Here is a 125,117-nt window from a genome sequence, read left to right as displayed (position 1 = left end):
GCTATGATGGCTGACGCACCACCTGCACTCACATTCATTAGGTCACGTCCAAACTACGGAGGCGGTTTCCCCGCCTGTCGCGTCTCGGACGAAACGTTCGGCCGAGGCTTCAACGTCGAACCCCCGGTGCTTTCGATGGCGGCTCGTCACTGCCACCACCAGGCTGCAGATCCTCACCGGCGCTCTCATCATGGGGCCGCTTCCCAACGGGTAGGCCGCTTACTCCTGCGTTGAAGTCCATAACGTCGGAGTTGGGAGACTCCGCGCTGCCTTGGCGTTCGAGCACAGGTTCTCTGGCGTCCGCCACGCAGTTATTTGCGTCCAGTTGGGAACCATTCTCCACTGGTGTAGAATCCGCTACCGCAGCTGCCGTGGACGTCCTCCGCTTTGTCAAAGGTGTCAACACCGGCCCATCATTCCTTGCCGGTTGCCAGGTTGTTTTGGCTGCCTCTTCCGCGTCCGCCTCATCCATCAGATGCTCGGAAGAATCTTCGCTGTTCCCAGGACCAGCGATGCTCGCGTAGCTGCGAGAATACTGCCCTTCTTCGTGACCAAAACGACGGCATGCACCACAACGCGGAACCTTACACTCTCGGCGAATGTGGCCGGTACTTCGACACCGGAGACATAACGGAGGCCTTCCAGGTACTACGACGAGCGCCAACTCACCGCCGACGTTCAGCTGGTGCGGCAAGTCGTCCAGTTTGACCCCAACTTTCATCTTCAAGGTGACAATCCTGGTACTCGAACCCTTATCATATATGCCATGCACGCGCCAGCGCTCCCTGGCCACTTCGGAAACCTTTCCGTACGGCACGAAGGCCACACGCACATCTTCATCCGGAACGTTGTGAAGCAACCAGTGGAGCTTTAAGCCTCACATCCTGGTTGGCCGGATCAATAACGAGGCAGCGACGTTGCTTCACACACAACTCACCCACTCCTGCAATCTTCTTCGCAGCATCCGCGTCTTTCAGGGTGATGGCCCAGACGTGGCTCATGCGATACGCCCCCATAGCGATAACGTCAGGAAGCAGCAAATGCTGAGCCAACTTCCACCCGGTATGGGCGGGCCCTGATATCCGCGTGCAAAAGAACTGTGTTTAACACAAGACTCCCTGTTGGAAGACTTGGCAGAACAACCTGGTAGTCATTATCCTGTTCCATAGCACTGTTACCGCGGCCAGACATGGCCGCTGAAGCTGCTCCTGCGGAGCCCGTCATTACACGTCCGTACGCTGTGGCGGCCGGAAGTGGAACTCGGACCGCTTGGCCATCCTGACAGTACAAGCCGAATCAAAAGCGTGAGTGAGGGGATCCTTTTGTTGCACTTTATTGTAAAAAAAGAGACCAACGTTGTCAGAAGTGGGATTCGAACCCACGCCCGGAATACCGGACTGCGACCTGAACGCAGCGCCTTGGACCGCTCGGCCATCCTGACATTTTTTTTTCTTTATCGCCGGTCATCACCAACAAAAACTCGCTACAAACAGTATGCTCACAGCAGAGCGGTTGCCACAAGCATGACACTTAATACAGAAGCCGGAAGGCTCATACGAGTTGCCTTTGTCAAGTTAAAATTCTTTCAGCTCGCATAGTGGTTCGACTCTTGAAATCCAGTCTGGCACAGTGGTCTTCAATTTGTGCATTTCAACCAATGCGTGTATACTCTCGCGAAAGTAGAGCCTTGCGGGGCGGGCGTCAGGGTCACAGTGAAAACTCGCCATTCTGGACCGCCATAGACTGTGCAGGCCTATTAGCGTAACCGCATCAAGTGGAATCCCATTTTTATTTTCAGTTGGCAGGAATCTAATCCCGTATGAGTCTAATGGTAATTCTTCTTTAAAAGTTCGTTGCAGCACATCCCAAAAATAGACGCCCTCCCAACAGTGCAGAAATACAGTGTCTATTGTCTCTGGCTGTTTACATATTAAGCAAAGTGAACCCCATGGCAGATAAAAGCCCTTGCTTTCAAAAAACGTTTGTACCGATAATGTTCCTGTATGTAGCTTAAAGAAAAACGTCTTTACCCCAGGAGAAACTGGCATTCTTTTGACACGCTTCAGTACGTCTTGACCTAGACGGTCGCTATACGAGGCTCTGTACACAGGAACAGAGAAGTCGTCACAAACAGCTTTATACAGGTTCTTCTTTTTCACTGAACTTAAGTATTCTGTCGAGAAGCGAGCTGACAGAATTCGAACACTGCTGATAACCTCTTTGAAAAAACTAGAAAGACGCCCTGGCATGCTTTCCGTGGCAACAACGAAATTGGGCAACGCCCACGCAAGCCTCCCTTGGCACACAGTGCGCAAAAAGGGGTCGGTAACGTCGCGAAAGAAAATAAATCTGTCTACAAGCTGGCGCTCGAATAAGTGAGCAAGCCCGAGACCTCAGTCTTTAATTGACCGGAACAGGTTATCCCGACTACATCTTTCCCAGTTTGATGCCCATACAAACACAGCAAAGATTCGGTGTAGCTTTTGAACACTCAACCTAGAACAATGAAGTGCTTGCATGACGTACCACACCTTGGCAACAAAAAATTGATTACACACAGTGCTCGTGCAAAGATAGACAGCGGCACTCCTTTACACTTGCCAGCCTTCTCCCGTATTTCCTAAACTTGGGCGCGCCAAAATGGCTCGCTCTCTTCATAGAATTCTAGAGGTACGCCCAAATACTTCACGGGTGTTGTAACCCATGTAACGTTGGCAAAAAAGTCAGGCATTGATGTCCACGCCCCGTACCAGAAGCCAATACACTTTCCCCAGTGGACTTCCTGTGGTCGCACTAAAATCTTTCACAACTTCAACTGCGGCGCGAATACTTTCTTTGTTCGCACAAAACACTGCTACATCATCAGCGTACGCCAAAAGTTTGACCTCAGACATGTACAGTTGAAAGCCCTGAACAGATGGATTTTGCATAATAGACAGGCATAAAGTTTCGATATAAATGCAGAATAGAAGAGGCCTGAGGGGACAATCCTGACGTACCGAACGTCGCACATTTATGGGTTCCCCTAGTACTTTATTAACAATCAATCACGTTGTGCAGTTTCGGTACGCCAGGGCTACGCCCTCTCTGATTATGGAACCAACACTGATATAATTCAATATTGCAAACAATGCATCATGTGGAACACAGTCAAACGCCTTTTCTAGGTCGAGCTTAAGAAGCGCGACCCTCGCTCAAGCAACGTCACAACATTCCAGCACGCACCTCGCCTTATGAATATTTGTTGTAATGGACCGGCCCTTTATACCACACGTCTGGTGGGAGCCAACAATATGTTTTATCACTGTCTGTAGCCTGGCTGCCAGAACTTTCATCAGTGTTTTGTAATCCACATTTGTTAAAGAAATAGGCCTGTATGACGTCACAAATTTTAGTTTCTTTGTTTGGTTTGACTTACGAATTAACACTATGTTTGAGGATGCGAACGAAGGAGGGAGTGCACCAAGTTCATAGCCTTCGTTAAATACTGCAGCTAGCAATGGGGACAGATCTAGCTTGAATGCTTTATAAAAGGCTGCGCTCAAACCATCGGGCCCAGGCGACTTTCCTGGGTTCAGATTATCAATGGCGCGTTCAACCTCATCCTCGGAAATCGGCTGCTCTAACTTTTCTTTTGTGGTGGCATCCAGTCGTGGCAAGGAGGAAAGAAACACCTGCTTAAACGTCTCCAACATCATGTCCCGAAAAGCAAACAGCTCCTGATAATAGTCGAAGAACGCACGCGCAATGTCGTTCTTATCTGTCACGAGGCTTCCGTTTCATTCTAGTTCGGTTATGTCATTTCGATGAGCCTGTGCTTTTTCAAAACCCAGAGCCCGCTTAGTGGGCGTCTCGCCGGCGACCCATCTTTCGGCCCCGGCGCGAAAGAGCGCTCCTCGATATCGGTCCTCGTCTAATAATTCTATTTTCTTTTTTATCTTTCTGATGTCCTATTTGTAAACCCCCGGCTCCTTACACTCCTGCGCTATTAACTTCTTTAATGTTGATCTTAGGCCTGCTTCTTCTCGCTTTTAGTTATGGCGAATATAGCTGGCTCTTTCTATCGCTTTCATTTTAATTTCTTGCTTGCACAGTTCCCATTGCTCCCCAATGCTGCTGTTAGGTCGTTTATTTATTTCATTTAGCTTCTGTACGATAATTTCGATTAAGTTATCGTCTTCTAAAAGTTTGGAATTCAGCTTCCAAAGGTCCCACACAAAACTTTTGCTTGGGCTTCTAGCTCCTATAGTGCATTTTACCGGACAATGATCGGAGAAGGACACTGGGGTAACAGAATAATTTTTACACTTCGGTATCACATCCAACGATAAATAAATTCGGTCAAGTCGAGCATCACTAGAACTCTGAAAATGGGTGTATTGCACGCTGCGTGCCCCCTCCAAGCACTCAGCAACATCCTCGAATGAAAACTGTGCAATCATCTGCAACAAACAATCGGTGCTTGCATCTTTAAAGGGCCGGTTAGAGGTTTTGTCTCGGGCGCTTAAAACACAGTTGAAGTCACCCATAATTATCAGCTGCCTTGTTGAATCTAAATATCGTTGGATATTTTTAAAGAAAGTGAGCCTGTATTCAGCTGCATTTGGTGCATAAACGCACAGAATGCGCCATTCACTGTTATGCAAGACCAGGTCACAAACAATCAACCTTCCGCACGTAGACGAAATCACGGCCTGCACTATAAGTCCTGGCAACCGTTTGACAAGAAGGCACCCGGCCGCCGTGCCCACTGCGTGACTAACAGCCACTTCGTACCGCGACGTGAAACGCTGCGCCATGCTCCCTGTCTCCTCCTCTCCCTCCACTTTAGTTTCCTGAACTGCTAGCACGTCTCTGTTTTGCTCTGTTAAAAGGCTAAGTACTTGGCTTTGCTTCCTTCTACCAGCCAACCCTCGGACGTTGAGCGTTGCAGCGTTCAGACACTGATCCATCGCCATAATCATGCATTAGTAGGAGGCCGGGAGCATGACGCCTACCTTTGAAGTCTAGCATGGCGCTAGACGTTTCCAGAATGCCCACCTCCATCACCTTTTACGGGCTCGACTTGCTGCGAGGGGTGCTTTTCCTCGGCCCTCCTGTCCGCCGCGATGTTGGGCCGTGGCTTGAAAGGAGTTCGCCGGTTCAGGGTCGCTTTCATAGGCGGCTCTTCATCATTCTTAAGGGTCTGCTGTTCGCTCCCGTCTCCTGCCTTGGTATGCGGGCGTTTAGGTGCGTTGCCGGCGCTCGTTGACCGAACGCCGTTTCCCGTAACCGTGTGTCCAAAGCGTCGGCAGCGAGACCAACGCGGTACTTTGCACTCGCGTCGTACATGGCCACAACCATGGCAACGTAGGCACTGCATAGGCCTTCCGGGAACGACGACTAGGGCCAGCTCACCTGCTACCCTTATTTAATGGGGCAGGTCGTCCGCCTATATCCCGGCCTTCACCTTGAGAAGTACTGACCTCGTCGAGCCTTTCTCGCTGACGCCTGGACGCGCCACCGTTCTCGAGTGACCTCCGACACATTCCCGAATGCGGCGAAAGCCGTGCGAATGTCCTCATCTGCGACACCGTGTATCATCCAGTGTAGTCCGAGTCGGACTTGCTGGTCTTGAGGGTCGATAATAACACACCGTCGGCCCTTCACTTTCAGCCTTTTCAAAGCCACAGTACGCTTCGTGGCTTCAGCAGTCTTGAAGGTGACAGCCCACACGTGAGTAACCTGATACGCCCCCAAGGCTACAACCTCGGCGAGCGCGTCGGTCTCGGCGAGTGCATCCCGAAAGTCTTCTACGCGGTAGGGCCTAGCTGGAACGTCACCATGCAAAAAACCGTGTTTAAAGCAACACGTTCTGTGGGCAGCTGCGGCAAAACAATCTGATATTCACTATCTTCACTTAGATCGGACGTGTTACCGCGGCCAGCCTGGGCCGCTATCGCTGCTCCTGTGGAGTCCATGATCCTGCGTCCGAACACGCCGCTGGCCGGAAGTAGAATGCTCGGCCATCCTGACAGTAGAAGCCGAATCAAAAGCGTGAGTGAGGGGATCCTTTTGTCGCACTTTCTTGTAAAAAAAAGAGACACCAACGCTGTCAGAAGTGGGATTCGAAGCCACTCCCGGAATACCGGACTGCGACCTGAACGCAGCGCCTTGGACCGCTCGGCCATCCTTTTTTTTTTCTTTATTGCCGGCTTCGACACGCAATACACAACATACAAAAGTGATAAATCGTGTCAGCAAACCTTTATCGGACACGACGCGTTAAAATTTATTCATCTCTACCAAGCTGTTAAGCTGGTCTATCCATTCTGGTGGTTCGGGGAGTGTTCGATACACTTCCCTCAAACGTACAACACTTTCTATAAAATGTTCCCGCACAGGGCGCACATGAACATCTGCATTGTTGAACTGCATTCACGTTTTCCACAAGCTGTGGAGGCCGAGGAGCATAATCGTATCCAGTGGACTATTGTAAGCGTGTAAAACCGGAAGGAATCTTATGCCGTACAATCTAGGGGTAATTCTTTTTTCAAAGTCCTTTGAAGCACATCCCAGAAAAAGATGGGATCCCAACAATCCAGGAATACGTGTTCTATGGTTTCAGCTTTCTTACATAGGTAACAGTTAGTTGTCCAGGGTACAAAAAGACCTTTTTCATGAAGCAATGTTTTTACTGATAACGTGTTAGTATGAAGTTTAAAGAAAAAGGATTTGACCGAGGGTAACACCGGCATTCTCTTCACTCTGTGCAAAACATCTCCTCCTGAGCCTTCACATAATGGCAAACAGTAAAGTGGAACCGGAATCATTGCATCCAATAAATCTGAGTACAATTTTTTCCGCGTGACATCACTCAAGTGTTGCATCGAAAATCGCGCATGCAGCATCCCGTATGCAAGTACCACTTCGCGTAGGTACCCTATCACAGCCCCACCCATAGCATGACAAGAGCATACCACATATCCTGGAAGGAGTCTGCACAGTCGGAGTTGCACAACTGTGCGCAGGAACATGTCATTTTGATTTCGCAGAAACATAAATCGTGAGACGACTTGCCTCAAAAACAAATGTGCAAGACCTAGCCCACCTTTTTTTTTGCAGACAGAAACAAGTTTATTATTTAACTTCCACAATTCCCAATTAAAACCGCTACCTCCCTTTCTTGTTCCAATTGTACACAGAACCATGCAGTGATCTGAGTACGTTACCGCCAAAACATAATAATCCTGGCATTTTGGAGCCAGTTCTGCGGACACATAAATCCTGCCAAGCGGGCGTGGCTAGCACCCTGGAAATGAATATACTGAACCCGTCGCTCGCTCGTGAGACACTCTGCAACGCCCACCAGTGCAAACTCGTCAATCAAGCGCGAAAGTGCCTCTGTGCTACGATCCCTAAATGTACGATGGCTAGTTTTGTCACCGGAGCTCAGTACACAATTGAAATCTCCCAGAAAGACAAGTTGCTTATCCGTGTTTAAATACTCTTCAACAAAATCAAACAAAGCAGCCCTCTCATCAACTACCGTAGGTGCATATATACAAACAGCACGCCACTCCGCCGAGCAAAAACTAAAATCGAGGACCAAACCCCGACCCGACGGAAAAGAAGCATGCGACTGCACTACAAGACCCGGCAACTTCTTCACAAACAGGACGCATCCAGCAGAAGTACCGACTGCATGGCTGACAACTGCGTAAAACCGCGACGTGAAACGTTGCACCATGCTCTCGGTCTCTTGTTCACCCTCGACTTTTGTCTCTTGAACTCCAAGTATATCGATGTCATTTTCATTTAAAAGGCGCAGGACATGGCTCTGCTTCCTTTTCGCTGCTAGACCTCTCACGTTAAGGGTCGCAACCTTTAGTGACAGTACATAAGCCATTTTCTTAGAGTGAAGAGAGGCCAAGAGCTTGGTGCTTACCCTTCACGTCTAGCATGGCGCTAGACGCTTTCGTTGACGCCAGAGCCATGAGGTTGGACTGGCAGACCTTGTGACAGGGGCGGCTTTTCGGCAGCTCTCCTGTCCGTCGAGACATTCGGTCTTGGTTTGAAGGTCGCCCTCCTCCCTATTGGCGTTTTTATCGGCGGCTAGTCGTTGCTAGCTGCCTCTGCCTTGCTTGTCTCACTTGTGCTCTCGTCGTGGGCATGCTTCGCAGGGCCTTGGACGTTGGTCGCTCGGCCGCTGCTCTTTTCAAGGGTTTCCTGTCGGCCCGCAGACTCCGGAAGTTCAGTTTTTGAGCTCTCGGCATCGCTCACCCTTTCTTCCTCTGACGGTCCGTTGTTCGGTAGCGTGACTTCCTTGTCTGGCCTAATGAGTATCTCGTCACCGCCCCCCGGGGGCACTAACATGCCTATCGTTGCTGTTAGCTTTTCAGCTTCTCCGACCCCCTTTGCGGCCTCTTCTGTCTCTGCGACATCCATTTGGTGCTCCGTCATGTCCGCCCTCGCTGTCGGTGCAGTGGCCACTGCATACGTTCGTACGCAATCTTCCTCGGAGTGGCCAAAACGCTTACATGTCGAACACCGCGGAATTTTACATTCCCGGCGCACATGACCGGTCCCGCGGCAGCGCAGGCACTGCATTGGCCGCCCAGGCACCACAACAAGGGCCAACTCCCCTGCTACTCTTATCTGGTGAGGCAGGTCTTCTATCCTCATCCCGGGCTTCAACTTCAGGAGTACGGCTCTCGTTGTTGAGCCCTTTTCGTGAACGCCCTGGACGCGCCACCGCTCACGGGTCACTTCGGTCACCTCACCGAAAGCCGCAAAAGCAGTTCTGATATCCTCATCCGCCACGCCATGCAACATCCAGTGGAGCCGTAGCTTCACCTGTTGATCCTCCGGGTCAATGATGATACACCGTCGGCCTTTCACTTGAAGCTCTTTGAAGGCTAGCAGCCGCTTGGTTGCTTCAGTGCTGCTAAAGGTCACCGCACAGACATGGTTTATTTGGTAGGCCCCCAAGGCCACCACGTCTGCGAGCGTACCAGTCTTGGCCAGGGCGTCTCGGAAATCTTCAACCCCGAAGGGTCGCACTCGTACGTCTCCGTGCAAAAAAACTGTGTTGAAAACACAGTTTTTTTGCCGGAGCTCATGATTCTGCGTCCGTACACGCCGGTGGCCGGAAGTAGAATGCTCGGCCATCCTGACAGTACAAACCGAATCGAAAGCGTGAGTGAGGGGATCCTTTTGTTGCACTTTCTTGTACAAAAAGAGACACGAATGCTGTCAGAAGTGGGATTCGAACCCACGCCCGGAATACCGGACTGCGACCTGAACGCAGCGCCTTGGACCGCTCGGCCATCCTGACAGTACAAACCGAATCGAAAGCGTGAGCGAGGGGACCATTTTGTTGCACTTTCTTGTAAAAAAAAAAGACACGAACGCTGTCAGAAGTGGGATTCGAACCCACGCCCGCAATACCGGACTGCGACCTGAGGGCAGCGCCTTGGACCGCTCGGCCATCCTGACAGTACAAACCGAATCGAAGCGTGAGTGAGGGGATCCTTTTGTTGCACTTTCTTGTACAAAAAGAGACACGAACGCTGTCAGAAGTGGGATTCGAACCCACGTCCGGAATACCGGACTGCCACCGGAACGCAGCGCCTTGGACCGCTCGGCCATCCTGATTTTTTTTTTTTTTTTGCCGGTCCTCGGCTTTCACAAAAGAAAGACAAAAAAACAAAATATGTACACAGTTATACAAGAAGCGAAATCCCCAAGAGAGGACCAGGCTTTGTCACATTAAAATTCTCTGAGTGTTGTCAAAGGCTCTATCCTTGAGAGCCACTCAGGGACCGGATTCCGTATCTTCTGTATTTCTACAAACTTGCAGATGCTCTCTCGAAAATATATACGCGCTGGACGCGCTTCGGGGTCACAGTAGTACCCGGCCATACGAGAGCGCCATATACTGTGGAGGCCCACCAGCATGACTAAATCGAACGGGATCCCACCCTCATTTTTTGATGGCAAGTACCTAATTCCGTGTGAATGCAACGGGAGCTGTTTCTTTATGGTCCTCTGTAGCACGTCCCAAAAATAAACCCCTTCCCAACAGTGCAAAAAAACATGGTCTATGGTCTCCGGTTGCTTGCAGATTAAGCAGTTTGGCCCCCACGGTAGAAACAACTCTTTTTCTTCCAAAAAAGATTTGACGGGTAAAGTTCCAGTGTGCACTTTAAAGAAAAAACTCTTGACTTCCGGCGATACATTCATTTTTTTAACCCTTTGCAACACATTACCGCCGGGGCCTCCACAGTACAAGGCCCTGTACTACGGCACCGGAAAGATAACATCGCACACATCTCTGTACAACGTTTTCCTTGTTACGCTGCTCAAATATTCCTTTGAAAACCGAGTAGTTAAGAATCTGACGCTGGTTACTATCTCTCGGAAATAACCAAAAATGCCTCCTGTCATGCATTTTGTTGCAACTACATACTCTGGCAAGGCTCGCCCTAGCCTTACTTGGCACACTGTGCGCAGGAAAGGATCTTCAACATCACGGAAAAACGAAAATCTGTTTACCAGTTGCCTCGCAAATAAGTGTCCCAGCCCTAGGCCTCCGTCTTTGACCCGTCTGAACAAGTTTGTCCGCATGCACCTTTCCCAGCTAGAGGCCCATACAAAAACCGCAAAAATTCGATGTACCTTTTGTATGTTAATTCGCGAGCACTGGAGCACTTGCATCACATACCACAGTTTACTAATAAAAAACAGGTTACACACAGTTGCTCTTGCAAACACGGATAAATGAGTACATTTCCACTTTTCTGCTTTTTCTTGTGTCTCTTGTGCCTGCGCCTCCCAATACTGTTCAGTATCCCTGTAAAATTCCAACGGGACTCCAAGGTACTTTACAGGGGTCGTACACCAGGTCACATTAGCGAAAGTGTGAGGAGTGTCCGGCCATTCTCCGTGCCAGAACCCCACGCACTTTCCCCAGTTCACCTTGCTTCCCGTGACCAAACTAAATCTTTTAACACCTTCTACCGCACTGCTAATGCTATCCTTTGTGACACAGAAAATTGCTACATCATCTGCATATGCTAGGACTTTCACTTCCGCTTCATGCAGCCGAAAACCATGAACAGCATTATTCTGTATTATGTGCAAGCACAAAGTTTCAACATACATACAAAACAAGAGTGGACTGAGGGGGCAACCCTGACGCACCGAACGTTCCACGTTAATGGGGGCCCCCAACGATTTATTAACAATTAACTTTGTAGTGCCGTGTCGGTACGCCATGGCCACACCCACAGTGATAATAGAACCTACATTGATATGATCTAAGATAGAAAACAAAATCTCATGAGCAACACAGTCAAACGCTTTTTCAAGATCTAGCTGGAGAATTGCCACAGGTACCCCAGTGACGTCGCTACACTCCAGCACACACATTGCCTTATGAATATGGTAAGCAATAGACCTGTTCTTTATGCCACATGTTTGATGAGGGCCAACAATTTCTTTAATAACGCTCTGAAGCCTCGCCGCCAACACTTTCATGAATATTTTATAATCGACGTTCGTTAGTGAGATCGGCCTATATGCAGTAACCTGTCTGAGTTTTATAGGATCTGTCGTGACGCTGGGGCTATGTCGACCCGGCCTTCACTTGGTAGCGTGCAGAGACTCGGGGTTGATGAAGGATTGAATCTTCGAAGTTGGTAAAATATGTACAAGCAGGTTTATTGGCACTTTGAGAAATCTTATTTACATGAATATTTACATGAACAAGGGTATAACGGCAAAATGGCAAGCGTTAAAAGTTCATAGCGAGAAGCATCTGGATGAGCCGTTTACCCAGGGCTCAGAGCGACATTTCGTGCTCTGCAGCGTCCTTAAAACCCCCTATGTCCAGCCCCTCTCTGAAGATGCTGACCAACCAAATCCAGGGCACGCCCCTCAGATATCGGCATCCAATCGAACACATCACTGCACTGATGGTCTGAAGCACTGACTGGCCCGGCATTGTTTCGTTGGGCCTGGTCACTTGTTGGCGGGAAAAGCTTGGGAACGGCGAGGAGGTACATTTCTATTCTTCAGCCAAGAATCGATAGGCTGGTTCCGGCAAGTGGATTTACTTCTCAGAAACCCAAGTGCACGTGCGCGCCGCATGCGGCTCCCAGCATTGTCCCTTTCCAACAATTGCAAATCTTTCCTGCATTCCCAGGAAATCCTCTAATGGCCGTAATCACCTTGCTCCTGTCTTGTCCTGTACGTCAGCGGACGTGTCACTCTGTCGCCTCCTTTGGACAATAAGCATTCCTTACTTGACCATAGCGCTTCTCGACGGGAAGGGTGAACAATTGAACGAAAGCACTTCCGGCTATTTCCCGCAGGGTGACATTTCTTTGTGTTTTTTTAGACGTTCTCTTGACAGGGTCAATTTGGCATTTGCAGGGTGTCCACAAAGCAAAACAGGCTTACACAAAAGGATTCCTGGAAACAGGCTCACTTAGCGCCCTTGTACCAACAGCACATATCCACAGCACTTATCCATGCCCACAGGCGCGCAAGTGCGGATGATGCATAGAGCGCGCAAGTGCGGATGATGCCCGGTCGTAACAGCCTCCTCCCCCGCCAGAAGAGTCTCGGAGGGCAGCAGTCGCAGTTGCTGCATGAAGAGACGACTTAATGGCCTGCACATGAACGCTTGAAGCTCGCTGTTGCTTGTCGCGTTGTCTTGATTGTCGTAGGCCAAATTGCTCGAGCTGTCTGAAACTCAACCACATGTCGAAGCAAGCACTCGGCTCCCGTCTGAAGAGACCAGGTTAAAAGAAAACTGCCATTGTTGTTCGAGAAAAGCCCACTCTCAAGACGTTCAGGACGCACGTATTCCTAGAAAACCAAATGTGCTGCTTTACATAGTCACACATGTACAAGTGCACAAGGAAAAAAAAAACCTGATTATCAATTTGGATACATGGTGAGGAACACCTCGGACCGCTTAGAAACAGCGGCTAAGCGCGTCCGCATTCCCATTTAATTTCCCCTTTTTGTATCTTATTTCAAAATTGTACGGCTGTAAAATCAAGCTCCACCTAAGAAGGCGACTGTTCTTCGATGTCGCAGTTTGTAGCCAAGCCAGGGGACAATGGTCCGTCTCTACGGTGAATTTGGCCCCTCCAAGATAGCACTGCAATTTTTGAATGGCCCATACAATGCAAGCGCACTCTTTCTCTGACGCGCAATAAGCCCTCTCTTTAGAACTCAGTTTTCTGCTCAGGTAGAGCACGGGGTGCTCATTACCGTCGTCATCTCTCTGGCAGAGAACAGCACCTAACCCTCGATCACTGGCATCACACTGGACTGTGAATTCTCGGCCATAGTCTGGAGCTCGCAATACCGGACGGCTAATCAGCACAGCCTTCAGGTTTACGAAGGAGGCTTCCTTTTGTTCGTCCCAGGCTACATTTGTCGGTTCTGTCTTGCGGAGAGCGTCGGTCAGAGAGCTAGCCAAAGCTGAATAGTTAGGGATGTAGTGATTGTAGTACCCAGTCAGACCCAGGAATGCTCGAATTTCCGTCTTCGTGCTCGGCCGCGGGTAGTCTTCTACCGCAGAAATCTTAATCTCGCTGAGTTTCCTGAAACCTTGACCTACATTGTGACCCAAGTAGTCCACGGTCGCCCTTGCCAGGCAACATTTCTCGGCCTTTACGGTTAGTCCAGCTTGACGCAAAAGGCTCAGTACAGCTCTTAGATGTACCATATGGTCCGCCCATGAGTCGGAAAAAACCGCAATGTCGTCTAAATAAGGCACCGCGAATGTTTCACACCCCTTTAAAACCCTATCCATGAGTCGGGAAAAACAAAATGGAGCATTTTTGAGCCCGAAACTCATCATTGTTGGCTGGTAGCTGCCCGTCGGAGTGACAAAAGCCGCGTATCTGCTGGCGCGTTCAGTGAGCGGTACTTGCCAGTATCCTCGAGTAAGGTCCAGCGTAGTCACATATGCCGCTCTACTGACCTGTTCTACTCTCTCCTCAATATTCGGAATAGGATACACTTGATCCCTGGTGAGAGAATTTAGCTTTCGGTAGTCTACCACAGGCCTAGGGTCTTTACCTGGAGCTTCTACTAAGATCATAGGCGAAGCATAATCGCTTTCCGAGGGTTTTATTACTCCTAATTCCAGCATGCGAGTTACTTCCCTATCCAGAATTTCTCTTTACCTTGGAGAAAATCGGTAGCACCTTGATCGCACTGGCACATCTGAAGTCAGCTCAATATCGTGCTCAGTCAAATCAGTCCTGCCTGGCCTGTCCACGAAGCAGGCCTCAAACTCTGTTATTATCTCGCCCAGATCGGACAGCTGGGATTTCTTTAGTTCTCCTCTCTGCTCCGTCTTTTTGAGAAGCTCCTGAGCGTTGCTTCCCTTTCCGCTGAGGCAAATCAAGTTGTCCCCCATCTCCTCGGGAAGGTTTAACGTTAGATTTACCACGGCTTGCTCCATAGCTAAGTCCTCTCGGGTTCCACTTAAAAGTCTCGTGAGATTACTAGACACTGGCGGCAAGAGGTTACTCTCTAGAACGTCCTCATTCCGCGTCTCATCAAGCTCACTTTCAAGTTGACTTATCTGAGATGCCTCGCTCTCAAAGTTTTCTGACCCGCTATTTTCCGCATCGACCACTGTTTTAACTGCCGTTTCCTCCGCTGTAGATTTTTCTGGAATGAGCAGTGTAGCTAGTTCTCGCGCCTTTGAACGTGATAAGGCTTGCACAACTCTGTCTCCGAAAAGGATGCCCCTCTTTCGCAGTAGAATGTCCGATTTGTTGGAAAACAAATACGGATAGCACTTAGGAAGCTTTCCTGAAACGGCAGCCTCGGTTGTTAACTCGCCGAAAGGGCCCTCGATGACCACGTTCGCGATTGGCAAACACACACTCTGTTCCTCCACTACCTGGCGGATCCATGCACACTGACCTGTATAGTCGGAAGGCGACACATATGCCGGATGGACAACATCCACCGTTGCGGCCGAATCGCGCAGTACCTTGCAAGGCTTCCCGTTGACTACTAGGTCATGCATGTAAGGTTCCAAAAGCTGCATATTTTCATCGCAGTCACTGACATACGAGAAAGCAATCTTTTCTTTCCGGCAGTTGACGGCAATGTGACCCTGCTCATTACACCTAAAGCATGTGAGCGGCTTCCTAGCCTCAAGCTTATTCTTAGTGTTCTGCGCGGTGGTCACTTCCCCACTTTTCTCACTGCCGTCCTTTCTAGGGAGTTTGCCTGAAGAAACCTTCATTTCTTCGTTTGCAAATCTAGTAAAGTGCCTTTTCTGACGGTTATTCACACTGAACTTGGGATTGCGGGGCCTATCCACTGCTGGGTTGCTGAATTGTCGGCGCAAAGCATACTCTTCAATAAGTTCGGCAGCTTCAGTTGCCGACTTAATGTCGCCTCGGTCCTGTAACCAATTTCTTTCTTTTTCTGGGAGGCAGTTATAAAACTGCTCCAAAAGAATTCGCTCGACTACAGCGTCCCTATCACTGTAGGAATCTGTGCTCTTTAGCCACTCGCCCAAATTGACTCTTAAATTGTACAGGAATTCAGGGTAACTCTCGTCTCTGGACTTAGTAGCGTTCCGAAAACGTTGTCTGAACGCCTCGGCGCTAAGCCTATACTTTCTCAGAAGGCAAGTTTTGACCTTCTCGTAGTTATCCGCGTCCTCCTCGCTCAGCCGCGCGACAACCTCCGCTGCCTCGCAGGGCAGAACCGTCAATAATCTCTGAGACCAAGTGTCTCGCTGGAAGGACAGTTTTTCGCAGGTTCGCTCAAAGTTAGCCAGATACAGATCGATATCCCCTGATATCACATATGGCTGCATGTACTTTGACATCTTGAAATCTGCCTCCTTGTTGAGAAGAGGTACCGCTAGCTGGGGACAATTGCCCGACCTCTTGCTCAACTCTAGTTCTAATTTCCAGAGCTCAATTTCTAGCTCCAGCTTTTTTGCTTCTCTTTCAATTTCACGCTTCTTTTCCTCTTTTTCCCTCTCAAGTTCACGCGCCTTTTCCTCTTTTTCCCGCTCTTTCTGCTGTCTGAGCTGTTCCTTTTTTTGACCGATGAGGTTCCATGCTTCACTGAGCTCCTCATCATCGGTTCCCAGATCAGTGATTGCCTTTATAATCAAGGGTTTTCGTGCCAAACCACTTGTATCAATTCCCAATTCCTCACACAATTGCAACAGTTCCGGTTTCTGCAGCTTTTGTAGGTCCATGATCGCTCCGAGTGTCGGCTACTTCCAAAACAACTGTGCAAACTACCAAACCTAAAGGCGTTTCCACACTCTTTTTACCAGTTCTAAAATCTAACCCTGTTCTAGAACCTGGTCCACATCAGAAGAAAAGCCAAGCACTCACCCACACATGCGATCGATGTTCCGAGCTGCTCTCTTGTTGGCCGATTGTTGCTCCTGCTTGTTGCTTGAGATGCCACCTCCGATCACAAGATGTTGTGGCTTGTAGCTTCAGATCCACCTCCAATCACCAGATGTTGTGGCTTGTAGATTCAGATCCCAACGCTGGTCACCAGTTGTCGTGACGCTGGGGCTATGTCGACCCGGCCTTCACTTGGTAGCGTGCAGAGACTCGGGGTTGATGAAGGATTGAATCTTCGAAGTTGGTAAAATATGTACAAGCAGGTTTAATGGCACTTTGAGAAATCTTATTTACATGAATATTTACATGAAGAAGAAGGGTATAACAGCAAAATGGCAAGCGTTAAAAGTTCATAGCGAGAAGCATCTGGATGAGCCGTTTACCCAGGGCTCAGAGCGACATTTCGTGCTCTGCAGCGTCCTTAAAACCCCCTATGTCCAGCCCCTCTCTGAAGATGCTGACCAACCAAATCCAGGGCACGCCCCTCAGATATCGGCATCCAATCGAACACATCACTGCACTGATGGTCTGAAGCACTGACTGGCCCGGCATTGTTTCGTTGGGCCTGGTCACTTGTTGGCGGGAAAAGCTTGGGAACGGCGAGGAGGTACATTTCTATTCTTCAGCCAAGAATCGATAGGCTGGTTCCGGCAAGTGGATTTACTTCTCAGAAACCCAAGTGCACGTGCGCGCCGCATACGGCTCCCAGCATTGTCCCTTTCCAACAATTGCAAATCTTTCCTGCATTCCCAGGAAATCCTCTAATGGCCGTAATCACCTTGCTCCTTTCTTGTCCTGTACCTCAGCGGACGTGTCACTCTGTCGCCTCCTTTGGACAATAAGCATTCCTTACTTGACCATAGCGCTTCTCGACGGGAAGGGTGAACAATTGAACGAAAGCACTTCCGGCTATTTCCCGCAGGGGGACATTTCTTTGTGTTTTTCTAGATGTTCTCTTGACAGGGTCAATTTGGCATTTGCAGGGTGTCCACAAAGCAAAACAGGCTTACACAAAAGGATTCCTGGAAACAGGCTCACTTAGCGCCCTTGTACCAACAGCACATATCCACAGCACTTATCCATGCCCACAGGCGAACAATAGAGCGCGCAAGTGCGGATGATGCACGGTCGTAACAGATCATCTGTTTTAGGGATGAGGACGGTATGGGCCGCACCGTAAGACGGGGGCAACTCCTTACGATCATAGGCATCATTAAACAGCAAAGTCAAAAGTGGGGTTAATTCCGTTTTAAACGCTTTGTAAAAAGCTGCACTTAACCCATCTGGGCCAGGAGACTTTCCCGGGTTCAAGTTCTCTATTGCTCGTTCAACTTCTTTTTCACTAATTCGCCTCTCCAAGCTTTCCTTTCGGGATTCATCGAGCCTAGGCATAGCGCCGAGAAACTCGCCTTTAAATCTGTGCATGTCAACTTCATGTTGTGCGAACAACGCCTGATAGTAATCAAAGAAAGCATGATGGATGCGATCGCTATCGGTCACTACCCCACCCGGTCCTTCGATCTCCTGAATTTCGTTGCGTCGAGCATGCGCTGTTTCCATTCCTAAAACCCGCTCAGTGGGCGTCTCCCCTGCAACCAATTCTTCCGCTCTCGCCCTCACTATCGCCCCTCGATATCGGTCTTCCTCGATAAGTTCAAGCTTTTGCTTTGTTTTCTTAATATCTTCCTTACCTATGCCGGGCGTTTTACATTCCTGCGCCAACAATTTTTCAAGCATATCTCTCAGCTGTTTTCCTGTAATCTTTCCTGGTGCTTTAGCAAAGTAGACCGCTCAATGGCCTTCATCTGAAATTCTTCTTCGGCTAGTACCCACTGGAGCCCGATTTCGTTTTGACACTCATTTACTATTTTGGAAATTTTTTCCGTCACATACTCAATGAAAATTTGGTCTTTTAGCAGTTTACAATTTAATTTCCACAGCTCCCATGAAAATCCACTAACTCGCTTCCTTTTGCCTAGAGTGCATATCACTGCACAGTGATCTGAAAAGGCCACTGGTAAAACTCGGTATTTTTGACACTTTGGTATTAAGTCCAGTGACATGTAAATCCTGTCGGAGCGAGCATGACTAATACCTTGAAAGTGGGTGTATTGCACACTACGTTCACCGTCTAAACACTCCGCCACATCATCTAATGCATATTCATCTATCAGTCGTGACAATAAGTCTGTACTTCTGTCCCTGAAGGCTCGGATGCTGCTTTTATCGCGAGCCGCCAGAACACAATTGAAATCGCCCATGAGCACTATCTGTTTCTCACTAACGCAGTGATATTTCAGGCTCTCAAAAAAGGAACACCTATCCTCCAATTCATTAGGGGCATAAACACAGATAACCCGCCTATCTATATTCTCAAAACCGAAATTACAAATCACGTATCGCCCTGTCTATCCGGAAGCCTAAGTCTGCACGTTAAGTCCAGGCAACTTTTTTACAAGAAGGACGCACCCGGCAGAAGTTCCGACTGCATGGCCCACAACGGCATAATACTTCGACGTGAAGCGCTGCACCATGCTCCCGGTCTCTTCCTCTCCATCGACTTTGGTCTCTTGAACGGCTAGCACATCGATGACGTCTCTGTCCGTTATAAGGCGCAACACCTGACTCTGCTTTTTCTTCGTTGCTAACCCTCTAACATTAAGCGACCCGAATGTCAGAGCAGGGGTTAGATCCATTTTAAAATAGAGTGAAGAGACCGAGAGCATTTGCGCTCACCTTTCGCGTCTAGCACCCGGCTAGACGCCTTTGTTTCCGACGCAGCCCTCCGGTGCGGCTGCATGGTCTTGCAGCGGCGGTGGCTTATCGCTGGCCCGCTTGTCCCCCAGAAAGTTCGGCTTCGGTCTGAGAGAGGACCGCCGGGACTGGACCGTTTTCGTAGGCGGCTCCTCAACGCTTGACGCTGTTGTTTTGTCCACTCCATCACCAGTCTGGGCGTGAGGCCGTTTGGCCGAGACATTGCCCGCACGAACATTGCACTGTTGCTGTTGCTCCTCGCTGCTCGTCGAGGCCATCATCACGGGTTCCGTAGCTGCCAAAAAGCTATCTTCCTTCTCCTCAGTATCAGCCCAGTCCGCTGCCGAGTCTTTTCCTTCAGGTTGCCTCTCTGCCTCACTTGACACGTTTGTGTTTCTGCTAGAAGTCCCAGAAGAGACAGTCGACGCTTCCGGCTCGCCTACTTCCTCGACTCCTTTCGCAGCTTCTTCCGCCTCTGATACGTCCATCTGGTGTTCAGCTATCTCCTCCCTCGATGCGAGCCCCGTGGCCACCGCATATGTACGGACACAATCACTGTCGACGTGACCGTAACGCCTGCATTTCGAACACCGGGGCACCTTGCATTCACGTCTAACGTGACCGCTACCACGGCAGCGCAGGCACTGCATAGGCCGCCCAGGCACCACAACGAGGGCCAACTCACCGGCGACTCGCAGCTGGTGAGGTAGGTCATCGGTCTTAATACCGAGTTTCAGTTTCAGGAGAACTGTTCTCGTTGTTGACCCCTTCTCTTTGACGCCTTGGACGCGCCACCGCTCCCGGGTCACCTCGGTTACGTTACCGAAAGCAGCAAAGGCCGTCCTGATGTCGTCGTCGGCCACACCGTGCAACATCCAGTGCAGCCGCAGCTTCACCTGTTGGTCCTCTGGGTCGATGATGATGCAGCGACGTCCCTTTACTTCTACTTGTTTCAACGCAGCCAGCTTCTTCGTTACTTCAGCGCTGCTGAGCGTGACAGCCCAAACGTGGTTAATCTGGTACGCCCCCAACGCCACAACATCGGGGAGCGCACCAACGTTGGCGAGGGCATCGCGAAAATCTTCCACTTTGTACGGCCTATTGCGCACGTCGCCGTGCAAAAACACGGTGTTTAAAACAGCACGTCCCGTAGGCAGCGTCGGCAAAATCAACTCATAGTCCTTATCATCCGCATCAAGATTCCTGTTTCCGCGGCCGGCAAGGGCCGCTGGCGCCGCTCCGCTGGAGCTCATGATTCTGTTACCGTCCCGCTCGGTGGCCGGAAGTAGAATCGGCCATCCTGACAGTACAAGCCGAACCGAAAGCGCGAGTGAGGCGATCCTTTTGTTGCACATTCTTGTAAAAAAAGAGACACCAACGCTGTCAGAAGTGGGATTCGAAACCACGCCCGGAATACCGGAGTGCGACCTGAACGCAGCGCCTTGGACCGCTCGGCCATCCTGACTTTTTTTTTTCTTCATTGCCTGGCTTTGACACAAATACACAGCACTGGAACTCAAAACAACAGGAAAAAAAGGAATAATATATGTACACAAAGGTAGCTAGCGTTGCCTAACACCCACTGAGGGGCAGGCATTGTCATGTTAAAATTCCTTGAGCACCGTCAAAGGTTCCAGCTTTGACAGCCACTCGGGAGCACATGGTTGCAATTTAAGCACGTCGAGCCATCGCTGCACACTTTCACGGAAATACATGCGGGCTGGCCGTGCATCTGGATCGCAGTGATAACCAGCCATTCGTGCGCGCCATATACTGTGGAGGCACATTAACATAACCTGGTCTAACGGCATATCATCGTGGTTATCCAATGACAAATACCTAATGCCATGGGAATCAAGTGGCAACTGTTTTTTTATTGTCCTTTGCAGAACATCCCACAAATATACCCCCTCCCAGCAATGCAAAAACACGTGATCTATTGTCTCTGGCTGCTTGCAGATGAGACATTGGGCCCCCCACGGTAGGAACATACCCTTCTCCTCCATAAATGATTTTACACTCAAAGTACCGGTATGTAGCATAAAGAAAAACGTTTTAGCTCCCGGGGCAACTTGCATTTTCTTTACGCGTTTTAATACATTACTTCCTGTGCCTCCATAGTATAAAGCTCGGTACAAGGGCACCGGGAACACCACCTCACAAACATCCTTGTATAATGTTCTCCTGTTAACATTACTTAAATACTCTTTCGAAAAACGTGCACTTAAGAATTTCACGCTCAAAACAATTTCCCTAAAGAATCCAAACAGAGAACCAGGCATACATTGAGTATAAACTACGAAATCAGGCAACGCTCGACCAAGTCTTTGTTGACACACTGTGCGCAGGAATGGATCGCTGGCATCCCTAAAAAACATAAACCGGTTGACAATCTGTAGCACAAACAAATGACCCAGTCCAAGCCCCCCATGCTTCACCTGCCGGAACAAATTTGTCCGACTGCACCTCTCCCAACTCGAGGCCCAAACAAACACCGCAAAAACTCGATGCAATTTTTGCACATTTACACGGGATCAATGCAACACTTGCATTACATACCATAGCTTACTAATTAAAAACAGGTTGCAAACTGCGGCTCTTGCAAATATTGATAATTGAGCGCTTTTCCATTTCTCCGCTTTTTCACGGGTTTCTTCGACCTTCTCTAGCCAGTATGGCTCACTTTCCTTGTAAAATTTCAAGGGCACACCCAAGTACTTTGCAGGCGTTGTAACCCACGACACATTAGCGAAAGTGTCGGGGGTCAGCTGCCATTCACCGTGCCAAAATCCCAAGCACTTACCCCAGTTAACTTTACTCCCTGTGACTTTGCTAAAATGTTTTACCACATCCATTGTCCTCTTTATACTCTCTTTATTCACACAAAAAACCGCAACGTCATCTGCGTAAGCCAGCAATTTGACTTCTGACTCCTGCAGTCGAAAGCCATCAATGTCATTGTTTTGTAGGATGCTTAAACACAATGTTTCAATATAAATGCCGAACAAAAGAGGGCTGAGGGGGCAACCTTGGCGCACCGAACGTCGTACGTTGATGGGGCCCCCAGTGACTTATTGACAATTAATCTCGTAGTGCAGTTACGGTACGCCAAGGCCACTCCCTCTCGAATAACAGAGCCGACATTAACATATTCTAATATACTGAACAGAATAGTATGTGCCACACAATCAAAAGCTTTCTCCAAGTCCAACTGCAGTAACGCAACACATGCATGAGTTGCATCGCAGCATTCGAGCACACTCCGCGCTTTGTGAATGTTCTGAAAGATAGATCGCCCTTTGATACCGCACGTTTGGTGAGGGCCCACTAGTTCGCATATAACCGTTTGTAGTCTGCCAGCAAGCACCTTCATATAAATCTTGTAATCAACGTTTGTCAGAGCAATGGGCCTGTAAGACGACAACTGCCTAAGCTTATCTGGTTGGTCAGTTTTCGGAATAAGTACTGTGTGCGACGATCCGAAAGACGCAGGCAGTGCCTTCAGTTCATACGCTTCATTAAATAAGGCACACAACAAAGGAGATAGCTGTTCCTTGAACGCTTTATAAAAAGCCGCACTCAGGCCATCAGGCCCGGGTGATTTCCCTGGGTTTAAATTTTCTATTGCCTGCTGCACTTCTTTTTCGCTTATTGGCCGCTCCAGTCTTTCTTTTTGTTCCTCGTCAATTTTTGGCATCGCATCAAGAAAGGATTCTTTAAAACGGTCCAAATTAACCTCTCGGGACGAAAACAGCTCTTCATAATACTCCCGGAAAGCTTTCGCGATTCCTTCGTTATCGGTTTCTGTGCGTCCTGCCTAATCTACCTCTGCCACATGATTTCGCCTTGCATTTGCTTTTTCTATTCCCAACGATCTTTTTGTCGGCGTCTCATCCATGGTCAATTTTTCCGCTCTCGCACGCACCAGTGCTCCGCGATAACGGTCTTCGTCATTCAGTTGAAGTCTTTGTTTTATTTTTCTAACGTCGTCCATGTATAACCCTGGCGTGTTACACTCCAGGGCTAACAATTTATCTAGCAAAGATCTTAAATGCATTTCATTTTGTTTTTCTTGAAACCGTATGCAGCTGGCTTTTTCTATAGCTTTGATTTTAATTTGTTGCTTACACAGTTCCCATTCTGGACCCAGTTCGTGGGTGTCCTCCTGACAAATCTTACCAATTTCTTCTTCTACTAGTCTGGTGAATTGCTCGTCATTCAGCAGTTTATTATTTCACTTCCACAATTCCCAATTAAAACCGCTACCTCCCTTTCTTGTTCCAATTGTACACTGAACCATGCAGTGATCTGAGTACGTTACCGCCAAAACATAATAATCCTGGCATTTTGGGGCCAGTTCTGCGGACACATAAATCCTGTCAAGGCGGGCGTGGCTAGCACCCTGAAAATGAGTATACTGAACCCGTCGCTCGCTCGTGAGACACTCTGCAACGTCTTCCAGTGCAAACTCGTCTATCAAGCGCGAAAGTACCTCTGTGCTACGATCCCTAAATGTACGATGGCTAGTTTTGTCACCGGAGCTCAGTACACAATTGAAATCTCCCAGGAAGACAAGTTGCTTATCCGTTTTTAAATACCCTTCAACAAAATCAATCAAAGCAGCCCTCTCATGAACTACCGTAGGTGCATATATACAAACAGCACGCCACTCAGCCGAGCAAAAACTAAAATCGAGGACCACACCCCGACCCGACGGAAAAGAAGCATGCGACTGCACTACAAGACCCGGCAACTTCTTCACAAACAGGACGCATCCAGCAGAAGTACCGACTGCATGGCTGACAACTGCGTAAAACCGCGACGTGAAACGCTGCACCATGCTCTCGGTCTCTTGTTCACCCTCGACTTTTGTCTCTTGAACTCCAAGTATATCGATGTCATTTTCATTTAAAAGGCGCAGGACCTGGCTCTGCTTCCTTTTTGCTGCTAGACCTCTCACGTTAAGGGTCGCAACCTTTAGTGACAGTACATAAGCCATTTTCTTAGAGTGAAAAGAGGCCAAGAGCTTGGTGCTTACCCTTCACGTCTAGCATGGCGCTAGACGCTTTCGTTGACGCCAGAGCCATGAGGTTGGACTGGCAGACCTTGTGACGGGGGCGGCTTTTCGGCAGCTCTCCTGTCCGCCGAGACATTCGGTCTTGGTTTGAAGGTCGCCCTCCTCCCTATTGGCGTTTTTATCGGCGGCTCGTCGTTGCTAGCTGCCTCTGCCTTGCTTGTCTCACTTGTGCTCTCGTCGTGGGCACGTTTCGCAGGGCCTTGGACGTTGGTCGCTCGGCCGCTGCTCTTTTCAAGGGTTTCCTGTCGGCCCGCAGACTCCGGAAGTTCAGTTTTTGAGCTCTCGGCATCGCTCACACTTTCTTCCTCTGACGGTCCGTTGTTCGGTAGCGTGACTTCCTTGTCTGGCCTACTGAGTATCTCGTCACCGCCCCCCGGGGGCACTAACATGCCTGTCGTTGCTGTTAGCTTTTCAGCTTCTCCGACCCCCTTTGCGGCCTCTTCTGTCTCTGCGACATCCATTTGGTGCTCCGTCATGTCCGCCCTCGCTGTCGGTGCAGTGGCCACTGCATACGTTCGTACGCAATCTTCCTCGGAGTGGCCAAAACGCTTACATGTCGAACACCGCGGAATTTTACATTCCCGGCGCACATGACCGGTCCCGCGGCAGCGCAGGCACTGCATTGGCCGCCCAGGCACCACGACAAGGGCCAACTCCCCTGCTACTCTTATCTGGTGAGGCAGGTCTTCTATCCTCATCCCGGGCTTCAACTTCAGGAGTACGGCTCTCGTTGTGGAGCCCTTTTCGTGCACGCCCTAGACTCGCCACCGCTCACGGGTCACTTCGGTCACCTCACCGAAAGCCGCAAAAGCAGTTCGGATGTCCTCATCCGCCACGCCATGCAACATCCAGTGGAGCCGTAGCTTCACCTGTTGGTCCTCCGGGTCAATGACGATGCACCGTCGACCTTTCACTTGGAGCTCCTTGAAGGCTACCAGCCGCTTGGTTGCTTCAGTGCTGCTCAAAGTCACCGCGCAGACATGGTTTATTTGGTAAGCCCCCAAGGCCACCACGTCTGGGAGCGTACCAGTCTTGGCCAGGGCGTCCCGGAAATCTTCAACCCTGAAGGGTCGCACTCGTACGTCTCCGTGCAAAAAAACTGTGTTGAAAACAACACGTCCGGTGGGCAGATGCGGCAAAATGAGCTGATATTCCTTATCATCGATTGCGTTAAGCCTGTTACCGCGGCCAGCCTGGGCCGCAATCGCCGCTCCGCCGGAGCTCATGATTCTGCATCCGTACACGCCGGTGGCCGGAAGTAGAATGCTCGGCCATCCTGACAGTACAAACCGAATCGAAAGCGTGAGTGAGGGGATCCTTTTGTTGCACTTTCTTGTACAAAATGAGACACGAACGCTGTCAGAAGTGAGATTCGAACCCACGCCCGGAATAAAGGACTGCGACCTGAACGCAGCGCCTTGGACCGCTCAGCCATCCTGACAGTACAAACCGAATCGAAAGCGTGAGTGAGGGGATCCTTTTGTTGTACTTTCTTGTACAAAAAGAGACACGAACGCTGTCAGAAGTGGGATTCGAACCCACGCCTGGAATACCGGACTGCGACCTGAACGCAGCGCCTTGGACCGCTCGGCCATCCTGACTTTTTTTTTTTTTTTCTTTATTGCCTGACTTTGACACAAATACAACGCACTGGAAAACAAAACAACAGGAACAAAGGAATAATATATGTACACAAAGCTAGTTCGCGTTGCCTATGCCCCACTGAGGGGCAGGCATTGTCATTTTAAAATTCCTTGAGCACCGTCAAAGGTTCCAGCTTTGACAGCCACTCAGGAGCACATGGTTGCAATTTAAGCACGTCGAGCCATCGCTACACACTTTCACGGAAATACATGCGGGCTGGCCGTGCATCTGGATCGCAGTGATAACCAGCCATTCGTGCGCGCCATATACTGTGGAGGCACATTAACATAACCTGGTCTAACGGCATATCATCGTGGTTATCCAATGGCAAATACCTAATGCCATGGGAATCAAGTGGCAACTGTTTTTTAATTGTCCTTTGCAGAACATCCCACAAATATACCCCCTCCCAGCAATGCAAAAACACGTGATCTATTGTCTCTGGCTGTTTGCAGATGAGACATTGGGCCCCCCACGGTAGGAAAATACCCTTTTCCTCCATAAATGATTTTACACTCAAAGTACCGGTATGTAGCATAAAGAAAAAAAGTTTTAGCTCCCGTAGCAACTTGCATTTTCTTTACGCGTTTTAATACATTACTTCCTGTGCCTCCATAGTATAAAGCTCGGTACAAGGGCACCGGGAACACCACTTCACAAACATCCTTGTATAATGTTCTCCTGTTAACATTACTTAAATACTCTTTCGAAAAACGTGCGCTTAAGAATTTCACGCTCAAAACAATTTCCTTAAAGAATCCAAAAAGAGATCCCGGCATACATTGCGTATAAACTACGAAATCAGGCAACGCTCGACCAAGTCTTTGTTGACACACTGTGCGCAGGAATGGATCACTGGCATCCCTAAAAAACATAAACCGGTTGACAATCTGTCGCACAAACAAATGACCCAGACCAAGCCCTCCATGCTTCACCTGCCGGAACAAATTTGTCCGACTGCACCTCTCCCAACTCGAGGCCCAAACAAACACCGCAAAAACTCGATGCAATTTTTGCACATTTACACGGGAGCAATGCAACACTTGCATTACATACCATAACTTACTAATTAAAAACAGGTTGCAAACTGCGGCTCTTGCAAATATTGATAATTGAGCGCTTTTCCATTTATCCGCTTTTTCACGGGTTTCTCTGACCTGCTCTAGCCAGTAAGGCTCGCTTTCCTTGTAAAATTCCAAGGGCACACCCAGGTACTTTGCAGGCGTTGTAACCCACGACACATTAGCGAAAGTGTTGGGGGTCAGCTGCCAGTCTCCGTGCCAAAATCCCAGGCACTTACCCTAGTTAACTTTACTCCCTGTGACTTTGCTAAAATGTTTTACCACCTCCACTGTCCTCTTTATACTCTCCTTATTCACACAAAAAACCGCAACGTCGTCTGCGTAAGCCAACAATTTGACTTCTGACTCCTGCAGTCGAAAACCATCAATGTCATTGTTTTGTAGGATGCTTAAACACAATGTTTCAATATAAATGCCGAACAAAAGAGGGCTGAGGGGGCAACCTTGGCGCACCGAACGTCGTACGTTGATGGGGGCCCCCAGTGACCTATTGACAATTAATCTCGTAGTGCAGTTACGGTACGCCAAGGCCACTCCCTCTCGAATAACAGAGCCGACATTAACATGGTCTAATATACTGAACAGAATAGCATGCGCCACACAATCAAAAGCTTTCTCCAAGTCCAACTGCAGTAAAGCAACACACGCATGAGTTGCATCGCAGCATTCGAGCACACTTCTCGCTTTGTGAATGTTCTGAAAGATGGATCGCCCTTTGATACCGCACGTTTGGTGAGGGCCCACTAGTTCGCATATAACCGTTTGTAGTCTGCCAGCAAGCACCTTCATATAAATCTTGTAATCAACGTTTGTCAGAGCAATGGGCCTGTAAGACGACAACTGCCTAAGCTTATCTGGTTGGTCAGTTTTCGGAATAAGTACTGTGTGCGACGATCCGAAAGACGCAGGCAGTGCCTTCAGCTCATACGCTTCATTATATAAGGCACACAACAAAGGAGATAGCTGTTGCTTGAACGCTTTATAAAAAGCCGCACTCAGGCCATCAGGCCCGGGTGATTTCCCAGGGTTTAAATTTTCTATTGCCTGCTGCACTTCTTTTTCGCTTATTGGCCGCTCCAGTCTTTCTTTTTGTTCGTCATCAATTTTTGGCATCGCGTCAAGAAAGGATTCTTTAAAACGGTCCAAATTAACCTCTCGGGACGAAAATAGCTCTTCATAATACTCCCGGAAAGCTTCCGCGATTCCTTCGTTATCGGTTTCTGTGCGTCCTGCCCAATCTACCTCTGCCACGTGATTTCGCCTTGCATTTGCTTTTTCTATTCCCAACGATCTTTTTGTCGGCGTCTCATCCATGGCCAATTTTTCCGCTATCGCACGCACCAGTGCTCCGCGATAACGGTCTTCGTCATTCAGTTGAAGTCTTTGTTTTATTTTTCTAACGTCGTCCATGTATAACCCTGGCGTGTTACACTCCAGGGCTAACAATTTATCTAGCAAAGATCTTAAATGCATTTCATTTTGTTTTTCTTGAAACCGTATGCAGCTGGCCTTCTCTATAGCTTTGATTTTAATTTGTTGCTTACACAGTTCCCATTCTGGACCCAGTTCGTGGGTGTCCTCCTGACAAATCTTACCAATTTCTTCTTCTACTAGTCTGGTGAATTGCTCGTCATTCAGCAGTTTATTATTTCACTTCCACAATTCCCAATTAAAACCGCTACCTCCCTTTCTTGTTCCAATTGTACACTGAACCATGCAGTGATCTGAGTACGTTACCGCCAAAACATAATAATCCTGGCATTTTGGGGCCAGTTCTGCGGACACATAAATCCTGTCAAGGCGGGCGTGGCTAGCACCCTGAAAATGAGTATACTGAACCCGTCGCTCGCTCGTGAGACACTCTGCAACGTCTTCCAGTGCAAACTCGTCTATCAAGCGCGAAAGTACCTCTGTGCTACGATCCCTAAATGTACGATGGCTAGTTTTGTCACCGGAGCTCAGTACACAATTGAAATCTCCCAGGAAGACAAGTTGCTTATCCGTTTTTAAATACCCTTCAACAAAATCAATCAAAGCAGCCCTCTCATGAACTACCGTAGGTGCATATATACAAACAGCACGCCACTCAGCCGAGCAAAAACTAAAATCGAGGACCACACCCCGACCCGACGGAAAAGAAGCATGCGACTGCACTACAAGACCCGGCAACTTCTTCACAAACAGGACGCATCCAGCAGAAGTACCGACTGCATGGCTGACAACTGCGTAAAACCGCGACGTGAAACGCTGCACCATGCTCTCGGTCTCTTGTTCACCCTCGACTTTTGTCTCTTGAACTCCAAGTATATCGATGTCATTTTCATTTAAAAGGCGCAGGACCTGGCTCTGCTTCCTTTTTGCTGCTAGACCTCTCACGTTAAGGGTCGCAACCTTTAGTGACAGTACATAAGCCATTTTCTTAGAGTGAAAAGAGGCCAAGAGCTTGGTGCTTACCCTTCACGTCTAGCATGGCGCTAGACGCTTTCGTTGACGCCAGAGCCATGAGGTTGGACTGGCAGACCTTGTGACGGGGGCGGCTTTTCGGCAGCTCTCCTGTCCGCCGAGACATTCGGTCTTGGTTTGAAGGTCGCCCTCCTCCCTATTGGCGTTTTTATCGGCGGCTCGTCGTTGCTAGCTGCCTCTGCCTTGCTTGTCTCACTTGTGCTCTCGTCGTGGGCACGTTTCGCAGGGCCTTGGACGTTGGTCGCTCGGCCGCTGCTCTTTTCAAGGGTTTCCTGTCGGCCCGCAGACTCCGGAAGTTCAGTTTTTGAGCTCTCGGCATCGCTCACACTTTCTTCCTCTGACGGTCCGTTGTTCGGTAGCGTGACTTCCTTGTCTGGCCTACTGAGTATCTCGTCACCGCCCCCCGGGGGCACTAACATGCCTGTCGTTGCTGTTAGCTTTTCAGCTTCTCCGACCCCCTTTGCGGCCTCTTCTGTCTCTGCGACATCCATTTGGTGCTCCGTCATGTCCGCCCTCGCTGTCGGTGCAGTGGCCACTGCATACGTTCGTACGCAATCTTCCTCGGAGTGGCCAAAACGCTTACATGTCGAACACCGCGGAATTTTACATTCCCGGCGCACATGACCGGTCCCGCGGCAGCGCAGGCACTGCATTGGCCGCCCAGGCACCACGACAAGGGCCAACTCCCCTGCTACTCTTATCTGGTGAGGCAGGTCTTCTATCCTCATCCCGGGCTTCAACTTCAGGAGTACGGCTCTCGTTGTGGAGCCCTTTTCGTGCACGCCCTAGACTCGCCACCGCTCACGGGTCACTTCGGTCACCTCACCGAAAGCCGCAAAAGCAGTTCGGATGTCCTCATCCGCCACGCCATGCAACATCCAGTGGAGCCGTAGCTTCACCTGTTGGTCCTCCGGGTCAATGACGATGCACCGTCGACCTTTCACTTGGAGCTCCTTGAAGGCTACCAGCCGCTTGGTTGCTTCAGTGCTGCTCAAAGTCACCGCGCAGACATGGTTTATTTGGTAAGCCCCCAAGGCCACCACGTCTGGGAGCGTACCAGTCTTGGCCAGGGCGTCCCGGAAATCTTCAACCCTGAAGGGTCGCACTCGTACGTCTCCGTGCAAAAAAACTGTGTTGAAAACAACACGTCCGGTGGGCAGATGCGGCAAAATGAGCTGATATTCCTTATCATCGATTGCGTTAAGCCTGTTACCGCGGCCAGCCTGGGCCGCAATCGCCGCTCCGCCGGAGCTCATGATTCTGCATCCGTACACGCCGGTGGCCGGAAGTAGAATGCTCGGCCATCCTGACAGTACAAACCGAATCGAAAGCGTGAGTGAGGGGATCCTTTTGTTGCACTTTCTTGTACAAAATGAGACACGAACGCTGTCAGAAGTGAGATTCGAACCCACGCCCGGAATAAAGGACTGCGACCTGAACGCAGCGCCTTGGACCGCTCAGCCATCCTGACAGTACAAACCGAATCGAAAGCGTGAGTGAGGGGATCCTTTTGTTGTACTTTCTTGTACAAAAAGAGACACGAACGCTGTCAGAAGTGGGATTCGAACCCACGCCTGGAATACCGGACTGCGACCTGAACGCAGCGCCTTGGACCGCTCGGCCATCCTGACTTTTTTTTTTTTTTCTTTATTGCCAGACTTTGACACAAATACAACGCACTGGAAAACAAAACAACAGGAACAAAGGAATAATATATGTACACAAAGCTAGTTCGCGTTGCCTATGCCCCACTGAGGGGCAGGCATTGTCATTTTAAAATTCCTTGAGCACCGTCAAAGGTTCCAGCTTTGACAGCCACTCAGGAGCACATGGTTGCAATTTAAGCACGTCGAGCCATCGCTACACACTTTCACGGAAATACATGCGGGCTGGCCGTGCATCTGGATCGCAGTGATAACCAGCCATTCGTGCGCGCCATATACTGTGGAGGCACATTAACATAACCTGGTCTAACGGCATATCATCGTGGTTATCCAATGGCAAATACCTAATGCCATGGGAATCAAGTGGCAACTGTTTTTTAATTGTCCTTTGCAGAACATCCCACAAATATACCCCCTCCCAGCAATGCAAAAACACGTGATCTATTGTCTCTGGCTGTTTGCAGATGAGACATTGGGCCCCCCACGGTAGGAAAATACCCTTTTCCTCCATAAATGATTTTACACTCAAAGTACCGGTATGTAGCATAAAGAAAAAAAGTTTTAGCTCCCGTAGCAACTTGCATTTTCTTTACGCGTTTTAATACATTACTTCCTGTGCCTCCATAGTATAAAGCTCGGTACAAGGGCACCGGGAACACCACTTCACAAACATCCTTGTATAATGTTCTCCTGTTAACATTACTTAAATACTCTTTCGAAAAACGTGCGCTTAAGAATTTCACGCTCAAAACAATTTCCTTAAAGAATCCAAAAAGAGATCCCGGCATACATTGCGTATAAACTACGAAATCAGGCAACGCTCGACCAAGTCTTTGTTGACACACTGTGCGCAGGAATGGATCACTGGCATCCCTAAAAAACATAAACCGGTTGACAATCTGTCGCACAAACAAATGACCCAGACCAAGCCCTCCATGCTTCACCTGCCGGAACAAATTTGTCCGACTGCACCTCTCCCAACTCGAGGCCCAAACAAACACCGCAAAAACTCGATGCAATTTTTGCACATTTACACGGGAGCAATGCAACACTTGCATTACATACCATAACTTACTAATTAAAAACAGGTTGCAAACTGCGGCTCTTGCAAATATTGATAATTGAGCGCTTTTCCATTTATCCGCTTTTTCACGGGTTTCTCTGACCTGCTCTAGCCAGTAAGGCTCGCTTTCCTTGTAAAATTCCAAGGGCACACCCAGGTACTTTGCAGGCGTTGTAACCCACGACACATTAGCGAAAGTGTTGGGGGTCAGCTGCCAGTCTCCGTGCCAAAATCCCAGGCACTTACCCTAGTTAACTTTACTCCCTGTGACTTTGCTAAAATGTTTTACCACCTCCACTGTCCTCTTTATACTCTCCTTATTCACACAAAAAACCGCAACGTCGTCTGCGTAAGCCAACAATTTGACTTCTGACTCCTGCAGTCGAAAACCATCAATGTCATTGTTTTGTAGGATGCTTAAACACAATGTTTCAATATAAATGCCGAACAAAAGAGGGCTGAGGGGGCAACCTTGGCGCACCGAACGTCGTACGTTGATGGGGGCCCCCAGTGACCTATTGACAATTAATCTCGTAGTGCAGTTACGGTACGCCAAGGCCACTCCCTCTCGAATAACAGAGCCGACATTAACATGGTCTAATATACTGAACAGAATAGCATGCGCCACACAATCAAAAGCTTTCTCCAAGTCCAACTGCAGTAAAGCAACACACGCATGAGTTGCATCGCAGCATTCGAGCACACTTCTCGCTTTGTGAATGTTCTGAAAGATGGATCGCCCTTTGATACCGCACGTTTGGTGAGGGCCCACTAGTTCGCATATAACCGTTTGTAGTCTGCCAGCAAGCACCTTCATATAAATCTTGTAATCAACGTTTGTCAGAGCAATGGGCCTGTAAGACGACAACTGCCTAAGCTTATCTGGTTGGTCAGTTTTCGGAATAAGTACTGTGTGCGACGATCCGAAAGACGCAGGCAGTGCCTTCAGCTCATACGCTTCATTAAATAAGGCACACAACAAAGGAGATAGCTGTTGCTTGAACGCTTTATAAAAAGCCGCACTCAGGCCATCAGGCCCGGGTGATTTCCCAGGGTTTAAATTTTCTATTGCCTGCTGCACTTCTTTTTCGCTTATTGGCCGCTCCAGTCTTTCTTTTTGTTCGTCATCAATTTTTGGCATCGCGTCAAGAAAGGATTCTTTAAAACGGTCCAAATTAACCTCTCGGGACGAAAATAGCTCTTCATAATACTCCCGGAAAGCTTCCGCGATTCCTTCGTTATCGGTTTCTGTGCGTCCTGCCCAATCTACCTCTGCCACGTGATTTCGCCTTGCATTTGCTTTTTCTATTCCCAACGATCTTTTTGTCGGCGTCTCATCCATGGCCAATTTTTCCGCTATCGCACGCACCAGTGCTCCGCGATAACGGTCTTCGTCATTCAGTTGAAGTCTTTGTTTTATTTTTCTAACGTCGTCCATGTATAACCCTGGCGTGTTACACTCCAGGGCTAACAATTTATCTAGCAAAGATCTTAAATGCATTTCATTTTGTTTTTCTTGAAACCGTATGCAGCTGGCCTTCTCTATAGCTTTGATTTTAATTTGTTGCTTACACAGTTCCCATTCTTGACCCAGTTCGTGGGTGTCCTCCTGACAAATATTACCAATTTCTTCTTCTACTAGTCTGGTGAATTGCTCGTCATTCAGCAGTTTATTATTTAACTTCCACAATTCCCAATTAAAACCGCTACCTCCCTTTCTTGGTCCAATTGTACACTGAACCATGCAGTGATCTGAGTACGTTACCGCCAAAACATAATAATCCTGGCATTTTGGAGCCAGTTCTGCGGCCACATAAATTCTGTCAAGGCGGGCGTGGCTAGCACCCTGAAAATGCGTATACTGAACCCGTCGCTCGCTCGTGAGACACTCTGCAACGTCTTCCAGTGCAAACTCGTCAATCAAGCGCGAAAGCACCTCTGTGCTACGATCCCTAAATGTACGAAGGCTAGTTTTGTCACCGGAGCTCAGTACACAATTGAAATCCCCCAGAAAGACAAGTTGCTTATCCGTGTTTAAATACCCTTCAACAAAATCAAACAAAGCAGCCCTCTCATCAACTACCGTAGGTGCATATATACAAACAGCACGCCACTCAGCCGAGCAAAAACTAAAATCGAGGACCACACCCCGACCCGACGGAAAAGAAGCATGCGACTGCACTACAAGACCCGGCAACTTCTTCACAAACAGGACGCATCCAGCAGAAGTACCGACTGCATGGCTGACAACTGCGTAAAACCGCGACGTGAAACGTTGCACCATGCTCTCGGTCTCTTGTTCACCCTCGACTTTTGTCTCTTGAACTCCAAGTATATCGATGTCATTTTCATTTAAAAGGCGCAGGACCTGGCTCTGCTTCCTTTTTGCTGCTAGACCTCTCACGTTAAGGGTCGCAACCTTTAGTGACAGTACATAAGCCATTTTCTTAGAGTGAAAAGAGGCCAAGAGCTTGGTGCTTACCCTTCACGTCTAGCATGGCGCTAGACGCTTTCGTTGACGCCAGAGCCATGAGGTTGGACTGGCAGACCTTGTGACGGGGGCGGCTTTTCGGCAGCTCTCCTGTCCGTCGAGACATTCGGTCTTGGTTTGAAGGTCGCCCTCCTCCCTATTGGCGTTTTTATCGGCGGCTCGTCGTTGCTAGCTGCCTCTGCCTCATTCGTCTCACTGGCGCTCCCGTCGTGGGCACGCTTCGCAGGGCCCTGGACGTTGGTCGCTCGGCCGCTGCTCCCTTCGAGGGTCCCCCGTCTGCCCGCAGACTCCGGAAGTTCAATTTTTGAGCTCTCGGCATCGCTCACCGTTTCTTTCTCCGACGGTCCGTTGCTTGGCAGTGCCACTTCCCTGTCTGGTCCACCGAGCATCTCGTCGCCACCCCCCGGGGGCACTAACATGCCTGTCGTTGCTGCCATCCTCTCATCCTCTCCGACCCCTTTTGCGGCCTCCTCCGTCTCTGCGACGTCCATTCGGTGTTCCGTCATGTCCGCCCTCGCTGTTGGTGCAGTAGCCACTGCATACGTTCGTACGCAGTCTTCCTCCGAGTGGCCAAACCGCTTACACGTCGCACACCGCGGAATCTTACATTCCCGGTGCACATGACCGGTCCCGCGGCAGCGCAGGCACTGCATGGGCCGCCCAGGCACCACAACAAGGGCCAACTCCCCTGCTACTGTTATCTGGTGAGGCAGATCTTCTATCTTCATCCCAGGCTTCAACTTCAGAAGCACGGTTCTCGTTGTTGAGCCCTTTTCGTGCACTCCCTGGACTCGCCACCGCTCACGGGTCACTTCCGTCACCTCACCGAACGCCGCAAAAGCTGTTCGGATATCCTCATCCGCCACGCCGTGCAACATCCAGTGGAGCCGTAGCTTCACCTGTTGGTCCTCGGGGTCAATGACGATACACCGTCGATCTTTCACTTGAAGCTCCTTGAATGCTAGCAGCCGCTTGGTTGCTTCCGTGCTGTTCAAAGTCACCGCCCAGACATGGTTTATTTGGTAAGCCCCCAAGGCCACCACGTCTGGGAGCGTATCAATCTTGGCCAGGGCGTCCCGGAAATCTTCAACCCTGAAGGGTCGCACTCGTACGTCACCGTGCAAAAAAACTGTGTTGAAAACAACACGTCCGGTGGGCAGATGCGGCAAAATAATCTGATATTCCTTGTCGTCGTTTTCCCCAAGCCTGTTACCGCGGCCAGCCTGGGCCGCAATCGCCGCTCCGCCGGAGCTCATCATTCTGCGTCCGTACACGCCGGTGGCCGGAAGTAGAATCGCTCGGCCATCCTGACAGTACAAACCGAATCGAAAGCGTGAGTGAGGGGATCCTTTTGTTGTACTTTCTTGTACAAAAAGAGACACGAACGCTGTCAGAAGGGGGATTCGAACCCACGCCTGGAATACCGGACTGCGACCTGAACGCAGCGCCTTGGACCGCTCGGCCATCCTGACAGTACAAACCGAATCGAAAGCGTGAGTGAGGGGATCCTTTTGTTGTACTTTCTTGTACAAAAAGAGACACGAACGCTGTCAGAAGTGGGATTCGAACCCACGCCTGGAATACCGGACTGCGACCTGAACGCAGCGCCTTGGACCGCTCGGCCATCCTGACAGTACAAACCGAATCGAAAGCGTGAGTGAGGGGATCCTTTTGTTGTACTTTCTTGTACAAAAAGAGACACGAACGCTGTCAGAAGTGGGATTCGAACCCACGCCTGGAATACCGGACTGCGACCTGAACGCAGCGCCTTGGACCGCTCGGCCATCCTGACAGTACAAACCGAATCGAAAGCGTGAGTGAGGGGACCCTTTGTTGTACTTTCTTGTACAAAAAGAGACACGAACGCTGTCAGAAGTGGGATTCGAACCCACGCCTGGAATACCGGACTGCGACCTGAACGCAGCGCCTTGGACCGCTCGGCCATCCTGACTTTTTTTTTTTTCTTTATTGCCTAGCTTTGACAAAAATACACCGCATTGGAACTCAAAACAACATGAACAAAGGAATAATATATGTACACTAAGGTAGTTAGCGTTGCCTAACACCCACTGAGGGGCAGGCATTGTCATGTTAAAATTCCTTGAGCACCGTCAAAGGTTCCAGCTTTGAGAGCCACTCAGGAGCACATGGTTGCGATCTAAGCACGTCGAGCCATCGCTGTACACTTTCACGGAAATACATGCGGGCCGGCCGTGCATCTGGATCGCAGTGATAATCAGCCATTCGTGCGCGCCATATACTGTGGAGGCACATTAACATAACCTGGTCTAACGGCATATCATCGTGGTTATCCAATGGCAAATACCTAATGCCATGGGAATCAAGTGGCAACTGTTTTTTTATTGTCCTTTGCAGAACATCCCACAAATATACCCCCTCCCAGCAATGCAAAAACACGTGATCTATTGTCTCTGGCTGTTTGCAGATGAGACATTGGGCCCCCCACGGTAGGAACATACCCTTTTCCTCCATAAATGATTTTACACTCAAAGTACCGGTATGTAGCATAAAGAAAAACGTTTTAGCTCCCGGAGCAACTTGCATTTTCTTTACGCGTTTTAATACATTACTTCCTGTGCCTCCATAGTATAAAGCTCGGTACAAGGGCACCGGGAAGACCACTTCACAAACATCCTTGTATAATGTTCTCCTGTTAACATTACTTAAATACTCTTTCGAAAACCGTGCGCTTAAAAATTTCGCGCTCAAAACAATTTCCCTAAAGAATCCAAAAAGAGAACCCGGCATACTTTGAGTATAAACTACGAGATCAGGCAAAGCTCGACCAAGTCTTTGTTGACACACTGTGCGCAGGAATGGATCGCTGGCATCCCTAAAAACATAAACCTGTTGACAATCTGTCGCACAAACAAATGACCCAGACCAAGCCCCCCATGCTTCACCTGCCGGAACAAATTTGTCCGACTGCACCTCTCCCAACTCGAGGCCCAAACAAACACCGCAAAAACTCGATGCAATTTTTGCACATTTACACGGGAGCAATGCAACACTTGCATAACATACCATAACTTACTAATTAAAAACAGGTTGCAAACTGCGGCTCTTGCAAATATTGATAATTGAGCGCTTTTCCATTTCTCAGCTTTTTCACGGGTTTCTTTGACCTGCTCTAGCCAGTATGGCTCGCTTTCCTTGTAAAATTTCAAGGGCACACCCAAGTACTTTGCAGGCGTTGTAACCCACGATACATTAGCGAAAGTGTCGGGGGTCAGCTGCCATTCTCCGTGCCAAAATCCCAGGCACTTACCCCAGTTAACTTTACTCCCTGTGAATTTGCTAAAATGTTTTACCACATCCACTGTCCTCTTTATACTCTCTTTATTCACACAAAATACCGCAACCTCATCTGCGTAAGCCAGCAATTTGACTTCTGACTCCTGCAGTCGAAAACCATCAATGTCATTGTTTTGTAGGATGCTTAAACACAAACTTTCAATATAAATGCCGAACAAAAGAGGGCTGAGGGGGCAACCTTGGCGCACTGAACGTCGTACGTTGATGGGGCCCCCAGTGACTTATTGACAATTAATCTCGTAGTGCAGTTACGGTACGCCAAGGCCACTCCCTCTCGAATAACAGAGCCGACATTAACATAGTCTAATATACTGAACAGAATAGTATGCGCCACACAATCAAAAGCTTTCTCCAAGTCCAACTGCAGTAACGCAACACATGCATGAGTTGCATCGCAGCATTCGAGCACACTTCTCGCTTTGTGAATGTTCTGAAAGATAGATCGCCCTTTGATACCGCACGTTTGGTGAGGGCCCACTAGTTCGCATATAACCGTTTGTAGTCTGCCAGCAAGCACCTTCATATAAATCTTGTAATCAACGTTTGTCAGAGCAATGGGCCTGTAAGACGACAACTGCCTAAGCTTATCTGGTTGGTCAGTTTTCGGAATAAGTACTGTGTGCGACGATCCGAAAGACGCAGGCAGTGCCTTCAGTTCATACGCTTCATTAAATAAGGCACACAACAAAGGAGATAGCTGTTCCTTGAACGCTTTATAAAAAGCCGCACTCAGGCCATCAGGCCCGGGTGATTTCCCTGGGTTTAAATTTTCTATTGCCTGCTGCACTTCTTTTTCGCTTATTGGCCGCTCCAGTCTTTCTTTTTGTTCCTCGTCAATTTTTGGCATCACGTCAAGAAAGGATTCTTTAAAACGGTCCAAATAAACCTCTCGGGAAGAAAATAGATCTTCATAATACTCCCGGAAAGCTTTCGTGATTCCTTCGTTATCGGTTTCTGTGCGTCCTGCCCAATCTACCTCTGCCACGTGATTTCGCCTTGCATTTGCTTTTTCTATTCCCAACGATCTTTTTGTCGGCGTCTCATCCATGGCCAATTTTTCCGCTCTTGCACGCACTAACGCTCCTTGGTATCTGTCTTCTTCTATCAAGTTAATCTGTTCTTTTATTTTTCGAATATCCTCTATCCATCTGCCGGGTGCCTTACATTCCTGTTCGTGTAGTTTTGCAAGCAAAGCCTTAAGCTGGGTTTCTGTAATTTTCTTCTCGTACACCAGGCAACTTGATCTGTCAATGGCTTTAATTTTAATCTGTTCCTTGCACAACTCCCACTGTTTCCAGATTTCGAGCAAAGTCCCTGGCCTCACTTTAATCAATTCATTCAATACCACGCGTCTAAAGGCATCATCATTAAGCAATTTATTGTTAAATTTCCATAACTCCCAGCTAAATGCATTGCTTCGTTTTTTGGTGCCGAATAAGCATTGCACCAAACAGTGATCCGTGAATGTCATAGGCACAACTCGGTATTCATTGCATGAAGGAATCAAATCCAGCGACGCGTAAATTCTGTCCAGACGCGCGTGGCTAGAACCTTGGAAGTGCGTGTACTGAACGGCACGCGGTCCTTCCAAGCAATCAGCCACATCCTCCATATTCCATTCGCTTGTTAACTGGCATAACATTTCAGTGCTCTTGTCTCTGAATCCGCGTGTGCTGGTTTTGTCTCGAGCATTCAGTACACAGTTAAAATCGCCCAGCAATACTACCTGCCTTTCCGTACTTAACTGCTGCATAACATTCTCGAAAAACACTGTTCTTTCCTCCACACAGTTAGGAGCGTACACACAAATAATGCGCCACTCAACACCGCTGTATACACAATCAGCCACTACACACCGTCCAGAAGAGCATGAGGAGTAGCCCTTTACAACCAGACCAGGCAGCTTTTTGACAAACAATACACACCCGGCCGATGTCCCAACTGCGTGGCTAACAATGGCGTAAAATCTAGCCGTGAAACGTCGCACCATGCTCCCGCTCTCTTCCTCCCCGTCAACCTTAGTTTCTTGCACGGCAAGCACGTCAATATCGTGGTCAATTAAGAGCCGATGCATCTGGCTCTGCTTCTTTTTGCCTGCCAATCCCCTGACATTTAACGTGGCTACTCTTAACGTGGTTTCGGGCGCCATTTTCATCAAGGGTGAAGAGACCGAAAGCATGGTGCTTACCTTTCCCGTCTAGCGCGTTGCTAGACGCCGTCGTTTGATCCATCCCCGTCCGGTGCGAGCGGCTGACCCGGCAGCGGGGGCACTTTATGCGCTACCCGTCTCTCTGATGAAATGTTTGGCCGCGGACGTAGCGTGGACCGCCGGGATTGCCCCGTTTTTGCTGGTGGCTCGTCGACGCTGGGGGCTGACGCCTGGATACCTTCGGGTTCGGACTGTGTGTGGGATCGCTTGGCTGGGGCTGGGACGCCTGGCTTACGAACACCGCTGGTGTCTGAGTGCTCCTCCCCATTATCCTGTTCCATGCCGTTTGAAGGCTCAAGTGACGGGCCTTCCTCATTGCTAGGGAGCTGAGGTGCAGAGTCCGCTCTCCCAACATCCCTCGCAGCATTGCCGCTTTCTGCCGAGTCCACCGACGAATCCGTCTCCCGTGTCTGCGTTCGCACCTCTCCGGCACCCTTCGCCGCCTCCTCCGCCTCGACCACGTCCATGGTGAGCTCCGCCGACCGTTCCGCAGTTCCATGTCCCGCTGCCGAAGCGTACGAAAGCACACAGGCTGCCTCGTCATGACCGTAGCGTCTACACTTTGGACAACGCGGCACCTTACATTCTCGTCGAACGTGACCGGTACCACGGCAGCGCAGGCACTGCATCGCTCGCCCAGGCACCACGACAAGGGCCAGCTCTCCGGCCACTCGCAGCTGGTGAGGTAAGTCATCGACCTTAATCCCGGGTTTCAATTTCAGGAGCACAGTCCTCGTGGTGGACCCCTTCTCCCTGACGCCTTGAACTCTCCACCTCTCCCGGGTCACCTCGGTCACCTTCCCAAAAGCCGCAAAAGCCGTCCGTATGTCGTCGTCTGCCACACCGTACAACATCCAGTGAAGTCGCAGCTTCACCTGTTGGTCCTCGGGATCGATAATGAGGCAACGGCGTCCCTTAACTTCGAGCTCCTTGAAAGCCGCCAGTTTCTTCGTTGCTTCTGTGCTGCTTAACGTGACCGCCCAAACATGGTTGATCTGATACGCCCCCAACGCCACAACGTCGGGGAGCGCACCAGCGTTGGCAAGGGCGTCGCGGAAATCCTCGACCCTGTATGGCCTGACTCGCACATCGCCGTGCAAAAAAAGCGTGTTAAAAACAACGCGTCCGGTGGGCAAAGTTGGCAGAATAATCTGATATTCGCTATCATCCATGTCCTCAAGCCTGTTTCCGCGGCTGGAAATGGCCGCTATCGCCGCTCCGCTGGAGCACATGATTCTGCCACCGTTCACTACGGTATCCGGAAGTAGAATGCTCGGCCATCCTGACAGTACAAACCGAATCGAAAGCGTGAGTGAGGGGATCCTTTTGTTGCACTTTCTTGTACAAAAAGAGACACGAACGCTGTCAGAAGTGGGATTCGAACCCACGCCCGGAATACCGGACTGCGACCTGAACGCAGCGCAGCGCCTTGGACCGCTCGGCCATCCTGACAGTACAAACCGAATCGAAAGCGTGAGTGAGGGGATCCTTTTGTTGCACTTTCTTGTGAGACACGAACGCTGTCAGAAGTGGGATTCGAACCCATGCCCGGAATACCGGACTGCGACCTGAACGCAGCGCAGCGCCTTGGACCGCTCGGCCATCCTGACAGTACAAACCGAATCGAAAGCGTGAGTGAGGGGATCCTTTTGTTGCACTTTCTTGTGAGACACGAACGCTGTCAGAAGTGGGATTCGAACCCACGCCCGGAATACCGGACTGCGACCTGAACGCAGCGCCTTGGACCGCTCGGCCATCCTGACTTTTTTTTTTTTTCTTTATTACCGACTTGGCAACTACAAAGAACGATGAAAAGTCGCATGGAATTAAAAACACAAGTCACTTTCTTACAGGTTTCTTGTGATAGAATGGATAAGGTGACATGAGCTTGTCCAAGACTGGCAGCCATTCCGGGGGTTCAGATTGCCCTCCGAAAACATCACGCGTGTACATTACACTTTCAACAAAGTATTGATGGGCTGGGTGTACGACAACATGCTCATGGCGAACATCCATCCGCGTTCTCCATATGCTGTGCATACACAAGACCATCAATAAATCACTGGGCACTTCTCCTGGCTGGCCGCATGGAAGGTAGCGTATGCCAAACGGCGTTATTGGTAAGTCCTTTTTAATAGTGCGTTGTAGCACGTCCCACAAAAAAACCGCATCGTGACAATCAAGGAAAATATGCTCTATGGTTTCCAGCTTTTTGCAAATTAAACAGTCAGCAGACCAAGGCACGAAAAGGCCTTTGCTTTCCAGCCATGGCTTCACCGGAAGAGTGCCGGTATGCAATTGAAAAAAGAAAGATTTAGCGGACGATCTGATGGGCATTCTTTTCACTCTCTTCAACACGTCCCGCTCCGGACCCAAAGCATATACAGCGCGATAAAGAGGCACAGGTAAAAAGGTTTCCAATAAATCTTTGTACAGCCGTTTTCGCGTAACAGTACACATATACTCATTTGAAAATCTCGCCTTCACTATTTGGAAGGACGCGACAACTTCGCGAAGAAAAGCACTTAGAGCCATTGGCCCTGTAGACATTGTCGAAACTACATATTCCGGCAGTGAATCACGCAGTCGCACTTGGATTACCGTTCTAAGAAAAACATCGCTTTGTTCGCGCAAAAAAAAGAACCTTGTTACAATCTGCTTTAAGTATAAATGTGACAAGCCCAGTCCACCGTTATGCACCGTATGAAAAAGATTGCATCGACTGGTACGCTCCCATGTTGAAGCCCACACAAACGTGGCAAATACCCTATGCAGTTTTTGAACAGAGATTCTTGACATAGATAACACTTGCAGCATGTAAAAAATTTTTGCAACTAGGAACATATTGCAAACGGTAGCTCTTGCGAACATAGAAAAGTTATGTCCTCCCCATTTGTTTGTTTGGGTTTTCACTTGCTCAACTTCACCGGCCCAACATTCCTTGCTTTCACGGTAGTGCTTTAGTGGCACACCAAGGTAATTGCCTGGCGTTATTGTCCATTGCATACTGGAGAACAGTTCAGGCGCGTATTGCCAGTTTCCGTGCCAAAATCCTAAACACTTTGGCCAACTAATTTCACTTCCACTTGCAGTGCAAAAGGCAGTGGCTTCTTTTACAACTTCTTGCACGCTCTCATGGTCAGTACAAAAAACCGCAATATCGTCCGCGTATGCCAAAACCCGAATTTCACTTTGAAAAAATCTATAACCGCGTATGTTTGGCCTTGTAAGCAATCTTAGACAGAAAGGCTCCAGATAAAGCGCAAACAAAAGGGGAGACAGAGGACAGCCCTGCCTTACTGACGACTGAACAGGTATACGATCAGTTAACTGCTTATTCACGACCAGTCTCGCTGAACAGCACTCGTAAGCCATTTTCACGCCCTTTGTAATCACGGAACCAGCATTGACATACTCTAAAACAGAGAACAAAATTTCATGTACCACTTTATCAAATGCTTTGTGGAGGTCTAATTGCATCATGGCTACGTGGTCATGCATCGCGTCACAACCTTCGAGTACACTCCTTGCTGCGTGTATGTTAGTAAAAATGGTCCTTCCTTTTATACCGCATGTCTGATGTGGGCCTACAAGAGAAGTAATTACACTTTGGAGTCGTCGTCCTAATACTTTCATGTAAATTTTATAGTCAACATTCGTTAGGCTTATAGGACGGTAAGACGCTACAGACTGAAGCTTAACATGGTCATCTGTTTTCGGGATTAGTACAATGTGTGACATTCGAAAAGACGGAGGAGGTACGTTCTTTTCGTAGCATTCACTAATAACTCTTTCCAGTAAAACAGCCATTTCAGTTGGAAAGGCCTTGTATATGGCAGCACCAAGACCATCTGGTCCGGGTGACTTATTGGAATTTAATTCCCCGATAGCGGCCTCAATTTCCTCGGAAGTAATACTTGCTTCAAGTGTCTGCGCCACTTCGTCTTCTACTCTTGGCATCAGCGAAAGAAAGTCTTTTCTGAAGCGTTCAATGTCCGGTGTTTTCAGGCTAAACAATTCGCTGTAAAATTCTACAAACGCCCGTTCAATCGTTTTTTTTTCCGAGGTAACTACGTTCTGATAGCAGATTTCTTTTATCTCTTTTGACACTGCGTACCTTTTTTCGTCACTAAGTGCCCTTTTCGTGGGCGTCTCTCCGAGCCACAATTTTTCGCTGCGTGCCCTTATCACCGCACCGCGATACTTCTCTTCGTCTATCACCTCAAGTTTGGTTTTTATCTTTTTTATATCTTGGGCGAATAAGCCAGGCTTAACGCTCTCCATGCTAAGCATGTATTCAAGTGTGCTACGAAGTTCTTTTTCTTGTTCTCTTTCTTTACGTCGGAGAGTGCATGCTCGGTCAATAGCAGCTATCTTTATCTCGCACTTAAACTGCTCCCATGTTTGTATAAAATTAGAGTCATTTTGTAACATATGCCTAATATATTCTTTAACTTTAGTGGTAAACTCTTCATCCAGCAGCAGTTTTTCATTAAATTTCCATAGCTCCCAATTGAACTTTGTTGCCTTACTTTTCATGCCTAGAGTAATCATTACGAGGGAGTGGTCACTAAAGCTCATGGGAAGTGTTTCATATTCCGAGCACAAGGGCACACAATCAATGGGAACATATTTTCGGTCCAACCTTGCATGACAGCTACCTTGAAAGTGCGTGAACTTTGCTTGGCCTTCATGCGTCATTTTACAGCCAGCATCTTCCAGCTCTGCCTCAATAACAATGTCAGTAAGTAACTCTGCACTCTTGTCACGAAGGACACGGTCTGTTGTTCTATCTTCCGGTCTACAGACACAGTTGAAGTCTCCAAGCAGGAGAACACGCCTCTCATGTATTAGGAAGGATTTCATATAGTGAAAAAACTCTTCCCGCTCAAACGTTCTAGTCGGCGCATAAACGCAGATCACTCTCCAGTCCAATCCAGAAAAAGTGAAATCACATATCAATAGCCGCCCACTCTCACACGAGAACACAGACTGCACACACTCTATGCAATTTCGAATGAAAATGACACATCCCCCCGATCTTCCAACCGCATGACAAACGCAAACACTATATCTAGAACGATATATTTCAGCCATTTTCTCTGTTTGTTGTTCGCTTTCCATTTTGCTCTCTTGAACTGCTAGCACATCAATTTCATTTTCCAGCAGAATGCGGTTAAGCTACAGTTGTCTCCGACGCGTTGACAGCCCTCTCACATTTAGCGTGGCTACGCGCAAGCCAGTGGTTAAATTCGTCGCCATCTCAAGAAATTATATATCGCGAAACATATATCACTCACATCGCTTTTGCAGAAAGACAGCATTGCGGTTGATCTGTTGCACGGGATGACCATTCTTCCTTTTTGGCGAGTCCGTCCGTCGTTCCAAGCGCTGCTCCCGATCATGGACCGGGCTTGTAACGTCTCGACCGGAAAGGGTACCCCCGCTATGGCGGAGGCACAGGTGACACAGTTCTCCGGTCTGGGGGCACGTTTGGCCTTGGCTTGAAGGACGCCCGGCGAAGGGGGGCTGCCTTCAGTGGAGGCTGTCCGCTTTCCGCTCCTCCTTGGGTTGATTCCTCGTTGACACTGTCTTCGTGCAAGGTAGAAGCAAGGTAGAAGCAGCTGGCATCTCAGCTTCAGTGTCCCCCTGTTCCTCACTGTGTTGCGTAGCCGACGCTGGGCTTGCTGCACTGGCATTGCCGTTTTCTTTCGTGGGTGTCTCGGTCCCAGCGACATTCGGCAACGGAACTATCAACTCTGATTCACAGTGTTCTTTAGGGGCAGGGGTCTTCTCAGAGGACTGTCCGTTCTGTTCTGCCTCCTTAGTGATTCCACTGCTCGCTTCCTCGGCGTCCACTGCGTCCATCAAGTGCTCGCCTGCCACTTCACTCGGCACGGGGCCTGCAACGTTGGCATACGTGCGCACACACTGCGACTCGTCATGGCCGTAGCGATGACACAGCCCGCAGCGCGGCACACGACACTCACGACGTATATGTCCTTTCCCGCGGCACCGGAGGCAAAGCGGGGCTCTGCCTGGGACGTGGACGAGTGCGACGTCCTCGGCGACCCGAAGCTGATGCGGCAGGTCCTCGATGGTAACGCCCACTTTGAGCTTCAGCGTGACCGTTCGTGTCGTTGAAGCCTTGTCGACACAACCTTGCACTCTCCACTTGTCTCTTGAAATTTCCGTAACTTTTCCAAAAGCTGCCAACGCCGCTCGCACGTCATCGTCTTGCACGCCGTGAAGCAGCCAGAAAAGCCTCAACCTGATGCCTTGGTTACAGGGGTCAATGACCACGCAGCGGTGCTCCTTCACTTCAATAGCTTGGGCTTCCAAAATCTTCGCTTTCGCCTCTTCACCTTTAAACGTTACCGCCCACACGTGATTCATTTGGTATGCCCCGAGGGCAACCACTTCCGGCAGCAGTGAAAGACGAGCGAGGGAGTCTCGAAAGTGCTCCACCCGGTACGGCCTGGCTTTTATGTCGCCATGCAAAAAAACAGTATGTAAAACACTCGAACCTGTAGGCAGATGCGGTAGAACCAGTTCATAATCCTTGGTAGGCCTTTCCGTGCTCCTGATACCACGGCCCAGCTGGGCCGCTGAATCCGCTCCTTGGGAGCCCATGATAATCACGTCCGTCACGCTCGGTGGCCGGAAGTGGAATGCTCGGCCATCCTGACAGTACAAACCGAATCGAAAGCGTGAGTGAGGGGATCCTTTTGTTGCACTTTCTTGTACAAAAAGAGACACGAACGCTGTCAGAAGTGGGATTCGAACCCACGCCCGGAATACCGGACTGCGACCTGAACGCAGCGCCTTGGACCGCTCGGCCATCCTGACAGTACAAACCAAATCGAAAGCGTGAGTGAGGGGATCCTTTTGTTGCACTTTTTTGTACAAAAAGAGACACGAACGCTGTCAGAAGTGGGATTCGAACCCACGCCCGGAATACCGGACTGCGACCTGAACGCAGCGCCTTGGACCGCTCGGCCATCCTGACAATACAAGCCGAATCGAAAGCGTGAGTGAGGGGATCCTTTTGTTGCACTTTTTTGTACAAAAAGAGACACGAACGCTGTCAGAAGTGGGATTCGAACCCACGCCTGGAATACCGGACTGCGACCTGAACGCAGCGCCTTGGACCGCTCGGCCATCCTGACAGTACAAACCGAATCGAAAGCGTGAGTGAGGGGATCCTTTTGTTGCACTTTCTTGTACAAAAAGAGACACGAACGCTGTCAGAAGTGGGATTCGAACCCACGCCCGGAATACCGGACTGCGACCTGAACGCAGCAGCGCCTTGGACCGCTCGGCCATCCTGACAGTACAAACCGAATCGAAAGCGTGAGTGAGGGGATCCTTTTGTTGCACTTTCTTGTACAAAAAGAGACACGAACGCTGTCAGAAGTGGGATTCGAACCCACGCCCGGAATACCGGACTGCGACCTGAACGCAGCGCAGTGCCTTGGACCGCTGGGCCATCCTGACAGTACAAACCGAATCGAAAGCGTGAGTGAGGGGACCCTTTTGTTGCACTTTCTTGTGAGACACGAACGCTGTCAGAAGTGGGATTCGAACCCACGCCCGGAATACCGGACTGCGACCTGAACGCAGCGCCTTGGACCGCTCGGCCATCCTGACAGTACAAACCGAATCGAAAGCGTGAGTGAGGGGATCCTTTTGTTGCACTTTCTTGTACAAAAAGAGACACGAACGCTGTCAGAAGTGGGATTCGAACCCACGCCCGGAATACCGGACTGCGACCTGAACGCAGCGCCTTGGACCGCTCGGCCATCCTGACTTTTTTTTTTTTAATACCTTTTTATTGAGACAAGCACGATACATTGTTAAAAGCACCCCGGCTGCTTCAGCCGGTCAAAAGTTAAAATGACTTGATTTGAACTAAATCGTCAAGCACACACATCCACGCTGGTGGGTCTTTCTGCACTCGGTACACATCACGTATATAACATACACTTTCCACAAAGTTTTCCTTTGTAGTTCGGACGTTTACATCTGCATTGCGCACCGCCATTCGAGTTTTCCATAAACTATGGAGGCCGAGGAGCATAATCATGTCATAAGGGACACCTCTGTCATCTGTGTCTGTTGGTAAGTAGCGGATTCCAATCGGTGTTAAAGGTAGTTCCTTTTTTAGTGTACGTTGCAGGACATCCCAATAGAAGATGGCGTCCCAACATTCAATGAACACATGTTCAACGGTTTCTGGCTTTTTGCACAGCAAGCAGTTCGTTGTCCATGGTACAAAAATGCCTTTGTCAGATAGCCATGTCTTAACCGGCAAGGTTCCCGTGTGCAGTTTGAAAAAGAATGTTTTTGTACTTGCTTTAACTGGCATCCTTTTAATTCTTTTAAGAACATCTTGACCTAGGCCTCCAGAGTTTATTATACGGTACAGAGGCACTGGCATGATTAGATCTATAAGATCTTTGTACAGTCTTTTCCTCTTTACAGTGCTGAGATACTCTTGTGAAAACCGAACCTTGAGAAATTGCACAGAGTCAACAACTTCCTTCAAATAACCTCTAGCGCCACAAGTTGACAATCTCACAGTGGACACTATAAAATCAGGAAGAGTTCTGCTCAGACGCACCTGCATCATTGAGCGCAGGAAGGGGTCTTTCTGATCCCTCATAAACATAAAACGAGACACAACCTGGCGAACAAACAAATGTGCGAGACCCAGACCACCATCTTGAACTGTTCGAAACAAATTGGTTCTTCTGACCCTCTCCCAACTTGAATTCCAGATAAACACAGCAAATACCCTATGCATTTTTTGCACATTTACACGCGACATAGCCAGAAACTGCAAAACATACCACACTTTGGCAATTAAAAAAATGTTGCATACTGTTGCTCTCGCAAACATCGACAAGTCTCGTCCTTGCCATGCCCTTGCTTTCTCGCTCACTTTTGACGTCGCCTCGTTCCAGTAATCTGCGCTCTTGTTATAGTGCTCGAGAGGCACACCCAAGTAGTTCAACGGCATGTTTGTCCACTGCAGATTCGCGAACAACGGTGGTGTAATTCCCCAGCTTCCGTGCCAAAAGCCCACACTCTTTTCCCAATTGATCTCAGCCCCAGTTTGCTGGCAAAACCGCTTGGCGACGTCAACACTTTCTTGTACACTCTCGCGGTCACTACAGAATACAGCAATGTCGTCCGCATACGCAAGAATTTTAACATTAGATGGCTGAAACCTGAAGCCATTTATTCGGTCGTTGTTAATAAGACTTAAACAGAAGGGTTCAAGGTAAAGTGCAAAAAGCAATGGTGAAAGCGGACATCCCTGCCGTACGGAGGACCGCACAGGGATGGGTTCACACAGGTTCTTATTGACAATTATTTGAACTGTACAGCTGCTGTAAACCATTTTAAGCCCGTCTTGTATTATGCTGCCCACATTTACATGTTCCAAAACTGAGTACAAGACATCGTGCGCCACGCGATCAAACGCCTTCGACAGGTCTAGCTGTACCATTGCAACTCGGCCACCGAACACATCACAGCACTCAAGGATACTTCGAGCGATGTGCACATTTGTGCAGATGGTACGCCCTTTCACTCCGCACGTTTGGTGCGGTCCAACTAGGTCCGTGATGACACTCTGTAAACGTTTGCCAAGAATCTTCATATAGATCTTGTAGTCGACATTTGTGAGGGTTATCGGGCGATAAGCCCCCACAGATAGCATTTTTTCTCGGTCACATGTTTTGGGGATAAGCACAATGTGGGCAGTAGAGAAGGAAGGTGGCATTAGTTTTACATTGTATGCTTCTGCAATCATATCATATAGCAGCGGGCTGACTTCTTCTCTGAATGTTTTATAGAAAGCAGCGCCTAACCCATCCGGTCCTGGTGTTTTCCCAAGTGGCAGGTCCTCAATAGCCTTCTGAACTTCCTCTAAGCTAATAGGCTGTTCTAAGCGCGCACGTTTCTCTTCGTCTAATCGAGGCATGAGGTGCAAAAATTCGTCCCACAGACTGCCCTTTGCGCTTCTGTCATTCCCTATCAGTCCTTTGTAATGCTCAACAAACACTCGCTCGATTTCTTCGCGGTCGGTCGTTATTCTGTTGCGGTAGCGGATCTGTTGAATTTCATTTTGTGCTGCATATCTTCATTCATCACACAATGCACGCTTATTCGGCACTTCACCAGCCCACAACTTTTCGGCGCGCGCCCTTATCACAGCCGCTCGGTACTTATCTGCCTCCAGAGCTTCTAGCTGGCTTTTGACTTCTCGGATTTCTTTTATGTACAAACCGGGCACTGCTGTTTCCATACTTGTCAAAAAGTCTAATTTGCACTCCAATTCTTTGATTCGTTTCTTTTCGCTTTGATGAAGGATAGTTCCTCGTTCTATCGCTTTCATCTTGACTGTGTTCTTAAAATTTTCCCACTTATCTGCGCAGCTTGCTGATTTCACGCAAGGCATTTTGATTAAGTCTATAATTTGTTTAACAAAAGTTTCATCCTCCAGCAGTTTAACATTAAATTCCCAAAGTTTCCAGTTGAAACGAGTCCTACTATGTTTCTTCCCAAAGCTTACAATAACAAGGCTGTGATCGCTGAAAGAAACATGTTTCACTTCATGGCTGGAACACATTGTCACAAATCCTATGCTTGCGTATACTCTGTCTAGTCTTGCATTGCTACCGCGTTGGAAGTGCGTAAAACATGGCTGCGAGCCTTGAAGCAACACCCAGCCCAGATTTTCCATGTCGTGTTCTTGAATTATTACATCGAGATACTGCGCACTCTGATCACGCACAGGGGTGATCGGCACTCGATCCTCTGGCATGCAGACACAGTTAAAATCACCCATCAAAACGACGCTTCTCTCGCAGTTCAAAAACACTTTGACCTTTTCAAAAAAACTAACACGTTCTTTGTAATTGTTAGGGGCATACACACAAATCACTCTCCAAGAGCATCCAGAAAGGGTGAAATCGACAACCAGTAACCGACCCTCTTCGGATGTGACAATGGTTTCATTCCCAATTCCAAGATTATTTCTCAAAAATAACGCGCAACCTCCGGACTTTCCAACCGCGTGACATACGCAGACATTGTATCGGGACCGAAAAATTTCAACCATGCGATCTGTGTGCTCCTCGCTCTCAATCTTAGTTTCTTGTAATGCGATTATATCCAATTCATTTTCTAAAAAGAGGCGGTTGACCTGACACTGGCGCTTCCTCGCCGCCAGTCCACGCACGTTCAGTGTGGCTACGCGTAGTGGCAGTTCAATCTTTCGTTCATTCTTAAAGGCACCCACTGCTCGCGCAGTGCTCACATCAGGGTACCGTGGCGCTGAAGGGGATTCCGCGTGCTGGAGCTCCACAAAGTGCCCCGCCTCGCAACGATCACACGCACTTTCACAGTCCATGGCCAAAGTTTGACGGTCAAGCTCACAGTTCCCTTCCATGGTATATCGTCTCCACCATGGCACGCTGATCCGGAAACCGACGGCAGCACATTACAGCTGTAGAAGCGCTATTCAGGCGCCTCTACCGCAGGTCGTATGTCTGGTGGAATATTTGGTCTTGGCCTGTAGGGAGACCGTCGCGTCATTACCGCCTTGGTGGGCGGCTCCTCCGCGGGTGCTCCATCAGTTTGTCAATCATCTTTCACAGTTTCGAGGTAAGCGCGTTTTGTGGCCGTGACAGCAGCTTCCTCCAATGAGACCTCATTATGGGGGTGTTCGACGTGCGGTTCGTCAAGTGTTCTAGCAGGGGCTCTGAGAGTAGGCGGCTGCTTTTCTTGGCTCGTCTTTTCCTCCGAGACGCGTTGCGGTACTGGAGGTGCCTCGGCCGGACTTGTGCCGCTAGGCCCAACACTTGAAGGCTGCGTGCTCTTCTCGACGGTTGCTGTTTTGCCTCCAGCTGCCCTTGATGCTTCCTCAGCCTCCACCTCGTCCATAACGTGTTCAGTCACATCGGCGTTCCTTCCTAGTCCGGTCTTGCTTGCGTACGTAGGTACACACTCGCTTTCGTCGTGACCAAACCGGCGACAGCGCGAGCACCGAGGTACCCGACAGTCGCGGCGAATGTGGCCTTTCCCTTGGCAGCGGAGGCAGAGCGGAGGCCTCCCAGCTACAACCAAAAGTGCAGGTTCACCGGCTATTCGCAGTTGATGAGGTATGTCTTCAACTGTCAAGTTGGATTTCAGCTTCAGGCTTAGTACACGGGTCGTTGACCCTTTTTCTGTGACGCCGTGCACACGCCAGCGCTCCTTCGAACACTCGGTCACCTCGCCGTACGGAAGGAAGGCCGCAAGCACTTCTTCATCAGTCACGTTGTGAAGGACCCAGTGCACTTTAATGCGAACCTCTTGCTTGTTGGGGTCAATCACAAGACACCGGTGCTCCTTCACAGTCATGCTCCCGGCAGCAAGCACTTTCTTAACGGCTTCCGTGTTCTTAAACGTGACTGCCCACACATGATTCATTTGGAATGCTCCCAAGGCCACAACCTCGGGAAGCAATTCCAAACGGGCAAGGGCATCCCTGTAGTCCTCGACCCTATACGGCCGCGCTCGAACATCGCCGTGCAAAAATACGGTATTAAAAACAATACGACCTGTTGGGAGGTGGGGCAGCATAACTTCGTAGCCTGTGTCGTTATCTTCAGCAGCAAACCTGTTTCCGCGGCTCGGCTGAGCCGCTAACACCGCTCCGACGGAGCTCATGATAACACGTCCGTTCACAGTGGTGGCCGGAAGTAGAATCCCTGGACCGCTCGGCCATCCTGACAATACAAGCCGAATCGAAAGCGCGAGTGAGGCGACCCTTTGGTGCACATTCTTGTAAAAAAAGAGACATCAACGCTGTCAGAAGTGGGATTCGAACCCACGCCCGGAATACCGGACTGCGACCTGAACGCAGCGCCTTGGACCGCTCGGCCATCCTGACAATACAAGCCGAATCGAAAGCGCGAGTGAGGGGATCCTTTTGTTGCACATTCTTGTAAAAAAAGAGACATCAACGCTGTCAGAAGTGGGTTTCGAACCCACGCCCGGAATACCGGACTGCGACCTGAACTCAGCGCCTTGGACCGCTCGGCCATCCTGACTTTTTTTTTTTTTTTTTTTTTTTTTTTTTTATTGCCTGCTTTGACAAATACACTGCAAATATATACAGATAAAACACGGTGACCATGCCGTGGTCAGCGTGAATGCTTAAAACTTCTTAAAATGAACAAGTTCATCTAGGACGCCAATCCAGTCTGGAGGTTCTGGCAATGTACGGTAAACATCTCGTAAGTACAAAATGCTTTCAATGAAATTCTCCCTGACTGGACGGACGTTTACATCGGCGTGCCTAACAGCCATCCTTGTTCGCCATATGCTGTGGAGCCCCAGAACCATGATTAGATCATAAGGAATGTCTCCATCGTTTTCAATTGGTAGAAAACGGATTCCGTACGGTGTTATTGGTAGGTCTTTCTTTAGAGTCCTTTGCAAGATGTCCCAGTAGAAGACTGGATCCCAGCAATCAATAAATACATGATCTATTGTTTCTGGTTTCTTGCATAATATACAGTTAGTTGTCCATGGAACGAATATTCCCTTTTCCTCTAACCAAGTCTTAACTGGGAGCGTGCCTGTATGAAGTTTAAAGAAGAAGGTTTTTATGCTGGGCTTAATATTCATCTTTTTAACTCTCTTTAAAACATCATTTCCTGGGCCTCCACAGTATATTGTTCGGTACCTGGGTGTTGGCAACATTGTATCCAGTAGGTCTCTGTACAGTTTTTTCCTTTGCACTGAACTTAAGTACTCAAGGGAAAATCGAGCCTTTAAGATTTGTACTGCAAGTACGACTTCTCGCCAAAACCCAGTTACTGCGCGTCCACCGTCATTGCATGATGAAACAATAAATTCAGGTAAGGCATTGCCTAAGTGCACTTGCATTACTGTGCGCAAAAAGTAGTCTTTCTGGTCCCGCAGAAAAATAAATCGCGACACAATTTGTCTTAAAAACAGGTGAGACAGGCCTAATCCACCATTACAAACAGAATGAAACAAATTCGTCCTACTAGTACGTTCCCAACTTGCCCCCCAAATGAAAACCGCGAACACTCTGTGAATTTTTTGCAGATTTGTGCGTTTCATAAACAAAAATTGGAGTACGAACCACACCTTGGATATCAAAAAAAGATTGCAGACAGTCGCGCGGGCAAACATGGACAAATTACGGCCTTGCCAGCCTTGCGCCTTTTCCCTGACCCTTTCTGTCTCTTTACGCCAGTACTGTTCGCTCTCTTGATAGCTATCAAGTGGCATACCCAGATACTTCGTAGGCAACGATGTCCATCGCATGTTTGCAAACGTTTCCGGTCTTTCGTACCAGTTACCATGCCAAAAGCCAGCCGATTTTTCCCAGTTAATCTCACAGCCAGTTGCGGTGCAAAAACCGCCAGCAACCTCGACTGCCTCACTTACGCTTTGTCGGTTCACACAGAAAATGGCAATATCATCCGCGTACGCAAGTACTTTCACTTCAGATGCTTGTAGCTTGAATCCACGGATTCTTTCATTATTAATCAGGCTTAAACAAAAGGGCTCTAGATACAAGGCAAATAGAAGAGGGGACAATGGACATCCTTGCCTCACTGACGATCGCACGGCTATTGCGTCAGTAAGACTTTTATTTACAATAATACGGGTAGAGCACCCAGCGTATGCCATTTTGACTCCATCTACGATAACACTTCCGATATTTACATGCTCTAAAATGGTGAAAAGGACGTCATGTGAAACGTTGTCAAATGCTTTTGACAAGTCAAGCTGCATCATTGCTACATGTCTTCCGTCTGCATCGCAACACTCTAAAACGCATCTTGCTGTGTGTACATTCGTACAGATAGTGCGGCCCTTAATGCCGCACGTTTGGTGTGGACCTACCAACTGTTTAATGACACCTTGCACCCTCCTTGCCAACACTTTCATAAACAATTTATAATCCACATTTGTGAGGCTTATAGGCCGATAGGACTCCACCGATAGAAGTTTGACTGCGTCATCTGATTTAGGAATTAAGACATTATGTGAAGCTTTGAAAGATGGCGGCATTTGTTTAACATGGTATGCTTCCTTTATTACGCAGTACAATGCCCTGCTGGCTTCTGATTTGAATTTCTTGTAAAAAGCAGCCCCTAATCCGTCAGGACCGGGTGATTTTCCAGCGCTTATTTCTTCTATAGCCTGCTCAATTTCAAGTACACTGATTGGTTGCTCAAGCCTGGCTTTAACTTCATCCTCAAGCCTGGGCATGGTCTGCAAAAACTGACTTTCGAATTGTTCTTTCCTTTGCTTAGCCCGCCCAAGTAGCTCACTATAGTACTCTGCAAACGCTTCTTTGATAACCTCGCATTCTGTTGCAACTTCGTTATGGTGAAGTATCTTTTTAATTTTGTTTTTTTCCACGTATCTTTTCTCGTCACCGAGTGAGCGCTTGTTCGGTGTCTCGCCAACCCATAATCGCTCTGCTCGTGCTCGCACAATAGCTCCCCTATATCTTTCTTCATCGATAAGCTCAAGTTTATTCTTAACTTCTTTAATCTGCTTCGACCACAATCCAGGCGTCCCGCTATCTAGGTTCAGCAACAAGTTGAGTTGACGGTGCAGATCTTGCTCGTTCTCTTTACTGACATGTCGTAAAATGGTTGCTCTTTCTATTGCTTTCATTTTTATATTGTTCTTAAAACTTTCCCACTCACTCATCCAGTCCCCTGATTTCGTCGCAAACAGTGCGTTGAACATTTCCTTTACTTCGTTCACATAGCTCTCATCATCCAAAAGTTTAGAATTAAATTTCCAAAGCTCCCAGTTAAATTTAGATTTATTTTCCTTTGCTCCTATGCAAAAAACTACTAGGCTGTGATCTGTAAAAGACACGTGCTTAACTTCATAACTTCGGCACAGAGGCGCGAGTTCTAGGGAAATGTATGCACGATCTAGCCTCGCATGGCTTTCTCTTTGGAAATGGGTGTACTGGCATTGTCCATTAGGTGACAGAAGCCAACCAACATCTTCTAGATGATACTCTGTGGTTAACGTCCTTAATAAGTGTGCGCTGGGGTCCTTCACAGGCTGAAGTTTTACGCGATCTTCAGGCATACATACACAATTGAAGTCACCCACCATAACAACACATCTTTCACCCTTCAAATGCTGTTCGAGCTGCTCGAAGAACAACCTACGCTCCCCTTCCTTATTAGGTGCATAGACGCATATCATACGCCATTTCAAATTAGAGAAGGAAAAGTCAACAACAATCAGGCGTCCAGAAGGGCACACTGTGACTGCCTCCTCGACAATGCCCAGACTGTTGCGAATAAAAATAACACATCCTGCCGAATTGCCAACAGCATGACACACACATACATTGTACCTATCTCTGAATGGTTGCACCATGCGGTCCGTTTGTTCTTCACTTTCTACCTTTGTTTCTTGTATAGCGACCAAGTCCAATTCGTTTTCAAGAAATAGCCGACTAACTTGATATTGCCGCCGCCTCGCTGTCATTCCGCGAACGTTTAAGGTGGCTATACGTAACGCAGACTGGAGGTTTACTGCCATTTAATTGCAAAACAAAAGGACCGCACAGCGCTTACCACGGCAGTCTGGGAAGCAGTTGAGCATGTGCACTTGCTTTTTTGGTTGAGCCCGTAGCCACTGCGAAGAGGCCTTGCTTCTCGGTCGAAGCACCTTGAAGGGTTTGTCCAGTTCCTTGTGCACAAACTTCACAATCGCTCTTTGCTACGAGGGCGGTGTCCCGACCGTATTCCGGTCGAGGGAGATGTTTGGCTTCGGTCTGAAGCTAGGTCGCCGTGGCATGACGGCTTTGGGGGGCGGTCCCTCGTTGTTAGTGTAGTCAAGGCCGTCTCCTGCTCCCACGCTGTCCCCGTGCGTTCTTTTTGAGTTCACAGTTAATTCCATCGGCTCCCGCTGACTTCCATTGCCTGCGGCTGACGCTGCTCTTCGGTCACTACTAGACGCAGCCTTCGTAACTTCAGGTGACTGCATGCCGTCCTGGGTGTGTTCGTCTGGCTGGCCCTCCGACAAGGTGCTCTCGGAGGACTTCTCAGCAGCCTCCGAAGGCGTCTTTACTTGTGTAGCAAGTGACTGGCTTTTCGTGTCGCGGCTTGCGGCCTGCGTGGAGCCTTCAGAATTTTCGGAAGACGCGTTAGGGCATCGCGTGGACACTTCTAGCCGCCCTTTCGCTGCTTCCTCGGCGTCGGCTTCATCCATAATGAGGTCTGAAGCGTCCTCTTGTTGCAGTGGTCCAGTAACACTCGCGTAAGGTTTAACGCACATGTCCTCCCGATGACCAAAGCGCCTGCATCGGGTGCAACGAGGAACACGACACTCGCGTCTAATGTGCCCCGCAGTCCGGCACCGGAGACAAAGCGGAGCTCTGCCCGGCACTACAACCAGAGCCAACTCGCCTGCTACGCGGAGCTGGTGCGGGAGGTCATCCACCGAAACACCGGATTTCAGCTTGAGCCCAATTACTCTTGTCGTTGATGCTTTGTCCGCAACGCCACTGACACGCCACTTTTCTTTCGAAATGTCCGTTACCTTCCCAAAAGGTGCCAGGGCAGATCGCACGTCGTCGTCATGGACACCGTAGACAAGCCAGTGCAACTTCAGCCTCACGTCCTGGTTCATTGGGTCGATGATGACGCATCGTCGTTCCTTCACCTTGAAATCACGCAGGGCCAACATTTTCTTCATCCCGTCTCCGCTCTTGAATGTAAGCGCCCAGACGTGATTCATCTGGTACGCCCCCAAGGCAATCACCTCGGGGAGCATATCCAGACTATCCAACGCATCGCGGAAGTCTTCCACGCGATACGGCCGACATCTCACATCGGCATGCAGAAAAACAGTATTTAAAACATTCCGACCTGATGGCAGTTGAGGCAAAATGACTTGATAATCCTGGTTTGGTAAGTCCGCAATCCTGTTTCCGCGACCCAGCTGGGCCGCTGTTACCGCTCCGTCGGAGCACATGATGGCACGTCCGTTCGCCTCGGCGGCCGGAAGTAGAATCCTCGGCCATCCTGACAATACAAGCCGAATCGAAAGCGCGAGTGAGGGGATCCTTTTGTTGCACATTCTTGTAAAAAAAGAGACATCAACGCTGTCAGAAGTGGGATTCGAACCCACGCCCGGAATACCGGACTGCGACCTGAACGCAGCGCCTTGGACCGCTCGGCCATCCTGACAATACAAGCCGAATCGAAAGCGCGAGTGAGGGGATCCTTTTGTTGCACATTCTTGTAAAAAAAGAGACATCAACGCTGTCAGAAGTGGGATTCGAACCCACGCCCGGAATACCGGACTGCGACCTGAACGCAGCGCCTTGGACCGCTCGGCCATCTTTTTTTTTTTTTTTTCTTTATTGCCGTGAAACAGAAAACAAAAATACACATGATAAAACACGTCAACTACACTTGAGCTAACGCGTACGCGGCTAAAATCTTTTCAGGTTCACCAACTCATCAAATAGACATTGCCAATGTGATGGATCCTGCTGCATCCTGAAAGTTTCGCGTATATACACCGCACTTTCAATGAAGTTTTCACGCGCAGATCGTGTATTTATATCTGCGTGACGCACCTGCATTCGTGTTTTCCACAAACTATGGAGACCAAGAAGCATAATTAAATCATAAGGTGCATCATCGTTCTGCACTGGTAGGAATCTGATTCCGTACGGAGTTAGGGGAAGTTCCTTTTTAATTGTCCTTTGGAGGACGTCCCACAGAAAAACAGCATCCCAACACTGTAAGAAGACGTGTTCAATTGTCTCCGGTTTTTTGCACAACAGGCAATTTGTTGTCCATGGGACGAAGATACCTTTTTCATTCAGCCAGGTTTTAACAGGGAGCGTATTAGAGTGAAGTTTGAAAAGGAACGTTTTAGCAGATGGCCTCACGGGCATCTTCTTTACTCTTTTCAAAACATCCTGCCCTGGGCCTCCACAGTGTAATTCCCTGTAAAAAGGCACCGGCAGCATCACGTCAATGAGATCTTTATACAGTTTTTTTCTGGGAACATTGAAAAGGTAATCAAAAGAAAACCGCACTTCCAGCAACTTGCACGAAAAAACAACTTCGCGCAGGTAGCCAGTCACAGTACCAGGCATGCTTTCACATGACACAATCCATTCAGGGAGCAGCCTCTGCAATCGCACTTGCATCACAGTTCTTAGAAAGGTATCTTTTTGATCACGCAGGAATATAAATCGCGAAACCACTTGTCGCAAGAACAAATGAGCAAGGCCAAGCCCGCCCCTTTTAACAGAAATAAACAAGTTCGTCCGGGCGGTTTTTTCCCATGTGGATGCCCAAATAAAAACAGCAAAAACGCGGTGCATTTTCTGAATTGAGGTTCGTGAGACACACAACACATTCATGAGGTACCACAGCCTTGAAATAAGAAAAACATTGCAAATGGAAGCGCGCGAAAACATTGAGAGTTGCCTTCCTTGCCACGCATCCGCTTTTTCTTTCGCTCTGGATGTTTCTTCCATCCAGTGCATGTTGGCATCTCGATAACAATCTAAAGGCACGCCTAGATATCGCGTTGGGAGAGCAGACCATCGCAGCTTACAGAAGAAATCAGGTGTCAAGTCCCAATCACCGTGCCAAAACCCAGAGCTTTTCTCCCAATTGATCTTACATCCGGTTTGATCACAAAATGTTTGGACGACACCCGTAACTTCACAGATGCTCTTTCTAGTTGCACAAAACACTGCTATGTCATCAGCATATGCCAGCATTTTCACGTGTGCTGATTGCAGCTTGAACCCTAAAATGCGATCGCTATCAATGATAGCCAAGCAAAGTGGCTCTAAATACAGTGCAAAAAGCAGGGGTGAGAGTGGGCAGCCCTGCCTTACCGATGAACGTACTGCGATGCTGTCAGTCAGTTCACCATTCACTATAATACGGGTCGTGCAGTTCGCGTAAGCCATTTTAACACCCTCCACTATGACTTTTCCAAGGTTAGAATGCTCCAAAATGGAAAAAAGAATTTCGTGAGAAACACGGTCAAAGGCTTTCGCCAAATCTAACTGCATCATGGCTATCTGACCACCGAGTGCATCAACACATTCTAGTACGGTTCTTGCGACATGTATATTCGTGGCAATCGATCGACCCTTGATGCCGCACGTTTGATGAGACCCAACCAGTTTTTTTTATTACGCTTTGCAGTCTTTTTGCTAAAACCTTCATATACACCTTGTAGTCAACATTGGTGAGGCTAATCGGTCGATATGACCCCACCAACAGTCGTTTTTCCGGATCATCTGTCTTGGGTATTAGCACAATGTGCGATGTAGCGAAAGACAATGGAACAGTATTACGTTCATAAGCTTCAGTGATTACATCGAGCATAAACTGAGCCGCATACTGCTGAAAAGTTTTAAAGAAGGCAGCGCTTAGACCATCCGGCCCAGGGGCCTTCCCAGGTGTCAGGTCATCTATTGCAGATTCTATCTCCTGCAACGTTATCGGTGTTTCTAGGCGCGCTTTACTTTCGTCATCCAGTGCAGGCATCAGTCTTAGAAAATCTGTTTGAAAGCCGCCTACAGTCTCAAGCTTAGCGCTAAGCAGTTCTTCGAAGTGCTCTGCTACGGCACGCTGAATATCTTTAGCATCTTCAGTGATATAGCCGGCATACCTTATACTCCTTATTTCTTTCTGGCAGGCGTATCTTTTCTCGTCTGCTAGGGCTCGTTTTGTCGGCACTTCTCCAGCCCAAAGTTTTTCAGCCCTTGCACGTATGACAGCCGCTGTGTATCTTTCGCTGTCGATTGTTTCCAGCTCACTTTTAAGCTCTCGTATTTTACTGGCGAAATGCCCTGGCACAGTACTTTCCATGCTCAAAAAAAGAGCAAGTTGTTCATTCAGTTCTTTTTCTTTTTCTTTCTCTTTGTATCGCAGCTTACTACTCTTTTCTATTGCTTTCAATTTGACCCACTCTTTGAAGCTGTCCCATTCCGCTGCAAAACTTACTGGTCGCATAGCAAGACGATTTTCAAACTCTGTCTTAACTTCAGTAAGGAACTCTTCATCGGCAAGAAGTTTGGCATTCAGTTTCCATAGGTACCAGTTAAATCGCGATTTCTTTCCTTTGCGACCAAACACTGCACTCACGAGACAATGATCGCTGAAAGACACAGGTTTGACATCATATGCAGTACATAGGGAAACAAGATCTACCGAGGCATACACCCTGTCCAATCTGGCATGGCTATCTCGCTGAAAGTGCGTGAACTCTGGCTGGTTTCCAGTGGAGAACACACTACCAACATCTTCAAGGCTATACTCATGTACAAGTGCATTCAACAGCTCGGAGCTCCTGTCTCTTCGAGGTTTACACTTGGCCGCTCGGTCCACAGCTGCGCACACACAGTTGTAGTCACCAAGTACAAGCAAGATTTTCTCGACCTTCAACCACAACTCAATAGACTGAAAAAACAATTCACGCTCACGCCCTGAATTGGGAGCATACACACACACAACACGCCAGCATAAATTAGAGTAGGTAAAATCGGTAACCAAAAGCCGACCACTTGGACAGGCAAAAACGGACTCTACGCTTACTCCCAGCGTGTTACGTATAAATAAAAGGCACCCACCCGATACACCAACAGAATGGCATACACACACATAAAAGTTTGTTTGAAAAGAAGCCACCATACGGTCAGTGCTTTCTTGGCTCTCAATCTTTGACTCTTGCACAGCTGCTATATCTATATCATTATCCACAAGGAGGCGACTGAGCTGGCATTGTCGCCTTCTCGCTCCCAGTCCTCTAACATTCAAAGTAGCTACGTGTAACGGCGAATTAAGCTTGAGAGTCATGTACTAGAGAGAGACGCCAGTACCGGCATGGTGCCTACCTTCATGGTTGCGTGGCCTCCGCTTCTGACAAACAGCGGCGTATGCATGCATGTAATGTCCTGCCAGCAGAATGTCGGGATGCATTCAAACGAAGTCCAAGCCCATTGTTTCATTTTTGCTAACACACGCACCACTTGGTTGTAGAAGGTTCGTGACGCTGGTCGGTAGGCAGCCGACCCACAAATCGTTAAGGTCTCCACAAAAAATACGGAGGCGGTTTCCCCGCCTGCCGCGTGTCAGCCGAGAAGTTCGGCTTCGGTCTTAACGTGGCTCTTCGGATGCCAGAAGTTTTCGGCGGCGGCTCACCACAAACACCGCCTGGCAGCTGAGTCTCCTCGACGCTTTCCTCATGCGGACGTTTCGCGGCAATTAAGGCTGCTGTCTCCGGCCCAACCTCCATGGCATCAGTACAGGAAGGCTCAGTACTGAGATGATCCTCAACGTCAGAAAATTTGGTTAAGTCTTCTGACCCTTCCTTTGACTCGCTTTCATGGTCCTGGGATGGAACGTTCAAGACATGCCGAGGTTCATTCTTTTCATTTGAGACCATCACCTTACCCTTTGTTAAAACCGTCATGGAAGGCGCGTCCTGTTTCGTTGACTGACCTCTAATGTCAGCAGCCTCCTCCGCATCCGCCTCGTCCATAATTAACTCGGACGAGTCTTCGCTGGTCCCAGGTCCGGCAATGCTAGCGTAGGTTCGTGCACACTGGTTGTCTTCATGCCCGAACCGTCGGCAGGTTCCGCAGCGAGGAACCCGGCACTCTTTGCGGATGTGACCCGTACTCCGGCAGCGTAGGCACAACGGGGGTCTGCCTGGCACAATGACGAGCGCGAGCTCACCGCTAACATTGAGCTGATGCGGCAGGTCGTCGAGCTTCATGCCAGCTTTCAGCTTCAGCGTGACGAGTCTAGTTGTAGAGCCCTTTTCCAGCATACCTTTAACACGCCAGCGCTCCCGGGAAACGTCTGACACCTTTCCGTACGGCGCAAATGCAGCACGAACATCTTCATCTGGCACGTTGTGAAGTAGCCAGTGAAGCTTGAGTCGCACGTCCTGGTTCGCCGGGTCAATCACCAAGCAGCGACCGTTTTTCACAGACAGCTCACCTACACTGACAATCTTGTTGACGGCTTCAGTATCCTTGAGAGTGACGGCCCAGACGTGGCTCATCCGATACGCCCCCATAGCGATAACATCGGGGATTAGCGAGTGTTGTGCTAAAGCATCCCGGAAATCTTCCACCCGGTACGGGCGGGCCCTGATATCGGCGTGCAAAAAAACGGTATTCAAAACAAACCGACCTGTTGGAAGTGCAGGCAAAACGACCTGGTAAGTGTTGTCCTTTTCAGCAGTCCTGTTACCGCGGCCTGACATGGCCGCTGAAGCCGCTCCTGAGGAGCCCTGCATCCTGCGTCCGTTCACTGGCGTGGCCGGAAGCAGAATCGCTCGGCCATCCTGACAATACAAGCCGAATCGAAAGCGCGAGTGAGGGGATCCTTTGTTGCACATTCTTGTAAAAAAAGAGACATCAACGCTGTCAGAAGTGGGATTCGAACCCACGCCCGGAATACCGGACTGCGACCTGAACGCAGCGCCTTGGACCGCTCGGCCATCCTGACTTTTTTTTTTTTTCTTTTTTTTTTCTTTATTGCCTGGCTTTGACACAAATACACTGCATTGGAACTCAAAACATCATGAACAAAGGAATAATATATGTACACTAAGGTAGTTAGCGTTGCCTAACACCCACTGAGGGGCAGGCATTGTCATGTTAAAATTCCTTGAGCACCGTCAAAGGTTCCAGCTTTGACAGCCACTCAGGAGCACATGGTTGCAATTTAAGCACGTCGAGCCATCGCTGCACACTTTCACGGAAATACATGCGGGCTGGCCGTGCATCTGGATCGCAGTGATAACCAGCCATTCGTGCGCGCCATATACTGTGGAGGCACATTAACATAACCTGGTCTAACGGCATATCATCGTGGTTATCCAATGGCAAATACCTAATGCCATGGGAATCAAGTGGCAACTGTTTTTTTATTGTCCTTTGCAGAACATCCCACAAATATACCCCCTCCCAGCAATGCAAAAACACGTGATCTATTGTCTCTGGCTGTTTGCAGATGAGACATTGGGCCCCCCACGGTAGGAACATACCCTTTTCCTCCATAAATGATTTTACACTCAAAGTACCGGTATGTAGCATAAAGAAAAACGTTTTAGCTCCCGGAGCAACTTGCATTTTCTTTACGCGTTTTAATACATTACTTCCGGTGCCTCCATAGTATAATGCTCGGTACAAGGGCACCGGGAAGACCACTTCACAAACATCCTTGTATAATGTTCTCCTGTTAACATTACTTAAATACTCTTTCGAAAACCGTGCGCTTAAGAATTTTGCGCTCAAAACAATTTCCCTAAAGAATCCAAAAAGAGAACCCGACATACTTTGAGTATAAACTACGAAATCAGGCAAAGCTCGACCAAGTCTTTGTTGACACACTGTGCGCAGGAATGGATCGCTGGCATCCCTAAAAAACATAAACCTGTTGACAATCTGTCGCACAAACAAATGACCCAGACCAAGCCCCCCATGCTTCACCTGCCGGAACAAATTTGTCCGACTGCACCTCTCCCAACTCGAGGCCCAAACAAACACCGCAAAAACTCGATGCAATTTTTGCACATTTACACGGGAGCAATGCAACACTTGCATAACATACCATAGCTTACTAATTAAAAACAGGTTGAAAACTGCGGCTCTTGCAAATATTGATAATTGAGCGCTTTTCCATTTCTCCGCTTTTTCACGGGTTTCTTTGACCTGCTCTAGCCAGTATGGCTCGCTTTCCTTGTAAAATTTCAAGGGCACACCCAAGTACTTTGAAGGCGTTGTAACCCACGATACATTAGCGAAAGTGTCGGGGGTCAGCTGCCATTCTCCGTGCCAAAATCCCAGGCACTTACCCCAGTTAACTTTACTCCCTGTGACTTTGCTAAAATGTTTTACCACATCCACTGTCCTCTTTATACTCTCTTTATTCACACAAAATACCGCAACGTCATCTGCGTAAGCCAGCAATTTGACTTCTGACTCCTGCAGTCGAAAACCATCAATGTCATTGTTTTGTAGGATGCTTAAACACAAACTTTCAATATAAATGCCGAACAAAAGAGGGCTGAGGGGGCAACCTTGGCGCACTGAACGTCGTACGTTGATGGGGGCCTCCAGTGACTTATTGACAATTAATCTCGTAGTGCAGTTACGGTACGCCAAGGCCACTCCCTCTCGAATAACAGAGCCGACATTAACATAGTCTAATATACTGAACAGAATAGTATGCGCCACACAATCAAAAGCTTTCTCCAAGTCCAACTGCAGTAACGCAACACATGCATGAGTTGCATCGCAGCATTCGAGCACACTTCTCGCTTTGTGAATGTTCTGAAAGATAGATCGCCCTTTGATACCGCACGTTTGGTGAGGGCCCACTAGTTCGCATATAACCGTTTGTAGTCTGCCAGCAAGCACCTTCATATAAATCTTGTAATCAACGTTTGTCAGAGCAATGGGCCTGTAAGACGACAACTGCCTAAGCTTATCTGGTTGGTCAGTTTTCGGAATAAGTACTGTGTGCGACGATCCGAAAGACGCAGGCAGTGCCTTCAGTTCATACGCTTCATTAAATAAGGCACACAACAAAGGAGATAGCTGTTCCTTGAACGCTTTATAAAAAGCCGCACTCAGGCCATCAGGCCCGGGTGATTTCCCTGGGTTTAAATTTTCTATTGCCTGCTGCACTTCTTTTTCGCTTATTGGCCGCTCCAGTCTTTCTTTTTGTTCCTCGTCAATTTTTGGCATCACGTCAAGAAAGGATTCTTTAAAACGGTCCAAATAAACCTCTCGGGAAGAAAATAGATCTTCATAATACTCCCGGAAATCTTTCGCGATTCCTTCGTTATCGGTTTCTGTGCGTCCTGCCCAATCTACCTCTGCCACGTGATTTCGCCTTGCATTTGCTTTTTCTATTCCCAACGATCTTTTTGTCGGCGTCTCATCCATGGCCAATTTTTCCGCTCTTGCACGCACTAACGCTCCTTGGTATCTGTCTTCTTCTATCAAGTTAATCTGTTCTTTTATTTTTCGAATATCCTCTATCCATCTGCCGGGTGCCTTACATTCCTGTTCGTGTAGTTTTGCAAGCAAAGCCTTAAGCTGGGTTTCTGTAATTTTCTTCTCGTACACCAGGCAACTTGATCTGTCAATGGCTTTAATTTTAATCTGTTCCTTGCACAACTCCCACTGTTTCCAGATTTCGAGCAAAGTCCCTGGCCTCACTTTAATCAATTCATTCAATACCACGCGTCTAAAGGCATCATCATTAAGCAATTTATTGTTAAATTTCCATAACTCCCAGCTAAATGCATTGCTTCGTTTTTTGGTGCCGAATAAGCATTGCACCAAACAGTGATCCGTGAATGTCATAGGCACAACTCGGTATTCATTGCATGAAGGAATCAAATCCAGCGACGCGTAAATTCTGTCCAGACGCGCGTGGCTAGAACCTTGGAAGTGCGTGTACTGAACGGCACGCGGTCCTTCCAAGCAATCAGCCACATCCTCCATATTCCATTCGCTTGTTAACTGGCATAACATTTCAGTGCTCTTGTCTCTGAATCCGCGTGTGCTGGTTTTGTCTCGAGCATTCAGTACACAGTTAAAATCGCCCAGCAATACTACCTGCCTTTCCGTACTTAACTGCTGCATAACATTCTCGAAAAACACTGTTCTTTCCTCCACACAGTTAGGAGCGTACACACAAATAATGCGCCACTCAACACCGCTGTATACACAATCAGCCAATACACACCGTCCAGAAGAGCATGAGGAGTAGCCCTTTACAACCAGACCAGGCAGCTTTTTGACAAACAATACACACCCGGCCGATGTCCCAACTGCGTGGCTAACAATGGCGTAAAATCTAGCCGTGAAACGTCGCACCATGCTCCCGGTCTCTTCCTCCCCGTCAACCTTAGTTTCTTGCACGGCAAGCACGTCAATATCGTGGTCAATTAAGAGCCGATGCATCTGGCTCTGCTTCTTTTTGCCTGCCAATCCCCTGACATTTAACGTGGCTACTCTTAAGGTGGTTTCGGGCGCCATTTTCATCAAGGGTGAAGAGACCGAAAGCATGGTGCTTACCTTTCCCGTCTAGCGCGTTGCTAGACGCCGTCGTTTGATCCATCCCCGTCCGGTGCGAGCGGCTGACCCGGCAGCAGGGGCACTTTATCCGCTACCCGTCTCTCTGATGAAATGTTTGGCCGCGGACGTAGCCTGGACCGCCGGGATTGCCCCGTTTTTGCTGGTGGCTCGTCGACGCTGGGGGCTGACGCCTGGATACCTTCGGGTTCGGACTGTGTGTGGGATCGCTTGGCTGGGGCTGGGACGCCTGGCTTACGAACACCGCTGGTGTCTGAGTGCTCCTCCCCATTATCCTGTTCCATGCCGTTTGAAGGCTCAAGTGACGGGCCTTCCTCATTGCTAGGGAGCTGAGGTGCAGAGTCCGCTCTCCCAACATCCCTCGCAGCATTGCCGCTTTCTGCCGAGTCCACCGACGAATCCGTCTCCCGTGTCTGCGTTCGCACCTCTCCGGCACCCTTCGCCGCCTCCTCCGCCTCGACCACGTCCATGGTGAGCTCCGCCGACCGTTCCGCAGTTCCATGTCCCGCTGCCGAAGCGTACGAAAGCACACAGGCTGCCTCGTCATGACCGTAGCGTCTACACTTTGGACAACGCGGCACCTTACATTCTCGTCGAACGTGACCGGTACCACGGCAGCGCAGGCACTGCATCGCTCGCCCAGGCACCACGACAAGGGCCAGCTCTCCGGCCACTCGCAGCTGGTGAGGTAAGTCATCGACCTTAATCCCGGGTTTCAATTTCAGGAGCACAGTCCTCGTGGTGGACCCCTTCTCCCTGACGCCTTGAACTCTCCACCTCTCCCGGGTCACCTCGGTCACCTTCCCAAAAGCCGCAAAAGCCGTCCGTATGTCGTCGTCTGCCACACCGTACAACATCCAGTGAAGTCGCAGCTTCACCTGTTGGTCCTCGGGATCGATAATGAGGCAACGGCGTCCCTTAACTTCGAGCTCCTTGAAAGCCGCCAGTTTCTTCGTTGCTTCTGTGCTGCTTAACGTGACCGCCCAAACATGGTTGATCTGATACGCCCCCAACGCCACAACGTCGGGGAGCGCACCAGCGTTGGCAAGGGCGTCGCGGAAATCCTCGACCCTGTATGGCCTGACTCGCACATCGCCGTGCAAAAAAAGCGTGTTGAAAACAACGCGTCCGGTGGGCAAAGTTGGCAGAATAATCTGATATTCGCTATCATCCATGTCCTCAAGCCTGTTTCCGCGGCTGGAAATGGCCGCTATCGCCGCTCCGCTGGAGCACATGATTCTGCCACCGTTCACTACGGTATCCGGAAGTAGAATGCTCGGCCATCCTGACAATACAAGCCGAATCGAAAGCGCGAGTGAGGGGATCCTTTGTTGCACATTCTTGTAAAAAAAGAGACATCAACGCTGTCAGAAGTGGGATTCGAACCCACGCCCGGAATACCGGACTGCGACCTGAACGCAGCGCCTTGGACCGCTCGGCCATCCTGACAATACAAGCCGAATCGAAAGCGCGAGTGAGGCGACCCTTTGGTGCACATTCTTGTAAAAAAAGAGACATCAACGCTGTCAGAAGTGGGATTCGAACCCACGCCCGGAATACCGGACTGCGACCTGAACGCAGCGCCTTGGACCGCTCGGCCATCTTTTTTTTTTTTCTTTATTGCCTGACTTTGACACAAATACAACGCACTGGAAAACAAAACAACAGGAACAAAGGAATAATATATGTACACAAAGCTAGTTCGCGTTGCCTATCCCCCACTGAGGGGCAGGCATTGTCATTTTAAAATTCCTTGAGCACCGTCAAAGGTTCCAGCTTTGACAGCCACTCAGGAGCACATGGTTGCAATTTAAGCACGTCGAGCCATCGCTGCACACTTTCACGGAAATACATGCGGGCTGGCCGTCAATCTGGATCGCAGTGATAACCAGCCATTCGTGCGCGCCATATACTGTGGAGGCACATTAACATAACCTGGTCTAACGGCATATCATCGTGGTTATCCAATGGCAAATACCTAATGCCATGGGAATCAAGTGGCAACTGTTTTTTAATTGTCCTTTGCAGAACATCCCACAAATATACCCCCTCCCAGCAATGCAAAAACACGTGATCTATTGTCTCTGGCTGTTTGCAGATGAGACATTGGGCCCCCCACGGTAGGAAAATACCCTTTTCCTCCATAAATGATTTTACACTCAAAGTACCGGTATGTAGCATAAAGAAAAAAGTTTTAGCTCCCGTAGCAACTTGCATTTTCTTTACGCGTTTTAATACATTACTTCCTGTGCCTCCATAGTATAAAGCTCGGTACAAGGGCACCGGGAACACCACAAACATCCTTGTATAATGTTCTCCTGTTAACATTACTGAAATACTCTTTCGAAAAACGTGCGCTTAAGAATTTCACGCTCAAAACAATTTCCCTAAAGAATCCAAAAAGAGATCCCGGCATACATTGCGTATAAACTACGAAATCAGACAACGCTCGACCAAGTCTTTGTTGACACACTGTGCGCAGGAATGGATCACTGGCATCCCTAAAAAACATAAACCGGTTGACAATCTGTCGCACAAACAAATGACCCAGACCAAGCCCTCCATGCTTCACCTGCCGGAACAAATTTGTCCGACTGCACCTCTCCCAACTCGAGGCCCAAACAAACACCGCAAAAACTCGATGCAATTTTTGCACATTTACACGGGAGCAATGCAACACTTGCATTACATACCATAACTTACTAATTAAAAACAGGTTGCAAACTGCGGCTCTTGCAAGTATTGATAATTGAGCGCTTTTCCATTTCTCCGCTTTTTCACGGGTTTCTCTGACCTGCTCTAGCCAGTAAGGCTCGCTTTCCTTGTAAAATTCCAAGGGCACACCCAAGTACTTTGCAGGCGTTGTAACCCACGACACATTAGCGAAAGTGTCGGGGGTCAGCTGCCAGTCTCCGTGCCAAAATCCCAGGCACTTACCCCAGTTAACTTTACTCCCTGTGACTTTGCTAAAATGTTTTACCACCTCCACTGTCCTCTTTATACTCTCCTTATTCACACAAAAAACCGCAACGTCGTCTGCGTAAGCCAGCAATTTGACTTCTGACTCCTGCAGTCGAAAACCATCAATGTCATTGTTTTGTAGGATGCTTAAACACAATGTTTCAATATAAATGCCGAACAAAAGAGGGCTGAGGGGGCAACCTTGGCGCACCGAACGTCGTACGTTGATGGGGGCCCCCAGTGACTTATTGACAATTAATCTCGTAGTGCAGTTACTGTACGCCAAGGCCACTCCCTCTCGAATAAGAGAGCCGACATTAACATGGTCTAATATACTGAACAGAATAGCATGCGCCACACAATCAAAAGCTTTCTCCAAGTCCAACTGCAGTAAAGCAACACACGCATGAGTTGCATCGCAGCATTCGAGCACACTTCTCGCTTTGTGAATGTTCTGAAAGATGGATCGCCCTTTGATACCGCACGTTTGGTGAGGGCCCACTAGTTCGCATATAACCGTTTGTAGTCTGCCAGCAAGCACCTTCATATAAATCTTGTAATCAACGTTTGTCAGAGCAATGGGCCTGTAAGACGACAACTGCCTAAGCTTATCTGGTTGGTCAGTTTTCGGAATAAGTACTGTGTGCGACGATCCGAAAGACGCAGGCAGTGCCTTCAGCTCATACGCTTCATTAAATAAGGCACACAACAAAGGAGATAGCTGTTGCTTGAACGCTTTATAAAAAGCCGCACTCAGGCCATCAGGCCCGGGTGATTTCCCAGGGTTTAAATTTTCTATTGCCTGCTGCACTTCTTTTTCGCTTATTGGCCGCTCCAGTCTTTCTTTTTGTTCGTCATCAATTTTTGGCATCGCGTCAAGAAAGGATTCTTTAAAACGGTCCAAATTAACCTCTCGGGACGAAAATAGCTCTTCATAATACTCCCGGAAAGCTTTCGCGATTCCTTCGTTATCGGTTTCTGTGCGTCCTGCCCAATCTACCTCTGCCACGTGATTTCGCCTTGCATTTGCTTTTTCTATTCCCAACGATCTTTTTGTCGGCGTCTCATCCATGGTCAATTTTTCCGCTCTCGCACGCACCAGTGCTCCGCGATAACGGTCTTCGTCATTCAGTTGAAGTCTTTGTTTTATTTTTCTAACGTCGTCCATGTATAACCCTGGCGTGTTACACTCCAGGGCTAACAATTTATCTAGCAAAGATCTTAAATGCATTTCATTTTGTTTTTCTTGAAATCGTATGCAGCTGGCCTTTTCTATAGCTTTGATTTTAATTTGTTGCTTACACAGTTCCCATTCTTGACCCAGTTCGTGGGTGTCCTCCTGACAAATATTACCAATTTCTTCTTCTACTAGTCTGGTGAATTGCTCGTCATTCAGCAGTTTATTATTTAACTTCCACAATTGCCAATTAAAACCGCTACCTCCCTTTCTTGGTCCAATTGTACACTGAACCATGCAGTGATCTGAGTACGTTACCGCCAAAACATAATAATCCTGGCATTTTGGAGCCAGTTCTGCGGCCACATAAATTCTGTCAAGGCGGGCGTGGCTAGCACCCTGAAAATGTGTATACTGAACCCGTCGCTCGCTCGTGAGACACTCTGCAACGTCTTCCAGTGCAAACTCGTCAATCAAGCGCGAAAGCACCTCTGTGCTACGATCCCTAAATGTACGAAGGCTAGTTTTGTCACCGGAGCTCAGTACACAATTGAGATCCCCCAGAAAGACAAGTTGCTTATCCGTGTTTAAATACCCTTCAACAAAATCAAACAAAGCAGCCCTCTCATCAACTACCGTAGGTGCATATATACAAACAGCACGCCACTCAGCCGAGCAAAAACTAAAATCGATGACCACACCCCGACCCGACGGAAAAGAAGCATGCGACTGCACTACAAGACCCGGCAACTTCTTCACAAACAGGACGCATCCAGCAGAAGTACCGACTGCATGGCTGACAACTGCGTAAAACCGCGACGTGAAACGTTGCACCATGCTCTCGGTCTCTTGTTCACCCTCGACTTTTGTCTCTTGAACTCCAAGTATATCGATGTCATTTTCATTTAAAAGGCGCAGGACCTGGCTCTGCTTCCTTTTTGCTGCTAGACCTCTCACGTTAAGGGTCGCAACCTTTAGTGACAGTACATAAGCCATTTTCTTAGAGTGAAAAGAGGCCAAGAGCTTGGTGCTTACCCTTCACGTCTAGCATGGCGCTAGACGCTTTCGTTGACGCCAGAGCCATGAGGTTGGACTGGCAGACCTTGTGACGGGGGCGGCTTTTCGGCAGCTCTCCTGTCCGTCGAGACATTCGGTCTTGGTTTGAAGGTCGCCCTCCTCCCTATTGGCGTTTTTATCGGCGGCTCGTCGTTGCTAGCTGCCTCTGCCTCATTCGTCTCACTGGCGCTCCCGTCGTGGGCACGCTTCGCAGGGCCCTGGACGTTGGTCGCTCGGCCGCTGCTCCCTTCGAGGGTCCCCCGTCTGCCCGCAGACTCCGGAAGTTCAATTTTTGAGCTCTCGGCATCGCTCACCGTTTCTTTCTCCGACGGTCCGTTGCTTGGCAGTGCCACTTCCCTGTCTGGTCCACCGAGCATCTCGTCGCCACCCCCCGGGGGCACTAACATGCCTGTCGTTGCTGCCATCCTCTCATCCTCTCCGACCCCTTTTGCGGCCTCCTCCGTCTCTGCGACGTCCATTCGGTGTTCCGTCATGTCCGCCCTCGCTGTTGGTGCAGTAGCCACTGCATACGTTCGTACGCAGTCTTCCTCCGAGTGGCCAAACCGCTTACACGTCGCACACCGCGGAATCCTACATTCCCGGCGCACATGACCGGTCCCGCGGCAGCGCAGGCACTGCATGGGCCGCCCAGGCACCACAACAAGGGCCAACTCCCCTGCTACTCTTATCTGGTGAGGCAGATCTTCTATCTTCATCCCAGGCTTCAACTTCAGAAGCACGGTTCTCGTTGTTGAGCCCTTTTCGTGCACTCCCTGGACTCGCCACCGCTCACGGGTCACTTCCGTCACCTCACCGAACGCCGCAAAAGCTGTTCGGATATCCTCATCCGCCACGCCGTGCAACATCCAGTGGAGCCGTAGCTTCACCTGTTGGTCCTCCGGGTCAATGACGATACACCGTCGACCTTTCACTTGAAGCTCCTTGAATGCTAGCAGCCGCTTGGTTGCTTCCGTGCTGTTCAAAGTCACCGCCCAGACATGGTTTATTTGGTAAGCCCCCAAGGCCACCACGTCTGGGAGCGTACCAATCTTGGCCAGGGCGTCCCGGAAATCTTCAACCCTGAAGGGTCGCACTCGTACGTCACCGTGCAAAAAAACTGTGTTGAAAACAACACGTCCGGTGGGCAGATGCGGCAAAATAATCTGATATTCCTTGTCGTCGTTTTCCTCAAGCCTGTTACCGCGGCCAGCCTGGGCCGCAATCGCCGCTCCGCCGGAGCTCATCATTCTGCGTCCGTACACGCCGGTGGCCGGAAGTAGAATGCTCGGTCATCCTGACAATACAAGCCGAATCGAAAGCGCGAGTGAGGGGATCCTTTTGTTGCACATTCTTGTAAAAAAAGAGACATCAACGCTGTCAGAAGTGGGATTCGAACCCACGCCCGGAATACCGGACTGCGACCTGAACGCAGCGCCTTGGACCGCTCGGCCATCCTGACAATACAAGCCGAATCGAAAGCGCGAGTGAGGCGACCCTTTGGTGCACATTCTTGTAAAAAAAGAGACATCAACGCTGTCAGAAGTGGGATTCGAACCCACGCCCGGAATACCGGACTGCGACCTGAACGCAGCGCCTTGGACCGCTCGGCCATCCTGACAATACAAGCCGAATCGAAAGCGCGAGTGAGGGGATCCTTTTGTTGCACATTCTTGTAAAAAAAGAGACACCAACGCTGTCAGAAGTGGGATTCGAACCCACGCCCGGAATACCGGACTGCGACCTGAACGCAGCGCCTTGGACCGCTCGGCCATCCTGACAATACAAGCCGAATCGAAAGCGCGAGTGAGGCGACCCTTTGGTGCACATTCTTGTAAAAAAAAGAGACATCAACGCTGTCAGAAGTGGGATTCGAACCCACGCCCGGAATACCGGACTGCGACCTGAACGCAGCGCCTTGGACCGCTCGGCCATCCTGATTTTTTTTTTTTTTTTTATTGCCTGCTTTGACAAATACACTGCAAATATATACAGATAAAACACGGTGACCATGCCGTGGTCAGCGTGAATGCTTAAAACTTCTTAAAATGAACAAGTTCATCTAGGACGCCAATCCAGTCTGGAGGTTCTGGCAATGTACGGTAAACATCTCGTAAGTACAAAATGCTTTCAATGAAATTCTCCCTGACTGGACGGACGTTTACATCGGCGTGCCTAACAGCCATCCTTGTTCGCCATATGCTGTGGAGCCCCAGAACCATGATTAGATCATAAGGAATGTCTCCATCGTTTTCAATTGGTAGAAAACGGATTCCGTACGGTGTTATTGGTAGGTCTTTCTTTAGAGTCCTTTGCAAGATGTCCCAGTAGAAGACTGGATCCCAGCAATCAATAAATACATGATCTATTGTTTCTGGTTTCTTGCATAATATACAGTTAGTTGTCCATGGAACGAATATTCCCTTTTCCTCTAACCAAGTCTTAACTGGGAGCGTGCCTGTATGAAGTTTAAAGAAGAAGGTTTTTATGCTGGGCTTAATATTCATCTTTTTAACTCTCCTTAAAACATCATTTCCTGGGCCTCCACAGTATATTGTTCGGTACCTGGGTGTTGGCAACATTGTATCCAGTAGGTCTCTGTACAGTTTTTTCCTTTGCACTGAACTTAAGTACTCAAGGGAAAATCGAGCCTTTAAGATTTGTACTGCAAGTACAACTTCTCGCCAAAACCCAGTTACTGCGCGTCCACCGTCATTGCATGATGAAACAATAAATTCAGGTAAGGCATTGCCTAAGTGCACTTGCATTACTGTGCGCAAAAAGTAGTCTTTCTGGTCCCGCAGAAAAATAAATCGCGACACAATTTGTCTTAAAAACAGGTGAGACAGGCCTAATCCACCATTACAAACAGAATGAAACAAATTCGTCCTACTAGTACGTTCCCAACTTGCCCCCCAAATGAAAACCGCGAACACTCTGTGAATTTTTTGCAGATTTGTGCGTTTCATAAACAAAAATTGGAGTACGAACCACACCTTGGATATCAAAAAAAGATTGCAGACAGTCGCGTGGGCAAACATGGACAAATTACGGCCTTGCCAGCCTTGCGCCTTTTCCCTGACCCTTTCTGTCTCTTTACGCCAGTACTGTTCGCTCTCTTGATAGCTATCAAGTGGCATACCCAGATACTTCGTAGGCAACGATGTCCATCGCATGTTTGCAAACGTTTCCGGTCTTTCGTACCAGTTACCATGCCAAAAGCCAGCCGATTTTTCCCAGTTAATCTCACAGCCAGTTGCGGTGCAAAAACCGCCAGCAACCTCGACTGCCTCACTTACGCTTTGTCGGTTCACACAGAAAATGGCAATATCATCCGCGTACGCAAGTACTTTCACTTCAGATGCTTGTAGCTTGAATCCACGGATTCTTTCATTATTAATCAGGCTTAAACAAAAGGGCTCTAGATACAAGGCAAATAGAAGAGGGGACAATGGACATCCTTGCCTCACTGACGATCGCACGGCTATTGCGTCAGTAAGACTTTTATTTACAATAATACGGGTAGAGCACCCAGCGTATGCCATTTTGACTCCATCTACGATAACACTTCCGATATTTACATGCTCTAAAATGGTGAAAAGGACGTCATGTGAAACGTTGTCAAATGCTTTTGACAAGTCAAGCTGCATCATTGCTACATGTCTTCCGTCTGCATCGCAACACTCTAAAACGCATCTTGCTGTGTGTACATTCGTACAGATAGTGCGGCCCTTAATGCCGCACGTTTGGTGTGGACCTACCAACTGTTTAATGACACCTTGCACCCTCCTTGCCAACACTTTCATAAACAATTTATAATCCACATTTGTGAGGCTTATAGGCCGATAGGACTCCACCGATAGAAGTTTGACTGCGTCATCTGATTTAGGAATTAAGACAATATGTGAAGCTTTGAAAGATGGCGGCATTTGTTTAACATGGTATGCTTCCTTTATTACGCAGTACAATGCCCTGCTGGCTTCTGATTTGAATTTCTTGTAAAAAGCAGCCCCTAATCCGTCAGGACCGGGTGATTTTCCAGCGCTTATTTCTTCTATAGCCTGCTCAATTTCAAGTACACTGATTGGTTGCTCAAGCCTGGCTTTAACTTCATCCTCAAGCCTGGGCATGGTCTGCAAAAACTGACTTTCGAATTGTTCTTTCCTTTGCTTAGCCCGCCCAAGTAGCTCACTATAGTACTCTGCAAACGCTTCTTTGATAACCTCGCATTCTGTTGCAACTTCGTTATGGTGAAGTATCTTTTTAATTTTGTTTTTTTCCACGTATCTTTTCTCGTCACCGAGTGAGCGCTTGTTCGGTGTCTCGCCAACCCATAATCGCTCTGCTCGTGCTCGCACAATAGCTCCCCTATATCTTTCTTCATCGATAAGCTCAAGTTTATTCTTAACTTCTTTAATCTGCTTCGACCACAATCCAGGCGTCCCGCTATCTAGGTTCAGCAACAAGTTGAGTTGACGGTGCAGATCTTGCTCGTTCTCTTTACTGACATGTCGTAAAATGGTTGCTCTTTCTATTGCTTTCATTTTTATATTGTTCTTAAAACTTTCCCACTCACTCATCCAGTCCCCTGATTTCGTCGCAAACAGTGCGTTGAACATTTCCTTTACTTCGTTCACATAGCTCTCATCATCCAAAAGTTTAGAATTAAATTTCCAAAGCTCCCAGTTAAATTTAGATTTATTTTCCTTTGCTCCTATGCAAAAAACTACTAGGCTATGATCTGTAAAAGACACGTGCTTAACTTCATAGCTTCGGCACAGAGGCGCGAGTTCTAGGGAAATGTATGCACGATCTAGCCTCGCATGGCTTTCTCTTTGGAAATGGGTGTACTGGCATTGTCCATTAGGTGACAGAAGCCAACCAACATCTTCTAGATGATACTCTGTGGTTAACGTCCTTAATAAGTGTGCGCTGGGGTCCTTCACAGGCTGAAGTTTTACGCGATCTTCAGGCATACATACACAATTGAAGTCACCCACCATAACAACACATCTTTCACCCTTCAAATGCTGTTCGAGCTGCTCGAAGAACAACCTACGCTCCCCTTCCTTATTAGGTGCATAGACGCATATCATACGCCATTTCAAATTAGAGAAGGAAAAGTCAACAACAATCAGGCGTCCAGAAGGGCACACTGTGACTGCCTCCTCGACAATGCCCAGACTGTTGCGAATAAAAATAACAAATCCTGCCGAATTGCCAACAGCATGACACACACATACATTGTACCTATCTCTGAATGGTTGCACCATGCGGTCCGTTTGTTCTTCACTTTCTACCTTCGTTTCTTGTATAGCGACCAAGTCCAATTCGTTTTCAAGAAATAGCCGACTAACTTGATATTGCCGCCGCCTCGCTGTCATTCCGCGAACGTTTAAGGTGGCTATACGTAACGCAGACTGGAGGTTTACTGCCATTTAATTGCAAAACAAAAGGACCGCACAGCGCTTACCACGGCAGTCTGGGAAGCAGTTGAGCATGTGCACTTGCTTTTTTGGTTGAGCCCGTAGCCACTGCGAAGAGGCCTTGCTTCTCGGTCGAAGCACCTTGAAGGGTTTGTCCAGTTCCTTGTGCACAAACTTCACAATCGCTCTTTGCTACGAGGGCGGTGTCCCGACCGTATTCCGGTCGAGGGAGATGTTTGGCTTCGGTCTGAAGCTAGGTCGCCGTGGCATGACGGCTTTGGGGGGCGGTCCCTCGTTGTTAGTGTAGTCAAGGCCGTCTCCTGCTCCCACGCTGTCCCCGTGCGTTCTTTTTGAGTTCACAGTTAATTCCATCGGCTCCCGCTGACTTCCATTGCCTGCGGCTGACGCTGCTCTTCGGTCACTACTAGACGCAGCCTTCGTAACTTCAGGTGACTGCATGCCGTCCTGGGTGTGTTCGTCTGGCTGGCCCTCCGACAAGGTGCTCTCGGAGGACTTCTCAGCAGCCTCCGAAGGCGTCTTTACTTGTGTAGCAAGTGACTGGCTTTTCGTGTCGCGGCTTGCGGCCTGCGTGGAGCCTTCAGAATTTTCGGAAGACGCGTTAGGGCATCGCGTGGACACTTCTAGCCGCCCTTTCGCTGCTTCCTCGGCGTCGGCTTCATCCATAATGAGGTCTGAAGCGTCCTCTTGTTGCAGTGGTCCAGTAACACTCGCGTAAGGTTTAACGCACATGTCCTCCCGATGACCAAAGCGCCTGCATCGGGTGCAACGAGGAACACGACACTCGCGTCTAATGTGCCCCGCAGTCCGGCACCGGAGACAAAGCGGAGCTCTGCCCGGCACTACAACCAGAGCCAACTCGCCTGCTACGCGGAGCTGGTGCGGGAGGTCATCCACCGAAACACCGGATTTCAGCTTGAGCCCAATTACTCTTGTCGTTGATGCTTTGTCCGCAACGCCACTGACACGCCACTTTTCTTTCGAAATGTCCGTTACCTTCCCAAAAGGTGCCAGGGCAGATCGCACGTCGTCGTCATGGACACCGTAGACAAGCCAGTGCAACTTCAGCCTGACGTCCTGGTTCATTGGGTCGATGATGACGCATCGTCGTTCCTTCACCTTGAAATCACGCAGGGCCAACATTTTCTTCATCCCGTCTCCGCTCTTGAATGTAAGCGCCCAGACGTGATTCATCTGGTACGCCCCCAAGGCAATCACCTCGGGGAGCATATCCAGACTATCCAACGCATCGCGGAAGTCTTCCACGCGATACAGCCGACATCTCACATCGGCATGCAGAAAAACATTATTTAAAACATTCCGACCTGATGGCAGTTGAGGCAAAATGACTTGATAATCCTGGTCCGGTAAGTCCGCAATCCTGTTTCCGCGACCCAGCTGGGCCGCTGTTACCGCTCCGTCGGAGCACATGATGGCACGTCCGTTCGCCTCGGCGGCCGGAAGTAGAATCCTCGGCCATCCTGACAATACAAGCCGAATCGAAAGCGCGAGTGAGGGGATCCTTTTGTTGCACATTCTTGTAAAAAAAGAGACACCAACGCTGTCGGAAGTGGGATTCGAACCCACGCCCGGAATACCGGACTGCGACCTGAACGCAGCGCCTTGGACCGCTCGGCCATCCTGACAATACAAGCCGAATCGAAAGAGCGAGTGAGGCGACCCTTTGGTGCACATTCTTGTAAAAAAAGAGACATCAACGCTGTCAGAAGTGGGATTCGAACCCACGCCCGGAATACCGGACTGCGACCTGAACGCAGCGCCTTGGACCGCTCGGCCATCCTGACTTTTTTTTTTTTTTTTTTTATTGCCGTGAAACACAAAACAAAATACACACGATAAAACACGTCAACTACACTTGAGCTAACGCGTACGCGGCTAAAATCTTTTCAGGTTCACCAACTCATCAAATAGACATTGCCATTGTGGTGGATCCTGCTGCATCCTGAAAGATTCGCGTATATACACCGCACTTTCAATGAAGTTTTCACGCGCAGATCGTGTATTTATATCTGCGTGACGCACCTGCATTCGTGTTTTCCACATACTATGGAGGCCAAGAAGCATAATTAAATCATAAGGTGCATCATCGTTCTGCACTGGTAGGAATCTGATACCGTACGGAGTTAGGGGAAGTTCCTTTTTAATTGTCCTTTGGAGGACGTCCCATAGAAAAACAGCATCCCAACACTGTAAGAAGACGTGTTCAATTGTCTCCGGTTTTTGGCACAACAGGCAATTCGTTGTCCATGGGACGAAGATACCTTTTTCATTCAGCCAGGTTTTAACAGGGAGCGTATTAGAGTGAAGTTTGAAAAGGAACGTTTTAGAAGATGGCCTCAAGGGCATCTTCTTGACTCTTTTCAAAACGTCCTGCCCTGGGCCTCCACAGTGTAATGCCCGGTAAAAAGGCACCGGCAGCATCACGTCAATGAGATCTTTATACAGTTTTTTTTTGGGAACATTGAAAAGGTAATCAAAAGAAAACCGCACTTCCAGCAACTTGCACGAAAAAACAACCTCGCGCAGGTAGCCAGTCACAGTACCAGGCATGCTTTCACATGACACTATCCATTCAGGGAGCAACCTCTGCAATCGCACTTGCATCACAGTTCTTAGAAAGATATCTTTTTGATCACGCAGGAATATAAATCGCGAAACCACTTGACGCAAAAACAAATGGACAAGGCCAAGCCCGCCCCTTTTAACAGAAATAAACAAATTCGTCCGGGCGGTTTTTTCCCACGTGGATGCCCAAATAAAAACAGCAAAAACGCGGTGCATTTTCTGAATTGAGGTTCGTGAGACACACAACACATTCATGAGGTACCACAGCCTCGAAATAAGAAAAACATTGCAAATAGAAGCGCGCGAAAACATTGAGAGTTGCCTTCCTTGCCACGCATCCGCTTTTTCTTTCGCTCTGGATGTTTCTTCCATCCAGTGCACGTTGGGATCTCGATAACAATCTAAAGGCACGCCTAGATATCGCGTTGGGAGAGCAGACCATCGCAGCTTACAGAAGAAATCAGGTGTCACGTCCCAATCACCGTGCCAAAACCCAGAGCTTTTCTCCCAATTGATCTTACATCCGGTTTGATCACAAAATGTTTGAACGACACCCGTGACTTCACAGATGCTCTTTCTGGTTGCACAAAAGACTGCAATGTCATCAGCGTATGCTAGCATTTTCACGTGTGCTGATTGCAGCTTGAATCCTAAAATGCGATCGCTATCAATGATAGCCAAGCAAAGTGGCTCTAAATACAGTGCAAAAAGTAGGGGTGAGAGCGGGCAGCCCTGCCTTACTGATGACCGTACTGCAATGCTGTCAGTCAGTTCACCATTCACTATAATACGGGTCGTGCAGTTCGCATAAGCCATTTTAACACCCTCCACTATGACTTCACCAAGGTTAGAATGCTCTAAAATGGAAAAAAGAATTTCGTGAGAAACACGATCAAAGGCTTTCGCCAAGTCTAATTGCATCATGGCTATCTGACCCCCGAGTGCATCAACACATTCTAGTACGGTTCTTGCGACATGTATATTCGTGGCAATCGATCGACCCTTGATGCCACACGTTTGATGAGACCCAACCAATTCATTTATTACGCTTTGCAGTCTTTTTGCTAAAACCTTCATGTACACCTTGTAGTCAACATTGGTGAGGCTTATCGGTCGATATGACCCCACCAACAGTCGTTTCTCCGGATCCTCTGTCTTGGGTATTAGAACAATGTGCGATGTAGAGAAAGACAATGGAACAGCATTACGTTCGTAAGCTTCAGTGATTACATCGAATATAAACTGAGCCGCATACTGCTGAAAAGTTTTAAAGAAGGCAGCGCTTAGACCATCCGGCCCAGGGGCCTTCCCAGGTGTCAGGTCATCTATTGCAGATTCTATCTCCTGCAACGTTATCGGTGTTTCTAGGCGCGCTTTACTTTCGTCATCCAGTGCAGGCATCAGTCTTAGAAAGTCTGTTTGAAAGCCGCCTACAGTCTCAAGCTTAGCGCTAAGCAGTTCTTCGAAGTGCTCTGCTACCGCATGCTGAATATCTTTAGCATCTTCTGTGATATGGCCGCCATACCTTATACTCCTAATTTCTTTCTGGCAGGCGTATCTTTTCTCGTCTGCTAGGGCTCGTTTTGTCGGCACTTCTCCAGCCCAAAGTTTTTCAGCCCTTGCACGTATGACAGCCGCTGTGTATCTTTCGCTGTCGATTGTTTCCAGCTCACTTTTAAGCTCTCGTATTTTACTGGCGAAATGCCCTGGCACAGTACTTTCCATGCTCAAAAAAAGAGCAAGTTGTTCATTCAGTTCTTTTTCTTTTTCTTTCTCTTTGTATCGCAGCTTACTACTCTTTTCTATTGCTTTCAATTTGACCCACTCTTTGAAGCTGTCCCATTCCGCTGCAAAACTTACTGGTCGCATAGCAAGACGATTTTCAAACTCTGTCTTAACTTCAGTAAGGAACTCTTCATCGGCAAGAAGTTTGGCATTCAGTTTCCATAGGTACCAGTTAAATCGCGATTTCTTTCCTTTGCGACCAAACACTGCACTCACGAGACAATGATCGCTGAAAGACACAGGTTTGACATCATATGCAGTACATAGGGAAACAAGATCTACCGAGGCATACACCCTGTCCAATCTGGCATGGCTATCTCGCTGAAAGTGCGTGAACTCTGGCTGGTTTCCAGTGGAGAACACACTACCAACATCCTCAAGGCTATACTCATGTACAAGTGCATTCAACAGCTCGGAGCTCCTGTCTCTTCGAGGTTTACACTTGGCCGCTCGGTCCACAGCTGCGCACACACAGTTGTAGTCACCAAGTACAAGCAAGATTTTGTCGACCTTCAACCACAACTTAATAGACTGAAAAAACAATTCACGCTCACGCCCTGAATTGGGAGCATACACACACACAACACGCCAGCATAAATTAGAGTAGGTAAAATCGGTAACCAAAAGCCGACCACTTGGACAGGCAAAAACGGACTCTACGCTTACTCCCAGCGTGTTACGTATAAATAAAAGGCATCCACCCGATACACCAACAGAATGGCATACACACACATAAAAGTTTGTTTGAAAAGAAGCCACCATACGGTCAGTGCTTTCTTGGCTCTCAATCTTTGACTCTTGCACAGCTGCTATATCTATATCATTATCCACAAGGAGGCGACTGAGCTGGCATTGTCGCCTTCTCGCTCCCAGTCCTCTAACATTCAAAGTAGCTACGTGTAACGGCGAATTAAGCTTGAGAGTCATGTACTAGAGAGAGACGCCAGTACCGGCATGGTGCCTACCTTCATGGTTGCGTGGCCTCCGCTTCTGACAAACAGCGGCGTATGCATGCATGTAATGTCCTGCCAGCAGAATGTCGGGATGCATTCAAACGAAGTCCAAGCCCATTGTTTCATTTTTGCTAACACACGCACCACTTGGTTGTAGAAGGTTCGTGACGCTGGTCGGTAGGCAGCCGACCCACAAATCGTTCAGGTCTCCACAAAAACTACGGAGGCGGTTTACCCGCCTGCCGCGTGTCAGCCGAGAAGTTCGGCTTCGGTCTTAACGTGGCTCTTCGGATGCCAGAAGTTTTCGGCGGCGGCTCACCACAAACACCGCCTGGCAGCTGAGTCTCCTCGACGCTTTCCTCATGCAGACGTTTCGCGGCAATTAAGGCTGCTGTCTCCGGCCCAACCTCCATGGCATTAGTACAGGAAGGCTCAGTACTGAGATGATCCTCAGCGTCAGAAAATTTGGTTAAGTCTTCTGACCCTTCCTTTGACTCGCTTTCATGGTCCTGGGATGGAACGTTCAAGACATGCCGAGGTTCATTCTTTTCATTTGAGACCGTCACCTTATCCTTTGTTAAAACCGTCATGGAAGGCGCGTCCTGTTTCGTTGACTGACCTCTAATGTCAGCAGCCTCCTCCGCATCCGCCTCGTCCATAATTAACTCGGACGAGTCTTCGCTGGTCCCAGGTCCGGCAATGCTAGCGTAGGTTCGTGCACACTGGTTGTCTTCATGCCCGAACCGTCGGCAGGTTCCGCAGCGAGGAACCCGGCACTCTTTGCGGATGTGACCCGTACTCCGGCAGCGTAGGCACAACGGGGGTCTGCCTGGCACAATGACGAGCGCGAGCTCACCGCTAACATTGAGCTGATGCGGCAGGTCGTCGAGCTTCATGCCAGCTTTCAGCTTCAGCGTGACGAGTCTAGTTGTAGAGCCCTTTTCCAGCATACCTTTAACACGCCAGCGCTCCCGGGAAACGTCTGACACCTTTCCGTACGGCGCAAATGCAGCACGAACATCTTCATCTGGCACGTTGTGAAGTAGCCAGTGAAGCTTGAGTCGCACGTCCTGGTTCGCCGGGTCAATCACCAAGCAGCGACCGTTTTTCACAGACAGCTCACCTACACTGACAATCTTGTTGACGGCTTCAGTATCCTTGAGAGTGACGGCCCAGACGTGGCTCATCCGATACGCCCCCATAGCGATAACATCGGGGATTAGCGAGTGTTGTGCTAAAGCATCCCGGAAATCTTCCACCCGGTACGGGCGGGCCCTGATATCGGCGTGCAAAAAAACGGTATTCAAAACAAACCGACCTGTTGGAAGTGCAGGCAAAACGACCTGGTAAGTGTTGTCCTTTTCAGCAGTCCTGTTACCGCGGCCTGACATGGCCGCTGAAGCCGCTCCTGAGGAGCCCTGCATCCTGCGTCCGTTCACTGGCGTGGCCGGAAGCAGAATCTCGGCCATCCTGACAATACAAGCCGAATCGAAAGCGCGAGTGAGGGGATCCTTTTGTTGCACATTCTTGTAAAAAAAGAGACACCAATGCTGTCAGAAGTGGGATTCGAACCCACGCCCGGAATACCGGACTGCGACCTGAACGCAGCGCCTTGGACCGCTCGGCCATCCTGACAATACAAGCCGAATCGAAAGCGCGAGTGAGGGGATCCTTTTGTTGCACATTCTTGTAAAAAAAGAGACACCAACGCTGTCAGAAGTGGGATTCGAACCCACGCCCGGAATACCGGACTGCGACCTGAACGCAGCGCCTTGGACCGCTCGGCCATCCTGACAATACAAGCCGAATCGAAAGCGCGAGTGAGGGGATCCTTTTGTTGCACATTCTTGTAAAAAAGGAGACACCAACGCTGTCAGAAGTGGGATTCGAACCCACGCCCGGAATACCGGACTGCGACCTGAACGCAGCGCCTTGGACCGCTCGGCCATCCTGACAATACAAGCCGAATCGAAAGCGCGAGTGAGGCGACCCTTTGGTGCACATTCTTGTAAAAAAAAGAGACATCAACGCTGTCAGAAGTGGGATTCGAACCCACGCCCGGAATACCGGACTGCGACCTGAACGCAGCGCCTTGGACCGCTCGGCCATCCTGACTTTATTTTTTTTTTTTTTTCTTTATTGCCGTGAAACAGAAAACAAAAATACACATGATAAAACACGTCAACTACACTTGAGCTAACGCGTACGCGGCTAAAATCTTTTCAGGTTCACCAACTCATCAAATAGACATTGCCAATGTGGTGGATCCTGCTGCATCCTGAAAGTTTCGCGTATATACACCGCACTTTCAATGAAGTTTTCACGCGCAGATCGTGTATTTATATCTGCGTGACGCACCTGCATTCGTGTTTTCCACAAACTATGGAGACCAAGAAGCATAATTAAATCATAAGGTGCATCATCGTTCTGCACTGGTTGGAATCTGATTCCGTACGGAGTTAGGGGAAGTTCCTTTTTAATTGTCCTTTGGAGGACGTCCCACAGAAAAACAGCATCCCAACACTGTAAGAAGACGTGTTCAATTGTCTCCGGTTTTTTGCACAACAGGCAATTTGTTGTCCATGGGACGAAGATACCTTTTTCATTCAGCCAGGTTTTAACAGGGAGCGTATTAGAGTGAAGTTTGAAAAGGAACGTTTTAGCAGATGGCCTCACGGGCATCTTCTTTACTCTTTTCAAAACATCCTGCCCTGGGCCTCCACAGTGTATTTCCCTGTAAAAAGGCACCGGCAGCATCACGTCAATGAGATCTTTATACACTTTTTTTCTGGGAACATTGAAAAGGTAATCAAAAGAAAACCGCACTTCCAGCAACTTGCACGAAAAAACAACTTCGCGCAGGTAGCCAGTCACAGTACCAGGCATGCTTTCACATGACACAATCCATTCAGGGAGCAGCCTCTGCAATCGCACTTGCATCACAGTTCTTAGAAAGGTATCTTTTTGATCACGCAGGAATATAAATCGCGAAACCACTTGTCGCAAGAACAAATGAGCAAGGCCAAGCCCGCCCCTTTTAACAGAAATAAACAAGTTCGTCCGGGCGGTTTTTTCCCATGTGGATGCCAAAATAAAAACAGCAAAAACGCGGTGCATTTTCTGAATTGAGGTTCGTGAGACACACAACACATTCATGAGGTACCACAGCCTTGAAATAAGAAAAACATTGCAAATGGAAGCGCGCGAAAACATTGAGAGTTGCCTTCCTTGCCACGCATCCGCTTTTTCTTTCGCTCTGGATGTTTCTTCCATCCAGTGCATGTTGGCATCTCGATAACAATCTAAAGGCACGCCTAGATATCGTGTTGGGAGAGCAGACCATCGCAGCTTACAGAAGAAATCAGGTGTCACGTCCCATTCACCGTGCCAAAACCCAGAGCTTTTCTCCCAATTGATCTTACATCCGGTTTGATCACAAAATGTTTGGACGACACCCGTAACTTCACAGATGCTCTTTCTAGTTGCACAAAACACTGCTATGTCATCAGCATATGCCAGCATTTTCACGTGTGCTGATTGCAGCTTGAACCCTAAAATGCGATCGCTATCAATGATAGCCAAGCAAAGTGGCTCTAAATACAGTGCAAAAAGCAGGGGTGAGAGTGGGCAGCCCTGCCTTACCGATGAACGTACTGCGATGCTGTCAGTCAGTTCACCATTCACTATAATACGGGTCGTGCAGTTCGCGTAAGCCATTTTAACACCCTCCACTATGACTTTTCCAAGGTTAGAATGCTCCAAAATGGAAAAAAGAATTTCGTGAGAAACACGGTCAAAGGCTTTCGCCAAATCTAACTGCATCATGGCTATCTGACCACCGAGTGCATCAACACATTCTAGTACGGTTCTTGCGACATGTATATTCGTGGCAATGGATCGACCCTTGATGCCGCACGTTTGATGAGATCCAACCAGTTTTTTTATTACGCTTTGCAGTCTTTTTGCTAAAACCTTCATATACACCTTGTAGTCAACATTGGTGAGGCTAATCGGTCGATATGACCCCACCAACAGTCGTTTTTCCGGATCATCTGTCTTGGGTATTAGCACAATGTGCGATGTAGCGAAAGACAATGGAACAGTATTACGTTCATAAGCTTCAGTGATTACATCGAGCATAAACTGAGCCGCATACTGCTGAAAAGTTTTAAAGAAGGCAGCGCTTAGACCATCCGGCCCAGGGGCCTTCCCAGGTGTCAGGTCATCTATTGCAGATTCTATCTCCTGCAACGTTATCGGTGTTTCTAGGCGCGCTTTACTTTCGTCATCCAGTGCAGGCATCAGTCTTAGAAAGTCTGTTTGAAAGCCGCCTACAGTCTCAAGCTTAGCGCTAAGCAGTTCTTCGAAGTGCTCTGCTACCGCATGCTGAATATCTTTAGCATCTTCTGTGATATGGCCGCCATACCTTATACTCCTAATTTCTTTCTGGCAGGCGTATCTTTTCTCGTCTGCTAGGGCTCGTTTTGTCGGCACTTCTCCAGCCCAAAGTTTTTCAGCCCTTGCACGTATGACAGCCGCTGTGTATCTTTCGCTGTCGATTGTTTCCAGCTCACTTTTAAGCTCTCGTATTTTACTGGCGAAATGCCCTGGCACAGTACTTTCCATGCTCAAAAAAAGAGCAAGTTGTTCATTCAGTTCTTTTTCTTTTTCTTTCTCTTTGTATCGCAGCTTACTACTCTTTTCTATTGCTTTCAATTTGACCCACTCTTTGAAGCTGTCCCATTCGGCTGCAAAACTTACTGGTCGCATAGCAAGACGATTTTCAAACTCTGTCTTAACTTCAGTAAGGAACTCTTCATCGGCAAGAAGTTTGGCATTCAGTTTCCATAGGTACCAGTTAAATCGCGATTTCTTTCCTTTGCGACCAAACACTGCACTCACGAGACAATGATCGCTGAAAGACACAGGTTTGACATCATATGCAGTACATAGCGAAACAAGATCTACCGAGGCATACACCCTGTCCAATCTGGCATGGCTATCTCTCTGAAAGTGCGTGAACTCTGGCTGGTTTCCAGTGGAGAACACACTACCAACATCCTCAAGGCTATACTCATGTACAAGTGCATTCAACAGCTCGGAGCTCCTGTCTCTTCGAGGTTTACACTTGGCCGCTCGGTCCACAGCTGCGCACACACAGTTGTAGTCACCAAGTACAAGCAAGATTTTGTCGACCTTCAACCACAACTCAATAGACTGAAAAAACAATTCACGCTCACGCCCTGAATTGGGAGCATACACACACACAACACGCCAGCATAAATTAGAGTAGGTAAAATCGGTAACCAAAAGCCGACCACTTGGACAGGCAAAAACGGACTCTACGCTTACTCCCAGCGTGTTACGTATAAATAAAAGGCACCCACCCGATACACCAACAGAATGGCATACACACACATAAAAGTTTGTTTGAAAAGAAGCCACCATACGGTCAGTGCTTTCTTGGCTCTCAATCTTTGACTCTTGCACAGCTGCTATATCTATATCATTATCCACAAGGAGGCGACTGAGCTGGCATTGTCGCCTTCTCGCTCCCAGTCCTCTAACATTCAAAGTAGCTACGTGTAACGGCGAATTAAGCTTGAGAGTCATGTACTAGAGAGAGACGCCAGTACCGGCATGGTGCCTACCTTCATGGTTGCGTGGCCTCCGCTTCTGACAAACAGCGGCGTATGCATGCATGTAATGTCCTGCCAGCAGAATGTCGGGATGCATTCAAACGAAGTCCAAGCCCATTGTTTCATTTTTGCTAACACACGCACCACTTGGTTGTAGAAGGTTCGTGACGCTGGTCGGTAGGCAGCCGACCCACAAATCGTTCAGGTCTCCACAAAAACTACGGAGGCGGTTTCCCCGCCTGCCGCGTGTCAGCCGAGAAGTTCGGCTTCGGTCTTAACGTGGCTCTTCGGATGCCAGAAGTTTTCGGCGGCGGCTCACCACAAACACCGCCTGGCAGCTGAGTCTCCTCGACGCTTTCCTCATGCGGACGTTTCGCGGCAATTAAGGCTGCTGTCTCCGGCCCAACCTCCATGGCATCAGTACAGGAAGGCTCAGTACTGAGATGATCCTCAGCGTCAGAAAATTTGGTTAAGTCTTCTGACCCTTCCTTTGACTCGCTTTCATGGTCCTGGGATGGAACGTTCAAGACATGCCGAGGTTCATTCTTTTCATTTGAGACCATCACCTTACCCTTTGTTAAAACCGTCATGGAAGGCGCGTCCTGTTTCGTTGACTGACCTCTAATGTCAGCAGCCTCCTCCGCATCCGCCTCGTCCATAATTAACTCGGACGAGTCTTCGCTGGTCCCAGGTCCGGCAATGCTAGCGTAGGTTCGTGCACACTGGTTGTCTTCATGCCCGAACCGTCGGCAGGTTCCGCAGCGAGGAACCCGGCACTCTTTGCGGATGTGACCCGTACTCCGGCAGCGTAGGCACAACGGGGGTCTGCCTGGCACAATGACGAGCGCGAGCTCACCGCTAACATTGAGCTGATGCGGCAGGTCGTCGAGCTTCATGCCAGCTTTCAGCTTCAGCGTGACGAGTCTAGTTGTAGAGCCCTTTTCCAGCATACCTTTAACACGCCAGCGCTCCCGGGAAACGTCTGACACCTTTCCGTACGGCGCAAATGCAGCACGAACATCTTCATCTGGCACGTTGTGAAGTAGCCAGTGAAGCTTGAGTCGCACGTCCTGGTTCGCCGGGTCAATCACCAAGCAGCGACCGTTTTTCACAGACAGCTCACCTACACTGACAATCTTGTTGACGGCTTCAGTATCCTTGAGAGTGACGGCCCAGACGTGGCTCATCCGATACGCCCCCATAGCGATAACATCGGGGATTAGCGAGTGTTGTGCTAAAGCATCCCGGAAATCTTCCACCCGGTACGGGCGGGCCCTGATATCGGCGTGCAAAAAAACGGTATTCAAAACAAACCGACCTGTTGGAAGTGCAGGCAAAACGACCTGGTAAGTGTTGTCCTTTTCAGCAGTCCTGTTACCGCGGCCTGACATGGCCGCTGAAGCCGCTCCTGAGGAGCCCTGCATCCTGCGTCCGTTCACTGGCGTGGCCGGAAGCAGAATCGCTCGGCCATCCTGACAATACAAGCCGAATCGAAAGCGCGAGTGAGGGGATCCTTTGTTGCACATTCTTGTAAAAAAAGAGACATCAACGCTGTCAGAAGTGGGATTCGAACCCACGCCCGGAATACCGGACTGCGACCTGAACGCAGCGCCTTGGACCGCTCGGCCATCCTGACAATACAAGCCGAATCGAAAGCGCGAGTGAGGGGATCCTTTGTTGCACATTCTTGTAAAAAAAGAGACATCAACGCTGTCAGAAGTGGGATTCGAACCCACGCCCGGAATACCGGACTGCGACCTGAACGCAGCGCCTTGGACCGCTCGGCCATCCTGACAATACAAGCCGAATCGAAAGCGCGAGTGAGGCGACCCTTTGGTGCACATTCTTGTAAAAAAAGAGACATCAACGCTGTCAGAAGTGCGATTCGAACCCACGCCCGGAATACCGGACTGTGACCTGAACGCAGCGCCTTGGACCGCTCGGCCATCCTGACTTTTTTTTTTTTTTTCTTTATTGCCTGACTTGGACACAAATACAACGCACTGGAAAACAAAAACAACAGGAACAAAGGAATAATATATGTACACAAAGCTAGTTCGCGTTGCCTATCCCCCACTGAGGGGCAGGCATTGTCATTTTAAAATTCCTTGAGCACCGTCAAAGGTTCCAGCTTTGACAGCCACTCAGGAGCACATGGTTGCAATTTAAGCACGTCGAGCCATCGCTGCACACTTTCACGGAAATACATGCGGGCTGGCCGTGCATCTGGATCGCAGTGATAACCAGCCATTCGTGCGCGCCATATACTGTGGAGGCACATTAACATAACCTGGTCTAACGGCATATCATCGTGGTTATCCAATGGCAAATACCTAATGCCATGGGAATCAAGTGGCAACTGTTTTTTAATTGTCCTTTGCAGAACATCCCACAAATATACCCCCTCCCAGCAATGCAAAAACACGTGATCTATTGTCTCTGGCTGTTTGCAGATGAGACATTGGGCCCCCCACGGTAGGAAAATACCCTTTTCCTCCATAAATGATTTTACACTCAAAGTACCGGTATGTAGCATAAAGAAAAAAGTTTTAGCTCCCGTAGCAACTTGCATTTTCTTTACGCGTTTTAATACATTACTTCCTGTGCCTCCATAGTATAAAGCTCGGTACAAGGGCACCGGGAACACCACTTCACAAACATCCTTGTATAATGTTCTCCTGTTAACATTACTTAAATACTCTTTCGAAAAACGTGCGCTTAAGAATTTCACGCTCAAAACAATTTCCCTAAAGAATCCAAAAAGAGATCCCGGCATACATTGCGTATAAACTACGAAATCAGGCAACGCTCGACCAAGTCTTTGTTGACACACTGTGCGCAGGAATGGATCACTGGCATCCCTAAAAAACATAAACCGGTTGACAATCTGTCGCACAAACAAATGACCCAGACCAAGCCCTCCATGCTTCACCTGCCGGAACAAATTTGTCCGACTGCACCTCTCCCAACTCGAGGCCCAAACAAACACCGCAAAAACTCGATGCAATTTTTGCACATTTACACGGGAGCAATGCAACACTTGCATTACATACCATAACTTACTAATTAAAAACAGGTTGCAAACTGCGGCTCTTGCAAATATTGATAATTGAGCGCTTTTCCATTTCTCCGCTTTTTCACGGGTTTCTCTGACCTGCTCTAGCCAGTAAGGCTCGCTTTCCTTGTAAAATTCCAAGGGCACACCCAAGTACTTTGCAGGCGTTGTAACCCACGGCACATTAGCGAAAGTGTCGGGGGTCAGCTGCCAGTCTCCGTGCCAAAATCCCAGGCACTTACCCCAGTTAACTTTACTCCCTGTGACTTTGCTAAAATGTTTTACCACCTCCACTGTCCTCTTTATATTCTCCTTATTCACACAAAAAACCGCAACGTCGTCTGCGTAAGCCAGCAATTTGACTTCTGACTCCTGCAGTCGAAAACCATCAATGCCATTGTTTTGTAGGATGCTTAAACACAATGTTTCAATATAAATGCCGAACAAAAGAGGGCTGAGGGGGCAACCTTGGCGCACCGAACGTCGTACGTTGATGGGGGCCCCCAGTGACTTATTGACAATTAATCTCGTAGTGCAGTTACGGTACGCCAAGGCCACTCCCTCTCGAATAACAGAGCCGACATTAACATGGTCTAATATACTGAACAGAATAGCATGCGCCACACAATCAAAAGCTTTCTCCAAGTCCAACTGCAGTAAAGCAACACACGCATGAGTTGCATCGCAGCATTCGAGCACACTTCTCGCTTTGTGAATGTTCTGAAAGATGGATCGCCCTTTGATACCGCACGTTTGGTGAGGGCCCACTAGTTCGCATATAACCGTTTGTAGTCTGCCAGCAAGCACCTTCATATAAATCTTGTAATCAACGTTTGTCAGAGCAATGGGCCTGTAAGACGACAACTGCCTAAGCTTATCTGGTTGGTCAGTTTTCGGAATAAGTACTGTGTGCGACGATCCGAAAGACGCAGGCAGTGCCTTCAGTTCATACGCTTCATTAAATAAGGCACACAACAAAGGAGATAGCTGTTCCTTGAACGCTTTATAAAAAGCCGCACTCAGGCCATCAGGCCCGGGTGATTTCCCTGGGTTTAAATTTTCTATTGCCTGCTGCACTTCTTTTTCGCTTATTGGCCGCTCCAGTCTTTCTTTTTGTTCGTCATCAATTTTTGTCATCGCGTCAAGAAAGGATTCTTTGAAACGGTCCAAATTAACCTCTCGGGACGAAAATAGCTCTTCATAATACTCCCGGAAAGCTTTCGCGATTCCTTCGTTATCGGTCTCTGTGCGTCCTGCCCAATCTACCTCTGCCACGTGATTTCGCCTTGCGTTTGCTTTTTCTATTCCCAACGATCTTTTTGTCGGCGTCTCATCCATGGCAAGTTTTTCCGCTCTCGCACGCACCAGTGCTCCGCGATAACGGTCTTCGTCATTCAGTTGAAGTCTTTGTTTTATTTTTCTAATATAGTCCATGTATAACCCTGGCGTGTTACACTCCAGGCCTAACAATTTATCTAGCAAAGATCTTAAATGCATTTCATTTTGTTTTTCTTGAAACCTTATGCAGCTGGCCTTTTCTATAGCTTTGATTTTTATTTGTTGCTTACACAGTTCCCATTCTTGACCCAGTTCGTGGCTGTCCTCCTGACAAATCCTACCAATTTCTTCTTCTACTAGTCTGGTGAATTGCTCGTCATTCAGCAGTTTATTATTTAACTTCCACAATTCCCAACTAAAACCGCTACCTCTCTTTCTTGTTCCAATTGTACACTGAACCATGCAGTGATCTGAGTACGTTACCGCCAAAACATAATAATCCTGACATTTTGGAGCCAGTTCTGCGGCCACATAAATTCTGTCAAGGCGGGCGTGGCTAGCACCCTGAAAATGCGTATACTGAACCTGTCGCTCGCTCGTGAGACACTCTGCAACGTCTTCCAGTGCAAACTCGTCAATCAAGCGCGAAAGTACCTCTGTGCTACGATCCCTAAATGTACGATGGCTAGTTTTGTCACCGGAGCTCAGTACACAATTGAAATCTCCCAGAAAGACAAGTTGCTTATCCGTGTTTAAATAATCTTCAACAAAATCAAACAAAGCAGCCCTCTCATCAACTACCGTAGGTGCATATATACAAACAGCACGCCACTCAGCCGAGCAAAAACTAAAATCGAGGACCACACCCCGACCCGACGGAAAAGAAGCATGCGACTGCACTACAAGACCCGGCAACTTCTTCACAAACAGGACGCATCCAGCAGAAGTACCGACTGCATGGCTGACAACTGCGTAAAACCGCGACGTGAAACGTTGCACCATGCTCTCGGTCTCTTGTTCACCCTCGACTTTTGTCTCTTGAACTCCAAGTATATCGATGTCATTTTCATTTAAAAGGCGCAGGACCTGGCTCTGCTTCCTTTTTGCTGCTAGACCTCTCACGTTAAGGGTCGCAACCTTTAGTGACAGTACATAAGCCATTTTCTTAGAGTGAAAAGAGGCCAAGAGAATGGTGCTTACCCTTCACGTCTAGCATGGCGCTAGACGCTTTCGTTGACGCCAGAGCCATGAGGTTGGACTGGCAGACCTTGTGACGGGGGCGGCTTTTCGGCAGCTCTCCTGTCCGTCGAGACATTCGGTCTTGGTTTGAAGGTCGCCCTCCTCCCTATTGGCGTTTTTATCGGCGGCTCGTCGTTGCTAGCTGTATCTGCCTCATTCGTCTCACTGGCGCTCCCGTCGTGGGCACGCTTCGCAGGGCCCTGGACGTTGGTCGCTCGGCCGCTGCTCCCTTCGAGGGTCCCCCTTCTGCCCGCAGACTCCGGAAGTTCAATTTTTGAGCTCTCGGCATCGCTCACCTTTTCTTCTTCCGACGGTCCGTTGCTTGGCAGTGCCACTTCCCTGTCTGGTCCACCGAGCCTCTCGTCACCACCCCCCGGGGGCACTAACATGCCTGTCGTTGCTGTCACCCTCTCGTCCTCTCCGACCCCTTTTGCGGCATCCTCCGTCTCTGCGACATCCATTCGGTGTTCCGTCATGTCCGCCCTCGCTGTTGGTGCAGTGGCCACTGCATACGTTCGTACGCAGTCTTCCTCCGAGTGGCCAAACCGCTTACACGTCGCACACCGCGGAATCTTACATTCCCGGCGCACATGACCGGTCCCGCGGCAGCGCAGGCACTGCATGGGCCGCCCAGGCACCACAACAAGGGCCAACTCCCCTGCTACTCTTATCTGGTGAGGCAGGTCTTCTATCTTCATCCCAGGCTTCAACTTCAGAAGCACGGTTCTCGTTGTTGAGCCCTTTTCGTGCACTCCCTGGACTCGCCACCGCTCACGGGTCACTTCCGTCACCTCGCCGAACGCCGCAAAAGCTGTTCGGATATCTTCATCCGCCACGCCGTGCAACATCCAGTGGAGCCGTAGCTTCACCTGTTGGTCCTCCGGGTCAATGACGATACACCGTCGACCTTTCACTTGAAGCTCCTTGAATGCTAGCAGCCGCTTGGTTGCTTCCGTGCTGTTCAAAGTCACCGCCCAGACATGGTTTATTTGGTAAGCCCCCAAGGCCACCACGTCTGGGAGCGTACCAATCTTGGCCAGGGCGTCCCGGAAATCTTCAACCCTGAAGGGTCGCACTCGTACGTCACCGTGCAAAAAAACTGTGTTGAAAACAACACGTCCGGTGGGCAGATGCGGCAAAATAATCTGATATTCCTTATCGTCGTTTTCCTCAAGCCTGTTACCGCGGCCAGCCTGGGCCGCAATCGCCGCTCCGCCGGAGCTCATCATTCTGCGTCCGTACACGCCGGTGGCCGGAAGTAGAATGCTCGGCCATCCTGACAATACAAGCCGAATCGAAAGCGCGAGTGAGGGGATCCTTTTGGTGCACATTCTTGTAAAAAAAGAGACATCAACGCTGTCAGAAGTGGGATTCGAACCCACGCCCGGAATACCGGACTGCGACCTGAACGCAGCGCCTTGGACCGCTCGGCCATCCTGACAATACAAGCCGAATCGAAAGCGCGAGTGAGGCGACCCTTTGGTGCACATTCTTGTAAAAAAAGAGACATCAACGCTGTCAGAAGTGGGATTCGAACCCACGCCCGGAATACCGGACTGCGACCTGAACGCAGCGCCTTGGACCGCTCGGCCATCCTGACAATACAAGCCGAATCGAAAGCGCGAGTGAGGCGACCCTTTGGTGCACATTCTTGTAAAAAAAAGAGACATCAACGCTGTCAGAAGTGGGATTCGAACCCACGCCCGGAATACCGGACTGCGACCTGAACGCAGCGCCTTGGACCGCTCGGCCATCCTGACAATACAAGCCGAATCGAAAGCGCGAGTGAGGCGACCCTTTGGTGCACATTCTTGTAAAAAAAAGAGACATCAACGCTGTCAGAAGTGGGATTCGAACCCACGCCCGGAATACCGGACTGCGACCTGAACGCAGCGCCTTGGACCGCTCGGCCATCCTGTTTTTTTTTTTTTTTTTTATTTTTTTTTTTTTTTTTTTTTGCCTGACTTTGACACAAATACAACGCACTGGAAAACAAAACAACAGGAACAAAGGAATAATATATGTACACAAAGCTAGTTCGCGTTGCCTATCCCCCACTGAGGGGCAGGCATTGTCATTTTAAAATTCCTTGAGCACCGTCAAAGGTTCCACCTTTGACAGCCACTCAGGAGCACATGGTTGCAATTTAAGCACGTCGAGCCATCGCTGCACACTTTCACGGAAATACATGCGGGCTGGCCGTGCATATGGATCGCAGTGATAACCAGCCATTCGTGCGCGCCATATACTGTGGAGGCACATTAACATAACCTGGTCTAACGGCATATCATCGTGGTTATGCAATGGCAAATACCTAATGCCATGGGAATCAAGTGGCAACTGTTTTTTAATTGTCCTTTGCAGAACATCCCACAAATATACCCCCTCCCAGCAATGCAAAAACACGTGATCTATTGTCTCTGGCTGTTTGCAGATGAGACATTGGGCCCCCCACGGTAGGAAAATACCCTTTTCCTCCATAAATGATTTTACACTCAAAGTACCGGTATGTAGCATAAAGAAAAAAGTTTTAGCTCCCGTAGCAACTTGCATTTTCTTTACGCGTTTTAATACATTACTTCCTGTGCCTCCATAGTATAAAGCTCGGTACAAGGGCACCGGGAACACCACTTCACAAACATCCTTGTATAATGTTCTCCTGTTAACATTACTTAAATACTCTTTCGAAAAACGTGCGCTTAAGAATTTCACGCTCAAAACAATTTCCCTAAAGAATCCAAAAAGAGATCCCGGCATACATTGCGTATAAACTACGAAATCAGGCAACGCTCGACCAAGTCTTTGTTGACACACTGTGCGCAGGAATGGATCACTGGCATCCCTAAAAAACATAAACCGGTTGACAATCTGTCGCACAAACAAATGACCCAGACCAAGCCCTCCATGCTTCACCTGCCGGAACAAATTTGTCCGACTGCACCTCTCCCAACTCGAGGCCCAAACAAACACCGCAAAAACTCGATGCAATTTTTGCACATTTACACGGGAGCAATGCAACACTTGCATTACATACCATAACTTACTAATTAAAAACAGGTTGCAAACTGCGGCTCTTGCAAATATTGATAATTGAGCGCTTTTCCATTTCTCCGCTTTTTCACGGGTTTCTCTGACCTGCTCTAGCCAGTAAGGCTCGCTTTCCTTGTAAAATTCCAAGGGCACACCCAAGTACTTTGCAGGCGTTGTAACCCACGGCACATTAGCGAAAGTGTCGGGGGTCAGCTGCCAGTCTCCGTGCCAAAATCCCAGGCACTTACCCCAGTTAACTTTACTCCCTGTGACTTTGCTAAAATGTTTTACCACCTCCACTGTCCTCTTTATATTCTCCTTATTCACACAAAAAACCGCAACGTCGTCTGCGTAAGCCAGCAATTTGACTTCTGACTCCTGCAGTCGAAAACCATCAATGCCATTGTTTTGTAGGATGCTTAAACACAATGTTTCAATATAAATGCCGAACAAAAGAGGGCTGAGGGGGCAACCTTGGCGCACCGAACGTCGTACGTTGATGGGGGCCCCCAGTGACTTATTGACAATTAATCTCGTAGTGCAGTTACGGTACGCCAAGGCCACTCCCTCTCGAATAACAGAGCCGACATTAACATGGTCTAATATACTGAACAGAATAGCATGCGCCACACAATCAAAAGCTTTCTCCAAGTCCAACTGCAGTAAAGCAACACACGCATGAGTTGCATCGCAGCATTCGAGCACACTTCTCGCTTTGTGAATGTTCTGAAAGATGGATCGCCCTTTGATACCGCACGTTTGGTGAGGGCCCACTAGTTCGCATATAACCGTTTGTAGTCTGCCAGCAAGCACCTTCATATAAATCTTGTAATCAACGTTTGTCAGAGCAATGGGCCTGTAAGACGACAACTGCCTAAGCTTATCTGGTTGGTCAGTTTTCGGAATAAGTACTGTGTGCGACGATCCGAAAGACGCAGGCAGTGCCTTCAGTTCATACGCTTCATTAAATAAGGCACACAACAAAGGAGATAGCTGTTCCTTGAACGCTTTATAAAAAGCCGCACTCAGGCCATCAGGCCCGGGTGATTTCCCTGGGTTTAAATTTTCTATTGCCTGCTGCACTTCTTTTTCGCTTATTGGCCGCTCCAGTCTTTCTTTTTGTTCGTCATCAATTTTTGTCATCGCGTCAAGAAAGGATTCTTTGAAACGGTCCAAATTAACCTCTCGGGACGAAAATAGCTCTTCATAATACTCCCGGAAAGCTTTCGCGATTCCTTCGTTATCGGTCTCTGTGCGTCCTGCCCAATCTACCTCTGCCACGTGATTTCGCCTTGCATTTGCTTTTTCTATTCCCAACGATCTTTTTGTCGGCGTCTCATCCATGGCAAGTTTTTCCGCTCTCGCACGCACCAGTGCTCCGCGATAACGGTCTTCGTCATTCAGTTGAAGTCTTTGTTTTATTTTTCTAATATCGTCCATGTATAACCCTGGCGTGTTACACTCCAGGCCTAACAATTTATCTAGCAAAGATCTTAAATGCATTTCATTTTGTTTTTCTTGAAACCTTATGCAGCTGGCCTTTTCTATAGCTTTGATTTTTATTTGTTGCTTACACAGTTCCCATTCTTGACCCAGTTCGTGGCTGTCCTCCTGACAAATCCTACCAATTTCTTCTTCTACTAGTCTGGTGAATTGCTCGTCATTCAGCAGTTTATTATTTAACTTCCACAATTCCCAACTAAAACCGCTACCTCTCTTTCTTGTTCCAATTGTACACTGAACCATGCAGTGATCTGAGTACGTTACCGCCAAAACATAATAATCCTGACATTTTGGAGCCAGTTCTGCGGCCACATAAATTCTGTCAAGGCGGGCGTGGCTAGCACCCTGAAAATGCGTATACTGAACCTGTCGCTCGCTCGTGAGACACTCTGCAACGTCTTCCAGTGCAAACTCGTCAATCAAGCGCGAAAGTACCTCTGTGCTACGATCCCTAAATGTACGATGGCTAGTTTTGTCACCGGAGCTCAGTACACAATTGAAATCTCCCAGAAAGACAAGTTGCTTATCCGTGTTTAAATAATCTTCAACAAAATCAAACAAAGCAGCCCTCTCATCAACTACCGTAGGTGCATATATACAAACAGCACGCCACTCAGCCGAGCAAAAACTAAAATCGAGGACCACACCCCGACCCGACGGAAAAGAAGCATGCGACTGCACTACAAGACCCGGCAACTTCTTCACAAACAGGACGCATCCAGCAGAAGTACCGACTGCATGGCTGACAACTGCGTAAAACCGCGACGTGAAACGTTGCACCATGCTCTCGGTCTCTTGTTCACCCTCGACTTTTGTCTCTTGAACTCCAAGTATATCGATGTCATTTTCATTTAAAAGGCGCAGGACCTGGCTCTGCTTCCTTTTTGCTGCTAGACCTCTCACGTTAAGGGTCGCAACCTTTAGTGACAGTACATAAGCCATTTTCTTAGAGTGAAAAGAGGCCAAGAGAATGGTGCTTACCCTTCACGTCTAGCATGGCGCTAGACGCTTTCGTTGACGCCAGAGCCATGAGGTTGGACTGGCAGACCTTGTGACGGGGGCGGCTTTTCGGCAGCTCTCCTGTCCGTCGAGACATTCGGTCTTGGTTTGAAGGTCGCCCTCCTCCCTATTGGCGTTTTTATCGGCGGCTCGTCGTTGCTAGCTGTATCTGCCTCATTCGTCTCACTGGCGCTCCCGTCGTGGGCACGCTTCGCAGGGCCCTGGACGTTGGTCGCTCGGCCGCTGCTCCCTTCGAGGGTCCCCCTTCTGCCCGCAGACTCCGGAAGTTCAATTTTTGAGCTCTCGGCATCGCTCACCTTTTCTTCTTCCGACGGTCCGTTGCTTGGCAGTGCCACTTCCCTGTCTGGTCCACCGAGCCTCTCGTCACCACCCCCCGGGGGCACTAACATGCCTGTCGTTGCTGTCACCCTCTCGTCCTCTCCGACCCCTTTTGCGGCATCCTCCGTCTCTGCGACATCCATTCGGTGTTCCGTCATGTCCGCCCTCGCTGTTGGTGCAGTGGCCACTGCATACGTTCGTACGCAGTCTTCCTCCGAGTGGCCAAACCGCTTACACGTCGCACACCGCGGAATCTTACATTCCCGGCGCACATGACCGGTCCCGCGGCAGCGCAGGCACTGCATGGGCCGCCCAGGCACCACAACAAGGGCCAACTCCCCTGCTACTCTTATCTGGTGAGGCAGGTCTTCTAACTTCATCCCAGGCTTCAACTTCAGAAGCACGGTTCTCGTTGTTGAGCCCTTTTCGTGCACTCCCTGGACTCGCCACCGCTCACGGGTCACTTCCGTCACCTCGCCGAACGCCGCAAAAGCTGTTCGGATATCTTCATCCGCCACGCCGTGCAACATCCAGTGGAGCCGTAGCTTCACCTGTTGGTCCTCCGGGTCAATGACGATACACCGTCGACCTTTCACTTGAAGCTCCTTGAATGCTAGCAGCCGCTTGGTTGCTTCCGTGCTGTTCAAAGTCACCGCCCAGACATGGTTTATTTGGTAAGCCCCCAAGGCCACCACGTCTGGGAGCGTACCAATCTTGGCCAGGGCGTCCCGGAAATCTTCAACCCTGAAGGGTCGCACTCGTACGTCACCGTGCAAAAAAACTGTGTTGAAAACAACACGTCCGGTGGGCAGATGCGGCAAAATAATCTGATATTCCTTATCGTCGTTTTCCTCAAGCCTGTTACCGCGGCCAGCCTGGGCCGCAATCGCCGCTCCGCCGGAGCTCATCATTCTGCGTCCGTACACGCCGGTGGCCGGAAGTAGAATGCTCGGCCATCCTGACAATACAAGCCGAATCGAAAGCGCGAGTGAGGGGATCCTTTTGGTGCACATTCTTGTAAAAAAAGAGACATCAACGCTGTCAGAAGTGGGATTCGAACCCACGCCCGGAATACCGGACTGCGACCTGAACGCAGCGCCTCGGACCGCTCGGCCATCCTGACAATACAAGCCGAATCGAAAGCGCGAGTGAGGCGACCCTTTGGTGCACATTCTTGTAAAAAAAGAGACATCAACGCTGTCAGAAGTGGGATTCGAACCCACGCCCGGAATACCGGACTGCGACCTGAACACAGCGCCTTGGACCGCTCGGCCATCCTGACAATACAAGCCGAATCGAAAGCGCGAGTGAGGCGACCCTTTGGTGCACATTCTTGTAAAAAAAGAGACATCAACGCTGTCAGAAGTGGGATTCGAACCCACGCCCGGAATACCGGACTGCGACCTGAACGCAGCGCCTTGGACCGCTCGGCCATCCTGACAATACAAGCCGAATCGAAAGCGCGAGTGAGGCGACCCTTTGGTGCACATTCTTGTAAAAAAAGAGACATCAACGCTGTCAGAAGTGGGATTCGAACCCACGCCCGGAATACCGGACTGCGACCTGAACGCAGCGCCTTGGACCGCTCGGCCATCCTGTTTTTTTTTTTTTTTTTTATTTTATTTTTTTTTTTTTTTTGCCTGACTTTGACACAAATACAACGCACTGGAAAACAAAACAACAGGAACAAAGGAATAATATATGTACACAAAGCTAGTTCGCGTTGCCTATCCCCCACTGAGGGGCAGGCATTGTCATTTTAAAATTCCTTGAGCACCGTCAAAGGTTCCACCTTTGACAGCCACTCAGGAGCACATGGTTGCAATTTAAGCACGTCGAGCCATCGCTGCACACTTTCACGGAAATACATGCGGGCTGGCCGTGCATATGGATCGCAGTGATAACCAGCCATTCGTGCGCGCCATATACTGTGGAGGCACATTAACATAACCTGGTCTAACGGCATATCATCGTGGTTATGCAATGGCAAATACCTAATGCCATGGGAATCAAGTGGCAACTGTTTTTTAATTGTCCTTTGCAGAACATCCCACAAATATACCCCCTCCCAGCAATGCAAAAACACGTGATCTATTGTCTCTGGCTGTTTGCAGATGAGACATTGGGCCCCCCACGTTAGGAAAATACCCTTTTCCTCCATAAATGAATTTACACTCAAAGTACCGGTATGTAGCATAAAGAAAAAAGTTTTAGCTCCCGTAGCAACTTGCATTTTCTTTACGCGTTTTAATACATTACTTCCTGTGCCTCCATAGTATAAAGCTCGGTACAAGGGCACCGGGAACACCACTTCACAAACATCCTTGTATAATGTTCTCCTGTTAACATTACTTAAATACTCTTTCGAAAAACGTGCGCTTAAGAATTTCACGCTCAAAACAATTTCCCTAAAGAATCCAAAAAGAGATCCCGGCATACATTGCGTATAAACTACGAAATCAGGCAACGCTCGACCAAGTCTTTGTTGACACACTGTGCGCAGGAATGGATCACTGGCATCCCTAAAAAACATAAACCGGTTGACAATCTGTCGCACAAACAAATGACCCAGAACAAGCCCTCCATGCTTCACCTGCCGGAATAAATTTGTCCGACTGCACCTCTCCCAACTCGAGGCCCTAACAAACACCGCAAAAACTCTATGCAATTTTTGCACATTTACACGGGAGCAATGCAACACTTGCATTACATACCATAACTTACTAATTAAAAACAGGTTGCAAACTGCGGCTCTTGCAAATATTGATAATTGAGCGCTTTTCCATTTCTCCGCTTTTTCACGGGTTTCTCTGACCTGCTCTAGCCAGTATGGCTCGCTTTCCTTGTAAAATTCCAAGGGCACACCCAAGTACTTTGCAGGCGTTGTAACCCACGACACATTAGCGAAAGTGTCGGGGGTCAGCTGCCATTCTCCGTGCCAAAATCCCAGGCACTTACCCCAGTTAACTTTACTCCCTGTGACTTTGCTAAAATGTTTTACCACATCCACTGTCCTCTTTATACTCTCCTTATTCACACAAAAAACCGCAACGTCGTCTGCGTAAGCCAGCAATTTGACTTCTGACTCCTGCAGTCGAAAACCATCAATGTCATTGTTTTGTAGGATGCTTAAACACAATGTTTCAATATAAATGCCGAACAAAAGAGGGCTGAGGGGGCAACCTTGGCGCACCGAACGTCGTACGTTGATGGGGGCCCCCAGTGACTTATTGACAATTAATCTCGTAGTGCAGTTACGGTACGCCAAGGCCACTCCCTCTCGAATAACAGAGCCGACATTAACATGGTCTAATATACTGAACAGAATAGTATGCGCCACACAATCAAAAGCTTTCTCCAAGTCCAACTGCAGTAAAGCAACACACGCATGAGTTGCATCGCAGCATTCGAGCACACTTCTCGCTTTGTGAATGTTCTGAAAGATGGATCGCCCTTTGATACCGCACGTTTGGTGAGGGCCCACTAGTTCGCATATAACCGTTTGTAGTCTGCCAGCAAACACCTTCATATAAATCTTGTAATCAACGTTTGTCAGAGCAATGGGCCTGTAAGACGACAACTGCCTAAGCTTATCTGGTTGGTCAGTTTTCGGAATAAGTACTGTGTGCGACGATCCGAAAGACGCAGGCAGTGCCTTCAGCTCATACGCTTCATTAAATAAGGCACACAACAAAGGAGATAGCTGTTGCTTAACGCTTTATAAAAAGCCGCACTCAGGCCGTCAGGCCCGGGTGATTTCCCAGGTTTTAAATTTTCTATTGCCTGCTGCACTTCTTTTTCGCTTATTGGCCGCTCCAGTCTTTCTTTTTGTTCGTCATCAATTTTTGGCATCGCGTCAAGAAAGTATTCTTTAAAACGGTCCAAATTAACCTCTCGGGACGAAAATAGCTCTTCATAATATTCCCGGAAAGCTTTCGCGATTCCTTCGTTATCGGTTTCTGTGCGTCCTGCCCAATCTACCTCTGTCACGTGATTTCGCCTTGCATTTGCTTTTTCTATTCCCAACGATCTTTTTGTCGGCGTCTCATCCATGGCCAATTTTTCCGCTCTCGCACGCACCAGTGCTCCGCGATAACGGTCTTCGTCATTCAATTGAAGTCTTTGTTTTATTTTTCTAACGTCGTCCATGTATAACCCTGGCGTGTTACACTCCAGGGCTAACAATTTATCTAGCAAAGATCTTAAATGCATTTCATTTTGTTTTTCTTGAAACCGTATCCAGCTGGCCTTTTCTATAGCTTTGATTTTAATTTGTTGCTTACACAGTTCCCATTCTTGACCCAGTTCGTGGGTGTCCTCCTGACAAATATTACCAATTTCTTCTTCTACTAGTCTGGTGAATTGCTCGTCATTCAGCAGTTTATTATTTAACTTCCACAATTCCCAATTAAAACCGCTACCTCCCTTTCTTGGTCCAATTGTACACTGAACCATGCAGTGATCTGAGTACGTTACCGCCAAAACATAATAATCCTGGCATTTTGGAGCCAGTTCTGCGGCCACATAAATTCTGTCAAGGCGGGCGTGGCTAGCACCCTGAAAATGCGTATACTGAACCCGTCGCTCGCTCGTGAGACACTCTGCAACGTCTTCCAGTGCAAACTCGTCAATCAAGCGCGAAAGTACCTCTGTGCTACGATCCCTAAATGTACGATGGCTAGTTTTGTCACCGGAGCTCAGTACACAATTGAAATCTCCCAGAAAGACAAGTTGCTTATCCGTGTTTAAATAATCTTCAACAAAATCAAACAAAGCAGCCCTCTCATCAACTACCGTAGATGCATATATACAAACAGCACGCCACTCAGCCGAGCAAAAACTAAAATCGAGGACCACGCCCCGACCCGGCGGAAAAGCAGCATGCGACTGCACTACAAGACCCGGCAACTTCTTCACAAACAGGACGCATCCAGCAGAAGTACCGACTGCATGGCTGACAACTGCGTAAAACCGCGACGTGAAACGTTGCACCATGCTCTCGGTCTCTTGTTCACCCTCGACTTTCGTCTCTTGAACTCCAAGTATATCGATGTCATTTTCATTTAAAAGGCGTAGGACCTGGCTCTGCTTCCATTTTGCTGCTAGACCTCTCACGTTAAGGGTCGCAACCTTTAGTGACAGTACATAAGCCATTTTCTTAGAGTGAAAAGAGGCCAACAGCTTGGTGCTTACCCTTCACGTCTAGCATGGCGCTAGACGCTTTCGTTGACGCCAGAGCCATGAGGTTGGACTGGCAGACCTTGTGACAGGGGCGGCTTTTCGGCAGCTCTCCTGTCCGTCGAGACGTTCGGTCTTGGTTTGAAGGTCGCCCTCCTCCCTATTGGCGTTTTTATCGGCGGCTCGTCGTTGCTAGCTGCCTCTGCCTCATTCGTCTCACTGGCGCTCCCGTCGTGGGCACGCTTCGCAGAGCCCTGGACGTTGGTCGCTCGGCCGCTGCTCCCTTCGAGGGTCCCCCTTCAGCCCGCAGACTCCGGAAGTTCAATTTTTGAGCGCTCGGCATCGCTCACCTTTTCTTCCTCCGACGGTCCGTTGCTTGGCAGTGCCACTTCCCTGTCTGGTCCACCGAGCATCTCGTCACCACCCCCCGGGGGCACTAACATGCCTGTCGTTGCTGCCACCCTCTCGACCTCTCCGACCCCTTTTGCGGCATCCTCCGTCTCTGCGACATCCATTCGGTGTTCCGTCATGTCCGCCCTCGCTGTTGGTGCAGTAGCCACTGCATACGTTCGTACGCAGTCTTCCTCCGAGTGGCCAAACCGCTTACACGTCGCACACCGCGGAATCTTACATTCCCGGCGCACATGACCGGTCCCGCGGCAGCGCAGGCACTGCATGGGCCGCCCAGGCACCACAACAAGGGCCAACTCCCCTGCTACTCTTATCTGGTGAGGCAGGTCTTCTATCTTCATCCCAGGCTTCAACTTCAGAAGCACGGTTCTCGTTGTTGACCCCTTTTCGTGCACTCCCTGGACTCGCCACCGCTCACGGGTCACTTCCGTCACCTCGCCGAACGCCGCAAAAACTGTTCGGATATCTTCATCCGCCACGCCGTGCAACATTCAGTGGAGCCGTAGCTTCACCTGTTGGTCCTCCGGTCAATGACGATACACCGTCGGCCTTTCACTTGAAGCTCCTTGAATGCTAGCAGCCGCTTGGTTGCTTCCGTGCTGTTCAAAGTCACCGCCCAGACATGGTTTATTTGGTAAGCCCCCAAGGCCACCACGTCTGGGAGCGTACCAATCTTGGCCAGGGCGTCCCGGAAATCTTCAACCCTGAAGGGTCGCACTCGTACGTCACCGTGCAAAAAAACTGTGTTGAAAACAACACGTCCGGTGGGCAGATGCGGCAAAATAATCTGATATTCCTTATCGTCGTTTTCCTCAAGCCTGTTACCGCGGCCAGCCTGGGCCGCAATCGCCGCTCCGCCGGAGCTCATCATTACACGCCGGTGGCCGGAAGTAGAATCCGCTCGGCCATCCTGACAGTACAAGCCGAATCGAAAGCGCGAGTGAGGCGATCCTTTTGTTGCACATTCTTGTAAAAAAAAAAAGACATCAACGCTGTCAGAAGTGGGATTCGAACCCACGCCCGGAATACCGGACTGCGACCTGAACGCAGCGCCTTGGACCGCTCGGCCATCCTGACTTTTTTTTTTTTTTCTTTTTTTTTTTTTTTTTAAAGCCTGCTTTGACAAATACACTGCAAATATATACAGATAAAACACGGTGACCATGCCGTGGTCAGCGTGAATGCTTAAAACTTCTTAAAATGAACAAGTTCATCTAGGACGCCAATCCAGTCTGGAGGTTCTGGCAATGTACGGTAAACATCTCGTAAGTACAAAATGCTTTCAATGAAATTCTCCCTGACTGGACGGACGTTTACATCGGCGTGCCTAACAGCCATCCTTGTTCGCCATATGCTGTGGAGCCCCAGAACCATGATTAGATCATAAGGAATGTCTCCATCGTTTTCAATTGGTAGAAAACGGATTCCGTACGGTGTTATTGGTAGGTCTTTCTTTAGAGTCCTTTGCAAGATGTCCCAGTAGAAGACTGGATCCCAGCAATCAATAAATACATGATCTATTGTTTCTGGTTTCTTGCATAATATACAGTTAGTTGTCCATGGAACGAATATTCCCTTTTCCTCTAACCAAGTCTTAACTGGGAGCGTGCCTGTATGAAGTTTAAAGAAGAAGGTTTTAATGCTGGGCTTAATATTCATCTTTTTAACTCTCTTTAAAACATCATTTCCTGGGCCTCCACAGTATATTGTTCGGTACCTGGGTGTTGGCAACATTGTATCCAGTAGGTCTCTGTACAGTTTTTTTCCTTTGCACTGAACTTAAGTACTCAAGGGAAAATCGAGCCTTTAAGATTTGTACTGCAAGTACAACTTCTCGCCAAAACCCAGTTACTGCGCGTCCACCGTCATTGCATGATGAAACAATAAATCCAGGTAAGGCATTGCTTAAGTGCACTTGCATTACTGTGCGCAAAAAGTAGTCTTTCTGGTCCCGCAGAAAAATAAATCGCGACACAATTTGTCTTAAAAACAGGTGAGACAGGCCTAATCCACCATTACAAACAGAATGAAACAAATTCGTCCTACTAGTACGTTCCCAACTTGCCCCCCAAATGAAAACCGCGAACACTCTGTGAATTTTTTGCAGATTTGTGCGTTTCATGAACAAAAATTGGAGTACGAACCACACCTTGGATATCAAAAAAAGATTGCAGACAGTCGCGCGGGCAAACATGGACAAATTACGGCCTTGCCAGCCTTGCGCCTTTTCCCTGACCCTTTCTGTCTCTTGACGCCAGTACTGTTCGCTATCTTGATAGCTATCAAGTGGCATACCCAGATACTTCGTAGGCAACGATGTCCATCGCATGTTTGCAAACGTTTCCGGTCTTTCGTACCAGTTACCATGCCAAAAGCCAGCCGATTTTTCCCAGTTAATCTCACAGCCAGTTGCGGTGCAAAAACCGCCAGCAACCTCGACTGCCTCACTTACGCTTTGTCGGTTCACACAGAAAATGGCTATATCATCCGCGTACGCAAGTACTTTCACTTCAGATGCTTGTAGCTTGAATCCACGGATTCTTTCATTATTAATCAGGCTTAAACAAAAGGGCTCTAGATACAAGGCAAATAGAAGAGGGGACAATGGACATCCTTGCCTCACTGACGATCGCACGGCTATTGCGTCAGTAAGACTTTTATTTACAATAATACGGGTAGAGCACCCAGCGTATGCCATTTTGACTCCATCTACGATAACACTTCCGATATTTACATGCTCTAAAATGGTGAAAAGGACGTCATGTGAAACGTTGTCAAATGCTTTTGACAAGTCAAGCTGCATCATTGCTACATGTCTTCCGTCTGCATCACAACGCTCTAAAACGCATCTTGCTGTGTGTACATTCGTACAGATAGTGCGGCCCTTAATGCCGCACGTTTGGTGTGGACCTACCAACTGTTTAATGACACCTTGCACCCTCCTTGCCAACACTTTCATAAACAATTTATAATCCACATTTGTGAGGCTTATAGGCCGATAGGACTCCACCGATAGAAGTTTGACTGCGTCATCTGATTTAGGAATTAAGACAATATGTGAAGCTTTGAAAGATGGCGGCATTTGTTTAACATGGTATGCTTCCTTTATTACGCAGTACAATGCCCTGCTGGCTTCTGATTTGAATTTCTTGTAAAAAGCAGCCCCTAATCCGTCAGGACCGGGTGATTTTCCAGCGCTTATTTCTTCTATAGCCTGCTCAATTTCAAGTACACTGATTGGTTGCTCAAGCCTGGCTTTAACTTCATCCTCAAGCCTGGGCATGGTCTGCAAAAACTGACTTTCGAATTGTTCTTTCCTTTGCTTAGCCCGCCCAAGTAGCTCACTATAGTACTCTGCAAACGCTTCTTTGATAACCTCGCATTCTGTTGCAACTTCGTTATGGTGAAGTATCTTTTTAATTTTGTTTTTTTCCACGTATCTTTTCTCGTCACCGAGTGAGCGCTTGTTCGGTGTCTCGCCAACCCATAATCGCTCTGCTCGTGCTCGCACAATAGCTCCCCTATATCTTTCTTCATCGATAAGCTCAAGTTTATTCTTAACTTCTTTAATCTGCTTCGACCACAATCCAGGCGTCCCGCTATCTAGGTTCAGCAACAAGTTGAGTTGACGGTGCAGATCTTGCTCGTTCTCTTTACTGACATGTCGTAAAATGGTTGCTCTTTCTATTGCTTTCATTTTTATATTGTTCTTAAAACTTTCCCACTCACTCATCCAGTCCCCTGATTTCGTCGCAAACAGTGCGTTGAACATTTTCTTTACTTCGTTCACATAGCTCTCATCATCCAAAAGTTTAGAATTAAATTTCCAAAGCTCCCAGTTAAATTTAGATTTATTTTCCTTTGCTCCTATGCAAAAAACTACTAGGCTGTGATCTGTAAAAGACACGTGCTTAACTTCATAACTTCGGCACAGAGGCGCGAGTTCTAGGGAAATGTATGCACGATCTAGCCTCGCATGGCTTTCTCTTTGGAAATGGGTGTACTGGCATTGTCCATTAGGTGACAGAAGCCAACCAACATCTTCTAGATGATACTCTGTGGTTAACGTCCTTAATAAGTGTGCGCTGGGGTCCTTCACAGGCTGAAGTTTTACGCGATCTTCAGGCATACATACACAATTGAAGTCACCCACCATAACAACACATCTTTCACCCTTCAAATGCTGTTCGAGCTGCTCGAAGAACAACCTACGCTCCCCTTCCTTATTAGGTGCCGGCGCACAAAAAACGGCAAAGAGCCCGAACTGCCTGGACACCCTTCCCCTTGTCCTGCCAAGCGCCCAGCAGCAGTTCCTCCGACAGAGGCCTCTTGTCTAAACGCTTCAAAGAAGACGCTAGCAACACTTCTTTCGCGCGCATACGCTGGGCACACCAATAATATATGGTCCACAGTATCTGGGATGCCACAAGTTGAACATTCCGGCGAGTCCATCTGTCCAATTAAATGTAAGTACTTTTGCATGAAAGCCACGTTTAAATGAAGTCTATGTAGTAAGCATGCCTGATGACGCGGAATATCACGCGGTACATAAAAGTTTAATGTTTGATCGAGCCTTCTTAGACGAATGTGTCGGGCGTCTGGCTGGGCCCAGTAAGCTGCTGTAGCATTATTCATACAACTCGTAAGAAAGCACGTCGTGTCACCTCTTGAAAAAGGCACAGCTGTTTGGAGGCCATTGATGAGTGCGCTTTTCGCTTCAAAATCGGCCTGTTCATTCCCATGGAGCCCGCAGTGGGCAGGGATCCATTGAAACATTATCCTGTGGCCTTGCAGCTGGGCAGATGTGAGGAGCTCCATAATGTTTAGTGCCAGGGACTGATAGGCAGTGTGGCGTAAGAAGTTTTCCAAAATTTGTAATGCAGTTTTTCAGTCCGTGAATATACACCATTTTTGAGATTGTTCCCCACATATGTAGCGAATAGCTTCCCAAATGGCTAGAGTTCAGCAGCGGTTGATGTAGAGGTATGTCCCAAAAGGAAAAGCAGAGTCGTTTTATGAGTTGGTATGACCACAGCTGCAGCGGATGCCTGTGCTGACACAGATCCATCGATGTATACGTGAATATAATGAGGATATTCTGGCCAGATGTGCGCCAGAGTAAGTTGTTTGAGTCCACTAATTGGCACCACTGATTTCTTTAGTATTCCGGGAACACGAAGGTGCACCAATGGTTTATCCATCGTCTAAGGTGGTTGGGCGGGACGATATGGGAGGGCATATCCGGTCGGTACTTGCGACTGATGGCAGCGGAGTGCACTTGTAAAACTGCAGTCCGGCTTTTCATCCAGAATCTTGCTGAGTGGGTGAAAACTGTGTCTTGTAAGTGCTCGTAAATATACACGAAGTGGTTCGTGTGACAAGTACATGGATATTGGGCGAGCATGTACCTCTTCAACTGTACCTTTTTTAGCGGTGCATCTAGGCAGTCCAAGGCATATTTTCAGTGTCTGCGATTGTACGCTCTCTAAAGTCCGCAAGCATGAAATGCTCATACTAGAGATACAGGAAGACTGTACCGGATGTAGCCAACAAGCAGGATCTCGTAAAGCCGTATTAAGGAGCGCTCAGTTGGACCCCGTTTGATGCCAGCTATGTAACGAAGTACATGGCAAAAATTAATTAGCTTTTCCTCACCATAGTAACATGTTTCGACCAAGATAGTCGGTGGCCACTGAGATAGCTTACAATCCACAAGTACAGCCGGCCACCAACTCCCAGTCGTCAAGTGCATCAAGAATAGCATCATGTGGGATGTTGTCGTAAGCTCCCTTTATATCTAAAAAGACAGCAGCTACTAGTCCACGGTGACGCTTTTCGTGTTCTACTGTCGCCACAAGGTCGATGACGCTATCAATGGAAGAGCGTCCGCGGCGAAATCCAGTCATCATATTCGAATGAAGATCATTACTCTCTAGATACCACTCCAGTCTTGTCAGCACCATTCGCTCCATAACTTTTCCAACACAGCTTGCTAAGGCAACTGGCCGGTATGAGGTAAGTTCGAGAGGAGGCTTTCCAGGCTACAAAAGGGCAACCAGGCGGCTACTCTTCCAATGTTCAGGAACAGTACTAGAAGCCCATATATCATTGAAGTAATTAGGTAGTGCAGTTCTGCCATCCTTGCCTAGGTTTGATAAGGTGGTATAAGTAATCCCGTCAGGACCAGGTGCAGATGAATGCCGACAAGAAGCAAGAGCGGCGTCTAATTCAGCTATTGTAAAGGGCACGTCGTATTGATCATTCGGCGAAGGTGGCGCGAAAACCTCTGAAATTTGTAACTGTGCCTGGTTCGTGTCCACAACCACTTTACAAAAATCTTCAGCTACGTCAACTTCATTGCGGCTTTGATAAAGGGCCAGGGCACGAAAAGGGTGCCTTTCTCGCGGAGGTGTGCGCAAGCTTCTTGCAACATGCCAGATACGCGACAGGGGCTTACGGGGATCCAGTGATGAGCAGAACTGCCTCCAACGTTGTCGTCCTAACCTCTCCAGGTGGCGTAGAACGTGTCGTTTAGCTTTGCGAGAAAGTGCGAGATCTTGCGCGGATTTCGTTCTTCTGTACTTCCTTTCAGCTCGCTGACGGATCGAGCGAAGTCGCTCGAATTCCACGTCGATGCTGGACCGCACAGCGCTTATCTCGGGAGTCTGGGAAGCAGTTGAGCATGTGCACTTGCTTTTTTGGTTGAGCCCGCAGCCACTGCGAAGAGGCCTTGCATCTCGGTCGAAGCACCTTGAAGGGTTTGTCCAGTTCCTTATGCACAAACTTCACAATCCCTCTTTGCTACGAGGGCGGTGCCCCGACCGTATTCCGGTCGAGGGAGATGTTTGGCCTCAGTCTGAAGCTAGGTCGCCGTGGCATGACGGCTTTGAGGGGGGGGGGGGGGGGGGCGGTCCCTCGTTAGTGCAGTCAAGGCAGTCTCCTGCTCCCACGCTGTTCCCGTGCGTTCTTTTTGAGTTCCCAGTTAATTCCATCGGCTCCCGCTGACTTCCATTGCCTGCGGCTGACGCTGCTCTTCTGTCACTACTAGACGCAGCCTTCGTAACTCCAGGTGGCTGCACGCCGTCCTGGGTGTGTTCGTCTCGCTGGCCCTCCGACAAGGTGCTCTCGGAAGACTTCTCAGCAGCCTCCGAAGGCGTCTTTACTTGTGTAGCAGATGACTCGCTTTTCGTGTCACGGCTTGCGGCCTGCGTGGAGCCTTCAGAATTTTCGGAAGACGCGTTAGGGTATCGCGTGGACAATTCCAGCCTCCCTTTCGCTGCTTCCTCGGCGTCGGCTTCATCCATAATGAGGTCTGAAGCGTCCTCTTGTTGCAGTGGTCCAGTAACGCTCGCGTAAGTTTTAACGCACATCTCCTCCTGATGACCAAAGCGCCTGCATCGGGCGTAACGAGGAACACGACACTCGCGTCTACTGTGCCCCGAAGTCCGGCACCGGAAACAAAGCGGAGCTCTGCCCGGCACTACTACCAGAGTCAACTCGCCTGCTACGCGAAGCTGGTGCGGGAGGTCGTCCACCGAAACTCCGGATTTCGGCTTGAGCCCAATTACTCTTGTCGTTGATGCTTTGTCCGCAACGCCACTGACACTCCACTTTTCCTTCGAAATGTCCGTTACCTTCCCAAAAGGTGCCAGGGCAGATGGCACGTCGTCGTCATGGACACCGTAGAAAAGCCAGTGCAACTTTAGCCTCACGTCCTGATTCACTGGATCGATGATGACGCATCGTCGTTCCTTCACCTTGAAATCACGCAAGGCCAACATTTGTAAGCGCCCAGACGTGATTCATCTGGTACGCCCCCAAGGCAATAACCTCGGGGAGCATATCCAGACTATCCAACGCATCACCGAAGTCTTCTACGCTATACGGCCGACATCTCACATCATCATGCAGAAAAACAGTATTTAAAACATTCCGACCTGATGGCAGTTGAGGCAAAATGACTTGGTAATCCTGGTCTGGTAAGTCCACAATCCTGTTTCCGCGACCCAGCTGGGCCGCTGCTACCGCTCCGTCGGAGCACATGATGGCACGTCCGTTCGCCTCGGCGGCCGGAAGTAGAATCCACCGCTCGGCCATCCTGACAGTACAAGCCGAATCAAAAGCGTGAGTGAGGGGACCCTTTGTTGCACTTTCTTGTAAAAAAAAAAGACACCAACGCTGTCAGAAGTGGGATTCGAACCCACGCCCGAAATACCGGACTGCGACCTGAACGCAGCGCCTTGGACCGCTCGGCCATCCGACTTTTTTTTCTCTTTATTGCCGGGCTCCGACAACCAACTCAGTACATCGCGATACACTATATACAAACACAAGCAAGACATGAAACAAAAAAAAAGAAACGCTGTCAGTTTTGTACTGACATTGTCACTTAAAATTCATTTAGCCCTGCCAAGGCTTCCACCCTTGGCAGCCACTGCGGCACACACTCAAGTATCTTCTGCACCTCAACGAAGCGGGACATGCTCTCCCGAAAATACAACCGTGCAGGCCTCGCATCAGGATCACAATAGAAGCCGGCCATGCGGGAGCGCCATACAGAGTGGAACATTACGAGATTGAAAGGAAAACCATATTTGTTATCTATCGCCGAATAACGAATCTTCCAGAGGACCTTGATGTGATGCTCTGCACAGTAAGACCCGGTAACTTTTTGACAAAGAGTACGCATCCTGCCGACAACCCAACAGCGTGGCTAACCACAGCGTAGTACCTTGAGGTAAAACGCAGCACCATGCTCCCAGGCTCCTCTTCTCCCTCGACTTTTGTCTCCTGAACAGCTAGTACGTCAATGTCATAATCTGTTATCAGCCGATACAATTGACTTTGTTTTTGTTTGCTCGCTAGTCCTCTGACATTGAACGTGGCTACACTTAGAGACGGTTCAGGTGCCATTGTTGCTCTCATTATGAGGTAGGCCCAGGAGCACGGTGCTTACCTTTAACGTCTAGCAAACCGCTAGACGCCTCCGGAGCCGCCCGGCTGGCCGGTCTCGCTTTTCGGCGGGAGTGGCTTGTCGGCAGGCTTTCTTTCCGCTGCAAAGTTAGGTCGCGGCTTGAAGGACGGCCGCCGTCCCTGCACGGCTTTCACAGGCGGCTCGTCAACACTGCTTGCATACGGCATGTCGTCGAGATCGCCGGCTGCGTCGTGGGGGCGTTTAGTTGCAGTTCCGGAACCCACTGAACTGACATTGCCATTGCCTGGGAGTTCCTGACCTTTCACTGCTGCTGGCTGCTGCGCTTGACTGGATCCATCTTCGTTGATGTCCGACTCTGCCGATGATGGGTTTTCCACCATTTCACTTGCCCTGTCCGTGCTTTTATCCTGAGCTCCTTCGCTAAGGAGAGGCATTTCTGCTCCCGAAGAAGTCGCTATCTCACCAGTCCCCTCCGCAGCGTCCTCCGCCTCAGCCTCGTCCATGAGGTGCTCAGTGTCATCACTCGCCGCCGTTCTCGTTGCCACGGCGTAGGTAAGGACGCACTGCGAGTCCTCATGCCCAAATCGCCTGCAGATCGAGCAACGCGGCACCTTGCACTCTCTTCTCACGTGGCCCGAGCCATGGCATCGCAGGCACTGCATCGGGCGACCAGGTGCGACAATTAGTGCCAGTTCACCACCCACCCGTAACTGGTGCGGCAGGTCTTCTATTTTTATGCCGTTCTTCAGCTTCAAAATCACAGACCTCGTTGTGGAGCCCTTGTCACTCACACCCTGCACTTGCCAGCGCTCTCGTCTGACATCTATTACAGTCCCAAAGGCCGCAAGTGCGGACCGGACGTCCTCGTCCGCCACTCCATGCAATAGCCAGTGAAGCTTCAGCTTCACCTGCTGTTCCTGCGGGTCCATGACGACACAGCATCGCCTCTTCACCATTAGTTCCTTCACGCCAAGCAGCCGTTTTGTAGCCTCGGCGCCATTAAGGGTGACTGCCCAAACGTGGTTAACCTGGTAGGCTCCCAGGGCCACCACATCCGGCGTAAGCCTGTAGGCACGAGAGCATCGCGTAAATCTTCAACCCTGTAGAGCCTTGCTCGCACGTCGCCGTGCAAAAACACGGTGTTCTGAACGATGCGTCCGGTTGGCAGCTGAGGCAGAATAAGCTGACAATCGCTGTCTTCGCTATCTGAGATCCTGTTTCCGCGGCCGGTAAAAGCCGCAATCGCCGCTCCGTCGGAGCACATGATTCCGCGTCCGTACACGGCGGTGGCCGGAAGTAGAATGCTCGGCCATCCTGACAATACAACACGAATCAAAAGCGTGAGTGAGGGGATCCTTTGTTGCACTTTCTTGTAAAAAAAGAGACACCAACGCTGTCAGAGGTGGGATTCGAGCCCAACTTTTTATTTTTTTCTTTATTGCGGTGAAACACAAACAAAAATTCACTTGATAAAACACGTCAACTACACTTCAGCTAACGCGTACGTGGCTAAAATCTTTTCAAGTGCACCAACTCATCAAACAGAGAATGCCATTCTGGCGGATCCTGCTGCAGCCTGAAAGTTTCGCGTATATACACAGCACTTTCAATAAAGTTTTCACGTGCAGATCATGTATCTATATCTGCATGACGCACCTGCATTCGTGTTTTCCACAAACTATGGAGACCAAGACGCATAATTAAATCATAAGGTGCATCATCGCTCTGCACTGGTAGGAATGTTATACCGTAAGGCGTTAATGGCAGTTCCTTTTTAATTGTCCTTTGGAGGACGTCCCATAGAAAGACAGCATCCCAACACTGTAAGAAAACATGTTCTGTTTCCGGTTTTTTGCACAACAGGCAATTTGTTGTCCATGGGACGAAGATACCTTTTTCATTCAGCCAGGTTTTAACAGGGAGCGTATTAGAGTGAAGTTTGAAAAGGAACGTTTTAGCAGATGGCCTCACGGGCATCTTCTTAACTCTTTTCAAAACGTCCTGCCCTGGGCTTCCAAGTGTAATGGCCGGTAAATAGGCACCGGCAGCATCGCGTCAATGAGATCTTAATACAGTTTTTTTCTGGGAACATTGTAAAGGTAATCAAAAGAAAACCGCACTTCCAGCAACTTGCACGAAAAAACAACCTCGCGCAGGTAGCCAGTCACAGTACCAGGCATGTTTTCACATGACACAATCCATTCAGGGAGCAGCCTCTGCAATCGCACTTGCATCACAGTTCTTAGAAAGGTATCTTTTTGATCACGGAGGAATATAAATCGCGAAACCACCTGACGCAAGAACAGATGGGCAAGGCCAATCCCGCCCCTTTTAAGAGAAATAAACAAATTCGTCCGGGCGGTTTTTTCCCATGTGGATGCCCAAATAAAAACAGCAACAACGCGGTGCATTTTCTGAATTGAGGTTCGTGAGACACACAACACATTCATGAGGTACCACAGCCTCGAAATAAGAAAAACATTGCAAATAGAAGCGCGCGAAAACATTGAGAGTTGCCTTCCTTGCCACGCATCCGCTTTTTCTTTCGCTCTGGATGTTTCTTCCATCCAGTGCACGTTGGGATCTTGATAACATTCTAAAGGGACGCCTAGATATCGTGTTGGGAGAGCAGACCATCGCAGCTTACAGAAGAACTCAGGTGTCACGTTCCATTCACCGTGCCAAAACCCAGAGCTTTTCTCCCAATTGATCTTACATCCGGTTTGATCACAAAATGTATGGACGACATCCGTGACTTCACAGATGCTCTTTCTAGTTGCACAAAACACTGCTATGTCATCAGCATATGCTAGAATTTTCACGTGTGCTGATTGCAGCTTGAACCCTACAATGCGATAGCTATCAATGATTGCCAAGCAAAGTGGATCTAAATACAGTGCAAAAAGCAGGGGTGAGAGCGGGCAGCCCTCCCTTACCGATGAACGTACTGCGATGCTGTCAATCAGTTCACCATTCACTATAATACGGGTCGTGCAGCTCGCATAAGCCATTTTGACACCCTCCGCTATGACTTCACTAAGGTTAGAATGCTCCAAAATGGAAAAAAAGTATTTCGTGAGAAACACGGTCAAAGGCTTTCGCCAAATCTAACTGCATCATGGCTATCTGACCACCGAGTGCATCAACACATTCTAGTACGGTTCTTGCGACATGTATACTCGTGGAAATGGATCGACCCTTGATGCCGCACGTTTGATGAGACCCAACCAATTTCTTTATTACGCTTTGCAGTCATTTTGCTAAAACCTTCATATACACCTTGTATTCAACATTGGTGAGGCTTATCGGTCGATATGACCCCACCAACTGTCGTTTCTCCGCATCCTCTGTCTTGGGTATTAGAACAATGTGCGATGTAGAGAAAGACAAAGGAACCGTATTAGGTTCGTAATCTTCAGTGATTACATCGAGCATAAACTGAGCCGATCACTGCTGAAACGTTTTAAAGAAGACAGCGCTTAGACCATCCGGCTCAGGGGCTTTCCCAGGTGTCAGGTCATCTATTGCAGATTCTATCTCCTCCAACGTTATCGGTGTTTCTAGGCTTGTTTTACTTTCGTCATCCAGTGCAGGCATCAGTCTTAGAAAGCCTGTTTGAAAGCCGCCTACAGTCTCAAGCTTAGCGCTAAGCAGTTCTTCGAAGTGCTCTGCTACCGCACGCTGAATATCTTTAGCATATTTTGTGATATGGCCGGCATACTCTTTCTCTATGGGCATACTTTATACTCCTAATTTCTTTCTGGCAGGCGTATCTTTTCTCGTCTGCTAGCGCTCGTTTTGTCGGCACTTCTCCAGCCCAAAATTTTTCAGCCCTTGCACGTATGACAGCCGCTGTGTATCTTTCGCTGTCGACTATTTGCAGCTCACTTTTAAGCTCTCGTATTTCATTGGTGAAATTCTCCGGTACAATACTTTCCGTGCTTAAAAAAAACTGAGGTTGTCTATTCAGTTCTTTTTCTTCCTCTTTATACAGCACCTTACTACACTTTTCTATGGCTTTCAATTTGACCCACTCTTTGAAGCTGTCCCATTCCGCTGCAAAACTTGCTAGTCGCATAGCAAGATGAATTTCAAACTCCGTCTTAACTTCCGTATGGAACTCTTCATCGGCAAGAAGTTTAGCATTAAGTTTCCATAATTACCAGTTAAAGCGCGATTTCTTTCCTGCCCTACCGAACACTGCACTCACGAGACAATGATCGCTGAAAGACACAGGTTTGACCTCATATGCAGTACATAGGGAAACAAGATAAACCGAGGCACACACCCTGTCCAATCTAGCATGGCTATCTCGCTGAAAGTGCGTGAACTCTGGCTGGTTTCCAGTGGAGAACACACTGCCAACATCCTCGAGGTGCACTCATGCACAAGTGCATTCAACCACTCGGAGCTTCTGTCTCTTCGAGGTTTACATTTCGCCGCTCGGTCCACAGCAGCGCACATACAGTTGTAGTCACCAAGTACAAGCAAGATTTTGTCGACCTTCAACCCCAACTCAATAGATTCAAAAAAACAATTCACGCTCGCATTCTGAATTGAGAGCATACACACACACACAACACGGCAGCATAAATTAGAGTAGGTAAAATCAGTAACCAAAAGCCGACCACTTGGACAGGGAAAAACAGACTCTACACTTACTCCCAGTGTGTTACGTATAAATAAAAGGCATCCACCCGATACACCAACAGAATGGCATACACACACATAAAAGTTTCTTTGAAAAGAAGCCACCATCCGGTCAGTGCTTCCTTGCACAGCGGCTATATCTATATCATTATTCAAAAGGAGGCGACTGAGCTGGCATTGTCGCCTTCTCGCACCCAGTCCTCTGACATTCAAAGTAGCTATAAGTAACGGCGAATTAAGCTTGAGAGTCATGTATTAGACAGAGACGCCCGTACCCGCATGGTGCCTACCTTCATGGTTGCGTGGCCTCCGCTTCTGACGAACAGCGGCGTATGAATGCATGTAATGTCCTCCCAGCAGAATGTCGGCATGCATTCATAAGAAGTCCAAGCATCTTGTTTCATTTTTGCTCACACAAGCACCGCTTGGTTGCAGAATGTTCCTGACGATGATCGGTAGGCAGCCGACCCACAAATCGTTCAGGACACCACAAAAACTACGGATGCGGTTTTTCCGCCTGCCGCGTGTCGGCCGGGAAGTTCGGCTTCGGTCTCAACGTTGCTCTTCGGATGCCCGAAGGTTTCAGCGGCGGCTCACCACAAACACCGCCCGGCAGCTGCGTCTCTTCGACGCTTTCCTCGTGCGGACGTTTCGGGGCAATTAAGGCCGCTCTCTCCTGTCCAACCTCCATGGCTCAGTACTGAGATGCTGCTCAGTGTCAGAAAAATCGTTTAAATCTTCTGACGCTTCCTTTGACGCGCCTTGTTGGCCCTGTGATGGAACGTGCAAGACTTGCCGAGTTTTATTCTGTTCACTGGACACCCTCACCTTATGCTTTGTTAAAGCCGTCATGGAATGCACGTCCTGTTTTGTTGACTGACCTCTAATGTCAGCAGCCTCCTCCGCATCCATCTCATCGATTATTAACTCGGACGAGTCTTCGCTGATCCCAGGTCCGGCAATGCTAGCGTAGGTACGAGCACACTGGCTGTCTTCATGCCCGAACCGTCGACAGGTTCCGCAGCGAGGAACCCGGCACTCTTTGCGGTTGTGACCCGTACTCCGGCATTGTAGGCACAACGGAGGTCTGCCTGGCACAACAACGAGCGCCAGCTCACCGCTAACGTTCAACTGATGCGACAGGTCGTCCAGCTTCATGCCGGCTTTCAACTTCAGCGTGACGAGTCTAGTAGTAGAGCCCTTTTCTAAAATACCTTTCACACGCCAGCGCTTCCGGGTAACTTCCCACACATTTCCGTACGGCGTAAAGGCAGCTCGAACATCCTCGTCTGGCACGTTGTGTAGCAGCCAGTGAAGTTTCAGCCGCACGTCCTGGTCATCCAGATCAATCACCAAGCAGCGACCCTTTTTTCACACCCCCGACTCATCTACACTAACAATCTTGGTCACCGCTTCAGAATCATTGAGAGTGACGGCCCAGACGTGGCTCATGCGATACGCCCACATGCAATAACATCGGGGATCAGCGAATGCTGTGCTAACGCGCCGCGGAAATCTTCCACCCGGTACGGGCGGGCTCTGATATCGGCGTGCAAAAAACCGTATTCAAAACAAACCGACCTGTTGGCTATCAGGCAAAACAACCTGATAAGTATTGTCCTGTTCAGCATTCCTGTTACCGCGGCCTGACATGGCCGCTGAAGCCGCTCCTGAGGAGCCCTGCATCCAGCGTCCGTTCACTGGCGTGGCCGGAAGCAGAATCCATTCTGACAGTACAAGGCGACATAAAAGTGGGCGCTTGAGGGGATCCCTTAGTTGCACTCTCTTGTAAAAAGAGGAAGACCAACTCTGTCAGAAGTGGGATTCGAACCCACGCCCGGAATACCGGACTGCGACCTGAACGCAGCGCCTTGGGCCGCTCGGCCATCCTGACTGTTTTTTCCTTTGTTGCCCTACTTCAGCACAATACACAAAACCACTTACAGGGCACAATGAGCATTCATGAATACAACAATCAGCCAGGTGGGTTGTGGCGTCGTCGTGCTAAAATTCTCTTAGGGTCGCTAATGGCTCCAATCTTCCGAGCCACTCGGGAGCTTCAGGAGCAAGTTTCTGACTTTCAATATATCTAATAATGCCTTCCCGAAAATAGATCCGTGCTGGCCGTGCGTCAGGATCGCAATGGTATCCTGCCATTCTCGAGCGCCAAATAAAGTGGAGGGCCATTAGCATAATAAGGTCAAACGGCACCCCATCCTCATTCTCTACTGGCAAGTACCTAATACCATGCGAGTCTAATAGAAATTCCTTTTTTAAAGTCCTTTGTAAAATATTCCAAAAGTATACCCCTTCCCAGCAATGTAGAAAAACGTGGTCTATAGTTTCTGGCTGTTTACAAATTAAGCAATGCGAGCCCTAAGGTAGAAATAAATTCTGCCTTTCCAAGAACTTCTTTACTGGCAGTGTTTCCGTGTGTAACTTAAAGAAAAACGTTTTTGCATTTGACGGCACGTGCATCGCCTTCACCCGCTTAGGTACGTAGGGTCCTGGTCCTCCACTGTATAAGGCCCTGTACATTGGTATGGGTAGAACTACGTCGCACAAATCCTTGTACAGCTTCTTCCTGCTAACACAAGACAAATATTCATAAGAAAATCGAACAGACAGGAATCGCACACTAGCGACAACTTCTCTAAAATAACCAAAAATGCGTCCCGATATACTTTCGGTCGCGACAACAAAATCCGGCAGTGCATTTCCGAGCCTTAATTGGCACACAGTACGCAAAAATGGATCTTTTACATCGCGAACAAAAAGAAATCTGCTGACAATCTGTCGTAGAAACAAATGCACCAAACCCAGTCCCCCGTCCTTCACCCGCCTAAACAAACTTGTCCGGCTACATCGTTCCCATTCTGCTGCCCACACAAAAATGGCAAATATCCGGTGCAGTCTCTGTACGTTCATCCTTGCACAATGCAACACTTGCATCACGTACCACAGCTTCGACATAAAAAACATAATGCACACTGGGGCCCTGGCGAAAACTGACAATTGTTGCCCTTTCCACCCCTCCCCCTTTTCCCGCATGACTTGAGTCTGCTTCCGGGAGAATCGGCCATCCTGACAGTGCACAGTTTGTTGCACTTTCTTGTAAAAAAAAGACAAACCGACTCGTTCAGAAGTGGGATTCCAACCCGCGCCCTGAATACCAGACTGCAACCTGAGCACAGCGCCTTGGACCGCTCGGCCATCTCGGCTCCTTTTTTTTTTTTTTGTTCTTTATTGCATGAATTGGTACAAATACACCAGTAAAAGATCGAGGTTGCCATGCTCCTTGGCTGACAACCCTGTCTAATGGACTTTCATTACCACAAGTTCGCCCATCAGACTCAAGACCTCCTCCGCAGCGTCTTGCTGCTTCAAAATTTCTTTTAGTTTATACACTTGTTCAACAAAATAATCGCATACAGATCGTGCATCGACATCACAGTGTCTATAAGCCATCCTACTCCTCCAAATACTGTGAAGGCCCAATAGCATAATGAGGTCATACTGAAAATCATCATTAACAGTTGTCAAGTACTGAATTCCACGTGGCGTCAATGGCAGGTCTTTTTTAAGTGTCCTTTGTAACACATCCCAGTAAAACCCCGCATCCCAACAATCCAGGAACACGTGCTCAACTGTTTCAGGTTTCCTACATAGTAGACAGTTTGAGCCCCAAGGTACAAAAAGGCCCTTTTCTTCCATCCATGTTTTGACTGGGAGGGTTTATGCAATGTAAAAAAGAATGTTTTTACGCCCGGCGCAACAGTCATGTTTTTAACTCGCTTGAGCACATCTTTCCCTGGGCCTTCACAGTATAAGGTTGTTTCCTTTATATTACTGACTTGGCAGCAGGAATAATATACAAAAATTCAATGACATGACAATACAAGCAATAGACACTTTCTGGCCGGTGCACGACGATAGAAAGGGTTAAATGATATCAGTTTTTTGAGGACAGGTAGCCACTCAAGTTGAGTAGCTTGCCGTCCAAAAATTTCATTTCTGTAGATGACGCTTTCAATGAAATACTGATGAGCGGGTTGCACAACAATACATTCGTGACTGACATCCATTCGCTTGCGCCATACACTGTGCATGCATAGCCACATTAACGGATCATTAGGCACTTCATCCTTTTCAACACACTGTGGGAAGCGTATTCCAAAAGGTGTTTAAGACAAGTCTTTTTTCAGGGTGCGTTTCAAAACATCTCAATGAGAAACAGCATCGTGACAGTCAAGATATGTTCTGTGGTTTCCACTTTTTTACAAATAATACATTCGACCGACCAACGTAGAAAAAGGCATTTGCTCTACAACCATGGCTTTACTGGAAGGGTTCCAGTATGCAACTGAAAAAAGAAAGACCGCACTGAAGGCTTAACCGGCATTCTTTTGACTTTTTAAGCACATCGCGTTCTGGGCCCAAAATATATGCACTACAATAAACAGACACTGGCAAAAACACATTGATTAGTTCTTTGTAGTACATCTTTTTCTCGTTACAATGGCCAGATATTCATCTGAAAATTTCGACCTAAGAATATGGACTGCGGAAACAACTTCTTGCAAAAAATACTTCAATCCCTCCGACCTGCAGACATGGACGACACTACATACTCAGGCAGTGATTCCGACAATCGCAATGGGATAAAAAATCGTAGAAAACCATTATATTGCCTCAAGAAAAGGAATCTAGTCACAATCTGACTCAGAAATAAATGCGGTAACCCTAGCTCACCATTCAGAACCGTGTGGAACAGATTGCATCGGCTGGTGCGTTCCCATGTTGACGCTCAAATAAACGTTGCGAACACTCTGTGCAATAGTTGCACTGAAATCCTGGACAAAGTTAACGCTTCCAGAACATAAAAAAGTCTCGCTATTAAATGCATGTTGCACACCGTAGCGCTTGCAAAACAAGGAATAGTTGTGACCGCCCCATTTGTTTGTCTGAGCTTTGACTCACTCGACTTCATTTGACCACCCAGTCGGAAAAAACTACAGAAAATTTTCTGATGTTACGACAGAATTTCTGTGCGGTTTTTGTTGGGCAACCTGTTGTGACAACAGACCATTCTGTAGTAACATCAGAAATTTCTGTAGTTGCATACAGAAAAGTACTACAGAACTACAGAAAAATCTGATGGTTACGACAGAACTACAGGATATTTTGTCGTATTTTTGACAAAGTTGTGTAGTATTTTTCGTATGGGCAGTAATTTTTTGCTTCCTCTCTAACGGGTTAGCGCCACGCCAAGGTACTTTCCTAGCGTGTCTAACCGCTTCATTCGATAAAGCACTTCTGGCGTGACTTGCCAGTTTCCATGCCAAAAACCAAAGCACTTCGGCCAGCTTATCGCACAGCCACTTGCATCACAAATGTGTATGGCTTCTTTCACCACTTCTTGCACGCTCTCGTGGTATCCGAGAACACTGCTATATCATCTGCATATGCCAATACCTGCACTTCATTATCACAGAATGAGTAACCTCAAATGTTCCGCCTAGTTACCAA

General features: G+C 48.7%; 4 protein-coding genes, 52 non-coding genes and 1 pseudogene across 56 annotated transcripts; all 57 read right to left on the bottom strand.

Annotated features, from left to right (window-relative positions):
- Positions 1 to 1,357: 1,357 nt before the first annotated feature.
- TRNAL-CAG (transfer RNA leucine (anticodon CAG)) lies at positions 1,358 to 1,441 on the bottom strand. The gene has a single exon. It is a non-coding gene; the product is annotated as a tRNA-Leu (tRNA).
- Positions 1,442 to 9,232: 7,791 nt separating this feature from the next.
- TRNAL-CAG (transfer RNA leucine (anticodon CAG)) lies at positions 9,233 to 9,316 on the bottom strand. The gene has a single exon. It is a non-coding gene; the product is annotated as a tRNA-Leu (tRNA).
- A 77-nt stretch (positions 9,317 to 9,393) lies between these two features.
- TRNAL-CAG (transfer RNA leucine (anticodon CAG)) lies at positions 9,394 to 9,477 on the bottom strand. The gene has a single exon. It is a non-coding gene; the product is annotated as a tRNA-Leu (tRNA).
- Positions 9,478 to 9,552: 75 nt separating this feature from the next.
- On the bottom strand, positions 9,553 to 9,636 carry TRNAR-CCG (transfer RNA arginine (anticodon CCG)). The gene has a single exon. It is a non-coding gene; the product is annotated as a tRNA-Arg (tRNA).
- A 114-nt stretch (positions 9,637 to 9,750) lies between these two features.
- LOC146203069 (uncharacterized) lies at positions 9,751 to 10,717 on the bottom strand (annotated as a pseudogene).
- Positions 10,718 to 20,538: 9,821 nt separating this feature from the next.
- Positions 20,539 to 20,622, bottom strand: TRNAL-CAG (transfer RNA leucine (anticodon CAG)). Its single transcript has one exon. It is a non-coding gene; the product is annotated as a tRNA-Leu (tRNA).
- Positions 20,623 to 25,591: 4,969 nt separating this feature from the next.
- Positions 25,592 to 25,675, bottom strand: TRNAL-CAG (transfer RNA leucine (anticodon CAG)). Its single transcript has one exon. It is a non-coding gene; the product is annotated as a tRNA-Leu (tRNA).
- Positions 25,676 to 25,751: 76 nt separating this feature from the next.
- Positions 25,752 to 25,835, bottom strand: TRNAL-CAG (transfer RNA leucine (anticodon CAG)). The gene has a single exon. It is a non-coding gene; the product is annotated as a tRNA-Leu (tRNA).
- Positions 25,836 to 30,810: 4,975 nt separating this feature from the next.
- Positions 30,811 to 30,894, bottom strand: TRNAL-CAG (transfer RNA leucine (anticodon CAG)). Its single transcript has one exon. It is a non-coding gene; the product is annotated as a tRNA-Leu (tRNA).
- A 76-nt stretch (positions 30,895 to 30,970) lies between these two features.
- Positions 30,971 to 31,054, bottom strand: TRNAL-CAG (transfer RNA leucine (anticodon CAG)). Its single transcript has one exon. It is a non-coding gene; the product is annotated as a tRNA-Leu (tRNA).
- A 4,975-nt stretch (positions 31,055 to 36,029) lies between these two features.
- On the bottom strand, positions 36,030 to 36,113 carry TRNAL-CAG (transfer RNA leucine (anticodon CAG)). Its single transcript has one exon. It is a non-coding gene; the product is annotated as a tRNA-Leu (tRNA).
- Positions 36,114 to 36,189: 76 nt separating this feature from the next.
- On the bottom strand, positions 36,190 to 36,273 carry TRNAL-CAG (transfer RNA leucine (anticodon CAG)). The gene has a single exon. It is a non-coding gene; the product is annotated as a tRNA-Leu (tRNA).
- A 76-nt stretch (positions 36,274 to 36,349) lies between these two features.
- TRNAL-CAG (transfer RNA leucine (anticodon CAG)) lies at positions 36,350 to 36,433 on the bottom strand. Its single transcript has one exon. It is a non-coding gene; the product is annotated as a tRNA-Leu (tRNA).
- Positions 36,434 to 36,508: 75 nt separating this feature from the next.
- On the bottom strand, positions 36,509 to 36,592 carry TRNAL-CAG (transfer RNA leucine (anticodon CAG)). The gene has a single exon. It is a non-coding gene; the product is annotated as a tRNA-Leu (tRNA).
- A 4,957-nt stretch (positions 36,593 to 41,549) lies between these two features.
- Positions 41,550 to 41,638, bottom strand: TRNAL-CAG (transfer RNA leucine (anticodon CAG)). The gene has a single exon. It is a non-coding gene; the product is annotated as a tRNA-Leu (tRNA).
- A 69-nt stretch (positions 41,639 to 41,707) lies between these two features.
- On the bottom strand, positions 41,708 to 41,796 carry TRNAL-CAG (transfer RNA leucine (anticodon CAG)). The gene has a single exon. It is a non-coding gene; the product is annotated as a tRNA-Leu (tRNA).
- Positions 41,797 to 41,865: 69 nt separating this feature from the next.
- TRNAL-CAG (transfer RNA leucine (anticodon CAG)) lies at positions 41,866 to 41,949 on the bottom strand. The gene has a single exon. It is a non-coding gene; the product is annotated as a tRNA-Leu (tRNA).
- A 5,002-nt stretch (positions 41,950 to 46,951) lies between these two features.
- Positions 46,952 to 47,035, bottom strand: TRNAL-CAG (transfer RNA leucine (anticodon CAG)). Its single transcript has one exon. It is a non-coding gene; the product is annotated as a tRNA-Leu (tRNA).
- A 76-nt stretch (positions 47,036 to 47,111) lies between these two features.
- Positions 47,112 to 47,195, bottom strand: TRNAL-CAG (transfer RNA leucine (anticodon CAG)). Its single transcript has one exon. It is a non-coding gene; the product is annotated as a tRNA-Leu (tRNA).
- Positions 47,196 to 47,271: 76 nt separating this feature from the next.
- On the bottom strand, positions 47,272 to 47,355 carry TRNAL-CAG (transfer RNA leucine (anticodon CAG)). The gene has a single exon. It is a non-coding gene; the product is annotated as a tRNA-Leu (tRNA).
- Positions 47,356 to 47,431: 76 nt separating this feature from the next.
- On the bottom strand, positions 47,432 to 47,518 carry TRNAL-CAG (transfer RNA leucine (anticodon CAG)). The gene has a single exon. It is a non-coding gene; the product is annotated as a tRNA-Leu (tRNA).
- Positions 47,519 to 47,594: 76 nt separating this feature from the next.
- TRNAL-CAG (transfer RNA leucine (anticodon CAG)) lies at positions 47,595 to 47,683 on the bottom strand. Its single transcript has one exon. It is a non-coding gene; the product is annotated as a tRNA-Leu (tRNA).
- Positions 47,684 to 47,752: 69 nt separating this feature from the next.
- On the bottom strand, positions 47,753 to 47,836 carry TRNAL-CAG (transfer RNA leucine (anticodon CAG)). The gene has a single exon. It is a non-coding gene; the product is annotated as a tRNA-Leu (tRNA).
- A 76-nt stretch (positions 47,837 to 47,912) lies between these two features.
- Positions 47,913 to 47,996, bottom strand: TRNAL-CAG (transfer RNA leucine (anticodon CAG)). The gene has a single exon. It is a non-coding gene; the product is annotated as a tRNA-Leu (tRNA).
- Positions 47,997 to 49,377, bottom strand: LOC146203049 (uncharacterized). The gene has a single exon (XM_084588500.1). It carries the CDS (start codon positions 49,206 to 49,208, stop codon positions 48,078 to 48,080), a length of 1,131 nt encoding a protein of 376 aa, XP_084444626.1. The 5' UTR covers positions 49,209 to 49,377; the 3' UTR covers positions 47,997 to 48,077.
- A 2,461-nt stretch (positions 49,378 to 51,838) lies between these two features.
- LOC146203048 (uncharacterized) lies at positions 51,839 to 52,922 on the bottom strand. The gene has a single exon (XM_084602560.1). The coding sequence runs from the start codon at positions 52,907 to 52,909 to the stop codon at positions 51,839 to 51,841; it is 1,071 nt and encodes a 356-aa protein (XP_084458686.1). The 5' UTR covers positions 52,910 to 52,922.
- Positions 52,923 to 53,048: 126 nt separating this feature from the next.
- TRNAL-CAG (transfer RNA leucine (anticodon CAG)) lies at positions 53,049 to 53,132 on the bottom strand. The gene has a single exon. It is a non-coding gene; the product is annotated as a tRNA-Leu (tRNA).
- Positions 53,133 to 53,208: 76 nt separating this feature from the next.
- TRNAL-CAG (transfer RNA leucine (anticodon CAG)) lies at positions 53,209 to 53,292 on the bottom strand. The gene has a single exon. It is a non-coding gene; the product is annotated as a tRNA-Leu (tRNA).
- Positions 53,293 to 56,979: 3,687 nt separating this feature from the next.
- LOC146203045 (uncharacterized) lies at positions 56,980 to 58,240 on the bottom strand. The gene has a single exon (XM_084588499.1). The coding sequence runs from the start codon at positions 58,238 to 58,240 to the stop codon at positions 56,984 to 56,986; it is 1,257 nt and encodes a 418-aa protein (XP_084444625.1). The 3' UTR covers positions 56,980 to 56,983.
- Positions 58,241 to 58,371: 131 nt separating this feature from the next.
- On the bottom strand, positions 58,372 to 58,455 carry TRNAL-CAG (transfer RNA leucine (anticodon CAG)). The gene has a single exon. It is a non-coding gene; the product is annotated as a tRNA-Leu (tRNA).
- A 5,229-nt stretch (positions 58,456 to 63,684) lies between these two features.
- On the bottom strand, positions 63,685 to 63,768 carry TRNAL-CAG (transfer RNA leucine (anticodon CAG)). Its single transcript has one exon. It is a non-coding gene; the product is annotated as a tRNA-Leu (tRNA).
- Positions 63,769 to 68,738: 4,970 nt separating this feature from the next.
- On the bottom strand, positions 68,739 to 68,822 carry TRNAL-CAG (transfer RNA leucine (anticodon CAG)). The gene has a single exon. It is a non-coding gene; the product is annotated as a tRNA-Leu (tRNA).
- Positions 68,823 to 73,942: 5,120 nt separating this feature from the next.
- Positions 73,943 to 74,026, bottom strand: TRNAL-CAG (transfer RNA leucine (anticodon CAG)). The gene has a single exon. It is a non-coding gene; the product is annotated as a tRNA-Leu (tRNA).
- A 75-nt stretch (positions 74,027 to 74,101) lies between these two features.
- On the bottom strand, positions 74,102 to 74,185 carry TRNAL-CAG (transfer RNA leucine (anticodon CAG)). Its single transcript has one exon. It is a non-coding gene; the product is annotated as a tRNA-Leu (tRNA).
- Positions 74,186 to 74,261: 76 nt separating this feature from the next.
- Positions 74,262 to 74,345, bottom strand: TRNAL-CAG (transfer RNA leucine (anticodon CAG)). The gene has a single exon. It is a non-coding gene; the product is annotated as a tRNA-Leu (tRNA).
- A 76-nt stretch (positions 74,346 to 74,421) lies between these two features.
- Positions 74,422 to 74,505, bottom strand: TRNAL-CAG (transfer RNA leucine (anticodon CAG)). Its single transcript has one exon. It is a non-coding gene; the product is annotated as a tRNA-Leu (tRNA).
- Positions 74,506 to 74,516: 11 nt separating this feature from the next.
- Positions 74,517 to 75,620, bottom strand: LOC146203037 (uncharacterized). The gene has a single exon (XM_084588498.1). The coding sequence runs from the start codon at positions 75,603 to 75,605 to the stop codon at positions 74,598 to 74,600; it is 1,008 nt and encodes a 335-aa protein (XP_084444624.1). The 5' UTR covers positions 75,606 to 75,620; the 3' UTR covers positions 74,517 to 74,597.
- Positions 75,621 to 79,570: 3,950 nt separating this feature from the next.
- On the bottom strand, positions 79,571 to 79,654 carry TRNAL-CAG (transfer RNA leucine (anticodon CAG)). The gene has a single exon. It is a non-coding gene; the product is annotated as a tRNA-Leu (tRNA).
- Positions 79,655 to 79,729: 75 nt separating this feature from the next.
- Positions 79,730 to 79,813, bottom strand: TRNAL-CAG (transfer RNA leucine (anticodon CAG)). Its single transcript has one exon. It is a non-coding gene; the product is annotated as a tRNA-Leu (tRNA).
- A 5,070-nt stretch (positions 79,814 to 84,883) lies between these two features.
- On the bottom strand, positions 84,884 to 84,967 carry TRNAL-CAG (transfer RNA leucine (anticodon CAG)). The gene has a single exon. It is a non-coding gene; the product is annotated as a tRNA-Leu (tRNA).
- Positions 84,968 to 85,043: 76 nt separating this feature from the next.
- TRNAL-CAG (transfer RNA leucine (anticodon CAG)) lies at positions 85,044 to 85,127 on the bottom strand. Its single transcript has one exon. It is a non-coding gene; the product is annotated as a tRNA-Leu (tRNA).
- A 76-nt stretch (positions 85,128 to 85,203) lies between these two features.
- TRNAL-CAG (transfer RNA leucine (anticodon CAG)) lies at positions 85,204 to 85,287 on the bottom strand. The gene has a single exon. It is a non-coding gene; the product is annotated as a tRNA-Leu (tRNA).
- A 76-nt stretch (positions 85,288 to 85,363) lies between these two features.
- TRNAL-CAG (transfer RNA leucine (anticodon CAG)) lies at positions 85,364 to 85,447 on the bottom strand. Its single transcript has one exon. It is a non-coding gene; the product is annotated as a tRNA-Leu (tRNA).
- A 5,076-nt stretch (positions 85,448 to 90,523) lies between these two features.
- Positions 90,524 to 90,607, bottom strand: TRNAL-CAG (transfer RNA leucine (anticodon CAG)). The gene has a single exon. It is a non-coding gene; the product is annotated as a tRNA-Leu (tRNA).
- Positions 90,608 to 90,682: 75 nt separating this feature from the next.
- Positions 90,683 to 90,766, bottom strand: TRNAL-CAG (transfer RNA leucine (anticodon CAG)). The gene has a single exon. It is a non-coding gene; the product is annotated as a tRNA-Leu (tRNA).
- A 75-nt stretch (positions 90,767 to 90,841) lies between these two features.
- On the bottom strand, positions 90,842 to 90,925 carry TRNAL-CAG (transfer RNA leucine (anticodon CAG)). Its single transcript has one exon. It is a non-coding gene; the product is annotated as a tRNA-Leu (tRNA).
- Positions 90,926 to 95,900: 4,975 nt separating this feature from the next.
- Positions 95,901 to 95,984, bottom strand: TRNAL-CAG (transfer RNA leucine (anticodon CAG)). The gene has a single exon. It is a non-coding gene; the product is annotated as a tRNA-Leu (tRNA).
- A 75-nt stretch (positions 95,985 to 96,059) lies between these two features.
- TRNAL-CAG (transfer RNA leucine (anticodon CAG)) lies at positions 96,060 to 96,143 on the bottom strand. Its single transcript has one exon. It is a non-coding gene; the product is annotated as a tRNA-Leu (tRNA).
- A 76-nt stretch (positions 96,144 to 96,219) lies between these two features.
- Positions 96,220 to 96,303, bottom strand: TRNAL-CAG (transfer RNA leucine (anticodon CAG)). The gene has a single exon. It is a non-coding gene; the product is annotated as a tRNA-Leu (tRNA).
- Positions 96,304 to 96,379: 76 nt separating this feature from the next.
- Positions 96,380 to 96,463, bottom strand: TRNAL-CAG (transfer RNA leucine (anticodon CAG)). The gene has a single exon. It is a non-coding gene; the product is annotated as a tRNA-Leu (tRNA).
- A 4,990-nt stretch (positions 96,464 to 101,453) lies between these two features.
- Positions 101,454 to 101,537, bottom strand: TRNAL-CAG (transfer RNA leucine (anticodon CAG)). The gene has a single exon. It is a non-coding gene; the product is annotated as a tRNA-Leu (tRNA).
- A 75-nt stretch (positions 101,538 to 101,612) lies between these two features.
- On the bottom strand, positions 101,613 to 101,696 carry TRNAL-CAG (transfer RNA leucine (anticodon CAG)). Its single transcript has one exon. It is a non-coding gene; the product is annotated as a tRNA-Leu (tRNA).
- Positions 101,697 to 101,771: 75 nt separating this feature from the next.
- Positions 101,772 to 101,855, bottom strand: TRNAL-CAG (transfer RNA leucine (anticodon CAG)). Its single transcript has one exon. It is a non-coding gene; the product is annotated as a tRNA-Leu (tRNA).
- A 75-nt stretch (positions 101,856 to 101,930) lies between these two features.
- TRNAL-CAG (transfer RNA leucine (anticodon CAG)) lies at positions 101,931 to 102,014 on the bottom strand. The gene has a single exon. It is a non-coding gene; the product is annotated as a tRNA-Leu (tRNA).
- Positions 102,015 to 106,996: 4,982 nt separating this feature from the next.
- Positions 106,997 to 107,080, bottom strand: TRNAL-CAG (transfer RNA leucine (anticodon CAG)). Its single transcript has one exon. It is a non-coding gene; the product is annotated as a tRNA-Leu (tRNA).
- A 7,101-nt stretch (positions 107,081 to 114,181) lies between these two features.
- On the bottom strand, positions 114,182 to 114,266 carry TRNAL-CAG (transfer RNA leucine (anticodon CAG)). The gene has a single exon. It is a non-coding gene; the product is annotated as a tRNA-Leu (tRNA).
- A 7,132-nt stretch (positions 114,267 to 121,398) lies between these two features.
- Positions 121,399 to 121,482, bottom strand: TRNAL-CAG (transfer RNA leucine (anticodon CAG)). Its single transcript has one exon. It is a non-coding gene; the product is annotated as a tRNA-Leu (tRNA).
- Between the last annotated feature and the right edge of the window lie 3,635 nt (positions 121,483 to 125,117).

This window comes from Amblyomma maculatum, chromosome 1 (assembly GCF_055883805.1).
Source record: "Amblyomma maculatum isolate TAMU_Amacu chromosome 1, ASM5588380v1, whole genome shotgun sequence".
NCBI lineage: Eukaryota > Metazoa > Arthropoda > Arachnida > Ixodida > Ixodidae > Amblyomma > Amblyomma maculatum.
This window is presented reverse-complemented; position numbering and strand designations above follow the sequence as displayed.

Excerpts from the sequence above, each read along its gene's own strand:
- LOC146203049 (XM_084588500.1), bottom strand. The coding sequence starts at position 49,208 with ATGCCGTTGAACTACTTGGGTGTGCCTCTCGAGCACTATAACAAGAGC.
- LOC146203048 (XM_084602560.1), bottom strand. The coding sequence starts at position 52,909 with ATGAGCTCCGTCGGAGCGGTGTTAGCGGCTCAGCCGAGCCGCGGAAAC.
- LOC146203045 (XM_084588499.1), bottom strand. The coding sequence starts at position 58,240 with ATGTGCTCCGACGGAGCGGTAACAGCGGCCCAGCTGGGTCGCGGAAAC.
- LOC146203037 (XM_084588498.1), bottom strand. The coding sequence starts at position 75,605 with ATGTTTGCCCACGCGACTGTCTGCAATCTTTTTTTGATATCCAAGGTG.